Source organism: Molothrus aeneus, chromosome 6 (genome assembly GCF_037042795.1).
Source record: "Molothrus aeneus isolate 106 chromosome 6, BPBGC_Maene_1.0, whole genome shotgun sequence".
NCBI lineage: Eukaryota > Metazoa > Chordata > Aves > Passeriformes > Icteridae > Molothrus > Molothrus aeneus.
The window spans coordinates 4,774,697-4,909,880 of NC_089651.1; the positions used below are offsets into that span (position 1 = coordinate 4,774,697).

At 39.3% G+C, this 135,184-nt stretch overlaps 2 protein-coding genes across 2 annotated transcripts; one reads left to right on the forward strand and one right to left on the reverse strand.

Annotated features, from left to right (window-relative positions):
- Positions 1–19,705: 19,705 nt before the first annotated feature.
- Positions 19,706–67,786, forward strand: CCDC73 (coiled-coil domain containing 73). Its single transcript, XM_066552421.1, has 18 exons — positions 19,706–19,840; positions 26,373–26,444; positions 29,827–29,898; positions 30,667–30,702; positions 32,456–32,530; positions 34,308–34,346; positions 39,632–39,767; positions 41,247–41,326; positions 46,778–46,906; positions 47,258–47,317; positions 49,822–49,926; positions 54,442–54,552; positions 56,063–56,194; positions 58,579–58,614; positions 60,106–60,274; positions 60,615–62,141; positions 64,797–64,930; positions 67,557–67,786. The coding sequence occupies exons 1-18, from the start codon at positions 19,709–19,711 to the stop codon at positions 67,734–67,736; spliced, it is 3,225 nt and encodes a 1,074-aa protein (XP_066408518.1). The 5' UTR covers positions 19,706–19,708; the 3' UTR covers positions 67,737–67,786.
- On the reverse strand, positions 67,258–83,070 carry EIF3M (eukaryotic translation initiation factor 3 subunit M). Its single transcript, XM_066552422.1, has 11 exons — positions 82,966–83,070; positions 81,518–81,650; positions 80,421–80,559; positions 79,939–80,062; positions 79,416–79,510; positions 74,904–74,987; positions 73,545–73,644; positions 73,070–73,151; positions 69,869–70,012; positions 69,257–69,317; positions 67,258–68,829 (listed from the first exon to the last, which is right to left on the reverse strand). The coding sequence occupies exons 1-11, from the start codon at positions 83,005–83,007 to the stop codon at positions 68,709–68,711; spliced, it is 1,125 nt and encodes a 374-aa protein (XP_066408519.1). The 5' UTR covers positions 83,008–83,070; the 3' UTR covers positions 67,258–68,708.
- Positions 83,071–135,184: the final 52,114 nt, after the last annotated feature.

The window sequence follows — 135,184 nt, forward strand, 5'->3', positions numbered from 1 at the left end:
CTCCACAACTGGGCAGGGGCACAGGGTGCCCAGAGAGGTTTTGGTTCTTTGTCCATGGAGGTTTGCAAAGCTGGCAGCAGTGTCCCTGCCAGGGGTGGGAGGCACTCAGTGACTGACTTCCTTGCAGCCTCCCCTAGTTCTGTGATGCTGTCTTCTTCCAGCAGAGCCCAAGCCCCGATGTTTCCTCTTGATTTCAACTTTCTGAGCTCTGGGGTTTCTATTCAGCTCCATAGCCATTTCTGCTGTGTTCCCTGGTGTGCCTCACTAACCCATTTCTCTGTGGAGTTGAGATCTTGGACTTCACAGGTTTCCTTTCCTGGCTCGCAGTAGAGGGAGCTGTGTGGTGGCCTCTCAGCTTTCTCCTGCAGCATTTTCATTTAAAATTTGGAATGTTCCTGCTGAGGATCTGTTATCAAAGCAGGGAAGGCAAAGCTGTGTCTAGGAAAGGTTTCATTTCCTAACAAAATGGAGCTTGTGGGTTGTTTGCAAGTGATGTGGTGCAGCAGCAGACTGGCAGCTTTGGGTGTGTTTTAATCCTGCTCAGCTGCAGCATCAGATGTGCACTAATGCAGAAGATATTGATGTTTCTATCATGCTTGGCACTTACTGTGATGGCTGTGGGGATCTATTTGTAAACTTTGTGTTTGTTGCTGTGATACAGGCAGTTTCTATTTGGTATGGATTTGGTTGATCCACAAGGAACTTGTTTGTGATTGTGGGAGAGTTGCTTGAGGACTTAAAGTAAAAAAGGGATTTTTAAGTTTTTGTTAGATATGTAATCTAGAATTTTCAACTTATTTGCAGTGGTGCATAGAAGACAACTTCAACTGAGAGGTGCTTTTATCTAAGCACATGGAATGGTTATTAGGGTTGATAATAGATCACACTTTCACTCTTTTCCATGTACTTTTTCCTGCATATTGCACTGGTTTTTTATATTGATTTCTATTGATTACAGTTTCTGGAAAATGACCAAGGACATTACAACCATATAAAGAGTATAGTGAATATTACTGATTTTGAAGAAGTAATCAAACAAAAGTTTTGGTGGTTTTAGTCCAAATGAGAGAATTCCACACGTGTGAGGCAAAGCCAGTTCTGTTGAGGATGAAATCATTCTTTGCTGTGTTGTAAAAGCTGGTTCTAAAAACACTTGTAGACCAGACAGAAGTTTTTCTGAAAAATGTTATTAAGATCAGAGATGAAAAGTTGCCTAAATAGCCTCTCTGCCTAAGAAAATATGCAAAAAATTTAGTTCAGCAGTCTTCCTATGGAGAGTGTTTCAGCAAAGAGTAGCGGTACAAAGCCTGTCTCTTTTTGCTTTATGGATCCCTCCTTGTTTCCAGCAGAATTAAGCTAGTTTTAGAATTCAGTTTAGTTTTAGTGACTGCATCTCAGGTGTATATACAATTCTTGACATTTCTATCAAAGGCAAAATATTTCACAGTGGATGCCAAACTGTAATGCTTAGAGAGAGTCCCTTCTTGGGAACATAATCTGTGTTACTCTGGGCAGGTGAGCAGGCAATTAATTGACTTATTCTTTAGAAAAACCTCATGTTGTCACTTTCATACAAAACTATTGGTGTGTGTTGGAGAAGGTTACTGAGCCCTGGCTCAAGATGTTTTGAGGATGCTTTCTATAAAATCTTTAATTTCCTTTTGTTTTTTTGTGTCTGAGGATTGCAGAGTTGAATATGGAAAGTCTTCTGGAGTTTCCTTGCTTCTGGATCTTGGAGAGCAATTTTTTTTTTTAATTTAAAAAGATGTCTTGGAAGAAGGGACTTAACATGGTGGGTTTTGCTGTGCCTGTGACAAAAGGAATTTGTGTGACATGGAGGATGGCAGGGCCTTCAAGAGAATTCTTCATACATGCGTGAGGCAATTAAAACAGCAATAAATAACTGGGAGAGGTTCCAGTCTTTCACATTGGAAGGGGTCATCTTAATTGTGGTGTGGCTCATATACCAGAATCTTTTCTTCTCTAAGGAACAGGGGTTTTGGTGATGCTTTCTTTGACTATTCCACCATTGTCTCATTTCCTCAGGTATTTGAGATCTTGTCTGCTATTTAATTTTTATCCAGACTTCCTTTGTTGCGTTTCCTCATGTTCCCCTAAAGAGGAGCTAGAGTTGAAATGTTTTCCATCTCTATGCTTTAATATTGTTTCTCTGGATAAAGATGTATTTTGTTTTGTCTTTGTAAATTATTATTAACCTATTAATGAAGAAGTTCTGTGGCCTCACTCAGTTTTTTTCCTTAATAAGCTAGTGATCAAGCAGTAAATTGTATAAACAAGTGAATCAGTTGTTCTGCCTCTTTCCCAGGTGCATTTTGCAAGTTTGTGATTGGCAGTTGTCAAAGAGCTGAGCTATTCCAGTGGAATGGATTAAACAGGAGGGTTGAATCATGGTGTGTGAATGTTTTTGAGACAGTCTTGCTTTTGTTCAACATAAATCTTGTATATTTAATCCCTATACTCTTTGTGTCCATAATTAAGATGTTGTTTGTTTTACTAAACAAACAAGTGCTTCCTATTAACTTCTAGTGAGGACATCAGCTGAATTTCCCCTCATTGTTTAATTATTTACTGTATCCTACTTTTTCTTTTCGTACCAAGAGTTTGGGTTTATAGTGACTGCAGTTCAATTTCAGAAATGAAACTCTTCTGATTTATTTCTTAGATTTTTCTCTAAGAAAAGAATAATACAGTAAATCATGCAAAATATAGTAGAAGTTGAAAAGTTGACTGTTAGAGTTTGAAAATAAAAAATTAAGTTTAAATAACCTGTGTGTTGATGGAGTTTTGGGCATGTTTACTTCTTTGTGTAGGGAGACAGAGGCCCCATGGCATAGGACAGACTTTTAATTGTCATTGAACAAGGGATGAGAAATTCTGTTCTCTGTTAAATGCTTTTAAGGTACACAAGGAAAATTAAGTTTTAGGATTCTGTTAGGAATTTTCTTGCTCTTTTGAGCCTCTAGGCCACAAGTACATGAAGGATGTGATGGTTTTCAAGGCCGGGCAAATTTGATTTTCCTTTATAAGCTCTTAGATACTGCTGTGATGGAATCACCATTATCATCAGTAGTTTGGGGTTTTTTTTCTCAATGCTGAACTGTCCAAGTTCTTTAGAAAAATGCTTATGGTTTACTTTTTTTGTCTAAGGTGTTACAAAAATGATTATATCTTAATTCAACATTATTATTATGCAAGGGAAGGCTAAATAACAATACTACTGGCATAAGGTCACTTTGAGGTGGTTGATTTTTGCACAAAAGAGTACTGAAGAATCTAAATAAAAGAAAATGATGATGCCATGGTGTAAGTACACCACAGGAAATACATTTACAATACAAACAGATATAAAAACTGCAGGTGTAGGAAGTAAAGTGAGCAAATTTTGGAAGTTCTGTAAATTCCTTCAAGAACCAACACACACAAGAAGGCACCTCAAGGCACCTTGCCTCAACTTCAGGCTAGGTGGGTGATGCTTTTAAAAACTGTGGTTTCCTGTAAAAGCAATCCAAAGCTTTTTTTTTTTATGAATACAGCTATATGTTGGAAAGAATAGACACTGAAGTGCACAATGAAACCTGCAAGAACATAGGAACGAAAATGATACAGAGTAGGAAGCCAGGAAGATTATAAAATTACTGTTTATTATAAAGACTCTTTTCAGATTATTTTCTTCTATAAACATCTTTATTACACACAGGGTGATCTGGTTTTTTCAGGGTTTTTTACGACATCACAAAGTGAAACAATATAAAATGACCACATGCTACCAAACTGCTACGAAAACGTCTGTTTAGGATTAATTTAGAGAATTCTTTCAACCAAAAAGTATGTGTACATATTTATCACTTTAATAAAGATATATTCAATTAATTTTGAAAACCAGAGTAGAAAATTAATTTCCCTCCCACAGCCTTAATGAAGAAATAAAGGAACTAATTTCCCTTTGCTGTTAGAGGGGTAATCCACTCCTTCACATATTAAGAAATTAATGTAATGCATCCAGTCAGCCAAAGAGTCTCTGATTCTTCCCCTCCCCCTAATCTCTTACACCAGCTTATTTTGTGCAACACAATTATGAAAAACAAAATTAGAAGAGACTGAAGCCCTTTTAAGTATTTCAGATTTCATTACATTCTAATTTCAGATCTGTTGCTGTTTCCCAGAATATCATCCCTTGACTTTGATGGTGTTTGCTAGTTTTGGTTTTCTTTTAAGAGAAAAAGAAGGAAATTTGTTTATAAAATAAATTTATATATTTTAAAATATATAAAACAATATATTATTGTTTATAATAACAATAAATTTTTTTTAATCCCACACCAATTTTTAAAAAATGCCAGAAAATTATTAAGGAAGTATTGTGATGGGCTTTATATGCCTTTGTAGCATTTGTGGGGTTTTATGTGATCAAAAAGTCATCCTTTTTATTTGAACTAAATACAGAAGAAATGTATTTTCTTATGTTTATTTAATTTATTAAAAAATGGATACCATTTTGTAATTCTAGGAATATGTGTGAACAGAGTTTTATAATTAAAAATCAGGTCAAGATGTTATTTTAAGGAATTGGACTTGGGTAGTTGAGAGATAGAAGTTCAGAATTATGTTCTTAAGACAGATTTTTGACCCACATAAGCAGCTTTATTTCTTTATTTATTAAATGACACTTCCTGCACAAGTGAGAGTGTGAGAGCAGTTTATGTCCTTAATGTAAGAAAACCATGAGGTGATGTAAATGTTCCTTTAAGGAGACAGTTCTCATTAAAAAAAATTAGTTTATAAACTTGTCACTTGTAGCAGGCATTTTGGGGGGGGTTAATCTTTTTTTGATGGTGAGCAGTGTTCAGTGAAGCAGCTCATTGTGTACACAGCTTGTGAATAGCATCATTGATAGCAAAAAGCTACAGGGTAAGTATACATTTAATTGATTTCTTGATCAAGAATGCTTCTGCAACAGGCAGAACAATGGAGCTTTATTACTGCTTGGATGGTTGATGTGAATGTGGAATAATTCAGAAAATGGGGAGATGTCCAGAACAAGAAGCTCTGAAAATACAGCTGCCCTAAGGAGATCTAACATATGAAGCTTCTTGGGAACAACTGAGACCACAGAAACTGAAATTTGATTTATAAATCAAAGATAGGAGTCCATAAAAATGGTTTTGGTGTGTAGGACTGCTGGAAATAAACAAAATTCTCTCTTTGCATTCCTTTCCCCACCCCTTGGTTTGAGCAAAAGGAACAAAAACAGTGTAGGAAGACCTAAGGACCCATGTAACATGGGAGGAAGACACAAGTATTTATTCTCTTCATAAAGGGAATATTTTATTTTTCTTCCATATCATATGCAACATAATGTCACAGTAGTTATCTTTTATCTATAAGAGCCGTTGTTTCCAATAGGAAAGGAGCAGTGTGTCTTTCAGGGCTGTATTCCTGGTTTCTCTCTGCTATCATTTTGATATTTGTATGCAGCTGTATGAATTATTTTCAAAAATTAATCCCAGTGAGAAGGTATTTTAATATTTGTGGTAGATCTCATTCACAGTATTTCAATTTGAAAGTATTTCAGTATTTTCTTCTACAGATATCTTTCTCATAAACTCATTTTACTTAGTCAAAAACCATCACAAAAAGACTGATGTTGAATTAAGAAGCAACAGTCTAAATGCAGTAGTTAATAATTTGGAAGCAAAATTTTTTGGGACAAGTGCTGTGTTGTGGTTCTGAGAGCTCGACACAAAAAAGGTGAAAGGCTGAAGAACTTCCTGTAGTTCATCTGTAATGGAATTTTCCTTTCAGATGCCTGGTCTGATCATATTAAAGAGGTACAGAAAAATTATTATGAATTATTATTATTAATGGAAAATATTCCATTATTAGTGGAAGAATAAAAGAGTTTTGCAAGCCAAATAGGAGGACTGTTTCCATTTTCTCACTTGGATATCTTTACCATCTCTAAACTGCTTGTATAACGCATTAAGGCAAGCTCAGCATTAAATACCATCTCAGTACATTTTCCCATATATTTTTTTAAATATATGGGAAAATCCAATTGCAGCATAACTTCAAGAATGTGGAAATATTAATATATAAAGTTTGGAATTGTATCTGGTTGTTACTAAAGTAAACAAAAAAAGTACCAGTTGTATTAGCTGTAAGAATTTGTGTTTCCATTCTCTAATTTAAAAATAATTTAAAGTGAAAATACCAAGTTAATGTTTTCTTTGGTGGACTATGTTCAAATTACCCCAGAGTTATGTTTGTACATGAGGAACTTTAAAACAAACAAGCAAACTCAACCAATGCAATATAAACTGTGATAACTGCAGATATTACTTCCTAAAAATAGGATTTGATGGACTCCAAAATTGCTAAATAAATCTCACATTACTGTTGCATGAAATATCTCAACAATGATACTGTTGGTTTTAAGTATAAATTAATGGAATTTGGGTTAAATTTAGCAACAGCATTTTGCTGAGAAAGAAATTTATTGAAACATAGCATTTGGTTGGCATGTTTCACTATCAAGTATACATTCTGGTTAAAAAATGGGGATATGATCTAAAGAAGGTATTTGCAATAAAGATGGATGCAGATTTGAGATGACATCTGAAGATTTTAAAATCAACTTGTTTTTTCCTCTAAAAAGGGATTTTTTTTTTTTGTTCTTTGTAAGCATACACTTGCATGATTAACACTTGGAATTCCTGGTGAAAACCATTAGAGGGATGAGGAAGGTTTGCTTGGTGTGTTGATCTCCTTACACTGCCAAGTGTATTTTGAGGATTGGAGTGCTGTGCTGAGTCACAAACATCACAATTTCCAGCAGCTGCTGCAGCCAATACGTGCTGATCTGTTTTCTTTTGTGAATTTCAGCCCTCTGCTCCAGCTCTGGCCTTGGCAGGAATAAGTCTCTTGTTGCTGCTGACGGTCCAAATTTCATCCGTGTCTGGGAGATCCAGATCACCATTTCAAGACTTCTGCAGACGAATGCTTTTCTGACCTGTGCTTTGGAAAATGTTTTATTTCCAGGTATGGTTGTGGAAATTATTATTTCAGGCTCTGCCAAGGAAATCTCAGGATTTCAAGGGGGGAAAAAAGGCAACTCATTCCACAGTGACTGTGTTATCTTTCCATAAAGTGTGATTTATGTGTGACATGAAATATACATAATTATTTGCTGTGGATTTTACTGAAAGACATTGGCAACATAAAACTTAGGGAAATGATGCTTTCGTATTGCTGATTACAATAATCCAGTGAAATACAAACCATCTTAAATAAAAACCAACTTTTTGTACATTTATATTTGAATTTTAGCACAGAGAGGAAAAGAAGTAAAAAGGTTTCCTATATTGCCTTAAAATTTGTGTTTTGTTTTCTTTAAAACAGCATATGTATTTTTGCAAGTCAGCTCTATTCCCTATTGTCCAGGAAATTAAATAATTGCTGGAAACCTATTTATTTCTCATGTTCTTTATCTTATTTTTGTAACTTATTTTTGCCTCTTTCAAGTTTCATCAAGCAAAATTAATGGATCCTAACAAGCAGTTATTAGATAACTTCACCTTGCATTCCATGTTAAACATAAGTCCTTGATAAGTAAGTCCCTGCATAACTTTTCATTATAGCTCTTATTTTCACATTATACTTCCTCTCTTATGCCTTCTCTTACGTCTTATGCCTGACTTGTATGACTTTGTATTCCCTTTCTTGCTCCTATGTCTAGGCCTTCTTGCATGCACCTTTTCAGTGTTGATTTATTAATGATATGTTGATAATTATGATAATGAATGTTCATGAATGTTAAGTTTATAGTAATGAATGTTAAGTTATTCTCAATTGCATAGTTTGAGAACTGTTCAGCTGGTAAAGTCATAAGCTGACACTACGGTAACAACTAGCAGCATACAATTTGGAAATTGTTCTGAATGAAAGTTTAAATTATTGTGGTGTTTCATTGTATAGTGTTATTAAATAAAAAGCTGGATGTGATAATTTCAGTTTTAATTCTCTCAACATTTTCTGTGAATGTTGCAAAGCAGAGTTTGACAAACCATTCTGAGAATATTCCTTTGGTATTTTATGCTGATGAAGCTGCCAGCCAAGAAAACAAAGCTTTAATGAAAAGTTATTTGGACTGAGTAAGAGTACAGTTCTGAGCATCACCATCATTCTGCTTATCATTGTAATAATGTTCTTTCAGGTAAGTCATTAAACATATGTCTTTTATAGCTTGAGTGTTTTGGAAATGTTGATTTTGTTACGAAGCATTTTCTTTACCACCTCTGTTCCAGCAAAGTTGGGCTGTTTTCAGCCCAAAACTCAAATCACCTTCTCCTCAATGTTGTGTGCATTTTAACCAGCCATCAAATTCAACAAACATTGTCATGGCTTAAACAGAGTCAAATAGGCAAATCTAATTTATTATGTCAAAAAACCGGAACCCCAAAACAAACCTGAACAACAAACCAACACACATCTGGGAAAAAGTAAAACAAACTTGCAGCAAAATATTCAATTGTGTAGTGGGAGGGGTGAGATGAGAAAAAAAGTGTCTGGTATGTCTTGAAAACCAAGTGGGCTTGAAACCCCGTTAAAAATGTGTCTTTTACAGCTTGAGTATTTTGGAAATGTTGATTTTGTTACGAAGCATTTTCTTTACCACCTCTGTTCCAGCAAAGTTGGGCTGTTTTCAGCCCAAAACTCAAATCACCTTCTCCTCAATGTTGTGTGCATTTTAACCAGCCATCAAATTCAACAAACATTGTCATGGCTTAAACAGAGTCAAATAGGCAAATCTAATTTATTATGTCAAAAAGCCTGAACCCCAAAACAAACCCGAACAACAAACGTCTGGGAAAAAGTAAAACAAATTTGCAGCAAAATATTCAATTGTGTAGTGGGAGGGGTGAGATGAGAAAAAAAGTGTCCGGTATGTCTTGAAAACCTAGGGGGCTCGTGGCTTCCGTACACTTTAAAAGACATGGACGTGGTGTGAGCAGAGGGCAGAGTGGGGGATTTGAGGGCAGAGTGGAGGATTTGGGGGATTTTAACTTTGGTGCTTTGTGAGCGTGCCCATCCCGAGGCCCTCACGGTGCCCGTCCCGCGGCTGCGCTCCCTCGGGGCACCAAGCGCGGCCGGCCCCGGCCTCGGGGAAGGGGCGGGGGGTTGGTATTAAGGCTCTGCCGGGGACATTTGAGCCTAGACGGGGCAGGGTGAGGCGTGTTGCTCTAATTTTCCTGGAACAAGGTGAAATCGGTGTAACACGGAGCCGCGCTGCCTGTGCCGTGCCCCGCCGGGCCCTGAGGGCAGCGCGGCCGCTGCCGGCGAGGTTCCGCTGCAGCTGCGGCTGCTGCCCACAGTGTGGGGCAAGGGCTCGGTGCTTGTGCTGCTGGAGAACAACCTCCCCCCTGGAACTAGGGAAAACAAGGTGGGTGTAGTTTTATGTCTTTTTTGTAGTTTTTTTGGTCTTTTTGGAAAAAAAAAGCAGTTTTCCAGCTGGGCTTGCGCGGCCGCAGCACTCTTAATATCTTAGGCCTGCCCCAAAGAGAGCAGAGAGCGGTGGCTTTCCTTGGTTTTAATAAGTTGGGATTAGTGTCTTGCTTTTCATATGGATTGTTTATGCCGTGCCCCATCCAGAGTGTGGAAATACTACTTGAATTTAGCCCGGCTGCTTGCCTCTGGGCATATGGTCACTTTAATCCTGTGAGGAAATACCCGAACACCTGGGACAGCTTTGGCAGTGCTGGCGCAATATATGTTTTCTCTAAAAAAAAGCAACCCAAACTAAATGTGTGGACAACGATAGAGCTTTGAGCAGAAAAATTAAGGAAGTTTTAATTTGTCATTCACTTAAGAATTAGAACAAATACAGAAGGCATCCACATGTACTGAGGATTTCTAGTAAGATCTCATTCGCATATTTCAAGGCTAACATGAAAGAGCTCTGAAAGTACCACATTCAGGATAATTGTGTTATCGTCAAAGTGTTGCTGGTTTTTTTCTTTCTTCTGCCTTTTGGATTCAAGTTTTTCTCACAATGAAATGTAATTATGGCCTTCTAATGCATTCTTACAGAAAGTCCATGCATCCTGCCTTCTGTACCTGTTGATTGTGTATCAGGCTGGGTACCCAATGAGGGAGGAGGACTCCTGCCTGCTCTTTGCTGTTCTGAGATTTTGGGGATTCTGTGGCATGGAGAGGACACAAAAAGTTTGTGTGCGGGTGCAAGGCTGCTCCTTGCCTTCTCCTGCCGTTCTTGGCCTCCTCTGGGAGCTGTTCCAAACCTGGTGCTGCAGGGACATCCTTACTCTAACCTAGAGTGAAATGCAGACACAAAAAATTAGGACATTTTTCCTATGATGAGAGTTGATTTTTTGTCACTAATATTGACATTATCTATAATGCTCAGGCAACAAAGAAACAATTTGCATACATTATGCCCCACTGAGATAACATAATTCCTCTGAAGCTTTATCATAGGGATACCACAAAAAGACCAATACCACATAAATACCAGTACCACACCAAGAGCAATGTTGGTATAAGTTGTGTTAAGGAATGGTTTGTGGAGGAAAAAGTAATACTTGGCAGACACATTTAATAAAGGCAGAGAGAAGATAAAAAAAGGAAACAAGCCAGCCTTCAGGGAAATCAGTTTTTTCTGGATATCAAGTAGATACCCTCAAAATGTTTGAAACAGGTTAAATATCAGTAGTGCCTGAACTTGCTGACACAGCTCAAATCTGTTAATTGCTGATATTATATTATTTTGGACTGATCCCTTACTCGGTGGTACTAATTATTTCCTTGTTTACACTTGGTAGAGGTATTGCACCCCTATCACTACAAACAAGCAGCAGCTTGGAGTGCTCCTTGAACACAAACACTCTCTTTGCAGAGAGCTGCAGCTGTGCCTTCTTTGTGCTGGCAGGGCACTGGTGCCGGACAGGGAATTTAGATGGAGCTCTCGGTGCTTCTGGTGGCTTCGTCTTGCACTGATGTTTTTTTTGGAGAACAGTTCGATTTTTATGCCGTGGCCGTAGCTGCAGCGCACGCAGGACAGCACAGTTCAGGTGGATGTCGACTAGGTGGCAGCATGGTGTTTGGAACGGACACAAACTGCTTTTCGGCTGGCTAAAACGTCCCTGGTTTCATCCCCTGCCCGTAAAATCTGGGTAAACCTGACTTCTGTCAATCCCTTCGTGTCTCTATACCAATAGCTAAGAGGATGCTAACGAAATACTGAAAAGTATTAGGGTGGAAAGGTCAGGGAGGAGAATTTAATCCCACAGACAAACATGCTGGAAGCGGAAAACAGTTTTACAGTCTTAATCAGAGGGCTGCTGTTCATGGTTTCCTCTTTTAATTTGAGCTGAAATGAGTAAAGATCCCTTTTGCTAGTTTATTAGTAATATTTTACTTGTGGTTGAAAAAATCTTTAGTTATTATTTATGGTCTTACTGTAGTAATGTCCTATAAAAGACAAATACAGTAATTAGTTTTGATTACAGAAAGGATCCTGATAATATATATCTGTGTTGGTTCTACTAACCAAATTATGTGATATGAAAACTTAATCACCTGGTTTTGGAACATGCTGGCCAGCTTGTGAAAGATTATATGTTTCCATCAAAAGAATTCAGATTACTGAAGGCAACCTCTTGTAGTGGGGGCAAAAATGCAGATCCCAAGCAATGTAGTACTTGGACAAGCAGCTCCAGTTTTTTAAATTTCATCCAGAATTCAACAGGCAGCTAACACAGAGCAACTGACAAAATTCTTTATAACTTCACCCTTCAATTACATTTGCTATAGTTCTGTGCTTGATGGGAGTAATCTTTACTGCATTATGATCACAGAAGCTGATTTGGAGTCGTGCAATAATTTCTTGGAACCTCTGTTATCACATCAACATGAAGTATTGCAGGTTGAATAAAAAAGGGCTCTCAGAGGGACTTTCCCATATGCTTTCTGGGTCATCAGTTTGCTCTTCTCTGGAATGTGTTGTTCAGCTTTCCTGGTTTTTGTGGGTGGTTTTTTTTTTTTTTCTTAATTCACATGTTGAAACAGAGCTGGAAATGTGGAGGAAATAAAAAGAAAATAAAAGTAAAAAATCCACTTAAAACCTTCTAGAGAATCAGGAAAAGGAAAACAACCAACCAAGGCCCATTGCTTCTTGACAAAGAAAATCTGAGGGTTCTAGCAGCTGAGAGTTCTTTGTTTAATGCTTTTCCCACAATTCTGTTAAAATCTGAAGCTTTGAAAAGCATTATGTCATCCAGCAGATTGTTCCTGCAATCTGAAACAATCTGTTTCAGGAGATTGCTGACAGAAGATTCTGAAACAAAGATTCCCGTGCAGCTTTTTAAGGACAATTGTTTTGCTCTCTTAAGGGGCCATTGTTGGTCTCCCACCCCAAAAGGACACGATACTTTCCTAGGCTTTGAGGAAGGTAACTTCAGAACAAGTGTACAGCTTCCACACTTAAAATCTTTGCACTTATCTAAAAGTTAAAGAAATGCCATTGATTTTAGGCCTGAAACTGCTAGTACCAGAGATAAGGACAGTTTGATGTGACTAGGGCTGTTTTATCTTTGGAAAACAAGAAGCATGAGTGTATTCACAAATCTTTTCCTTCAATAAGATGTGCTGAATTGTAGGATATCTCTTATATGGAGTATACATCTGTTATTTTAGGTCTTCAGCTGCTAGAGTGGCAAACAACATAACCTTTGCTTTCTTTCCTTTGTATTTTATACCATCTCTGTTTCAGAACTTCTGTTACAAGCCCTCTGGGTGATTCTGTCCTCTGTAGTTACAGTAAGCTAATAAAAATATAAAACTCAATATATAGGGAAGAAAATGTGAAAGGTAAATACACCTACCTTTTAAGAGTGGGTGCAGCAAAGTAGTATTAATGCACCAGTAAAAGGTTGGAGGATGTTCTCCAGAAAAGCCCTGGAGAAACAGTCTGGTCTCCAAAGGCATTGTCCCAGCACAAATTCACACTGCTGGTTATGTTGTACTTGACTCTTAGAGCAGAAAAAGCAACATACAATCCAAATTTGTGCTTGGGACAGATTTAAAAATCCCCTCGGTGCAAAGTCAAGGAAGAGAATTACTGTTCACTTTAGTCCTGTAAAGGAGAGTTTTAACTGGGTTTTTGTTCATTATTGATAAGACAGTGAGGTAGAAAGACCTTTTACACAACGTGGGAAAAGTGTTATTACGTTGTGTGTGCCTATATAATGTATGAATAAAAGATGGTTCTACAGAACATTAGTATAAAACAATATTTATAATAAAATCAGTGTAAAGCAGTCCTTTAAGAACTTTGCATTGACAATGCTACCTGATTTACTGTAAAATTTAAAAAAAATAATATAATTCTCTGTTTTCAAAAGCCACAAGTCTGCCTCATCCCTCGTTCAAATGATTTTTGATTTATTATCATCTGATTACAGAAATAAAAATAGGTTTTTATTGTCTTCTGGTTTTAAGTCTTTTTAAAGAGTCCACCTTGACGTTCTATTTTTAAGAAGAGCATAATTGTTTGTAAATGAACATCACAACACTAGTGTATTGGTCTTAGCTTTTAGAGTAAATTGTCTGGTAAGATTGGCAGTATATTTTTGAAAACTGAAAAGTTTGGGGGTATTTTGAAAAGTGATTAACTTCTAAAGCTTTTGAGGACTGTGAAGGAGGTTTTTTTTTGTCTTGTATGATTCTATAACAATTTGTAGATCATCGTAATTGCGGATGGCAATGAGTAAATACAACGATATTTTAATACAACTGTAGAAGGGCAGCTTTAAAATAGAAGTTTCACAGCAGATCCCCTTGTAGGAAGGAAGGGTTTTTGTTAAATAGCCCCATGTTGTATGCAGAGATGTAATTTCTGGAATTGCTAGAGGTATCACTGCCTTTCTGAGAAGCTGCACTCCTGTGCAAGGTTTAGCTTATTTGCTTTCATTTTTATGTGTGAATGGAGCCACTCTCAACTAATACCCAAAAGAACTGCAGAAGAAACTGCCTCAAAGGAGACAAACCCGAGACTGAACCCAGCAGAGCTCACTGAAGAGGGTGTGTACACCCCCCGATCTGGAGTGTGCCCCTCATGATGCCACTTGTAGCTCTCTGCATCCAAAATCATCCCGAAATCACCACCCAGTCCTGGGTGGTGGCTCTTTCACAGCTCAGAGGAGCTGCACAGATGGACTCTGGGTTTATCCAGATGGACTCTGGGCAAACCCAGGGAGCTGGTTGGCTTTGGGTGATGGCTGCTGCACACAAATTGCTGCTTTTCCCAACAAAGATGGTATAATTCTTGTAGGAAGATGAGGGATGGAGGAGAAAATGAAAAATAACATTTGTCTAGCAGTCCCTAAATTGAAGGATCAAACTTCAGGCAAGGTCAAACATAACTACATTAGATATTTTTCAGCCTGTAGAAGTTTAAAAATAATAACCCTACCTACAGAAAATTTCTGGACTTCAAGTAGAAAATAAAAAGCACCAATAGTGATAGGGAGAAAGCTGCCTTCAAAAATTATAATTATTTTTTAAAATAAAATTGAGCCCAAGAAATTTAAGACCTAGTAAAATACACGTTAGGCTACCTAAACCTTTACATACAGGTTCTTAGCAATGGTTCTTAAAAAAATGTGTCATAATCTAGTTGTCTTTTGTGTGGTGTCTTTACCCAATTGTTTCACAGTCCACATTTTATGACACTGGGTGCCAGCAGGTTTTTGTATCATTCAGGAATCCCACCTGGCTTATGTGAGACAGACATGATGTGTGGAATCTGGAAAACAATGAACATGTGATTTGTTTTCCCAGTTCCTTCTGGTGAGCTCTTCCTAGCAGAATGATGGAGTCTGGGCTTTTATGCTCCTTTGCTACAGCTGGCTGCTTGTTTTCAAATTCCTAAACTTATATCTGAACTATAACTTCAGAAAATTTTAACAGAACTTAAGGATTTCTCTAATTTTGGGGTTTTTGATATAACAATGGATTCTGGGCAAATCTGCTTTTAGTTGTCTCCAGTACAAGAAGGTGTGTCAACAGTATCCAAAAGACATTTCCTTGAAAAGTGAAAATGGATTGTGAGACTTACTGTTTTGTTTTTTATCAAACAGGCAGATCCCCTAAATGTATTTCAGTCTTGAATGATCACAAGAGGTACCTTATCCTGTGTAGGGAGATTATTTATTTATCTATAATAATTATGTCTCATATAAAATTCCATCATACTGTGCCATTTTTTGCATAAATATTTTAAAAATTAATTTCATTTAAAAGCAAACCAGTGTTTTATACTCTTCAGTTGAACATGACAAAAATCTGGGTTATGCTTTGTTACCCAGTAACCTGACTTGATGGTTCCCCAGCAGCACTAACATCTTGACCACAGAGTAACTCAGCATATTTCGGTTTAAATCCTAGCTGGAGACACCTGTTTATGTGGGTGTATTAGGTATGCTCTGTGCCTGATGAATTAATCTCAGTTGCATAAACCTTTGTACTGTTTTTCACAAATAGTCATAGAAATGTTTCTTACAGCTAAAAGGGCAGTTTTAGTAGGCTACACCTGAAGCACAGAGGTGATAGTGCTGATTCTTGTAACTTGTGTGTCTGCATCTGGTGGGGATAGTCATCTTTTTATGGCCATAAGAAGTTTTTAATAAGAAGTTATTAGAATTAAACAGGTGAACTTTGTCTATTATTATTTTCATTCCTCAGTTTCATCAAGCACAGAATTTCATACTTATGCTTCAGTGTAATTTTTCTGGAGGCAGCATTTGCAAACACCTTAGGTTATGTTGGAGCAGATGTTTTGTCTCCCTGTGTGTAGATAAGTACCGATAAACAAACAAATAAAATCAATTTTTATTTATTAAGGTAGAAACAATCTCAAAAACTGGGCCAGCCTATACCGAAATGCCATAAATCACCCTGTTTCTAAAAAGAAAGTGTTGCAAAAGCGTACCTGAAGGGGGTTTTGTAGAGAAATACTATCAAATGGTGCCCACATGCCCTGTTGGAATGTGTTAAGTTAGAGAGCAGGGGGAAGGTATTTCCAGGCAGTTTTTGTAAGCTATTGCTCTCGGTCGCACTGCTGGCGTTTGAGTGTTTGAGTTAATATCAAAGCCTGCAGTTGTTATTGTGCTAAAGTGATAGTGTGAAATTGATGCTGTTATACTATAACAATAAGGACGTGACTCATGTATTTTATGTACACATGCATTCAACTGTAGTGACAAATGGCTTCATGCTGTGTGATTAAATGCATATTAGCATTTGCCCTAGGCATTTGATTATTACCATCTTTACTTCATTACATTACCACACTGTATGGCCATATAATTTATAAGATAATACAGACATCACTTTGTTGCTGATAGGAATTATTCTGTTTTATGGATGGTGTCCTTTAATTTTGCCTTTCATGGATTATAAAATTGGTTAATATCTGCTGAAGTGAATCACTGGAGAAGCAAATAAAGATGTTGGCCTCAGGTCACAGTGTCATTTGTGATACTGGCAAAATCTTACAGCCTCATTTATCCCTGTACATGATTGATAACACCATGGGTTAAATGGAGAAAGCTTTGCTTCCATTAAAGGATCATCATGAATGAAGACCTCCCACTTAAAAGTCAGGCATGATGAGAAGACAAGAGACTATCTACAGGTCAAATTAAATAACTTAAATAATTTAAGTGGAATGACAGTGTAATTTGTTCATTCTGTGTTATTACCCTGACCCCTATCAGGCTTATAGGCTAACTTACTTTCTAGTGTAGGGTATTTAAGATGTAATTTTTAATAAGTGCTTTTCAAAGATATAAAGCCCTTTATGGCACTTAAAATTATGTTAAAATTGATTTTTTAATGTGCTTTTTAAAAAGTAATTTTTGTCCTTATTTTGTTAAATGTAAAATGAGTAATAGGAAAGCAAATGTAGTAAATACTTCAAAATAGAAACTTTAGTCTTTCACTTTTAAAATGTTATCCATGTATGGTTTAGATATTTTAAAAATTATTTTATAGGTATTCTGACAAATACCAGTTACTATTATTTGGAAATTCCTTTGATTTGATACAAGATTTTTTTTTTGTATTTTCTGTGGTGAAGGGCATTTATTATTTATCCTGTATCTTTACGGTAGTTCTGGATTGTTGTATTAATGTGTAATATCAAAAGTAGGTATTTTATTAATAGGAAGGATAATTTAAATTCTTTTCAAACTTTATTATTACATTTTGTATATTTTTGTTCTAGGCAGGCACAGTGTAAACTCGCTGGCAGGTGCTGAGTTTTTTGAGCGCTCGGAGGTGGAAGGGACCGCAGGGGAGCCCCGGGGAGGGCAGGAGGAGTGTGTGTACCCCCCCTGCCCCTCGCAGCTTTCAGCAGCAGCAGCTGCGGAGCGTTTTGTGGCAGTCCCGGCAAAGCAGCCAGAGTGCAAATTGCCCGTGAGGAAACAGCGCTGTCAGCGTGAAGGGCTGGGTGAGGACTCAATGAGCTTCACTCGCGGAGCGTTTATCCCCTCTCACCACCGCATTAGGGAGGGAAAGTCTTGTTCGTCAAGAGCTCCTGCTGAGATCACTGAGCTGAGAGAAAGCTCTGCATGCCTCAGGCCCCTTTGCTTCTGTTCCTTGGAGTACAGCATTGGTTTGAAAGTATCCCCTTGGGAAGATAATTCTCAGGTTGCTTCTGTAATGGGAAGGAAAATCACAAGCCCCAGTGTGTATCAGTTAATGTACACTCTTCTGCTGGTTGGCCTGAATAGGAACAATTTCCTAACAGAAGTGCACTTCATCAAGTGCTCCTGTCCTTGTAGGGTGAATCCTTTTTCTGAACCAAGTTTATCCCTTATTAACACAGGCTACCAACTTCTTCATTTGATAACAGCACAGTCTTGTAAAAGTTCATCACTCTAGGATTTCACCAACTCCAAGCCTGGAACATCAGCTAACAGCAATATAATTAGACCATGTTTTAACATTTGTTTGTAAAAATCCTACCCTTAGCATGATGAGCAGTGAAATCAAATGGCTCTGTGCTTAGTTTATTGTGCATAATATTGGCATTTTTATTAGATTTGTAGTTATGGTCATCTTCCAATACTTGATATCAAACGTTTGTGGTAGTTCTTCATGTAGTGGTACAGCATGTATCAGTAAGAAAACAATTTTGAAAACTTGAGTGAAAGAAACAAAATTTTTTAATGTGCTTTTAGGAGAGTCGGATTTATTTTATTCTAAGTTCTTAGGCTAAAGTAAAAATAGTAGGTTTTTTATCCTAATGTATTGCTTTTAAAAAAATCCAAACAGCTTCAGTCTACAACGTCTGCAAATTGCCTGCACGATGCCTGATTCATGTTGGCACATTGACACAACAGATTTGTTGCCTGAAGTGCTACATGTTTGTACATGGTTCTTATTCAGGCTTTATTTGCTGCCTCTTCAGAAGTCCTTCTAACATACATATTTTGACACTGACAAAAGAATTTATATACTTCATATTGAACAGTTCAGTATTAGTCATATGTTTTAAAATGAAAGACAAAAATGAGCCTGATTGTTTTGGTTTTAGCAAAACCATTGCTTTACTAACAGAGTAACTTTCGTGGTGGGGCAGCTAAACAAGGAGTCAATCTATTATCCATGACCAAGCAGCTTAAATGTGATCTATGTTAGAGTTTTATTTAGACAACAGAAGAAAAAGTGGTGAGCCCTGATTTGTAGTTGTTATGGCCCCATGATACAGACCAGGTCTCTGCTCTTCCTGCAGGAATTCCTTCCTAAGGGTTCTGTGGCAGCAGCCAGGTCAGCCATAACTCCTGTGCTCTGCCCCTGCCTCTGTAATTCTTGGTGCAGAAACACAAGGGGTGTGTCTGGCAGGGAGAGCATCGGGTGTTCTAGTGCACTGCTGACAATTCAGTCTCAAGGATTAAAAAATACCATCTGGGAAAAACAGGGGAAATAGCTGCAGTTGTTACGTTTTTGTGAATAAAATGCTGAGTGTTGTGGTCACCTCTGGTGTCTCTAACAGACTTGCTTTGTCCTTACAGAGGCACCTGGGGCTCCTGTTTGTGTAACTCTGCTTGACAGCAGTTGATGCAGCTGGCTCAGAATACAACATTTTGATATAGGATTTGTAGGAAGAGAATGAGAAAGACACCTTGATAAAATTCAGATGCAGAGACTGCAAGCATTACCTTAAATCCCTGATTTCAGACCAAGGATCTCTTTTAAAATTGGGCCTGTCTTGTGATCTTGAATGTAGGCAGCAACTTTTTCATGGCATGATGTGTGTGTTGCAGCACCTTCATGTCAGTGCAGGGCAGTAACTCTGGGAAAAAAAACCTCTACTACTTCTGTCTGCTCATCAAAGTTTTTGCTTAAAACCAAAACCAAGCCAAATAAATACAGAGGAGAAGCGAAGGAATATTGTGAATTACTGATAAATCTGTTTGCTTTTTTCTACAGTAGTGCACATTACTTTAAAATAAAAATATTGTTAATTACATAGATACTATAAGTAGTAGTTTTACTCTTGCAAAAAGATTCTGCCTCCATATTTGAAGGTTTTGCAGTTTGAGTATTCTCTTACAGATAAACTGGAGAGGAAATGCCTGTCTTTATTTTGCAGAAAGGAGCTCAAAGAATGGAGGAAGACTTGAAAGCACAGGCACTTGAATCTGCTCTTCCAAGTCCATCAGAGACTTTACTTTCCATTCGACTGTTAGACTTTAAAACAAGTTTATTGGAGGCAATAGAAGAGCTGCGTATCAGAAGGGTAAATTTCTTTATATTGGGTTTGGTCTTTCTTTGTCTTATTTCTGTCTCTCTGTAGGTGATCCTAGAAAATGCTGCATAAGTGTGGTTAACCTCATGCTGTATTTTAAGTGATTCACCAACCAGGGTTTTGTTTAAAAATATAATGGGTTTAGGTATTGGGTGTGTTACAGATTTTCCTGTCGACAGCACAAAGGCAACAGGGTTGTATGGGAATGAATTTGGTTTTTCTGTAACAACATAAGAAGTTGCTAGAGTTGATTATCAGTTGATTAAAACTACATTAAATTGTTGTCTTCCATTATAATTCTTCTCTTTAAGAGCAGTGTTTGATGCAAAATGAAAAGAAGGAATCCAAGTGTTTTCCAAGTCCCCAAGTCTTTCTTTTTTCATAATTGATTTGCCATTTGCCAGAAAAGTGGTGATTTTGGCTGTTAACTTGTGTTTTTCAGAATTACCTCTGTGGGCAAAAAGCTAGATTAAAACCACTTTATTTCACCAGTTTGACATTGCTAAACTATAGAGCTAGATCCCTACAATAAATAGTGTATTGAGTATTAGGGCTGGGGGTGTTTTGTTTTTGAAATGATCTTGTAGTAGTACCAAGGTAAAATTGCTTCTGTGCTGGTAAAGGCAGCTGTTTTTTCTTGTAGTTAATTTGTCACTTGTATTTTTCTGTGGTTACTTTTTCAGTTGTGTGTATGTAAACATTTCTGTCTATTTCTCCCCTTAGGCTTTCTGAGCTGTTATGTGTATTGAAAGACCTAAAGTGTATTTTTTTCTTCATCTGATGCATTTGACCTGTTCAAAAGATGTGTATTATTAGTTTTAATATATTAGTATTGGTGACATGCTTGATTTATGCTTATTTTGATCTAAGTGAAATGCTATAATCCTCTCTTTAAAAGCCATAAACAAAAGAATGACTGCCATTAAAAAGAAAAAAGAAGAGAGAAGGGCTGCATGAAGGTACTTTCTTGGTGTAGTACTGTTAATGCCCCCATGGTGTGATCCCCAGACTTATGTTTCAGTGGTAGTGTTTAGTCTAGTCAAACTATTTTAGTATTAAAAGTAAAAACTGAATAATTTAACTTTATTATTCAATATATTATTATATCTAAAAATAGCTGTAATAAGAAGAATTTTTATTATTGTTAATATATCAGAGTATCCTTTTCTTTAGAAGACTGCTTAGCTGAATTTATATGGTTAACTCAATGGTAGCACTTTTCAATGCACTTGCTCAGAGCCTAAATTGTTCATAGAATGCCATGGGATTTCATCTTTTGGCATTTCCCGTTGGGTTTTTATGCCTGCTTTGTGTCTGCTATGCTACAAGAGTTTGTGGCTGTGATTTTGTAAAAGTTGTCTCAGCAGGGTGAGTAATTTTTTGCCTTGAAATGATTCTTAGTTTCAAAATTAATGCAAATGCTAAGAGCCAGTTTCACAGTTAAGACATGGTGCTAAGTTTGTAAAATAGCTGTGGTTTTCTTTACCCTCAAAAACTACATACATACATATGTATTTACCTGTTTAGTTTGAAATTTAGGTTAAAAACTAAGCATTTTACAGACAGCCAAATTGAAATCTTGGAGTGTCCTTGAATGCATTTTTGATTGGTTTTGATAGTTCAGGGCTACTTGCTTAGTATGTTTGAAGCTTGGAATATAAAACATAAGTATTCTGAAGATGCAAGAGTTATTGAGTAATGTGGCTTATGCCTAGTGGCATTCATTTTTATCTTTTAAAGTAGAATTTTGGATGGATGTTTTTGCTTTAGAATACCCCTAAAAAACCCTCTCCTCATTTTAGCTATGATTTTCTTACGAATTCAGTCAATGTCAGCTTACTTTGTAAATTTTTAATCAGCCCTGAGAGAAAGGTAGTGAATAAACCAAAATACAGGGATAACTCAGAGAATTACAGTGCTTGTCTTGCACTAACATGCTGATTTTTCCATGGCCATGAATGAAACACAAAATCTGTGTCATCTGCTCCATCAGAAAGTGGAGTGAAAGTGAAAATTCTGCAGGTTTCTTACTATTGCTTCCACTTCCTTCCCAGGTTGCTTGTGAGGTTCAGTAGACTGATAACCTGAGGGAGGCGCTAGAGCCAGTGCCATGGATTTTACTCTCAAATATTTGTCTTTGACCTCTGGTTTCGCCTCAGATGAGATTATTTTACCTCTCTTTGCTTCTGTTTTTCTTCCCATTATTGGTCTTGCTTGTCACTTCAACAGGAGACTCTTTGGTACAGGACCTGTTGTGTATTTTGAGTTAATAAAGTGTCTGGAATGGTTGGTTAAGCTGCAGTACAAATTCAGATTAATAAATTTGTGGATGAAATTATCCGTGTGAAGCTAATAAAAAGCAAACTCTTAAATATGAAAATATTTTGAGAGATTTGTTGCAATCCTTACTCAATGTCATGATATTGTAGGTAAACTCTCAAAAATTGTGTAGAAGAGTTGCTCAGAGTAAGGGACTGTTCATCAGTTCCATCTTCCAGAGGAAATCCCAATCCTTGATAGCTGTGCAAATTTGTTCTAAAGATTAATTGCTTAAATGATTATACTTGATGCAGCTTCACTTTGTTCCTTTGGCTATTCACAGGGTTTTTGATCTCCATAGGAATTGACATAATATGAATATGTAAGTAATTAAAAGCCACAAAAATTGTATTTCTCTTTCCCCTGCCCCACAGGGATTACTTCAGACTCCAATAGCTGGAATGTCTTCTGTTTCTTCCAGTTTAGCTTTCTCACTCATCCAGCACTGACCACTGACCCCTTTGTGCTGGATATCCCCTTCACTTACTTCCATGTCTGTCAGTCTTGCTCTGTAGTCAACTGAGTGCCTTTTCTTCCTAACAGCCTTTTAACTGGATTTCATCCCTAAGTGTAAATTAGGGATTTTTTTTAGTAAAATGACACAAGGACAGTATTGGGAAAAAAAGTAAGTATGTGGATTTAAGAGAATAAACAGCACTGAATTTCAGATCTCATGAATGTGACATCCTTGATATTGTTGTCTGAGTCAGCAAGCAGTGTATTAGATCATAATTTCTCTGTTTGTGAATAATGTGGCTTTTGATTAGAAACTGATTACTTGCAGTTGGAGACTGTTCTAAGTATCAATGCAGACCTTTCCAGGATTATAATTTGATAGCAGAGATTAAATATAGAGTAATTGTAACCTCTGCAGTGGAGTCAAAGACAAGGAAAAATAGTGGTTGGTACAAATTTTTGTGTCTCTGCATCTGAAAAATGGAAAGTTTTTTGAGAAGAGATTCCAAATACAGGTTACAATTATTTTTTATTAACTGTCATAACTATGAAAATCCAACCATGTTTTATCGGAAACTAAAGGTAGAATAATGCTTCTATAAATATCTTCTCTCCTTTTAACATTTGTCCTGGAAACAAAACTTAAGAACAATATCCATGAGATCTACTAAAAATTGTACTGGTCTGCTTCATTCATGAAGGAATTTCCAATGATAGTATGAAAGAATCAGAAATTGTAGTTTCTCTGAGTACTGTTTGACCTGCATGAAAATTGGATGTGCAATTTTGTAGGAGGGAGACTGTAAGTTTAAAAAAGATAATAAAAGTACCTAGCAGCAGTTTTGGCTGCTTGGACATGAGCCAGCTGTACTCTGTTCCTAAATCTGTTCAGGGTCAAAATCGAGGGGGCTTGACCAATCCACAGCCCATCTTGTAAAACTACAGCCTGAAGCAAACACTTTAAAGAAGGCTTGACACTTTCTAAAGGTTATAACGAGTAAATAAACCATCAAATTACTCCTCCTTTATTGTTATGGTAGTCTTTTTTTATAAAAACACTTAAATCCATGTAGTCCTAAGGCATCTAATAAAAAATGAACACTTTTAAGGTTTGGTGGGTATTTGATCCCTTATCAGAGTTACATACAATATTGTTCTCCTAAGTATAACAAAAACATTTTTGTCTTATTAAACAGCTGATAGAACTTCTAAAAAAAAGAAAAAAGTGCTTCACACAAGTTTTAGAAGCTTTCAATTCAAAATGGGTAAACTATAAATGTCCTTTGGAAGATGTAAAAATGATGGATAAGGTTTATAACTGTTGGCGATTTCATGTGAGAACATTTTTATCATGTAATTGTCATTCTCAGTTTAAGTATTTATGATGTTTATTTTCTCAGCCATAGTTACATACATGCACATTTTTGATAGATTCCAGAGACACCTTTATAATTTGGGAGTAAGTTGGAGGAGTGTTGTTCACTTACAACTTTGCTTCTTATCCTCTTAGGTGTTCACAGCAAAGGGCTCACTTAAAATGGAATTTAAGGCCATTTTCTTACCATTTTGAGAAAGACTTTTGCTAATAATATATCATTTTCATAGCATTTGTTGCTTAATAACAGAAAGGATTGAGGATCACAGCTTTTTAAAAGCTTCAAGCCAGTCTCATTTGGTTTTGTCACTCATGGGAAATTAGGGGATGTATTTTCCTTAAGTACTTATAGAATAGTACCAGAAAAAAAAAAATCATTGCAGCAATGCATCACTGTTTGTTAAAGCAGAACTGGGAATCCCTGATAATCTTTTAAGTTCTCTTTTTTTTTTAACCATAAGTCCTATGAAATCTTTCAGTTTCTTCTCCATCTGTATTCTACCAGTATATATCAGAGAAGCAAAAGCTAAAGGACTTTTCTCTGGTTCTCTGTGAGACAGATTTTAGTTTTAAATGCCTATTCAGTATTTTGTATGTAAAATTCACTTGACAGCTGAGGCATATATTTAGAATCTCTGCAAGAATCTTGAAATGCTTGGGAGTGGCCTCCTGTGGAAAGAAGTGTGCTTCTCTACACACGTGTGCCTGTAAACTATCTGCTAATCAAGAAAGTCAGTTTTGACCCTAAAACCCTATAAAAGATGTCAATGTCAAAAAACTATTTTGAATCACTTGGGACATATTTGCTTTTTTGTTTCTGTTGATAAGTAGTGGGACTATGAATCAAATACTGTACTAAGTGAGAAAGGGTTGCAAAATCTGCAAAACTGTTTTGCATCAATTGTTGAAGTGTTGTAAATATCCTTGAATCAGAAACTTGGAACCCTTACTCATGTTGGGCTTCAGAAAGAATTGCAGTGTATTTTATAGCCAAAAAATTTTGTGTAATCTTCTTCACTTGGGAAGGAGAAAGAGCCTCCATTTGTTCTTTCTGTGTGTCAGGAAAGGTGTTGCTTCATCCAGAGCTGGGATCTTTTTAGTCTCATGGCAAATAATAGCGTTCATGGTATTGCATATCATTAGAATTGTACTTAAACCCCAGTGTTAAGAGAATTAACCTTTTGATGTCTTTTATTTTTTATTAGAGAGAGATCCATGGCCTTTTTTTCCCAAGTTGTGACTGTTTCCTAAAGGTTCTAACCAATTTCTGAGGAGTGAGTCGCTTCAAGAGTACTTAAATTTTTCCAACAATTAAGATGGCGAGATTTAAACTATAGTGAAGTTGAACTTAAAAACAGCATAAAATTGGTGCATAATATATCAAAATGCACAGTTCAAGTACTGAGGGTATTCTTTTACCCTCATACAGTGAGCTTGGCCCTTGCTGGACCTCAGTAAATGTTATTCATGCAAGGATTCATCAAAGAGAAGTCAGGCTTACCTTAAAGTGGTGGCTTTCCCAAGCTGGCTATCAGTGTGCAGAGCAAAGTGGGAGAGCAGCCTTTGGAAGTTCAGTGGCACATTAGTGCAGCTCTCCAGGTCCTTGGAGGATATTCATTATTTTGACTGTGTGCAAAAAACAGGACAGTGCTGAGTTGCTTATGACATGCATCAAAAACCTGAATATTGTTCTTGCAGGAAGTTGTGACTGTTCATAAGGAAACCTTTTGTTCTTCCTTTTTTTTGAGTACTGGATTTGTGAAGGAAGGCCAGTGCTCATAAAAATTGGACTCCAAAGGGAAGCTGATTTCTGTTGGGAAAAATTAACTTTAATACCAGAGTGTTTCAGGAAAATGCCAAAGTATTTAGCAACTGTGATTATCAGAAGGTAACTCTCATTTGTTATCAAAAGTAATAGTTGGATTCTTGACACAAGTGCTTCTGACAAGAACAAGGATCTGTAACACCTCCCTGTGGATGATGGGAGAAACTTTGGACTTTAGTAATGGTCTTCTCAGATTTTATGGTAGCTCATCTTATCAGAAATGTGTTGATTACCAATGATTCTGTTTCAGTTTCTTTTGGTAGGTCAGAAGGCTTCTTGGCACAGAAGATAATGATAAATATATCTCTTTTTCCATAATAACAGAAGTAACCACTGACAAAAACTTTTCAGCTGTCCTAGGAGATGTCACAAAGAATAAAGATTCAGATGCTTTGAGCTGAATATTTAAGATGCCCCGAATTTTCTGAGTCATTAATTATAATTATCTGTATCATTGACTACAAGGGATTCTTGAAGCACTTTTGCATCTCACTGAATTTCTCTTCATTTCAGTGTTTTGACTTTTTTTAATATTTGTTTTTAACTAGGAAACAGAAAATAATTATGAAGACCAAATAAACAAAATTGTTATAGAGAAACAGGAACTTGAATGGCAGAAGGTAACTTTCCTGCGTGCTTTCAGTGTTTTAGCTGCTGAGATTTAATTTTAATGTGTTAACGTAAATTGTGATTTGTTACAATTCCTCTTTATAGAGCTATTTTTATTTCAGTAGTAGAATGTTCTAGCCAGTAGCTTATTATTTAGTCATGAACATCTGTAGCTTTTATTTTGATTTGGATTGTGCCCAGCTTAGCAATGTTTTTAACAAGAAAATGTAATAATATTTGGCATGACTTGGCAATCTTCAGTCAAAAGAGATGGAAATACTGAAGCAGGAAGATATTTGGCTGAATCTGAGGCACGTTGACACGTGAGTGTGGGGGAAGCTGTGTAGCAGCTTCTCTGTTCTATGCTTGGCTTTGGCAAGTGCAAATATCAGTGCAGCAACCAACTTCACTTGCAATTTCTGGAAGTGGAGATTTTCCCAGAAAGTTATTTTGAACGTGAACTTGTATGTTATCCATACTCAGAGGTAGTCTGTCAACTTTTAAATGTTGAGAATGAAGTATTCAGCAACATAAGTCTGACATTCTTCTCAGAGTTAGGGCTCCTGAGGTTATGCTTTGCTAGGAAATGCATTCCCTTCTTTAATACAATCAAACCCATGACCCCTGTCACTAGGGCACAAGATAAAAGGCTTCACTCCGTATATTTTACAACCCCAGAAAAAACAATAATTTCAGCTCTATCCTTGATCTTGGGATATTTAACATCTTAGTTGTAAAGGAAGGCTATTTCATCTTGGAGTTCATCCTAACCATCTTAAATTAATAATCCTAACTCTGTGCTTTTCTTTCTTGAAAGATATATATGTGCACACAGAAACAGGAAACATTTTCTATTTGTAAAAGCAAGAGTGCTTTCAATTTGTAACCCTTCTTTGCTTTTCTTAACCTAGCTTTGCAGTGCTTAGTATTCTGGGTTCAAAAGGGAGGATTCCCACCCATTCTAAGACCTTAACAGCAATTTAATGTACCACTCATAAAAGGATGGGACTTACAGGTAGTGAGGTGAACTCTGTTCCTGTGCTTTGCACTTAAGCATTGGCACATGGCAAAGCTGATCAATGAGTGGTAGATTTTGAGAACTTCATGTGAGCAAATTTTCTGGACCTTCAAAGGAACAAGCTAATACGAATTTCCAATCCTAGAGACTCCAGTAAGATGGAAATTCTAAGTATGACATTTAAATTGAATTTGTGACCTGGTTGTTTCTGAATGCAGAATCATACTGACCACAGCAGTAGTTCAATAAGTAGACATCTTCCTGTGGTTTATCAAAGGTTCTGTTTTACCATTTCCTTCATGGATTTCTGTTCCAGTCAACATTCCTGTCATTCATTTTATTTTACCTAAAATTTAGCTAACTATTTTGAAATGAAGCTAAGTCATATTACAATATTACAACTTATCTACATTTTATAAATATACTGTGGCTACTCTTGAAAAAAATACACTCAAGCAGGGAAGACAGAATAACTGGAGAATATATTCCTTTAAATCTAGTGGGTATAGTCATCCATTATAATACTACAATATCAAAACTGATTTTTTTCATATTTAAAACAACCCTCTGCTTTTTTCTTCAGTCTTACTGCATCACACATACATGGTATATATGGAAAACTTCTTCCAAGCCTGAATTTCTGACAGAGATAATAGAATAATTTTATTATTTTATTATCATTCATCTGATAATAGAAGCATTTTATCTGATAGTCTGTGTGTGAGGCTTGTTAGAAAATGAATATTTGTAGACACTGCCCTGTCTTTTTGAAAATAAAATACCTCACTTGAATATACAGTACAAGAAAGTAGTATGTTATAAAGAGTTCAGCATTGGGTTTTTTTCCATTACATCTATGATAAAGTTATATAAAGGATGATTGTTTAATGAAACCAGACTTATACCTACATAATTTATTCCATGCTATTGACTTGAATTCCTGTATTTTGTAGTGCCATCTTAATTTGGCAGCACTGTGGATATAAAATCTTATTCCTGTGGTGAGCAGGAGTACTGCAGTGGGAGTAGTTGATTTTTTGTGCCTGCAGTACTTTCCTGCCTTGCTACTTCACATGCCTGTCACCCCCTGGAGAACCTGTCCTTGGACACAGGGCTGAGGGGCAACCCCAGGAAAACATTTCTCAGGACTTCTGTGTGCTTCTGAACATTCAGTTATGTACTGTGCATTGTTTGTTGCACACAAACCAAAGCTTCCTCTACGCATGATGAGTTAAGTAAATGGATATGGAACACCTTATCTCCTTGGATTCTTGTCTCTGGCAAAAGGCTCTTTTGTTCAGGTTCTTGCTTGTACAATGTGAAAGCAACACCAGCTTGCTGGAGAAAACAGCAATTTTGGAAGGGACTTTGTTTAAAAACTCAATTTTTATTAAGGCAGAAGAAGAAATTTGACTCCTTGTGTGTGAAACAGATTTTCAAATTATTTTCTCCCATTCATTCTTTTTAATAATCTCAATTTATATTTATTTTTGTGAAGTCATTAGTGGATTAGTGTGTTTCCTGCTACTCACTAATATTTTCTAAGCTAAACACTCATCTGTATTTTGAGATAGCTGTTCAGGGACAGAGCCTTTCAACTACTTTTACCTAATATTTCAGTGTTTAGAACTGAAAAACCTGGTCTTCCATGCATACCTTCATGGTAAAGGTGAAGTATCTTATAAAGAAGCATGATGCTTAAAGATCTTGGAGATTTCCATCTTGCAGAGTGGAGTATTAGCCTATGAGATTATAATATGAAATAATAATACAAAAAAAGTACATCCTCACTAATTTTCTTGTTTTTACGGATGAGAGTAAAGCCAGGCTGGAGGGTGATAAGAACCTCATACTATTGCCTTATACTTAGTTATTTCTGGCTTCCTTCAGCTCTTTCAAGTAGCTTGTTAAATGACTAAAATCTAACTATAAACAGAATAACAGATAGTTAGTTTTCAATGGGATTCTATTTTTAATGGCCATTAAAATTCTGTTGTAACTACCTGGACCAGCATCAAGGTTCTGCCTTGAGCTGGCAGTGGATGTGGGTTGTTTCTGCAGGCTGATGGGATGGGTAGGAGTTGCTCACAGACATCCTAGTCAAAGGTCTGTATTCCAGAGGGGAGAATTGTTACCTGTTAAGAGTGAAAGAGAAGCTGTTACCAAAAAGACAATTACCAGTTAAAAAATGCATTTTTGTTTAGTCTTCGGGGTTTTTTAGTCAATTGTATCATTCTAGAAATATTTAACAATAAATATTACATATTTATTGTTAAATAAATATCGCAATAAGTCAGCCTTTTCTTGGAATACTTGATATATAATTTGCTCTCAGATAATACTTTACTCATGCTGTTGTTTTTTCACATGAGCAGGAAACTCTGCAGCATCAGACCGACACGCTGCAACAACAAAACAAAGAAGCTATGGCCGCTTTTAAAAAACAGGTAACAAAATAAAGCCTTTGGCTTTGACTGTGGGATTTTAAAATACAGTGGCATCATAGCAAGTTATCAGCTGGTATGAAAATATTTTTCTATTGCATATAAAATGTTAGAATATACAGCTCAGGACAGAGCTCATTTCCTTTCTTCTGGCCACACCATTATGCTTGTGTTTGTAGTTCTTGCCAGATGCCCCTCCTCCTGGCATTTTTCATTTTTATATTTCAAAAACCTCCTAGAGAAGATAATGCTTCTTCTAACACTTTCCTCATTCTGTTTTGCTTTGTTTGGCTTTTCCCCTCTAATTTAGCATGACCTCTGCCAGGGTAGATTCATAAACCATGGTAAAAGATCTGCCACACAAATTATCCTGCCCAACATTTAAAAGTGTGTTTCACTCTTGTGTTTTATTCTCCATATTACAGTGAGCAAACACAAGAGCTGAGAGACCTTGCAGAGAATGTTCATAGGAGCTGAAACTGTTGCCCATGGTGATGAAGAATTTGTCATTAATACTGCATCACAATCGTGTCACACAAAAAAGAAACTGACAAGCAATTAGGTTTCTCTCTTGAATAAATAATTGGAGATTCACAGAGTTCTCCTTGTGGAACGGTAGAGTTCTACAGTTCCTATAGGTAGAAAACCCCAGGAATTATACTCTGCAGGTTAATTTAACTATATTGTCTTGTTGAATTGCATGAATAAAATTATTGCCATGTGCTGTTCTGATTTTTTTGTTTTGGTTTTTTTATGTGACTGACAACCAAGTTACAGGCAAGGATGTTCGCCATGGAAGAAGAAAAGGTATTCTAAATTATTTGTTGTTTGTCATCCAAAGAAGAGCGTAAGCAAATGATAATGATATAAAACATACTAAACATATCCTGAGTATAAACTAAGTATATTGCAATTACATTATGTTTTTTGCGATGGCCTTTGCAAAAGAAATGTCTTTGTAACTTTTGTATTTCTGTTTTTTTTATTTATAGACCTGTGAAGAGTCACTGCTTATGCTAAAAATCAGTTGAGGAAAGAGTGTTCTTTGATAGTTCCATATTGCATTTATACAAAATTTACTTTATTCTAGAGGGTTAGGATAAATTGGGAAAATTGGCCTTTACAAGTAGTACTAAAAAATAACATTTCTAGCTGCCTTAGAGAAATCAGAATTTAATAGGGATTTTATTGATTTAGCTGAACTAAAGGTACTGAAGGTTTCTGAAGGTACTTGACCTAAACTGAAATAAGATAAATTTTAGCCTGAATTGATGTGGATTTTGTTAGCTACATAAGTTTTTATACCAGGCTGATTGCCCAGTTCCTCCTCTGAATGAAGGATTTACATTTGGTCTACAATGAACCTGTTTTAAATAGTGAAGTCAGTGGATGTCTGCCTCTGTTGTTTCATTTAAATTTCCCAGTGGTTTGGAGCAAGTGAATATGCTGGATGTGGCATAAGAACTGACATAGAAATTTGCAAACTGGTTAAATGGCTTGAAAGTATATAAAAAATAAACTTTATTGTTTGCTGCATTGCTATTTATTGCTATTTATTTTATATTTTGTGCTTGAGTAATTTTCTTGTTTGGGAGTTTGGAATTTTTTCTCATTAAGACAATTAATTTGTCCACACATACCCACTTATTACTCTCTGATTTTTATTTTCAATGATAGATTCAGAATTAAATTTTATGCTGTTTAATTTTTACTTCTATTTCCATTGAATCGAATAGTACTTTCTGTACTTAATACCAAAGTAACTGAAAGAGTAAATTAATCTTGGGATAGAGTTGAAAAACCAATTTTTGCATCAATTTAGATGATATGTACTATGAGTGATCAGGGTGGTTTTGGAGGATTGCACAGTCAGCACTGTATTGGAAAAGACTGGAACATGCAGGGGTGGTTGAATGGATATCTTTGTGTTTTCTGACATATTCTCTGGTATTTAGATTCTGGTCTGTATTGGATTGGCTGCAGCCAGTGATTTTTACCAGATTTAATTCTACTGAAGTCCTTTGGCTTTCTCATGTTTGTCTATGTATGCATTCACACACACACATATGCTTGTATATGTATATATATATATGCATACATATATATATATATACATATTAAATGTACTTGCATGTATTTACTGTCTCTAGCAATAGCTGCTTACAGTTCACTCTTTGTGGACTGAGAAAAATGAGCAGGTTGTTTCTATGAAGATCCTGCAGATAAAAAATGGATTTACCTGATACCTTTTGTTTTAAAATTTACTGTCTTTGTTCTAAATAATGTATTAGTTCTGCCTTTGTCAGGCTTGTCTCTCCCAGAACAGCCAATTTTAAGACTTGATGAATAGTCAGAAGTGGTGAAGATACTCTATCATGTTTTCACTTTTCTTTTTATAGCAATATTTTTCTGCATTTTAAAATGATTTAGCTGAATTATTCACCAATGAATTGTTCTGTTGTAGCGGAGTAATACTATTTTTGTAACATTCTTTTTGATACATTCTTATTGTAAATGCATTTACTCTGCCCAAATCCTGAAGTACAGCTTTTGTTGAAAGGGAAAATACCAACTTGCTGTAGAAACAAAAGAAAAAGAAATTGATGGACTGAAAGAAACATTAAAAGCCTTACAGGTAAAGTATTGCTTTTGTAAAATAATGTTTTTGAATGCAGGAGTTTTGGTTTTAGTTTTTCCCTAGTAAGAAAATTGTGGTTTTGAGAGGATCTTTAAGGCCTAATTGTTTAATCTTCCTAGGACACCTCACTTTGTAACACTGAGTTTCTGTTCCAGTCTTCAGTGTCACTCACTACTACTTTGAGTTAACCTTCCAGCTAATGTTCTTTTCCTCCAGAAGATGACTCAAAAGTCCAAACAGTGTGTAAAATGTGCTTTCTTTTCATTTCCACTGTCTTCCTCTTCCTTCACATTCTTGTTTTCTTACTCCACACCTGTCTGGAATCCCTGGTTTTGGGCTCCTAAACAGAACTAAGTATTCACCCTGGGCCTCCACCTTGCAGTGCTCCCTGTGTTTTTCAGTGGATTCCTCTGTTTCACTGGGAGGTTTCTGTACTCACACTTGATCCATGGCTTAAGACCAAGGCAAATACATAGAAAATGGATCAGTAGCATTGTAATGCATTGCCAGATTTCAGGTGTTACCAGGAACTAATTATTTTTCTACCCATAACTGAGTGGAATAATAATTCTGTTGGAAACAAAATGGCTATAATGGATTATTACTATGATTTTGAAACTTCACATTCTCTTATAATGGAATACATTTACTTTGTAGCAGACTGTTTGTTTTGTCAGTTACTTAACACTGTATTTTAGGAGCACAAGAAATTGATTCTCATGGCTGGCCTTCTGAGCAATAGCTGTAAGGATTTTGTTGCCTTGCTCAAACCTTGGCATAGCACAGATGATGTAGAATATCCATCCCTCCATGGTCTGCTGAACATAATATGTGGACAGCAAGAGTAATGAAAGATCCTACTGGCCTTTCTTTTGTAAGACAAACCACAAATTAAAAAAAAAATAATCTTAAATATTGAGTGCTCACAGATCAAGCATTTCTGTCACAGTACAGTTCAGATCTAGGAAATTCTGCTGTGGCTTGAGGAAGCAGGAGGTCACAGTGTGCTCACAGGGAGATTGTTTGGAAATGAGCCCAATACAAGAGGGAAGAATTTTTAATTCAGTTCTGTATTCTTATCTGTAGAGTCAGAACCCTACCTTAAAATGATTTTTCTCTAGGTTTTTTTCCTAGAAATAATATTTTCTGTATAACATTTGTACACTCTGGGTTCTTTGACAATACCTTAGGGTTTTTTTTTTTGGATGCAAATCAAAATACTCTGTCAGTGGGGTATTAGGTAGTGTTAATATCTTCTAATGGCAGCCTTATATTATTAAAGCATGTGAGATTGTTGCATTATATCTTTATATGCTACTATTTAGAATACCTACTAAGATATTTTTGTTGTTTTTTCCAATAGGGAGCACACTTCTATTCCTGTAGGAGTTGAGGGAATACTTTCATTTCTATCTTTATCTTCTTCTCTATTTATTTCTCAGGGTCTAGTTTACAGACTGTGGTCCCATTGCACGTTTTTTTATGATGCCTGTCAGAAAACACAAGGATTCATGCACTTTTTCAAAACTCCTCTAGTAACAAATCAGTGTGAAGTGATTTTACATAATTTAAATATTGAAGTAACATTATGAAGTAAAGTGCATCTAATAATACATGAAATTGTGCCATTAGTAATTCAAAACCACCATTACTATATTGGATGGATTAATAACAAATGCAATTAAATAATTGGTACAGTAATACTTAATTATGCAGGTTGTTGTCAGAAAAAACGTAAATACCATTTAATGAATAACTCTCTGTTGTTTTACAGATTTCAAAATACACTTTACAAAAGAAACTGAATGAAATGGTAAGAAAATAATGAAAGTGCAAAAAGAAGGAAGAGCTTTAATGAAAAGAGTATGCTTGGGGTATAATCCACTACTAACTGGCTTTAATACTTAAATGATATATGATAATTATTACAAGTAACACAAAGAGGTATCAGCTTGAAATCTGAAAATCTTACAAATGCAATGGTTTTAGATTTTTATTGTGTGATATTTACTGTTCAGCATGTGGTATTTTTTTCTCACTGAATTAAAGTAAAATTGGTACATTTGCTCTCTTTATAGATTAAAGCTTTTTTAATAGACTGTCATTTAAATAATGTAATTTTATTACTCTGACAGATCTGGCATAATATATCAAAAAGTAGTAGAGAATTCCTAGAAGTTCTTGGTTTTGTTTTTAAGAAAAACTGGTGGTTTTCTTCTCACTCTTTTTTTACTCCTCAGAATTAGTTCTTAACATCAGTTTCCCTGAACAGTTTAGATTTCATCCAGTGCAGCTCACTCCCTTTGACACAGGGAATAAATTTACCCAGAGTGACAGCATAGTGGCTCTGAACCCTGTTGTCTGTTTTAGGAAGTGAAAGAGTGAGCCACAGAAACATTGCTAGGCTTGATTGAATAAATGCTGTGAAAATTCTGCTGCTGCTCAACTGGAAAGAATAAAGATAATATTGTCAGACCATTACAAACTGTGATTTTAATTAAGAAGCTCAAAAAACTAGAGTCCAGTTTAGCTTTAAGTACCATGACATTTGTACTGAAAGTCATCTTCAACGCTACAGTGGTTTTACACAAAATATGGTGAAATTGAATAATGTGCCCTCTGACCTGGGAGATAAGGCTACAAGTTAAAGATCAAAGGCAACATAAAATGTGTTTTGTCTTACTTCACTTTTAACTTGTATTTATTCCTAAAATGCAGCTGATCTAAAAATGTGTTGAAAATATACGGAATAACTGGACTTGCATCTAGGTCATTTTACATATTATCTTTCTTTCATAACTTACAAGCTCAGTCTTCCATCTGAGTTAGAATATTTAAAGGACAACACCTTTTCTTTAAGCTGGAAATGCATCTACGCTGCTTTAAAGGAAGATATTTTTTATATTCATTAACTTTTCATTAATGGATCCTTTGAATATTTTGAAAACATTTGCTTTGATACAGAGTAGGGTAATCTAAAATGCTACTGAGTGGGACAAGATGCTGGAAATCCTCTTTTGCATGTGGCACTAAACAGTCCCCCCATGCACAGTTGGGACTTATTTAGGGAAAATGCTCTGATATGAAATGATGGAAACAAAATACCCCACAAGGTAAACAAAAGTGATTTTTTTCCTGTAATCTTTTGCAGTAGTGGGCTAATGCAGTTTTAGACCAGGTCAAATTCTACCAACTTTACTCCCTGAGTGGTTGCACTGAAATAAGTGGCACATTCAAGGGATCAAAGGAGTAGCTGCCCATGTAGACTCTTGGTCATCACCGATGGCAAAGTGTTTAAAAATCAAATGGATGAAATTCTGAACCAATCATTTATCTGAGACCCATTTCAATTTTGTTAAAGACAGATTATCTCGTTCTCTGGTGTGTGTTTTGAGAGTAAGCAGATGTGCTGCTCAGTTTACATCTGGCACCTTAGAAACCCTGCCAATCAGTGAAGGAGCTTCTGTGTGTGCTGGGGACTGGGCGTGCCTTACTGATGTAGCTTTTTATTCTGTTTTTCTGCTTTAGTTCTATTCTTTTAGAATGGTATATACCATGTTAATACTTGACATGAGCACCATGTTTTAACATGCTGTCCAGTTAAGTTTATGCAAAAATGGTAGTGCTGATTATTACCATATATGATATAATATAATTCTTACCATATATGCTATAATTTTGAAATAGTGGAAGATTTTGTTTCGTACTTAAAGATAGTATAGAGACAAACAAAGAATTTTTTTGTGTTTTATTATTTGTTTGTCTTTATTATTGTCTTCCCCCCCAATTAAAGAATTGATTATTGCATGCAGTGCAGTTGTTTTGCACCTCACTGCATATGGACAGTAGCACTCATGCAGTCAGGAGGGATTACTACAAAGCCAATTCAGTTGATAGAACACACTTGTATGTGACCTCTGGATTGTATTTGTTTTCTTGCTGCTGAAATTAGGAAGTAACTGGAGGAAAATGGTCAGGTGTTGGTTTCCTGACAGACCATACACTGGAGAATGCCAGGACTCTCTGCACGTGGCATCTGTTCTTGTCTTCCCTTACTGTTTTTATTGGAAACTAAATGGATGTGAAACCATTGAGTGAAGCTGCAGTCAGATGGTCTAGGTTAAACCCCACCACAGAAAAGAGGGAATTTAGATCCAGATAACCCACATTGTTCCCAGCAGACAGGGAACTGTGTTCCCACCTGAACCGTGCCCAGGAGCTGCTGGCACAGTCAGGTGAGTCCTACTTGGCACAGGCCAAAATGTGTCAGGGATATTTTAACAACAGTACAGGCTTTTCCTGAGAACTTCCCTGCCACCATTTAGTTTTCTAATACGGGTATAGTTATCAAATGAGTGGAAAAGAAATTACTGCAAAAAAAAAAGTTGGTTTATTCATAATAATCTAAGATAGGATGTTTTTGTTCCCTTTCTGCATCTTTTAGGAGTTTGCCTGTAATCATACTATGTTGTTTAAAAACACAGTGAGAAGGCAGTGATACAGTATAAATTCAACCCAATTATTATTAAGTATCTACTTATTTTTAAGTAGAAAAATGGTGAGAACTGGAGGAACTGTTGTGAAAAAAATTCCCATTTGAAGCTCTACAGTTGGTAGCTCTTTGCATAATTTTCATGTGATCTTGCCTTTGGTCTCCATGCCATTACATCCCCTTTGTTTCTCTGACACTTTCACCTCCCAGTTACCACCTTCTGCTTCACTGAGTACCTCTGACTCGTGACTCCATTTCTAGAATATCTTTGAGATATGAGCCATTCCCTCTTTGTGTTTCTCCAGTCACCCACTTGACCCTGAGCTATTTCTTGGGTCCAGTTCCACCAAGAAATCATTGTGCCTCAACAAGCCATATGGCCACAATCAATTCCACTCCCCATCCCAGCTTATCTTTATTACTGGTGGAGGGCAGGGCAATAATTCCTGTTTTTGCAGTATCAGACATGAGGAAGAAGAACCAAGATTCTGTGGGTCTCACTCCAGCTCCAGGGTCATCCACTCCCTATGCTGCAGTGTCTCCTGGTGTTTCTTGATTGGCTTCTATGGAAGAATGTTTTACAGCCTTTTCACTGGGAGGAGACGAATCACATACTCAGGCTTTTATTTCTCTGTGCATTAAGCCTGGAGAGCAGCCTGCCATCAAAAATCATATTTAGGCAAGTGTTAAGCTCTTAATAAAACTCTTGCAGCTAGAACAGGCCAGTTCCTTTTTTCCCTGGAAAGAGCCCCGTGAAGTAGCAAAGCATATTTCAACTTTTGAGAGAGGAGGAGGGACTAACACTATCTTGCTGACTAAAGAAAGGAATTGGATAACACTAAGAAAAAATCCATATTAAAAACTAAAAAACCCCTCAGATCTTGCCACAAGCTGTTCAAGTCTCAAATTAGGGCTGTCTCCCTGCTCATCGATCTCTTAGAATAAATATACCTGAGGGAATGACCAAGAAAAACAAAGAAAATCTTTCCTTTTAATGTTTTTGTTAGAAAATTCCCCTCCTGGCATTAGTTAAGCACAGATCTTCAGCAGTTAATTTATGATTAGGAAGAACAGAAAGTATAAGAACATTTTCAACCTACATTCCTCGCAGTGATTTCTGTAAGTGGTGGTTTCTTTACCAGTGCTTCCATTATGACTTTCCATTTGCTGTAGTGTGTTTAATTTCATACCTTATAAAACATGAGAAATTTGTATTGTATATCCTGTTTTGCTAGTCTTATGGTGGTCATTTCATTTGATTACTATCAGCTTTTATTATCCTCTGATGCCTGGACATGTATTGCATTTGTTACTGTGTGGAAATGGAGCCTTGCCAAAGCCAAGCAGACTGGGCCAGAGGCATCCTGGTGTAACTTGAATTTACACACAGGAATGAATTTGGCCCAGTTCATTTTAATTGCTGTGTTGCTCTGTAGATTAGAAATAGATTAGATATCTAAACAAATGTTTATCCTTTCTGAGGAATTAACTTACCTCATTCTCTGTAGAAAAATTAATTTTAAAATTCACCAAATAGTACCTACAAAACTGTTAACAAAAATACACTATAAAGAAGAACACAAAAATCTTACTGTTAAAAGGATAACAAAAAAATTGTCTCTGAACAGTTTCCACAAAATGAGAGAGATTGGTAAAATTCATTAAATATATTGTACTTAATTACCACATGGGTTTCTTTGTGGTATTACTTAGGCCAACATGTGAATAGAAGTAAAATAAAGTGTTAGATGCTTACAAAAGTTGTCAGAAACTTCCCCTACAGATACACAAAGTGATTTCATCGTATTTCAAGATATTAGACCAGTTAATTGAAACTGAGGAAATAAGAATTACTCACCGCAAGGTTATTTATATTTTTCTGGGAAGCATGGGGTGTTAATCTGCATTAATCTCACTCGTCCAAATCAAAGTCACCTCTACTCTAGAAGTAGTTGATGCACTTCTGATTTTTAGCAAGTGTGTTGAAATTCTTTTATTTAGGTGTGTCAAATACACAAACTCTCTCCTAATTGCCCTTGACTGTGTCATTTTTTACAAGCCCAGGACTGGAATGGATGAAACTGTCAGGAGCCTCTTGAGGTGGCTCAGAGCAGGGTCAGTGGAGCCAGTGTCACAGAGCCATGGCTGTTGATTTTTAGTATCTCCTTAGACAGATGCTGTAGCATGCCTGTGCAATCTTTTCCAATGTTTGCCCACCTTTACAATGTCTTTCCCCTCAAGTTTAAGTGAAATTTCTAGTCTTTCACTTTGTGTCAGTGAGCACCACTAAAAGAAGTCTGGCTGTGGTTTCTTTATTCCTTTCACACACACACCTCCCCTGGTACATACACATTTATCAGCTCCTCTCCAGGCTGAGCTGTCACAGGTCCCTCAGCCTCTCCTCAAATGTCAGATGCTCAAATCCTTTGATTATCATGATGATTCTGTCTGTCTTCCTGCTATTTGGAGATGGGAAAGGTCATTAGATATGAAATAGACAACTGAAAGATTCTGGGAATGATTTTGCATTTATGCTGTTATATTCAAAAGCAACTGGAGAGCTACTTACTGTCATTAAATGGGTGCTTCATTTATGTTCCTAACAGGATCAAAAATTGCAGATGCACTTAACAGCAAAAGAGGAGCATCATAAGAAACTGAATGAAGTTGAGAGGTGTTATGCTACTATTGCATCTCGTTTTGGGATTGTGAAAGGTGTTCATGGCAAGCTAGAGCACAGTGGTATGTATGTCTTAAATACCTTCCAGCATTTGCTTTTGCTGTGCTTCGACGGCACTCAGTTGGAGACACTTGAAAACTCAGAAAAATAGCAGCTACCCTATGCCAAGCATCAAATATCTTGGGAGGTTCCTCAGTGCTCTTTGCTGATCCACTGCTACAGTGGTGTGTGTGACCACACAGGAAATTTTATTGAGGAACTATCAAACAAAAAAATAACCACCCCCAAAACATCAAAAAAACCTTTTCAATTACTGAATTTCACTAAATTTTTCAGGTTTCTGCCTGAAACCAATTTTTTTTTTTCAAATCTAGTTTCAATAAACTGGTAACCTATTCTATGTATATTTGTGGTATTTCAGTACCTCAAGTTACTTGTTGTGTTCAGTTTTTAAAATTTTAAATCCAGAACATTATTGGCTAACCAATGTTAGCCAATTGTTAGCTCATTGTACTCCAAAGCTAGAGAGTGAGCACATGACTTTTGCTGAAAGAGAGTTTTACTAATTTTGGCCTGCTTGTTGTTCTGGGCGGTTTTCCTAAGTTATATCAGAAGATAGCTGTTACATTCATCAGTATTTTAATTTTTTAAGCACATATTCTCATTCAAAACTGCAAAATTGCTTATGGTCCTGTAAGGCACTTGTCCATCATTCCCCATGGACCATCTCTAGCAGAAAAGGAGAGGACATTCTGGGTGTCTGCAGTTCTTGTGTTCAAGTGTGGTGCTAGAAAATAAGGAAATTATTGAGGAAAATATTGAGGAAATAAAGAAAAAAGATTAGGGGTGAAAAAAGAGAAATCAGAAACCAGAAAAGGACGAAGGGGAACCTGAGAGGATGAAAATACAAAGATTGGATAGAGCTGTCTGAAAAAGTACAGGAACCAGTAAATATCTTCAGCTTTTCATTGTAGAATTTCAAGCAATTTCCCAGTGATATCTTCACCTGTATATAGTTTGAGAGAAAATTCCCTCCCCTTTCAGCAGGAATAGAAGTCATTCATACCATTTTTTGCTCTGCTAGCCTCTGCTTTTTTCCTGTCTTCCATGGCCTATGTGCACATAACTCTGTATATCTGTTAACTCAGTTATTAATTTGTTCTGTGCCCCACTATGTTCTGTGTTAGTCTGAAAGTAACTAAACTCATCAGAAAATTACAAGAAAATCTTTAAAAAATAAAACCAAGATTAAAATTCCTACTAAAATAGCATCATAGGACACTAAAAATTAAATTACAGTTAAGAGGCAATCCAACATACAGAAAAGTCTTAACTCATTGTTTGAGGTACAGACAACTGGAACCACCTGGTATAATCCTCCAATATAGTATCAATCTACACAGAAAAAGTAGTTGAATCATATTTGCAGGTTTAGGTTTGTTTTTTAAAATGAATTATATGCACATATATTGAAGTTAAAAATTAAATACTTGTTCAAATGTGAAATTATTTGTTAACAAGCTTTAACTTTTTTTTTAAAGTGCAGGAAGCCATACAGCACAATAAGAAACTAGCATCAGTGAATAAAAGACAAGAGACTGAAATAAGTAATCTGAAGGAAGTAAGTGCAGTGCACATTTCTGAATGGAGAATGATCCCTGGGTCCCTTCCAACTCAGAATATTCTGTGATTCTTTGGGCCTTCCAAAAGCTGCTGATGTATTAATACAAGTAGAGGACAAGCAGCAGAACTGTTTTTCATTCTATAACTAATGGCTAAATTAGCTTCCACAGACACCTCAGTTAAAACTGGAGCAGCTCTGAGAATTTTCTGTAACTTGTGAAGTTTTAATTACCTCTACAGCATCCTCCTTGTTTCCTGCTAATTATTAATAACCTGTGTTCTTCCTATGCTATGCTGCCATCTCTTCTCCACCAGTGAGGAAGGTAGCAGTGGTGTTTTCAGTTTGGTCAGAGGTACAACATGAGGAGCAGTCGCCATGGAGGCGAGCTGGTGGCTTGAACACAGGATAAAATGTGTAACTGAATCCCTCAGGTGGGAGGGTTTTGTGACAAAGCAGCTGAGACATCAGATTATGGTTTACAAGGAAGTTGTCACTAAGCTCTTTTCTCCTGCCTCTATTCAGAAACTCCTCTTTGCCGAGTACATTTTTGATTTGCTCTCTTGAACACAGGTAATAGTGGGAAGAATAACATTCTTTTCACTTTGAGCTGCTTCTTAAGAGCTGACAAGAAAAACAAATAGGCATTCAAAAGTCAGAATTGTTCTGTAAACTCAGCATCTTTCCACACCACATCTCTTCTTTATTTCCCCTTATCTTTTTATTTTCCTCCTTTTAATTTTTTTCTCCTTTAGATTCTGTAATGATTTTATGTAGGGATCAAAAGCGTGACTATCTCAACTTCTTGGCCTAATTGTTAATCCCCAGTTTCCAGATGATTGCTTTGAATTACCATGGAATCTTTGCCAAATTTGTGAATGATTTTGAAAACAAAAAAGGGCAGGGGGAGAAGATAATTTGTACATGAGGAAAAGGGACTATGACCATTTTATATTTTGGTTATATTGATTGAAAAATGGATGTTTACCTGTTTACCTTTCTTTGCCTGAAAAATGGGATTTGAAGGTACAAAAGTACTTGAAAACTCTCCCTGAATCTACTGTTGTTTCTTTTCTTCTTAAGAGCATGTAGCCTCTTATTGTTAAGGTTCTTTGGAGTAAGATTCCACTAAAAGCCAGATTTTAAGTTTATCTCGAAATACAGACATTTTGAGATTTTTAAAAATTTGTTTCATTCTTACCTTCTTTAGTTCTTTACTTACTTTTCGTATTTATTACATGGAGATATTGCTGCAGTAAAAATTAACCAGGAATTCAATTTGGATTTTTTATTTCCATACTAGAATGTAATATACCAAACCTCAGTGTCAAAAAGATCAAATTTTGAAGTGATCAAAGATTTTGGAACTGTTACCATCAGAAAAGCAGGCTGAAATCCACAGTTACAATGAAGCAGAACACTGGGAAAATTCTCAAATTAATTTCTATATCACAGTTAGGTCTTACAGTATTAAAAAATGTTTATTTAGCTACATAATTCAAATGATAGGTTATATATAAAAACTGTATATGGTTATCTGGATTATTTGATGGATGGAAGAGAAACAGAAAAATATTGGAAGGTGTCAGTGGGGATAACTTTCCTTTGTAGGAAAGCCATGTTTGTTAGGAGCTGATATCATCATAACTCTGAAGGTCTGAGAACAGCTTTGTCTGTGCATTGTGTACACCCCAACTGTGCAATTCCTTTAAAAAAGGGAAATAATTTGCATGAGATAGAAACAAGAGCATGTGACAGAAACACTTCATCTAAAATGCAGCATATCTTTATTGTAGTATAATGTAAATAAAAAAGTGAGGAGTTTTAGAAATATTACAGCATCACAGTAAATTGGATTTGTCTCTTTGGTGAGAAACCAAGAATAATTAATTACTTAGCATTCTCTGAGGGTAAGAATTTGAGAGGTAAGAAAACAGAAATGTTTAAGAAAATTTTACATTATGAAATTTGTGAGTAACATAGGTGAGAGAGAGAATTTGAGATTTATGTACTCCAGCAGTCAAACATATTATTTGATCCACTCTTTTTTTCAGCTCTACTCTTGATTCTTAAGGTCATGAAGGGTTATGAATTTTAAATAAAATACTGTTAGATAAGCAGAAATAGGGGGCCAACTGAAACTTAATCCAGCTTCCTCAGTTCAGCAGGAAATGCCTTTATTGTATTTATTTCTGAATTTCTTACCAGTTTTAAGTATTTGACCATTCTTTTCTGAACAATCTGAACTGGGATATTTAGAAGAGATTTGAAAAGGGATTACCAGGCTGTTTTCACTTGCTACATAGCTGAAAGAAGTCATGATATCAACAGCACAATTTGGGACAACTTCTAAAGCTGGTTTTATCTGCCTTGGAGATTTCTCTGACCTCTAACAGCTCTGACAACTTCTGGGTTCAAACTTCTTTCCTCTGTAGCCTCAGTGCTGGAATGGGAATGACTATCCATGGTACTAAAATCTTAATTTGGTTGTCAGCTCTTATCACAGCCATTACTTTCACTCAGACCTGGATGATCTCACACATTTGTTCTTAATGGGAATGTGAAGTTAGTAAATGCTATTTAACATTTATGGGTAAAAATAAACTAATCTCCAATTTTAATGAAATTGCAAGTGTGTTATGAAGATCTTAAATATGTACAACTGAAAAATTGAGTGAAATTTAGGTCTGTTCTGCACAGGTTTCCTCTTCTGGGATTTCAGGAAAGAAATATTATTTAGAGAAGTTGTATTTTTCTCTTGACATTGCCTGCTTCAAGTCCTGTTCCTAAATTGTAATGTAATGGACTGTGGCAGTAACATTTGTTTTTGGATCTGAACATTTTGATATTCAGTGTGGTAGGATTCTTTTCAACCACTGTGAAAATGCTTGCATTGATATCTGGCTAAGAAGAAAGTTTCTGTCATTCTGCTGCTTCAAAAACAACTCTGCTGCTCAAGACCCAAAAGAGTACAAGAGGGTTGCAGCAATCTGGGAAGAGAGCCAACAGATTTGGGTGTAATTTTGAGTACAGGTTAACTTTTCTTAGGGTACCAGTCCTGGGAAGTGGTTACATCTGCCTGTGCTGGCTGCTTTTCCAATCCCACACCATTTCTTTATGCTGGAACATGTATTTGTGTGGCCTCAAGGGAGAGTGGAATTAATATTTTGTATTGAAAAAACCTAGATTTTATTGAAAAAAAAAAACAAGCCCAACTGAAAACCACAAACCCCAAAACCCAAAAAAACCACCCCAACCAAAAAAGTGGAAGTTTTACCTTATACCAACTGGGAGAAGTAAAGCAGGTTTAAGGAGCAGGACTGGGATTTTGGGACACTCTTGACTTACACTGGCATGAAGTGATTTTAGCCATATCCCTAAGCATTGGCTGCTAGCAACAGCTCAAGGGACTGGGTTTAAAGCCTTATCATTCTCTCTCAGCACACCCCAGACCTGATAAAATTATTTTTCACATTCATCATACTTTCTAGATTTTTGGATACTGCTTGTGATTTTAACAATGAGAGAAAGCTACTAGAGAAAAAAAGCAAAAACTTTGGGGTTACGTTGTAATTAATTTCAGGGTACAAGAAAACACATGTATTTAGGTAGAAAATTATTTTTTAAATTCTTTTTGCGGCTACAAACCTTGTGATTTCACTCACCATGTAAAACTTTGCTATTAGTTCTGGTTATTTCATTTGTGGAGATTTTTTTGGGAGTTTGTGTTGCGTTCTAGTTGTTTGTTTGTTTTGGTTTTTCCTGCCTACAGCTTTGTATTAGCAGATTTGGATTTGCTTCCAGATGATGCCATTACAAAGAAGAAAATACAATCACCTTTTCTGCCTCAAGGCCATGACTCATGCTTTCCCCATGACAAAATAAGTTTTTTCTGCACGCTATAAAGCCTGACTCTTGGAAAACAGCTGGCATCAGATCCGTGGCAGGCTTTTGCACCTGCTGTTGTGGCACCCAGGCTGTGAGCTGGGCTCTCTGTCCTGTTCATCTACTTCTCTGTGAGGCTGTCACCATGCACCTTTGCACTTGCACAAAGTTAGAGCTGCTGACACCTTCTGCCACTTAACAGCAGGAACATTTGCATGGTTCATTCTAGTAAAATTGCATGGTTCATTCTAGTAAAAGCAGTACAGCTGAGATATGTAGATATGTCTGTATTGCCAAAGATGGGGAAAACCTAAATAGCTTTCAGAATAGAATAATTGTAAAGCATTGCTGGCTTTCAGTTCTCTAATTGATTCTGCAGTTACACTTAGAACTTGCTAGATCATTTTAAATTTATGGCTAAAATACGTGAGAAATAAAGCCTCTAGCAAAAAAATGATTTATTTAAAAGTGCTACCTCTACTTGTATTTTCCATAAAACTTTGTGAATTTCAGCTGCAATGTAATTTTTTTTTCTTCTTTTGTACTGTTCTATGATTTTGTCCAGAACAGTTAAACCACCAGCCTGTGATAATTCTGTGTGTGATAACCGAAATTCCAGTTTTGTGAAGAAAAGTTAAACAGACCAAACTTAGTTGTTAGATAAAACTATGACCATTCTGAATGCTTGGTTCACCACTATGGCATCATGGAGAATTCTTGATGCTATCTGTGAGCAGCATTCATAACCTCTGCTATTTGTCTGAGTAAACGTCAGCGTGCTCAAGGAGAGAGCGATATTAACCAGACTACCTTGCACCAGGATGGGAGGGGAGGGGGAGAGCAGGGCACAATATTTATGGCTCCAGGAACTATAAGTTGTAATTTAATGAGATCAAAGCGTTTGCTGTTTATTTGCTGCACTAGGAGCTCTGAATATACTGGTTACAAAACAGATACAAAAAAAAAAAAAAAAGCCGCAGGATATTTAAAAGAGGATAAAGATTATAAAATCAAAGGCATCATGTTGTAGAAGCTTCTAATATAAAATTAATTTAGCATTCTCTTGAGATTAAGTAATTAATGTTTCAGGAAGAGCAAAGATCCTCCAAATTTATAGCCAGTTCCTGTTTTTACCAGATAATCACCGTTCTCCCTTTTTTTCCTCCTCATTCCCAAGAGCGTACACCATAGTTACAATAGTAATTCCTATTGTATATATGGGTAAAGAACCCATAAAACCCATTGGTTTTACTAATACCAACTCAGTGTCCACTTCTAATATACCTCTTGGAAGTAGAAATAATAAAATGATTAAGTAAATACTTCAAAGAGATTAAAATTGGCACAATAACATTTTACCTGTGAAAATAAACTTTTAGACACGTGTGACAAGTTTGAAGTTTAGCAAGTCAGTCTTACACATTTCAGTACCTGTAATTTATTCTGTTTTTTCCCATACATTGTTTCAAAGTGGGGCATGACCAGGATAGTTTAAAAGATTTGTCTCTGTTTTGAATTGCAATGCCTATGCTGGATGAACTATTTATATGTGTTTCCTGTGTTAAGGAACTGAAGAAAGTAACTACAGACTTGATAAGGTCCAAGGTCACCTCTCAGTACAGGGTGGGAGAAGAAAACATCAATCTTGCAGTGAAGGAAAAACAGTTTCAAGAACTGCAACAGAAAATCAGAATGGTATTTTGGATTTCAAACAAATTAAAGTTTGGTGAATATTTTCTGTTCTTTGTTCAGCAAACCTCCTGGCAGTGATCTCTGAGGGATACAGATTAGTGATTCCTTTCTACTATATTGCATATACATTATAATTAAACTATTTCCACTATAACCTTTTCTAGGGAAATAAATGTGCTATGAATATCAATGTAATTTCATAGTGAAAAATGGATAAGGAGACATTAAAAAATAATTCCATTTCTTTAAATAACCTCTTGATGATTCACTATGTCACATTAAAACAATATTGTTAAAGAAAATAGTAATTTTAAATGCCTTTTACTGTTCTTCGTGTCCTTTTCTTTTTTGAAGGAGACAGCAGTCAGTGAAAAAGTTCAAGAAGAAAACACACACATCAAAGAAGAAAAGCTGGTGAGTTGATAATACAGCTTCACTATTTTAAAATCACTTAAGAATGCAGGTGCTATATTTCACACTTAGGTTTCTTATTATACTAATCTAAAAAATAGTTAATTTCACTTGTTTACACTTCAGAAATATTTAATACTGGCCTAAGTGGTATCTTACTGCTCAGTTTTTAGAAGAAGTATTACCAGAACAAAGTCCATTGTTTGACACTTCATTCCGAGTCTTACATTTTGTCTTTGAATTCACATGGGGGAAATTTGGTATTCCCATGAAACACTTGCCTACGAGTGGGTTCAGTATAAATAAACAGTAAATAACATGGCTGTTCTGCTTTCTGGTTACCAGCAGTTTATTCTAACATCACTGGTATTGAAACCAGGTAAAATGGGAATAATGTGTCAATGGTGCACAAAGGAAATGATGTTCCATTTAGACTATTAAGCCATACCTTTACTGCCCTGAACAGAGTTAGGAGTGTCTTCTCTTGCTGACTCTGGTATATTCCAGAAAAAATCCTTTTTAAAAAAAGGCTATGGAGTCAATTATCAAATGTAGCAAAAAAAAAAAAAAAAAAAAAAAAAAAAAATGTTCCCTGTAATAACATAAGGCACTGCTTTACAGAACATTAAGCATGAAAAGGGTGGTTGGCTTTTTTCCTTTTCTTGAACAGTTGCAGAACTTTCACTCTGCAGTTCACAAAAGGAACAGGTCAGAGAAGTGTATCATCCTTGGTGCCAGGGAGGGACAAAAGCAATATCTTGCTGGCATACCCAAAGAGCACTCATCCAGCAGCACTCTTCCAATTTATAAAAGCCTGCTTGCATTTTGAGCTTGCTTTTAAAAAATACTTGCCAATAAACACATGGAAAAAAATGAGACTTACTCCGGCCTCATTACTCTCCCAACCCTGAATGCACTAAAAGGATTTCTGTGGAGATGAATGGAGCATAATTTGTGGAGCAGATTTGCTGTGTTATCTAAGAGAAGGATTCTGGTTTGCATCTCTCTCCTGTTCTGTGTGAATTGCTAAGTTTTGCTTGGTAGGTTAGTTTGAACTTATGGAGGGGTTTGGTGTAGTCTGGAGAGAGCTCTTATGGAGAGATGAGCTTCATGTTTCCTCCATGTGCTTGGGTTTGGAGACATGGATTTCTGTGTTGTGGAGCACTCATAATTCACCTTGATTAACTGAAGTGTTGGCTTCAGTGGTTCTTGGACTTTGGCTAGAAATATCATCTGTATTACAGCTGATTTGTACTAAAGTCTAGGAGAGAAGCAGGCTGGTCTATTTGAGAGAAAACTGTCCTAGATTTAAAAGATGTGGCCAACTCTACTACTGACCTGTTGGATGACACTGGCCAAACCATTCCACAGCTCTGCAGTTCAGTCTTCTGGATGTAAAATTGAACTAAAAATAAATTAAGCTTCAGTGAAAAAAATACTATTTGTACATGCTGGAAAAGGAATGAGAGTACACTAAAATATTGATTTTATTTTTATTAGATAGCTGTATCTTTGTACCCAGTAGAACCAAAACTAGAATAATTTGAAAGCACTTTGCAAGTACATCAAAGTACTTTGTTTTAATAATATGTTCCTCTCTCAATGTATTTTGAAGCAACTGAGCACATCTAAGATTCCTTTTTGCCTTAAACTCAGGGGTTTTTCTGTGCATGTCTTCTTTTAGTACTCTGGAAGTGGTCTTGAGGGGGTGATGATTGCCTTGCCTGGGTCATTCACACTGTCTTTCAAACCTTGGAAATGTGTTTTGTAGTGTTCAATAAAAAATGGCTTAGTTTCCAGCAGACTGCAACACACTTCATGGCAGCACTCATGGCATCTTCATCAGCTCAAATCAGCTCACTTTGGGTGTCTCTTTTTTTACAACGTCCCCTTCATGAAGTAACAATACAGTCTTGGGGAAGGTAACACCAAAGTCCAGACCCTGACAGTAAAATATGATATGGCTGCACCATATGATGAAAAGCTAATGGGTGGTGGTTCACATCTATTAGGATTTAATTTGGGAGATACAGAATAATTTCTTGTTACTCTAACATGATCCATTTATGAAATAATTTCTTTTGGATTTGCCATATTTTTCTAACCTGTGATATAATAAGATAAATTTATTCTGTTTATTCTGTTTATTCTGAATAGAAACCACAGTAGGGCTGGATTTGATATTTTATCCATATTTGCACTGAAGAATGTATAAAGATTGGGTGGATTTCATTTTAACTATAGGAAAATTTTCTGAAAAAGAACGTTATAATAGTTTATAGTAATGTTAACTTCTCCAAGGTAAAAGGTCAGAAAAATGGGTGGTGTTCTGATTTCTCCCTACAAGTTTTCCCCAATGTTGAGGTTGGAGTACCTTTTTTTACGGACATGAATTTGTAAACACTGACAGAATTAAAAAAAAAAATACAAAAGACATAAATTATCTAATGTTTTAACTCCAGAAACAAAATCTTACTCAATATATTTATTCTGTTTGTATTAATAAGGAAATTCTCAGCTCTCTACAGTGTGTGCAGGAGCTGCTTCAGCGAATAACCCAAATGAATGTTAGACTGGAAAGTGAATTAAAAGCACTGAAAGAAGACTATCAGGTCAGATTTTTCTCAATTAGACAAGCTGTTACTATCTGTTATGTATTTTTTAAGTCCAGGGCTGTTAAAGACATCTGTGTGCCTTTCAGAACTTTTGACCTCACTTCCATTGCTCCCTCAGCTCCTTAACTGTCAGCACGAGCCTTGAAGCACAGGCTGTGCTTTCCCTCTTCTCTCCCTAAAGTAAATCATGGTTGCCATTCTCAGCAGCCATTTCTAGAGGGCAAACCAGAACAGGGTTGCTTTCAAATGCTGAAATCAAATTATTTTATGACTTTTGTTTCTTGTAATTTTCATATAGGTACACATTTCTGGGCAACATTTCAAATTTCAGGTCTTCATTCATAGCTGGACCTTGTCCTTAGTTTTATTAAAGCAGAGGGCTAAGAAAGAGCAGTATCTTTAGCCCTTTCTTGCTGTGTTTTCTGGCATCATATTTATGCTAGAGGTGGGAAGTAGCCACGCTGGAGAGTGTGGAGTTGCAGCACTCCTCAGTTCCTCTTTGTCTTGGTTTAGGGAAAACTTTGGGAGGAAACTTTTGAAGTGGTCCCTTTAGAAGCAACTTTAAGTGGCCTCTCCTCCCACCAGTTCAGGAGACATAAATTTCCTGTGAGAAAAGTGGAAAAAAATGGTTTATTTAACAAGCAAAGTACTCACAAACATGAAAAAATGAGTAATATTAAACAGTGAATCTTCTCATTGTTTTGAAGAGATGGCAGATGCAGAAGGTCTTTCTGTAGTTCAGAGTCCTTTTTGTGGGTGTGTCTTCAGCTTTTCTCAGTCTCTCCAGGGTCAGGTCTTGTGTCCACAGTGTAGCTTGGGGTGCCCTGGACGATAGACCTCCTGTCACTGAACTGAACAGTTCCAAAAACTACTGGCCTCAGCTAACTAAAAAACCCAACTGATTAAAAGCCAAGGAGAGTTCTGTTCTGCTGTCTGTGCTGCAGGCAACACAGTGGGTGTGGATTCTTTGCTTCCTTTTTCTGCCAAGGTCGGGATTAAATGTGTGAGAAGGTATTTCTTACTGGGACTCAGATGTTTATTAGTTCTTATTCTACACTCTCACAAACCCTGAGTTCTACAGCACTTCACTCTAACAAGGTAAAATGGAGCTGTATCTCCCTCTCTACGAGGCCTTTTAAGGATAAACTGTCCAATTAAGAAATGACACCTAAATTATTGTTACTTTTAACCCAATAACCAACCACCTGTGGCCCACAATGTAGACTTTTTATCCAATTACACAAACCCACCCAAACCCATGGAGAAGAAGGTGAAGAAGAGGGACCAGCCTCCACCCTAAAACCTCCATCTTGCTTTATATATATTGTTATATTCTAAAACCTTAAACTCTTAAGTTTTCCACCATGTGATATTACACACTTCTATTCAAACTCCACACCCATAATCCCAATTCTATCACTCAATTTTGGAAGCCTTCTCCACAGCCTCAGGTTCTCTTGGGGGTCAGTGCCTGCCAGCACAGAAAGTCTGAAATTCTCAGTAACCAGTGTTGCAAGTGGGTGAGAAGGATGCAGGGGAGCAAGTGCAATTTCTGCAGACAACCCGCATGCTGCTTCTCTCCCCCTTCGCTCTCAGAACCAGTCTTGAAGGTGCAGAACTTAATATCCAGTGTAAGCAGAACAGATGACTGGGGGTACAAGCATCATAAAGTCACTTTAGGACACTCTTTCAGCATGTAAAAGCTCAGGACAGTTCAGATTCCACATTTCAATAGCAGTCAGTGCATGTCATATCCATTCCCATCAGATGTATCATTCAGGTACAACCATTGATAGGTCTATTAAAAATTATTACCTACTGTTTGCCTGGACATAACCACAACTGTTCCACTCTTTGAAGCCATGGTTTTGAACTAGGAGCTCAGTAATTTCAAATTGAACTTCCAGTATGGATATATACTTCTGTTTCTAAATAAATGCTTCTATGCTAATCTGAAATTATTCACTTCCCCTAAGACTTTACTCTCAACGGGTGTGAATATTTTGCCTTCTGCCACAATATAAACATAGGATTTCTGTATTTTGATGAAACAAGGTTGAAGGTGAGCTATGTTCTTCATCAGAAAGTGGCTAAAACCTCGCTAGGAATTAAAGCAACATTTTACAAAGATTAATTGAACAGCCCTCTGGCTGTAGAATTGCCTAAAGTAGCACGATTTTTCTGTAGCTTCCGTTACTTGTATATTGGGTCCAGTGAAACTGGATTACTTGCTAGTCATATTATCCTGGTTTTTGTTAAAGAAAGAAGGTGGTGTGCTTTTTATTTTTTAAGATAATTGGAATTGCTTTGTAGATTAAAACAGAGGCTGGAGATAATTAATATATATAACCCTACTGGTGATGACTTTCATAATACAGGAACCCTTTAGTCCTTTGTGTCAGGACTATTGAATAGTAAGGGTATTTTAAAGTGCTTTTTTCTGATAGCATTTCTGAGCCATTGTTTCCCCTCTCAGATAAAGTTTATAGTATGCCTTAAAGCTCCAGCTAAAACAGTAAATGGTAACAGTGAATCTTCTCTTTGAAGACTGCACATAAATGTGTACAAGTATGGCTTGTTTTGTTCTTGTTAAGGTGTGGATGGAGGAAAAGTCTCTCTTTTGCAGCCTGTGCAGGCCAAAAAATTGATTTCTGGTTGCAATTATGCTAATTCTGATGAGAGCCTGCTCTGCTTTGGGTCTGTTTGTATTAGACATTGGGAAAGTATTACTGTTTTCAATTGTTCTAACTACAGCACAAACCACTGCTGGTCATCAAAACTTCAGTGCAGTCCTCAAAGGTAACTTCAGGCATAAATACTTTAGATGAAACGGGTGTTACAAGGCATGCCTTGGTTATGCTTATATGTATGAATAAAAACCTGATAAATTGATGTAAATAGACTTGTTTTTCAGTTTGATACAATTACCATGATATTCCAAGAAATGAGACAATATTAGCTTTATATTGCATTTTTGCAATCATTACCATGATATTCCAAGGAATGATACCATGTTAGCTTCTTATTTTGCATTTTTGCTTTTTTTTTTAAATAGCGAGCTGAATATATAACTTATAAAAAAATATTCTTAAACAGATGCATACTTGAGAATGCAAGGAATTCAGGTATTCCCCTGTGTGTACAACTGGCTTTAACATGTGATCAGTTCCATACATCTGCTACATCAGAGATTTTGCCCTAAGAGCTATGCTGTGAATAACTATAATCATCCATCACTGAGGAGGCTGCATTTCAGGTGCAAGTAAAAGCATCCTTGGAGTTAAGAGCAGGTTCATCAAAGAGAGGAGGTCTTGGATTCCTGGTTTATACAACTGGATGAAAGATGCTACATCAGAGTGGGATTATTCAGACAATGTATTGCTGAATTGTCCCATTTTTGGATATACATAATCTGTCAAAGATTCATTTTATTCTTATGCACAATTTTCCCATGTGTACAAAAGTGCAGGGTAGTTGGGTAGTTTGAATTTTCCTAGTGTTAGTACCTGTAAAATATTATTTTATTAGTAGTATAGCTAAATTAACATAAACATTTTAAAATTGGTGCTAAGTGAATCAAAAAGTGGACTCATTTTTGGTTAAAAGATTTAGTAAAAAGGAATTAGTTTGGAGTATTGCCTCCATAACATTTTTCAAGCGGACTTCTTTAGAAGCTCAGCAGAATCCTAAATATGTAGCTGGTCATACAGCTCATGCATTAAAGTTATGCTTACATTATCAAATATATTTGTGTCATCTATTTAGCAGGTAATGGAATGCAGGGACTATTATCTTCCATATTGTTTCCTATAAAATTATGATAGGATAAAATCTCCAAGAGTACCTGATATGTGTGTGAAGTTGCTGTGATTTACACAAGACTCCTTTAATTTAGCACAGGAAGGCTGAAAGAGTTAACCCAAAACTGTTGCAAGTACAGTTATGGTGGTATAAAACATAATATTACTGTTATTTCAATGCACTCCTATTTCAGTGACCTAATAAAAATAAATTAAAGCATAATCAGATATATACTTCATGTTGCAGTAGATATGTTTTAGAATTTAAAGATTGTATAGTTTATAAGAGAGGTTAATAAACAATTTAGGACAGAAAAACTGATTATAAAAATATTTTTTTCCTTTGAGTATGCAGTAGTTTTTTCTTTAAGTACAGTGACTCTGGATTATGCTACATTTCATATCTCTCATCTCTGGACTTTATATTACTTTTTTCAGCACATTAAAACTTATGCAGTGAAACTGAATAATGGCAAGTGTTTTTATACCCTTTTATAGCCATTTCTTTTTTCATAACCTCCCCCTGTTTCCTGTTAGCTAAACTATAAGCACCTTTCTGTTAATTTATGAAAATTATTGTTGAGATAGCACATTATCACTGATCTGTATGGCACTTGCAGCATGTTAGAAGCAAAGGTCCAAGCAACATAAAACACATCAAAATTCATTAATGTGGTATTGATTATTTTTTGGATAATTAATTTTATTGCAGGCCCTTGAAAGAGATAATGAGCTGCAAAGGGAGAAGGCAAAGGAAAATGAAGAAAAGTTCCTTAATCTTCAGAATGAGCATGAGAAGGCACTAAGAACTTGGAAAAATGATGTAGGTTTATTAAATTAAATGCTTTAGTACTAAAAGTTTTTTGGAATAGTTGTCAAGCATTTCAGGTAATCCCTAAAAGCCAAGAAAATACCATAGAAATAATGCAATAAAAACAACTCATTTCTTCTCCAGTAATACAGATACTTCTACAAATGAATATTTTTTCAAAGTAGATTTAGGTTGACTTCTGTGCTCTAAAAGGTCAGTGCTCTTCCTGCAGCTCTGATGTGAAAGGAATTCTTCAGTGTGGACTGAGGGCGAAAGGGGATAAGAAAAGGTGTGTCTGCAATGTCCCCCTAGTGAATTCTCCTCTGTGGATGCCTAAACAATAGTTTGTCTTCTATATTTGACATTCTTTCTATTACCTCATTACTTTTAAAGAATACTTTGGCAATTGTTTAATCCAAAACAAGTAGCAAAATATTGTAGCTGTAAAAATCGTCTGCAATAATAAATGCATGTTTGGATGTAGGAAAGATTAATACCACTTCAATAAGACAAGCTCTGCTTAATGTGTGGAAACCAGACTCTTAGCAGCATTTGTTTAATAGTCTGTCTTTTTTATTTCTATGTGCTTGGCACTTGCTGCCAGAAAGGTTTTGAATTTGGTAGACAGATTTCTAGGGAAGCTGTAGGGAAATAATGCAAAGTTGTCTTTGTAATCCTGTTGTCTAAGGCTCACTCCTTTGAGTGCAGCCCCTGTGGGCATGACTGCAACCATGAGACCACAAAATAGCTGAACTGTTCTGATGCTCAGTTCCCTGAGAAGATTTGATTTCCCTGATTCCTTGGAGAATTTTATACCATAATTTCCTCTACAGACGTGGGAATTCGCCCTGCTTATTTCTCAGGAACCTTTGCATCTGTTCTGTAGAAGATAATTGTTATTCCTTTTCATATTTCTGCTATGGCTAACTAGAAATTTTGTCTCCTAAACTAAATAATCAAGGATAAAATTAACACTGGTCCAGAAATCCAGAAATCTTTGTAAATTACGTGAAAGTATTTCTGTGAAATTGCCCTTTGATTCTTTTTACAAGTTGTAGTTTGGACCATTCAGTTAGTTCTAAATACAAAAATTTAATTGTTACATATTTTCTGAAGGAGGATTGGATACTTGAGTAAAGGGCTAAGCAAATTATTTGCTGCTGTGATTTCTTGACAATGTAGGTAGACAATGCATGTTGAATATTTCATTTATCTTTGAGCCAAAAAGGAAGAAATCTACAAATACAAATCTCACTTTTTTGGAGTATTTCTACAAGTAGTAAATGGTGAAAAAAAAATCCCAAACCAGTTAATAAAAGCTATAATCTGTAATGGAAATTTGGTTAAAATTTTGGTTGAATGAAAGAGCTCAATTACTTTGTACAAAGAAATTCCTTAGCATACTTTCTTTTGAGGATGAAGTTTCATTTGCTAAACTGTTCATGCCTTTGAAAAATGCTGGTTTACCCATTTGAACATGCAGTAAAGTGTTTGTGTGTTCTGTGTACTGTAATTATTACAGGAGGAAAACATGAGAAGAGAAATACACGCTATTAAAAATGAGCTGAATTCCCTTAAAGGACTTCATAGACATCTTGAAGATTATCATCCTCCTCCAGGAAATCAGCATTCTGAACAAGTGGAAAATCTGCAGGTAAGTGTCTTTACTAGCTGCAGTGTGTCTTGTAAAAATGCCAGAGAACTGAAGATATGACAGTTTTTCTAATCTTGTCTGTCATGTCCACTGATTCTCCTTTGACGTGGCTCAGCCTAAAAATTTATATGATAATGGTATCTAAGTATCACTGAAACTTACTGTACCCAGAGAATGTTCTCCATGTTCTCCTTTCATCAAGAGAGGTGCTTATATCATGGAAACCTGAGGTACTACTTCATTAATAAATTTTTACCTAACACACAGCAGTTATCTTAAGCCCCCTATCTTTACTAAACCCTATTTCACAGACATATTTTCCATGGGTATTTCTCAAATACTGGGGCAGATCCAATTGGTTTCATATGTATGTTAGTTCCCTGGAGGTGTGGAAGTAGGTCCACCTCTACTCAGAGGAACTGATTTCAGCTTCTCTAAAATCTGATACACGGGACAGATCAGAAGGTTGTTTTTATCCATACTCAGGTTATCTCAGTGCTTCAGTTTTAGTTTAAGAAACACCAACCTTTATGTCACATAGCATGTTTAGGAGCCATCAAAGGCACAGCAAGCTCATCAGGTGGTGAGTGCAGGAGGTAAAAGACTTTTATGCAGTGCAGGCTGAACTAGAATTGAGCTTGGTTTGTTGGCTGAGCCAAATTTATGTTCAGCTCTAGGTGCAGGGCACATATGGGAAGTCAACAAGTGGTGAAGCACACAAAGATGGGCTTTTGGAACAAAAGGAAGAACACATAGCAGCTCTGTTATATCCCATGATCCCTGCAGCTATACATATAGATAAAACAGATCCCTCTGTTATATCCCCTGCAGCTCTCTGTTATCCCAGGATCATACTGGATTGCAAATTTGTATTCCAGTCTTCTGTGGGATTGAAAAAATTGGGCAAAGTCAGAAGCCATAAGAAAGCTTCTCTGTGCATCGAGTGTGTTCTGTTGTTCTGTTGAGTATTTTCCATTAATTTTTACAAACAAGTAATGATCTATCTTCAAATGATCTGTCTTCATTTTTCATGTATACTATCTTGTTTGGAGTGTTAAGAAAATAGGAGGACACTGGGTTTGTAAAGACAGATAACTATTTTAGAACTAGTCCATAATGGTCAGTAAAATGACAAGCAGTGAAAATATTTTAGGATTTGGAAGAATGTAAAATCCATTTCTTCTCAATGCACATACATAAGTATGTTTATAGCTAACGTACGCATAAACATGGCTGTGGTATGGGCTTAATAATGCAAGGGAAATGAGATTTGAAATGATTACTCCTTGTACCAAAGCTGAACTCTACAAGGAATTATGCAAATTGTGTATCTTAAAAATCACTGTTTCCGTGAATGGAAATGGAATATTGATTTTGTTTAGGATGCAGAATCAAAGTAATTAGGCATTCATGATAAACAGTACTGGTGCTTACTAAGATAGCCCCATGAGTTTGAAAGCAGAAAAGCTTAAAGCATATGCTCATAAATGCAAAAGAAGTCAGATGTCTTCCAAATACACATCTTACACTATCTTATGGCAAATTGCCACACCACTTTGTGTTGTAGTCATTAGATTTCCAAAGCTGGGCAGGTTGGACTGAGTGGAAGAGTGCCAAGAAACTGAAGCTGCAGCGGATCATATTGGTTATCCTGATTTGTGGAATTTCACCTTGTATCACTAATGAGTCAGCCTCTGGTGACACACAAAAGGGAAAGGTGTTGCCTTGGATTTAGACCTTGACTGTGGTTCCAAGTGTTCTAAGGAAATATGCTTATACTTATTTTTACACCTAGTGCAATCTGAAATCCCTGTGGTTATTTGTGGGGCATGAAATTCAAAATGTACTTAAACTTCTTCACACTGATCACCTCTGGAATAGTAATTAAACAAAAGACATTTTTAAAAGAAAGGTACAATGTCAGACCTCATTACAGACTTGGATTGCAATTTAGTTTAACCTTACCATGCTTCACATTTAGTTTGATATAATTTGTAATTCAGCTGTGTACCATTAGAGAATAGGGTTACACCCACCAATGGCTTGCTGTAATTCTTTTGGGGGTGTATGTACAGGGAGATCTGGTTTTCAGAAGGGTTTGAATTGTATACTATGAAATAGTCCTTTGAGGGAAAAGGATATTTAGGGATATATATGTGTTTCTTAGTTAGATTTTACTAAATCACAGGCAAAAAATTAAAATCCAAGTTTAAAAGTTTCGTTATTTAGGTATTTTAGGTTGTCCATCTTGGACCTATTTTTGAAGGGCTGAACAGCTATTTGAATTTATTGAAAAGTAGGCTTCTTCGATCCATCTGAACACCTGGAAAGGAAACATGAAACCTTTCTGCCTTTCTATGAACACTTCATCCTGTTTGTTTCAGATGCAGTCCCCAGCTCAGCCCACACCCACAAATGTGGTAAGTTCCACTGCAGTGGCTGTCTTACTTCTGTAGAAGACTAATGCACACAGTTATAGAGTGGTGCTTGGTGTTTCTGTCTGAAGAAAGAGCTCCTGGAAACAAAAGATTGTAAGATAATTATAGATTTCAGGAAAGAAAAAGGAATTTTCTAGTATTTGTATTCAAAAGCTTGAAAGTGTGATGCCAGGGCTGTATAGAGGAAAGAAGCAATTTTAATTAAAAACCTAGACAAGAAAATGTGCAATATATACAATTTACAAGTGTGACAGGGAAAATAATGATAAAACATGAGGAAAAGAGAAAGAAATTTCAACTGAAACTTCAAATTGAGGGTGGAGGAAAATTATTTTAGGACCCTCCTCTATTTACCATGACTCCTCCCTCCCCCAAACAGCAAAGCTGGGAGCCTCAGGATGTTCCTGTGACCTGCAGGAAACTGTTTCCAGCAGATTTGTGTTCTACATCCCAACTCTGCCAGCACTGCAACAGCCCCATTTTTTAGCAGTGCTGCCGCCCTGCCTCCCTCCCCTCTGCAATATTCCCTGTCCTCCCCACACACCCAGTGCCCAAGCACAGCTCTTGTAACTCCCTCCCACATCCCAGCCTTCCTTCTGCAACACCTCCAGCCACCCAAGAGTCTTCAGCTCTTTCCCACATCTTTTATGGCCTAAGCTCCCTCCCACATCTGCCTCTTTTATATCCTATCTTTAGGGCAAGAGCCAGCACGTGCTCCTGTCTTCAGCTGCCAGACAGTTGATGATGATAAAGGATGCATCTCCTTTTGCTTTTATTTTGGTGGGATTTTATTTTCTTCACTATTCAGGCCCTAGTTTCCACAGAACTTCATTGACTGCAGCTTTCAAAACTGAACACAAATACAGATGCAGTAGTAGAGCAGTGATTTAGACTTTAAAGTAGACAAATCTTTCAGGCTTCTATTCTTGATGAATTTGACTCAAATTAAAGTTAAAAAGCTATTTGGGAGGGAATGAGGAACTAAATGTTAGGGATTGTAAATTTAGAAGCCTTGTGAAATGAAGTTAAAAGTCCTGGGCATTTTGCTAGAAAAAAAATGTTGTTTATATGTGCATGTGCTGGTTTTGTGTGCATGTTGTTTATGTGTTTGGGTGTAAACAGCAATCCTGCAGGATTTTTGCACATGGAATCACTGAGCAGGTCACTGAGTGGGCCAGCAGAGAGAGGGAGTAATCCAACCACCACATGTACTGCTCAAATTCATCACTGAGGAATTCTGTCAAATGTCTAAGTTTGTGCACTGTAATATAGCAGGACCTGAATTCTTTCCTACTCTTCTAGGGTATTATTCTACTTTTTTCTTTTCCTCTGTTTACTTTTTATGTTTCAGGTCTTTGTTTTCCATCAGAATTGTAAAATTAATTTTAAATCTCAGTCCTGAACTTTTTACCTAATCAGTGACTATAGTAAATTACTAAAATACCTATGATTTTTTGTTCCTTCCTATGCTAGAGTGGTCAAGAACACTCAAAAGTCAGTGAAAGACAGGCTATTCAGAAAGAACATGAGTTTATGCAGTCTGTAATAAGAAAATATGGTAATTGTGGAAATGAAGAAGAAACTGAAGTAAAAAACACCAGGGACCAGTCTTCAAGCATTGAGGAATTAAAGATAGAACAAAGTAATAACCTTCCATGGATAATAGAGATAAGTAGTTTTGTTAAGAAAGGATAAATGTTTTCAGATATAGTATATGAAAAGAGAGGGCTTAAATCCTGAATTAAATGGTCATACCTAAAATCTACAGAATGTTAAGATATTCTCTGCTCTCTCAGTTCATAAATATTTTGCAAGTGACCATAGTGCAGAACTTACCTTCAGTAACTTTTTGACAGGCTTGTGTGTGTAATATAAAATATCACTATTGATACCAATCCTGAGTCCACTTTGGAAATTCTAAACTGTAAAACATAAAGCTCTGGGTTATCAGTCACTAACTAGAGAATACCCTCACTCTACAGGGTCACAAGTTCTTGAGAACAGTTTTAAGGATGAAATTAATGTTGCTAGCCCTTGTGAAGTAAAGCAAAGGGAGGCTTCTCCCAGGAACACCCTCTGCACAGATACTGATTTAATTACCCAAGGACACACCTGGGAAATGCATGTCCCTGGATGCAGAGAGGCAGAAGGAACAGCACACAGAACCTTACCAGATGAAAACAATGCAGATTCAGATCAAAAGCCACAGGACAGCACTGAGCCCTTGGCAGCACACCACACACAAACAAGGAAGGACTTCTTGGGCAGTGCTGAGACTGTAGGTGCTGACAGGAAAAACAGAAGTCAGGAGACTGACACCAGCAAGGAAGAACGGTGCAGTACTGCAGGTGAATCAACTTGTGCCAAGGCAGATGCAAACTCAGGCACCAGACAGCACAACAAAAGTGTCCTTACACCTGAAGCACCCAGACCTGAGTCTGAAGCTGTTCTTTGCACTGAGAAGAGTGCTCTGCATGACAGAGGTACAGACAACCACCAAGCTAAGGACTTAAGTTCTGGTATCCTACCTCATACTAAAGAGAATTCTCAAGCAGAATACCAAAAATGCAGCTTGCTGAATAGTGACAATTCTGTAGGCAGTGGATTACATAAAACAGAAAAAAACTTCAGTCTGAGTGGTTTACATAGAGATAAACTTCCTCTGGAACAGACACACGTAGATGCCGAAGGCAGAGATGATGACAATGCCAGAAACATGAACAGCACTGGTGTTCTGGCAACTGATGCTCAACATCCACCAACTGTTTGTTGTGATAACACAAGTGCTGATGATGCTGCTGCAAAAGAATGCAGAGATAAGTCTCTGTTAGGTACTTTTAATTTATGCCCCCCAAAAACTGAGAGAGGAGTAAATGCAGATGACATGCACAGCAATCAACCTGAACAAAGCAGTGCTAAAGAAACAGGGAATGCTACAAACACCTGGACTTCCATTGCTGAAGCCAAATCTCCAGTAAAGGCTGATGGTCTCGAAATTGCTCACAAAAACCCCCCAGCAGACAGGGCATGTACAGATAAACTGATTCCACATAAAAATGTTAGCAGTGGTACTCAGATACACTCCATCAAAACTGGACATTCCCTGGAGATTAATGCTTCAACAAATAACACATTGTTAAAAGAGAAAAAAGACTCACTGAGTGGAACAGTTCCAGGAATGAAGCTTGCTGAGGGTCACCTGAAAGAACCATGCTCCTTACCCATGAGAACATCTGGAAATTTAGTAAACATAAGTGTAAGGTCATCCTTTGATCTTCCAACCTCAGATAAAAAAGCTGAGAAAACTCCACTATACTTGAATTTTTTAGCTCTCAGTTCTTGTTCAAGAATAAATCAAATGAGAGGTCAAGCTACATGGACTTCAGCTTCCAAGGAGCCTTCCCTTTTGAGAGAGAAACCACCATGCTTAGTGGAAAACACAAACATTATTTCAAACACACAGAGTCAAGATCTCAGTGAAAATGGGGACAGTGGAGAAGCAATACAAGGTAAGAAAATATAAACATTAATTTCTGACCCATGTAGTCCTTAGAAAAATTATTAGAAGGTGAAATGTCTATATCTAAGCTTAGTGTAGAAAAATGTAAGCCTGACATATTAGTTATATCATAAAAAGTTGAGATTGCTCTGTTTATGTTAGAAATGCAACTAAACAGCTTTTGTTAGCGTATCAATCAATTTGTTGATTAAATATTTTTTTCTCATATTTCCCTTTGTCAAATAACAGCAGTGCAATGACAAACTGAATTTTGATAGGCATTTCTAACCCTAATGTAGAGTGTATTCTATCAGGGCTCTGCATGGATCTGAACAGCATTGAGCAGCTTTTGCAAATGATTCAGTGTTCTTATTGTGCATCAAAATTAGGGTAGGTTTTGAACCAGTAGATGCTTCTTTGAATGGATCTTACAGAAATTTAATTTTTATTTTATTGTAAATCTCTAATTTAGATGGACCATTAAAACCATCTGAATGTGCTGAGTGTGTGAAAGGACTTTATATTCTGTCAGGCTCTGGAAAACTTGGAGCTTGAGGTACTCAAGGAGCATTTTAATCTCCTACTATTGACACTTGGTTATTATTTGTGGGGCAATATTTTGCACATACAAAATAGTAAATATGAACTTTATTCCATGGGTTTCTAAATCATTACTGGGATGTGGAAAAACTGTATTTAGATTTGTTTTGCAATAAAATGAACTGGTAGATTACCCCAAAACTGGAGCCCTGGGTGTTTTCCAAAGAGCAGGATCCACAGGACAGGGTGTTTGTGTCTTTGGCCCTCGAACATACCATGAGCAGAGTGGACTCCCATCCTTACTTTTGCAGCCAGTGGCAGACAGAAACCCAGCAGTCTGGTTTCTTTACATTGCTCTGTTATGAATTTAGCTCTGTAGGTAATTTTGTTTCTGTCCTTGGTCTCCTGCTCATGGATATTTATGTTCTGATGCACATTTTTTGAAGTTCAGCTTCAGAAATGTCTTTGTGCCTAAAACAGCAGTAGTAGTAGCAAGGTTCCAGAATCCTGATGTCCGATGGCACATTATTTCTTTAAATAATGTGAATTTTGGTATCTGTTTCAATAAAATGAATGCCTAGTTCCATGATGTTCTGCATGTATCTTTTCTGTAAGAACAGACAGAGCTATCTAAATTTCTTCCCTGTGAGTTCCTCCTCCTCTTCTTGTCAGAAACCTTTCTGTATACAAAGTGCTGGAACTCCAGGTGACTCTGAGAGATTCATCCAAAGGAATTGGTAGGCAGCTAACTCCAGTCCCTCATTTGAGTTGCCTCAGTTGAATTCCAGCAAACCCTCATGGTGAGGGTCTTGGTCTGTGTCCCAGATGTGCCTCCTGCTGCCAATTTGAGACAGGTCCCTCCTTGAGGCTGCTGCCCTCTGGGAATGCTGCAGAACCTCCCTGTGAGGGCTCCTACAAGCTCCCAGTGATTGTTGTGCCTGGGGTTTGTGCTGTTTTGTTTGCAAATCTCTTCCCAAATGGCAGACCTGCAGTGGAATCCATGTGGGCACTGGACCTACATTTTAAATCTTTTTATTTATATACTGTATACTATACTATATACTGACTGGAGCACAACCCATTTAGCCATATGGGAGAGCTAGAGGTGAAGAGTAATTGGTGAAAGAGTTTAGTAAATCTGTCTGAGGGAATTCCTTTTATTGCCTAACCACAGTGCAGTTTACTATTTATATGCTGGCTCCCAGAAAGCAGACACTCCACATCAGTAAATGAAGGAATGAACTGGGAATGGCAAAGATCTTCCTGGCAGATGATTAAAAAAGAAAATGAACACATAACCATTTTCCTGTTCCTCCCAAGAGAAAAATGTCAGTATTCTGAAATAATTGTTACATAACCTTGAGGTAACTGTATTTTCACAGCAAAACAAGGTTTTACTGTCAATGCAGTGATCCACAGGCATCTGAGTAGTGACAAAACAGCTCCTGTTTGCATTGTGAGGAACTGCGAAAGAATCCTTGTGTTTTCACCTTGTAAGGAATTTGATATTGGTTGCAGCAGAATCTACTGGTGCTGCATGAAGCCTCTGAAGGACTGGAGCTTATACTTGTCTGTAATTAATCTACTCACCTGCCTTTCCTACCTTTACTAGAGGCTACTGCCTGACCACCTGAAACATCAGATAGAGCCATTAACGCAAAGACTCCTTATTAAAAATGGGTTTTGATTGTCTGAAAAGCTTTGCATTCATGTCTTCTTTTATTACAAGTCACCCTGGAATATCATGTTATAATGGCATTAATTATGCATTTTATTATTGTTATCACACAGTGAGTTTAAAGTAATAGCATTTGAAAAAATATATTCAGTTAGAATATTTAGAATACATACACTTACTACAAATCACTTTTCTGTCATTAACCTAATATGAGAAAATGAGAGAAAACATTTTTAATCAAAGTAGAAATATACCTCATCTTTAGAGAAAAAATAGATGAAACATGGGAAAGAAAAAAAATGAAGGGCAAAAGCCTACAACAAAGATCCAGGGATTTAAAACAAAAATATTTGATTTTTTAAGATCAGAGGTAAACCAGTTTAGTCATTCACAATTAGTGCCTGGAGACTAAATTGCAGTTGTTACCATTTCCTTTTTGTCAATCAGGTTCTAGCAGTTTGAACAGAGCTGCCAACACTCTGAATGCCTCCAGTATCCACCGAGAGCCCCAGGGAGAGCCTAGTGAAGAATGGAATGCTACAGCAAAGGCTTTTTATGATTCTTCTTTTCCCACAGAACATGTAAGTCAATTAAAAATATTGCAGACCAGACCTCAGTGAGCTAATTCCACAGATATTTGTACAACTGTACCCATCTGGATACTTTAAGGCTGAGTCAATCTCCGAAATAATATCAAAAGGGCAACAAGACACCATTTTTCACAATTAAGGTTGATAGAAAGCAGCAGGAAAAAGTCACAGCACATGAATCAAACAGATGCTAACCAGTCTGTTTGGAAGGGGAGGAAGAGGCTAGTCTATTGTGTACCCTAATAAAAATCATCACTTACAGTAAAAGTAGAAGTTAAAGAAAAAAAAAGGAAAATAGTAGAATGTAAAAGTATAAAAACATTGTTTCCTCTATTACTTGATAAGACCATGTCATTTAAAAGAATCCATGGAAGAATAAAAATTCAGCACATCTGTGAATTAGAACCTATCCATTTATCACACACTGTAGTTATGTGATGCGCTATTTAGAGTAATGTTATTTTTAGGGTAACATTACACAAACATGTAAAAACCTGTTGTTTCCCAATGCCTCATCACTGCATTTTCAGATCTATGTTAGACTCTGGAGCTTGAACAGCTCTATTAGAATTTGACCCAATGTTGAATGTATGGTTCAAAAGTGATACAGCAATTTACAGCTGCAGCTGCCCTTTCCTTTTTAGAAGAGGTTCTAGAGGTATTTTTATTTCTCAGGTAGTTAGGGCTGTCTCTGGATGAGGTGTACAGTGGTCTCAAGTGACAGAGTTTGCTGACCAGCAGATAATCAGGTTTTGATGCCATCAGCATCCACATTTCCTGAAATTCACAAGACTGATGTTTGAAATTACACCACTTTCCTAGCCTGACTCTACTTGTGAATGACACAGTGGTGGATTTTTCACCAAACACAGTGCTGGTATTTACTGTGTGTCTCTTGCTTTTTCTCAGAAGTGGAACCAGGAGCTGAGTGAACTCCACCATGTAATTACAGCTGAAGCAAAGCTGTGTTTCATTATCTGGTTGTGGTTATGTCTGCTTTGTCACCTCCAAAGTAAAGCTCCTGCTGTGCTAGCTAAGAAAAAGCAGAGATGGACAAGAACAGTGCCTTGCTGGTTTCACCTTAGATTTTCCAAATCTTTAATCTATGAAATCTCAGCCTGTAATAATGCAGTCCTTCCTTTCTGTGTTGGTGTCATTCTAATGCCTTCTGTTCTCAACTTTTTGTCATTTTAATGACCAAGATAAACAAGCTGTTGGGAGCTGCTTCCTTTGCTTTGACTAACATGTATGATTGCAACTGGAGCAGACTTAAGCCTTCTACAATTTGGGTAATCTCATTCAGTCACAGTACAGTACTCCAAAAACGGATAAAAATTATAAAATTCTACAAGTGCACTTAAAATTCTAGTAAAAATATTAAGAACTGTTTTAAACATCAGTCTGTCCATGCTTAAGTACCACAGTAAGGATGAATAAGCACTCCCAGGTCAGTTTAAACATGCAGTTTCCAGCACAGGACAGGTTCAGCCCCACGTGCTATTCAACAGGGATTTTCACTAGTGGCTTGCAGTGAAGTATGAGCTGTTTGTTGCTGAGGCCTTGGGGAAAAGCATGAGAGAATTAACAGGTTGAAACTTTTCACTGCTCAAATGGAGAAGTTACTTCCTCACTACAAGGGAGATGCCAGTCATTACTGACCTGAAGTATCAGTACCTTCAGCTGCATTGTTACAAATGCAATAATGAACAATTTGCATGAACTTTATTGTTCATATTTCAAACTTTAAGAAATGCTTATACACTAGGGAAGGTAAGCTTTAGCACAAAATGAATGTGCTAAAATAAATAGTGCTTTAGAACTGGCTGGGGCACAGTTGCCCAATATTAAAAAAATGACTGAGCAGAGGGAAAAAGGTCTCATCTTGTAATCCTTGCACAGGAGCAGAGTCTGAGAGGTCACCTTGCAGCTCACAGAGCCAGTGCTGCAGGGAAGCTGCTGGTGCTGCATGCTGCTCCCCCAAGAGCCACACAATCCCAGATTACAGGTGGAAAATGCATCATTCAAATGCAAGGGTTTTGCTCATCAGGCAAAAAACCTGTTTCCCTACTGTGTTGCCATCTGTCTATGATTTGGATAGATACAAGGTAGCTAACAGTAATATATCAAAGAGTAATTAAAACTATCAAAAGAACAAAAAGATCTTTAACATCAAAAAGCACAGACTGTGCATCACTGATGTTTGCTTTCTAATCTATAGAGTGAAGTGGAGAGGGAGTTAACACTATAAACCTCAAGATTTTGAGTTTTGTTAATCAAATGCTTGCCTAGCAATAGAAATGTCAATTGCAACATTAAACTCTTTAATTAAGCTATTTATTTTGCTAATCTGCATTCTAATACAAGCTTGTCTTATTTAAATCACACTCTTGTACCAAGTCTTATGTTAAGGTTTGGTTTATAAAAGTGTAATTGTCATTATCAAATTTTCTAAGTCAAATAGAAGGCAAACACTTCAAATTAAATGTGTTTTCTCCAACTGATTTATTTTCCTGTTAACATTTCCTCTCTTGCTTAATGTTCAGCAGAATCCAACAATCTGAACCTTTGTACGTGAATTTCACTGGGTTATCACCCACTAACATTTGTATTCTGTCAGGTTAAAGAAGAATTTGCTGTTTTTGTCACTCCAGCAAGAAGTGACAAAGCACTCAAAGATGAGGACAGCTGCTCTCTTAGGAACTCCAGCATACAAAACCAAATAGGAGGAATTGAGCAATTACTGAATTTGGAGAGACTTCATTCAGCAAGAAAGAGAAAATATGAAGAAGGCCAGTGAAGATGAGCACCAGGAGATAAGCATGCTTTTAGGCATAGACAGATCACTTCCCTAACCCAGACTGTAGAGGTGTTCCTACAGAATATGGTATTTATGTGTAGTTTCATGTTTATATAACATGTTTACAGTTCTTATGTTCCAAAATGTATACAATTCCTACTCCTAATGTTAGTTCTGGTTCTGCAATCAAAGTCAAGTTATTATTGGCTTTGCCCAAAGTTAAAAACTTCATAAGTTAATGTTTTTATGTATGTTTAGTAAAATTAAATAATTATTTAACTGTACCCTTCTTTTGCTCCTCAGAAGTTGCGGCTGAAATAGTTCAATTCATTTTCTCTGACATACTGCTCACTCAGTTTTCAGGCAAAATCACCTCCAACTGTTTCAGGATGCAATGGGTTCTGCAAACATTTACAACTACTTCCAGCAGTTGTAAGTGGCCGAAGAACAGAAAAATCTTCTGCTCACCTTTACTGCCAAATTAGTTAAGTCTATCTGTTGTAGTTTCTGTATCAGTGAGGTCTCTTTCAACCCTGAAGGATCAGGTATGACTACAGATATAAGGCAGCAGATCTAGTTTCATGAAGCTTCACTTCTATTGGGTCACATTTCTTCTCCCTTGGGTCTAAGGGAAATTTTCTCTTACTTTAAAAATACTTGCACTATCATTTTTCTGACCTCCCTCCCTTCTTCCCCACACCTCCTGCAAAGAAAGGTCCCCATAGTGTAAAGTGAACAAAAGAAATATAACCAATGTTGCCAGTTTCTTGTTGCTGATTATGTAAGAAAATAACAGAAGACATTTTTCCATGTTAGTTTTATTGCCTCTTTTTTTTTTTTTCTTTCCTGGTTTGGCAATTTAGAATATTTAGCTTCTTTAGGCCAATTGCATACATTTTTGGAAACATTCACAAATTATCAAAGTTTTGAATAAAGTTCATCTATAGCAATATTACTAGGTCAAAAAAATTCTTAGGTGTCTGAGAGACTGAGGAGACTGTTTTTCACTTGATTCAAATTTTGTTTCCAGGTGTTTAGAGTGTCATACAACTGCTGCCACTGCTGCTTTCCAAAAGTCCGATGTGTGCTGTGACTGGAGAAGTAAAACAAAATTGGGAGAAGGTTACTAGAGATGTCACACTCACCTAATCATTCTTCTATTGCATTACTTTACTCTCATGAGCAAATAAGAAAATTCCCATTTTCTCTCTAGAAAGGCCTTCACTTCAGCAGTTGAGAGAATTCTGTAGCCTTCCCAAATATTTAAAGCAACAACAGTCATTAGTATTCCTGTCACTAGTAGGTCATTAAATGAAATGTCCTGGAAAGTAGGACTCTTTCATTAAATAAGCTAATCACATTCAGTGTGAGCTTTAATAAAATTATGATAAATAGCAACTATTTAACTACCAGCAACTGCTAGGAACAATACCTTGCTTCTAGTTAGAATATTCCACAAATGTAAGTGAAATAATTAGAACACAGGAAGTTCTGCAAAATGCCATGAAGAATTGTCTTACCTGACAATGACTTTCCTCTGTGTCTGATCTATTTTGCAGTACACCATCTTTGTCTTTACAGCTGCAAAAAACAATGCTGTTTTGAGCAACATTTTCATGATAGTGCAAAGGTATTAAACTGCACAAAAATGGTTCAAAATGAGATCAATACAAACATAAGAACTCAGCAGTTCACCTAATCTGTTTTGCTGTTGGTTTTAATGGTCTAGTAGGCAGAAAAGCAAAATGATGTAACAATATGAAGGTCATACACAAATCCTATTGTTTGGTGCCAATCTATTAAAGCAATATCCTGTACAGATTTTATGAACTTCTCTCCCCTACAAACACATCCTGTTTTAATGACAGCAAACAAAACCAGATGACAAATTAAACCTGCAAACAATTTATTAGTCCTGTGAAGAATTACAGGAGATACAGTTCCTGTCACTGAGAAGAGAAACACTGGTTAAAACACAGCAGTTGGGCCTGTCTTTCAACATGAAGTTGTGCAGCTTTAACTTGTAAAAAGCACAGGGATCAAAATTAATATTGTTCTTAAAATTTAACATTAGCTGAGAAGATTATAAAGGTCTTGTTGATGAGCACTGTGTGCAGAACCACAGTTCTTACCATCAATGACAAATGCTTCTACATCATCAGCCCCGATCTGGAGTTCCTGCTGCATTGTGTCAAATGAGATTTCTTTATTCTCTACAGCCATTCCCATGAAAGTAAGGAGCCTCATCTTGGCCATATTGTGTTCGTGCAACAAGCCTGAGGAAAAGTGTTGGTAGTTTAATTAATGATTTAATTGTAATCCATACAAATAATTTGCTTTTCATGTTATTTTTAATATATATGCTTCCAATAATTTAATATTTATTTCACATTGAAATATATTCTACTTTTCATTGTCAACAGTGTTTCTGAGGTAAAATACCAAATCCTGCATCTGCTTTCTCTTTTGCTAAAATAGCAAGTTTCATTGTGAATTCATCACGACTCAGTTGTTTTTAGCAGAAATGTATTCTCTACAAAATTTTTGGCTTTTGAGCCGTAAAAACATCACCTAAACAGAATTTGAAGTGGTAAGAGTGCAAGTGAAACTTTCAGTTGCATCACCTGGAAGAACAGCAATGCAACAAAATGGAAAATCCACAGCTGGTTATGCCAAAAATCTTCTTAGAGCCTCACCACTCATTCTGTGGTTTCTGGAAAATCAATCTCTCACAGTGATGCTTCCAGAACAGAACACTGTGGTGCCAGAAGAAAGCATTTTACTACCGAATTTGTTTGTCCACAGCAAAAAAAGCATCATGAGGCTCATGTAAGCATCCAGGGTGGCTCAGAAAAGGAAAAGTGCTGTTCAAAACCAGCTGAACGGATACTGAGGTCAGGCTACAGCTTTTACATAGCTGCATAAATGCCAACACAAGGAACTGAGCCAAGGCCTTGCACGTCTAAATCAGAGACCATTTTCCTGGAAAAACATCTAGGTCAACCAAGTTAAGTCACTGAAATGAAACAAGGCATTTCTTAATCCCAAGGTCCACGAGGTACCAACTAAGATCCAGTGGAAGTTTCTTAAAAATGAGTGTCAATTTTTTTGTTCTAGAATGACATTATAAACATTCCCATAGCTTCAGTAAATATGTAAGTTTGGAATTTATAACACCCATACACTAGCAGGGAAGCACATTAGTGCGGGACATCATGTTGTGTTAATTAGCTGTAATTATGATGCAGGTTCCCTATTTGGCACTGATTCAACAAAAATGAGATCACCATAATTCATACGAATGAGGAGCACCAGCAACTATACCTAACTGGGTTTAATGGAACTCTACAAGCGTCAAAAAATCAATTAGCACACATTAACCCTAATTAACAAATGCAAATGAGATGCTGATTAACTTTGCGAAGAACACTGCTGATAATGCCAGATTAACTGTGGCCATGTTAGGGCGATGCAGTTGACACAGATAATGCTACTGCTGGCCTAAGTTGTCAGCATTAATAAAACAACAAATTGTAACAAACTGATGCTGCCTGTGGGAGCCTGCTCTGCACAGCTTTCCTGGGCCACTTCTAACTGGTCCTGGTCCAGGAAAGGTTACAACTACAGCCCATGCTCTACTGCCACTGGAATCCTATTCTAAACCTCTTTAAAATAAAGGTATTTTGGCAAGTTATTTTAAAAAAAATATGTCTAAAGCATGGTTTAAATCTCATTGCTTTTAGGAATAGATAATTTTTGAATGCCTCATCTTAAAACTGCACTGTTGTCTAGACCAAACTGCCCTTGTTTATCAAAGCCACGGCTGAGCCACTCAGTTCCCAGCATTTCCATCTGTGCTGCTGCCAAATCTCTGCTTGTCCATTGCTCAAAGACACAGAGAGGTTCTGGGCACACCACAGAGAAATCACCGTAAGTGGAAGGTGAGACTGTCTTTCCAAACAGTTGCACAGGTATCTAAGGATTTTACTAAGATTTTATCAATCTTAGATATATTGAAAGTTCACACACTGAATTAATTCATGGAGGGAAGCACAGACACTGGGAGGCAAGGCAAAAGAAACCACAACGACTGAACATAATACAGTTAATGCTACATAGATGTGTAACTGATTTTCCATAAATGTATTCAAATGTTGGTGTAACAGCAATTTCAGCAAATGCTTCTGTGAACAAGTACCTAAAAGATAAGCCCCAAATCCACTTTCCCCTGAGAAAGAAAAGCATAACTCATGTTCAGATACACGTGACTAAAGATACACTTATCCTATAGAGATGCATTTAAAAGCTACCAAAAACTTGCTGCTATATCCACCAAAAAATCCCATTGGTATTTCCATCATTTTAATACCCAAAAGTACCACCATTTTAAAGCTCTGAGAGCAATTATTCTGAGAATTGCATCACACTCCATTAAACAAAATAATGCATGTGTTAAAATGCTGCACTAAACTCTGTTTTAGCAAAACTATGGCTTTTCCTCACATGCATCCAAGGCAGTGTTTAAGTGTCATTTGAAAATCAAAGTTATAAAAAAAAATACCATATTTTTATGGAAACATTTATTCATTACCAATATGTCAAAACCTTAATGCAGTAATAAAAAAATCTGCATCATTGAGCAATTTCTGCATTGTCACTGACCCCTGTCCTAAAAAGCTGGAATATAAAAAACGTAATTTTAATGCATGCAATAGCTTATGAACCAGTGCTCCTTTGAAACAGTCAATTACACATCAACGGGGGAGTGTCAAAGTGTTAATTACTACTCCTTTTTTCCACAGTGTGTAAATAAAGAGGGTGCTGACATTAACATTCCATCACATTGCTTCATGTGATGAAACAAATTAACTGGGACAGACTGTGGCTTGCTGGGTCTAATGCATCAGCACAGGCAGACACACACACACAATTTGCATGCTTTATCTCACTGCTCAGAGGTATTTGCTGTTACAAAGTTATTTATCATTAAAAAAAAGAGGAGATTTATACAAGCTGGTGTTTTCCTCAATGTAGTTGTGATCTCTGGCCTAGCCTGGTGTATGAATGTGTTAAACCCTTCAGGAGGGAGTTCTAAGAGAAAAAAAACAGTGGGAAAACCACCGTTCTCTTCCAAAGCCATAAACCAGCTTGTTTTCAAAGAACAAACCATGGTTAGATGGCCCACTCACAGTCTACAAGAGGTTATCATCTACAAACTCTGCTCTGTTTTGAAATTTCCTTGCTCCAATACATGGATTCAAACTGAGTTACTCTGTGGCTTCCACACCTTAAACCATGTAAATAGTCAGAAATGTAATGATCTGAAAACTTACCCAGGGAGTCAATGAAGTCTTTGTTGTTCTGATAAAACTTGACATAGGACGCTAGTTTAGCACTTACAAAAATTGTCAAAAGCTAGAAGATGGAAAACAAACATGAGAACAGTTTCCCCTCTTTGCAGGCTGGACAGATACAGACAGAAACTGTGGATATTGAAAAATAAGCTGTTAGGAGCTGAAATTCTGCCTTCTGGCAATAGATGTGGGCAGTCTGTGCTGAGCTTACTTCCTTTCCCCAGACTTAAGATTTGCTACAGAACTCAAGTGAGGGCAGGACTTGTAACTCAGTTTCTGAAACTTTGAAAGGGAAACATTTCACATGCAATTTTTATTTTAAAGACTGTAAAAGAAATAGCACATTGCAGCTCAGGATTACTGACACAATAACTGTTCTAATGGATTTCAAAAGACATTAAAACAAAGCAGTCTACTGTTATCAAACCATCTCACTAAAAACAAAGTTACTTACATCATGAATAAGTTCTCCTTCCAAAAATTTGACTGGTTTTAAGGCAAGAAGATGATCAAAGAGAAAGGTATTTGGATCCTTCAATGCTCGTACAATACATCTGAGAAGAAAAGGAAAATGCTTACTTTCAAAGCAATTCTCATCTTTATGACTAAGAGCAACTCAATTTGTTGTTCCTTTCTTTCTAGGAAACAAGGCTTTTCAATTATTATTAGAAGTAACATATGTGACATTCCAGTTTTAAACTTCATTTTACAGATAGAAAAAACAATGAACAGGAAGCATTAGTTTGTCCAGTATTCCAAATGAAATGTGCCAGGTGGTCAATCCACAGATCCCCCTACAGTTTTCACCTATGCATTTTTTTTAGTTTTACTGTGCTCCTAAAATTCCACAGAATTAAGCTGTTTTGGATGATTTAATTACACTTAAATACGTGACACAACACAGAGAAAACCCCAACACCAAAGAGTGCAAGGCCCAGCATTTCTCAGCTGCAGCTGGAGCCTAGAAGCAGGAACTCCAGAAGAAGGCTTTTCTCAGCAGCACATCAGAGGCCTGGGCTGGCTCTGCAACAGCAGGACACCAGGAGAACCCGAGCTCTGCACAGACACAGCCCTGGGCACATGAGCTCTCAGAGGGAACAGGCTGCTGTAGGGGAGCCAGTGAAGTTCCCACTGAGGCACAGACATTCATTTTCCAAAGGAGTCATCCTGATTTTCCTCCATGGTTAAGTATAAACAACTCCCTTGAGAACTAATGGTAGTGCACATCTAGCAGAACCTAAAGAAGTAATTCCTAAGAAAAACCATGATGGTTAGAACATCAAAACACAGGCATTTACTCATTTTGGCCAGTGGGGAAAATGCACTCTTATGAATCACTTTAGTCCCAGCTTGTTCAACAGGTAAGCTTATTTCTGTGCAGTTCACATCCTTTGTACTTGCTCATAGAGAAGATGGCAACAATGTTTGTTTCAAGACAAAGTGCTTTTTGAAAAGAATGCTCGCAGTCAGATAATAAAACAGGCAAAAAGTAAAACCACATGAAATAAAGGATTCCAATACAGATTTCAAGTGCACAGCTGATGTAAAGTCCTTACCCAAGGCTGATCTCAGCAGTGACCAGGAACTCTCCTGTGCATTAGCACACTGGAATAAACCTGGCTGTGCCTACAAACAGCCAGACCTACAGCAGGCTGCAGAGACAAACTCCTGACTGAGTCAGCAAAGCTACACAAGAGGCCAGGCAGGGCCCTTGGCATGCCAGGCCATTCAATCCTATCAATAGTATGGGGATCAAAATAATTTGGCAATTGAGGAAAAGTTACTTTTAAGGAAACTGGGAGGTCAACCTTACCTGTGAGCATCAACTCTAGCCTGGGAAGCATTGTCCTCTGTGTAACTTCCCAATAGCTCCACCATCACTTTTGCTGCAGTGTCACTATAGAAAAAAAATTAAGTTACCTCAGGATTACTGAAAAAATAGTTCAAATAAGACACTCAAATATTTAAATAATTCCATTATGATGTTATAGGTCAAATTAAATCACATTTGAAAAAGATGTAGATGATCCCTTTTAATTCTAGCGGAGAGAACAAATTAGCTGGATGTATTCTTTCAATTCTTGTTCTACAAAATGTTTATCTTCACCCTTCATTTCATTCTCTTAAACTGATTAATTACCTGCTGGTTATGGAAAAAGCTCTCTGAGCTAGGAACAGCTTTATATGGTTCACTAGAATGCTCCTCTAGTGCACATCTGGATTTAATCACTGTGCAATAAGTAGCGCTGCAAAGTTTATTTCAAATGTAAAATGGCATCTCTTAAAGAATATTTATGGTCAGGAAAATGACTGTATAAAAGCTGCTCTCTTTTTTCCACAGATTCTCTCTTGAAGTATTCTGAGTGAGAGCTGCTCATTTTATTGATGAAATTATGCAGCCAGCAGTGAGACTGGCTGAGGCTGCTGTGAAGCTTCCAACACTGCTCTGACAGACAGCTTCTGGACAAACAACTCCTTCTCAGAAAGCTGAGCAAACCCTACAGCCTTGTCCCCCCAGATTATCTTGTAAACATCAAAACTATTGCAAACCAGCTCCGAGATTGTTACTGTGTCATTTTAACAGATTTTGATTTATTTTCACTTCACAGCTTTACCACCAACAAGGCCAGCAGCTGCTGATGCTTGTTGCAAAATTTACACCAAATTATCCCATGTGGTCTAAAAGAACACACAATTTTCCTTAAAATAAAACACTGGGAGAATTAAATTTCAATTTGCATTAGTGACTTAGGCCAATGGCATCAGCTGCACAGGGAAGAACAAACCAACACAAGATGCCCAGTATTCTCTGTGCTGTGCCAGAGGTTTAACCCATACAGCAGCACAGGGCTGAGTGGTTTTTGTAGTACAAGAACAGTGTCTTTATATGGGTATTTATTTGAAATCTCACCATACCACTGTTGACAGCCACTCCATAGGGTGAAGTTTGTTCTCAGAGAATTTATCAGATCTGAGAGATGTGCAGCACAAATATTAAGACACCATGGGCAACACCCAGTATCATATAAAATCTGGATGTACATTTGCCCCAGGCCGGGGCATTTTCTATAGATCCCAGCATTCCAGAACTATATTCAGGGATATAAGCTTTAATGAAACATTTGTTTTAAAACTCCACCATTAAAGAGGTCAGCTTATGTTTTGCCCTGGTTACCAGTACTGACATAGATGAACCCATAATTCTGTATCAGTGAAAAGAAAAAAAAAAATTAATTTAGGCAGCTTTATGTATGAGAGAAGCATTTGCATGTAAATCATTCTGTGACTGACTATGATTTTAGCACTGGTGAAATCTTACCAAAATTAGATGTTCTAGGAGACAAAGGACCACTTTAATACAAGAATGGCAACATACAGATATTTAATCAATATCAGGCTCAGCTCATGTGGTACTCAATCTAATACACAACTCCTTATTTAATGAAAGCTTTTCAGCAGTTGTTCTTGTGCACTTCAGAGCTGTGTTACAGTTTTCTGGCACTTTTTTTCCTTTCCTAATCTTTCCCTTAGCAGCAAAAATTAAAAACTATAATTTAACTAAATTCAAACAGTATTTTCAATTCCCTGGCTTTTTTTTTAAGTGGAGAAGGAATGGAATTTTTCACTTGTATTTCTAGGAAACAACAGAATGCAAAAAGACAATTACTCCTGAACTTTGTGTGCTAAATTGTTGTGAACCTCAGCAAACATGGCAGCCTTTCCATTCTATGGCAGTCTTGCATTCTATTCAGTGTCAGATTACTACTGCAAATTAGGCTGTTCAAGCATTAATACAGATCACTATTTTACCACAGCTGCTTGTTAAATGTGTCTCACCTTAGGTGCAAATGTGAACATTTTTTCAGCCTGAATAAGTGCTCTTGGCTCCACTTGCCAGTCTAGATGCATAACTTGACAAAAAGCCAGTGAGAGCTTAAGAGTGATGGCAGATAAAGGGAACAAAAAAAACACAGCAGAGCATTCAGAGACTTAGTGAGATGCTGGAATTGAGTCTCTCTACATTACATGATATTAAACTGAACGAAAATGAAATGAAACAATTACTCTGCAGGTGCCTGACATGCTGAGCTTTTTGCTACAAGGATTAATAGCCAGACTTGCCAGACCTGTTTGAATTTAACTTGGGCAGGGCCAAAGCTGCTGAATCCTGCCAGCAGAGACCAGCTTTAAACTGCATCAAGGTGGCTGGAAAAGGTTTGATAAAAGAAACTTTCACTTGTCACTGCAGGAAAAGGGACACCACACAACCTCTTCACATTTGCTTTTTAGGGGCTACCAATCTATTAACTACCAATACTGGAGATCCACTGGGAGTAAGTCTAATTAGCTACAGAAAACCATCTCTTCTGCCACACTGACCAAAGTTAAAACAGAAATCAAACAAACAAAAGAACTGAATTGTCTTTAACAATCTAGTTCTTTTCCCTTGATTATAAATCAACAACAGTAACTGAGGTATGATTTTTATCATGTACTTTTCAGTTCCCACTTATCTTCCCATACTGCAAGATAGAGCAACATTCCTGAGTGCTACAGCTGGAATGCTGCTGTGAGTTTCCCATACTATTGCAAACACTGCCCACTGATCCAGGAGAGTGAACCAGGTCAAAGGTGCCAGGGTCACTTCTTGTTTTCTTTTCTGAAGAGAAGTGCAAGTGCCCTGAAACACTGCCTGGACACTGAGTGCAGGAGTCTTACAGGGTTTGTGGAAATTTTTATGGGTTGTCTGAAAAGAATCACCTATGGTTAGCAAGCAAAAAAACATTTAGTAGCAAGGTTACTGGTAGCAGTGGAAATAAAAACTAAAGTTTAATCCACCAATTTGATAGCAAGACAAGCTAAAAATAGTTGGCTTTAAAGTTTGGGAATGGAACTAGTTAAAACCTCACAATAAATCAACAGGATGGGAAGCGAGGAAGAGCAGGAATGTTATCAGTGTAGTATTTCTGAAACAAGGTAAGCACTAAGCCATGGAAAAGATCTGTGACTAACATTTCTGAATTAATTTTGACCATCTGAATTGCCATATAAAACAATTGATGCAAAAGCATTTGAGTGGTACAAACAGGAATTCCCAGTAATGTGGCTCGCAGAGTAACTACTCCATGAGGATTAGTCATCCCTAAACTGAGGTTATGATCCTGCTATGCTGATGCAGCATTTCCAGACTACAATTCCAGCAGGGCACAATAAGCCAACTGTCCTGACAGATGGAACTCTTCTCCACCTGTGACAGCTTCACACTTGCCTTTTTAAACCCCCAGCAAGGTCATGTCCCCAGGCCAAGCCCCTGTGCGGTCACACAAATGCCACAGAAGCACCAACACACACAGGTACTGGCAGCTGGAGGGGACAGGAACAGAGGCTACAGGAGAGAACTTCCTTTTGCAGCACTGCAAGGTTATGCAAATGCTGAAAATGTACAAGTGCAGTTCTGGTACCACTGTGGGTCAGCAGTGGAGGGGGCTTGATGCTGCCTCCCTATGAAAATAAAAAAAACCTTGAAAAAATAACTCAGAGTGGAAGGGCAGGGGGAAGCAACACACACCCCCCACATCCCCATCCCAAAGTGCAGGGACAGGTTAAGTAGGTTTGAGCTGCTGTGGAACAACACCCAAACCACTGGACAGCAGCCCATCACTGCAGCCCTGGCCAGGGCAGTCAATCCACTGCATCGTTTCTGTGAGATAAACTGATGACAGCTCTCAGTTCAGACCTGCAGCAGTTTACAGGCACCATACACACTGGATTACTCTACATGCCAGAAGACAGTGGTCTGCCAAGTTTGTTACTTTAAAGATGCTTCTTATGATCCAGGATAATAATTCAAAATGGCCAAGCAGGTATTCTGTGGACATTAATTTCCATGACTAGTGGAAAGCTCTGTCCTGAAGGTAATGTTTACATAAAAAGACTGATTCTGCTAGCCATGATTGATAAGCCTTCCCACATCATTAAGTAAGAGATAGCACTGCCATGCACTAAAATGTCAAAAGTGCAATTAAATAATAAACTTGGCATAATGCTACAATGCACTAAGATGATTATTTATAGAAAGGAATAGTGCTATTTTGGGAGTTTGTGGTTTGCAGCTAATTCACTACTAACTTTAATGTTATTGGGAACACTGGTTTAATGCAAGAGTGCTTAAAAGTATTTTTTAAAAGCCCAGAAGTGTATTTGGATTGAATTATCAGTACAGATTAATTTTAACAAGTCCTGTGAGAAATGCTTTCCCTACAGATCACCTATATATAGTACATCCAAATAGAGTTGTCTAGTATGTATGACTTGTCTTTTATACCTTTTCTTGCAGTCTACCAGGACATCATAGAGCAGTCTCAGGAGAGTGTGCTTTTTCTCTGTGGCCAGATTCCAGTCAGAAATCCATTTTCGGACCTAGGTAGAATACGAGTGAAAAAGAAGCATTCAGGAAAATATTAAAATAGCACTACAAATACTCCTCATTTTCTCCCAAGCAGAAAAGGATTAAAAGTATCTTGCACAAAGGTTTTCTGATTCTCATGCTCCCATTGCTCCTTATCCTATCACTACTTGCCCATGTCAAGAGTTGCTCTGCCTCTTTAATGAGCCCCCTTTAAAGTACTGCAATAAAGGCATCCTGGAGCCTTCTCTTCTCCAGGCTGAACAATCCCAATGCTCTCAGCCTTCCCCCACAGGAGAGGTGTTGCATCTCTCTAATCAGCTTCATGGCAATTTCTCTAGGCTCTGGCAATTTGTAAGAGATGGTCTGTATCAGCTCTGAGTAATATTCAGGTGCAGCGTGGTTCATACAAAGGCCACAGCTTGAAGGATCACTTAATTACCTGATCTAGTTCAGTTGGAATGTACTGGATGGCACCACAGGACGAGGCCACTTTGAGAAGGCTGCAGTACACTGTGTACCTCACAGGGGTGTTCTTGTCCATGCCATGGAAGAGATTGCTCAGGCTAAAGCACAAACAACCAACAACGGAGTTACAGAGCTTTCAACAAACATTCCTGGAGTGCATGTCAATGTTCTTTGAAGACACAGGCTAGTACAAAGCACCTGGCAGCACCTTACATCCATGAACTGAAGAGCTTCCAGTTTTGTAATCATTTTCAGCAAAGCTGAAAACTATGCATATTAATTTCACTTTGTAACACCCAAAGAAAAAAAATTGGTACTTCTATTTTATGACAGTGAAAAGAAGGTAAAAGAGTGCTTCCTGCAACACCCCACACTTTGATTTAAGGGCATACAAGATACTCCTCCCTCTTCAGAGGCACAATTACTTTGTCTCACTTTGCCCTGTCCAACACTTACAGCTGCAGTCTGAGAGATGGGCGCTCTCCTTCCCGAAACTTCACTAACTTCTCACACAGGTTTTCAATCAGTGCTTCCTGTTTGTCAGGTTCCAGGATGAGAAGCAGAGAGACAACGCTGTTCATCACACTCTCCACATCTGCATGAACCAAAACATACAGTTGTTGGAAACTGCAAGCAGCAATCAGTAGCTACCTTGTGCTGGATATTCTTTTGATAATAGTAATTCATACTTTTGATTAGAGCAATTCATACTTTTGATAGAATTACCATTTGGCATGAGCAAGAATTGTAAAAGAAAGAAAATGCCAAGATGCCAACCTGGATATTCATCAGAATGTACCAGACACTTGGCTCAGGTGGGCTTACACCAACAAACCTCCATGCAAGACAAGAGTTACCACTCTAAGGCCAACACAGAAGGTGGTGTTTGATATCACACTTGCTCTGAATTCTGTTTACACGCAGGAGAAATCAGAGGAACTCTAGGTTCCACACAGTGGCTTCCTCCTGCACGTCCAGGAAACTGCCCACGGTTCTAGAGTGAGAACAGTAACACCTAGTGCTCAAGCACAGTAAAACATTTCACCAGGAGCACAAGGGATACCCAGACCACAGGGAAAATGTCCTCAAGAACACTGAAGTGTATTACAAATCCTCCCCAGCTCCTGTTTTAAGCATGGTGTTCCATCCTTTCCAAACAGAACCACACCAGTTTTGTGTTTTCTTTTCAGTCTGCCCAATTATCAGTCAAGCAAAGAAAAAAAACAAAATTCATTACATATGGAAAACATTATCTATTCCCCAAAATGACACCTGAGCATCAAAAGGTCTGTTTTACATACAAGTCTGCACCCTCATTACAAGCAGAGTCTAGCTCAACTTCTGACTTCTTCAAAGAGTGTTGGAAGTTTGGAGAAGGAGGGGCAGAGTACATGCAAATATTCCAGGGCAAAGATGGAAATGTGCACTTCCAGTTTTATGAGCATGCACAGCTTGTGTTTTAGTGCTACACATCTCTAAACTCTGCCAACTGTTGCTGTTTGAAAGCACTGATGGCGATAAACAGCAAAACCAACAAGACTTAAAATGCAAACCTTTGTCATCCTCTTTCAGGCACACATCACACACTTCAATGATCTGTGCCAAGTCCACATGAAGTCCACCTTCAGCGTTTTCTTCAGAGATTTCTGCTCCTTTGGATTTCAGGTAAGCTCGCAGTTCTGCAGCCTTAAAAAAGAGAAAGACAACACATACAAAACACAACAGTTGTTTTGTGAATAACAAACTCAAAGCAATTAAATTTCTTACAGATTTTTGTTCTGCCAGATGCTGAAACCTGCTGTTTTGCCAGTGACTAACGGGTCACAGAGCCGTTTCTCACAGTGTCAATGTGTCACTTAACTGGGTACTGCACTGCAGACCTAAAAAGTTTTTATAAGACACTTTCTTATGAAGTTTTACTCTTTTACTCCCTCTGCAAACATCAAACATCATAACCATTCAATTGCTTGTTCACCAGAAAAGAAAAAAAGGTATAAACAAAGGCACTTTAGAGAGGGCAAACTTTGTCTTCCCAACTTCACAACAGTTTCTAGTCTAATTATAGAACAGTTTGGGTTGGAAGGAACCTTAAAGATCATTTGTTCCACATCTATGCCATGGGCAAGGAACATTCCACTAAACCAGGTGGAAAGCCCCTGGTCTTATCCAGCCTTATAATGTCATGAGCTGCTTTACACTTGTTAGGACTTAAACCTACACCAAGAAAATACCCTTCCCTCAGCAACAGGCCTATTCATTATAACTCAGGGCTTCACCAGCAGAGCCATAACCCTTCACAAACAATCTGAGGCCATACAGATTTTGGCACTTGTTACCATGAGGTTGCTGTGACATTTACATCTCGTTCAGTGTCAAATCATTTTGGAACCCGAAGAAAAAGCTAAATGCTCTGGGACAAATTGCTGTACTGAGGATGTTCCACACCAGCTACTTGATGGAGCTGTACTAGGCACTATGGCAAGTGAAAACTGGGCTGAAGGCTGGTAGCCACGTGTCCATTTCTTGCAGATTTCCAATGTGTACACGCACACATTATGTATACATAAACATGTATGTAGACATACGTACTTCAACGACACTGGCAACAAAGCCAAAGGCATAACAAAGCAGCAGCTCAAAGACAGAATTCCCCCTTCCCGTGCCTGCAGTACCGAGAATTCCACAAAACCCAAGTAATGCCCATATGTGAACCCGCTTTCTTCTCCTAAATAAAAACTAGGGCTGAGGAGCGATGAAATCGAAGTGCCGGAGAGGCGGAACATTAAGAGAGAATGTTCCGGGTTATCTTATCTGCAAACACCGGGTTATCTTTCAGCCACTATATTCAAGTTTCTCTAATGGTCTGCTCGGTCTCTGTAGGGAACAGCCCGGACGAGCTCGCGGCGCGCACGGCGGGGCAGGCCCGGCCCGGGCTGCCGCCCCCGGCACGGCTCGGCCCAGCCCCGCGGCCCGGGGCCCATCGCTCGGCGGGGACGCTGACCTGATCCTCCTCGGTGATGTCGATGAAGGCCGGGACGCTCATGGCTCCGAGCACGCCGCGCTCCGGAAAGGCGGAGCGGCTTCCGCCACCGCGCCAGGCCGCGCCGCTTCCGCTTCCCGCGCCGGGCGGGCGGGCCCCGCGCTCCGGCCGCCCTGTGCCCGACTCGGCACGGCCCTGCCCCTGCCCGGACCGCTCCGCCCTGCCCGCCTCGGCCCTGCCCGGACCGCTCCGCCCTACCGGCACGGCCCTGCCCGCTCTGCCGGCCTTTCCCACCGCCGGGCGGGACCCTGGAACCGTCCGGGTTCGGCCGCGGCACCAACAGCCACTCCCCCCAGCCCCCTCCCACTCCCCTCATGCTGCCCTCGCACCCCTCACACTCCTCTCACACTCACGCCTTCCTCTCTCCCTATTTAAAAGCCGAAGTGCTTTTGCCTAGTTCTTTTCCTGTGAACCAGTTAGATCACAGCCTTGTATGTGTGTCGGGAGTGAAACGCGGTGGGAGTAAGGGCAGCAGCTCCCCAGCGGGCCTGGCACCTTTACTCGGCTTGAACAAGCGAGGAGCCCTCCCTCGGTGTCCCCGGTGTTTCCCGTGTGTTTTCTGCTCAAGAAGTTTCCTGGTCAGCTCTGGCACACCACCAGGAACACAGGGTGACTTCCCAAGTGATCAAAACGTACAATGAAAGCCAAGAAAATCATAGAATAGCTAAGGTTGAAAACACCTCTAAAATCACCCTGTCCAGCCAGTAACACAGTTAGTAAAGGTTGCTGTACACAACCCTTATTTTATAAACCTGACCAAATCATGACTGAACTCATTTATTGAGTCCAATAACTAGAGCAGGGTTTTTAACACCGGGTTCTGAGTCTCCACAGCACTGAGCACAATGAAACTGATAAAGGCCCACAGTGCCTTTATTAAATGTTATGACTCTGCTTAGTTTTAATCATCCACATGCTTGTGTAACTTTTAAATAATGCTTCAACTTTTCATTTTTCCATCATATCAATCCTGCCTAATTAGCTCATTCTACTTTGGGCAGTATTTTTAAAATATTATCCCTACTGTAGCTGATTAATTATCTTTTAACCAGGATATTTTAATACTGGCTGATTGATAGTCTTACCAGTATTTGTATTTCAGAGGTCAGCATCCCGGAAGTTTTGGACAGATACAGGGATAGGGCTCTCCTTTGTGTGTCTGATCTCGAAGGGGATCTGATTTTCAGAGAATGAGTGTTGGAGCATTTTTAAAGTGTAGGTGACTTTCCACTAGTACTGCTTAACACAGTCCTGTGACAGTAAAGGTGACTGGGATCCATCACCCTGGGGATAGGGCTACATCATGCATTGGATTTTCACCATCTTTAGGACACATTTCAGGAACCAAAGCACCTGCCTGGTGCCAATTTCCATTCTGGAATATTCTGCATGCCTGCAAGCTGCAATGAGTGTCCTATAGATCCCATGCTGTGTCTGAAATAAATTCCTCTGCAGATGCCTGAGCTACCTCAGGGTGTGTAAATGGCCCAAGTCACACTGGGAACTCCCAACCCCAGTGTCTTTTTTTTATTTAGGCAGTGAAGGTTTGTCATGTATTATTCTGAATATACGAAAATAAAATAAAATAACTGTAGGTCACATTGAGGAGACAGGCCACAACTCCAAAGAGCTCTGCTGAAATATCCTCATATGGTCTGTTGCATGATACTTTATTTGTCCCAGAAGAATTCAGATGATAGATGATGGCTGGGGTTTGAACTTGTGCATCAGGAAGGCCACTTTGAATCCGAAGGGGGCAGTCTGTGTTTTGTGAAACTACCCATGCAAAGAGGCTGTAGTGGAGGAACGGCTTTCAGTGCCATCGGAATGATGGCATTCCTGTGGAAACGAGGCCGTTGTTTATAGCCCCGTCTGCAGTTCGGGAAGCCAGTTCAGAAATAGGGTTTATATATATATTTTATTATTTTATTATATTATATAATACAATATAATACAATAAATACTATATAATACTATATAATATAGTAGAATTATATTTTTATTATATTATATTATATTATATCATATTATATTTTTAATATTATATTGTATATAACCCTGGTGGGGTTAAGGCAGGGGAGCCAGAGGTGCCTGTATATATATAAAAATATATATATATAATATATAATATATAAAATATATAATATATATAATATATATATATATTATATGTATTATATATATGGTATATTTAAAATATATATATTTTATATATATATTATATTGTATATAACCCCGATGGGGTTAAAGCAGGGGAGCCAGAGGTGCCTGCGGAGGCTGCCCGGAGCAGAGCTCCCAGTGCTCCCAGTGCCCTGCAGCGAGGGCTGCGACCTCAGGGCCACCCCGGAGCAGGAGCCACAGGAGGTCACCGTGGCTGCCTGACTGGGCGAGGCTCTGTGTGTGTCTATACAACATGGGCAAGGTCTTTCCACCCGAGCAAGACTTAGCTCCTGGAGGAAAAAGAGGAATTTTGGCCGGTACTCGCTGTAAATTGTCTTGTTTAGTTTCTGTAGGCAAACCAGAGAGAGAGGTGGAGTCTGAAGTGATGTTCTGTCCTGTGTGCTTTGAACGTGGTGACTGAAGAAAACAAAGTCTTTCAGGTGACACATCTTAAAAAGCATTTTTTTTTAATGGAGGCTCTTAGAAACCAGCAGTCAGCGTTTGAAAATAAAGGGTTTTGCATTAGACTCTAGAAGCTGATCCCCTTTCGGTAAAGGCCTTGATGAAAAAGATATTCTCCAATACAGAAAGGATGCGCAGACCCCGTGATAGCAGAATTATTCCTCTTCAGAATCCCTCTTATTTATAACTTATTTATTTATTCATTTATTTATTCATTTATTATTAATTTATAGTTTATTTAGTCATTATTTATGTGTTTGTTGTTTATTTACTTAATTATTTATGCATATATTTATTTATATATATATTTATATATTTATTTATTGTGCATTTATAGTTTTTGTCATTATTTATGTGGGGTTTTTGTTGTTTATTTATTTAAATATATTTATTTATATGTTTATATGTTTTATATTAATTTATTATGCATTTATAGTTTATTTAGGCATTGTTTATGTGTTGTTCGTAGTTTATTTATTTATTTATTTATTTATTTATTTATTTATTTATTTATTTATTTATTTATTTATTTATTGTTACGGTTCTCTCTGCAGGGGAGATGAGAGTAGAGCTGCGTCTCCGGAAAGCCGTGTGATGATGATGACGAGCAGCCGCTGGGAACTGTCCCTCTTTTCCCCGTCGGTTTTGTGCTCAGTGCCCTCTGGAGGTCTTGGACACGCAGTGACCCAGGCGAGTCCCGGCTACGCGGCTGTGCCTGAGCTCTTCAGGACTCCTTGCTTCAAAGGTTCTCCTCTTTTCTTTTTTCTTCTCCTTTGGGAGAGATATTCTAGCCGACCTCAACACAGTTAAATCAGCTTTTAGGTTGAGTCAGAATTACGGCAGATGAGTTACTCAGAAAAGGTAAAAAATAATTTAAAACTTCATCCGAATTGCCAGACAGCCAAACTAAATCTGTTTCATATTTAGGAGCTTTGATTTGCTTTATCAAAGTATCGAAGTGTGTTTCCTGTTTATGTTTCTGTTTTCTCCCTAGTTCTCGTTGGGGCTAAAGGGAAAAATAATGCTAAAATACCCCTGGAGCCTCTTCTTGCAAGATATATCAGAGATCTCAGGGGAAGCCTGTTATCCTTATTCTTCCAGCCAAGTTCTGTAGCCAGAGGAACTCTGGATAACTTCAGTAACTATAGTAACTTTTGGGTGCTCATCTGGTTCTCTTGCAATCTGTAAATTCTCCACTTTTGTCCACTTATTCCCGTAAGTGTATCAGTTAAAATAAATAGCTGCATTGCCCTGACCAGCATGCTATCTTCATTCAAGATATGTATGAAAAATTCAGACTTGAAGAAGCAAAACTCAGTATTACATTATTATTCATAATATTGGGTTCTGACATGGAGTTTTGCCTCTGAAAAGCATTTAGAAATGGGGGTTTTTTTGACTCTTGAGACGCTTATTTTGCTGCTAGTGTAGCAGGTGTTTTTCTTAACCATTTTTAAGGAGAAATCCTAAGTTTAGAGGAAATGAGCACTCAATTATTTAAATTTCCTGAGATTAGAGGAAGAACACTTTGCCAAACAATGCCTCTTCACTTCAAAACCTCTCCCCATAAATTATGTTAGGGGATCTTATTAAAAGTCTTTAAAAATTTCCTATTAAAAATGGTTGATTGCAGTCCAGACCATCACAGCTTTTGTGCTTTCAGTGAAATACCACAGCTGTCGCAAAGAAATATATTGTGAGACAAAAGGTTTTGTTTCCTTAGCCATAAATTATTTTTGTGATATCTGAAGTAAGATAAAACTTTCACTTATGTTTGAGTGAAGGAAGATTCCAGTGATAACTTGTTCAAAATCTATAAAAAGAATATAAGAATGTAGATCTAGATAGCAAATTAGAATCAGACTTCCTTTTTGTTTGAGGAAAGCAATTATTTCTGAAGTCATTGAAGATTATAACCAGGGATAATAGCATAACTTTGCAAAGCACTGTGCCTTTATCTCAGTAGAACCTGAAGTTTAGGCTTTCAAGTCTGACCTTTGAGAACTCTACAACAGAAACCTTTTGTGTTGGGCAGTTTTTGAACCAAAGTTAAACAATAGGAAGTAGTCTGTTTACTAATTGTGCTATATTATATTCTGCTATAACTGTAATACATTGCATTACATTACAATAAAACAAATTAATAGACCTCTTTTTATACTTAAGGAAGCATAAAAAAAATCAGATTTGACCATATTTGTTTTTCTATTAGCAAATGAGTTGTTTGCTGTGAGATTCTGCAGGAACCTACAGGGAACAGGCTGTGAAGTATTTGCTGTCAGGACTGAATTCTGTGTTCACCCAGTCAAGGAGTAGAAGCATATTCCAGGTATGACCTGTGAAAGTAATGAAAGTATGAAATTACAGCATGTATACTAAAAATTATTTGTCCAAATATTTTGCCAAGTATTTTTGAACAAAAGATATATTAGGATATTCACAATTTGCTCATCCATCATTGTTTTATGGATAAAGGTCAAATTTCTCAGCCTCCTCCCCTGCTCGTTATAGAGATTACTGAATAAAGAAATACAGGACAGGTGCTAGAACTCAAAATTGGAGACATTTTAGGTTACATATGGGAAAAATCAATGTGTTTATTCTAATTATCAATAACATTAATAACTAAGCCAGTTCTCCTTACCCAGTGCCATCTCAAGGGTTTACTGGAATTTGTTTATTTGTGTATTTAAATCAGGAGTGTACAAAACAGAAATGCAAGATGGCCTTTTCTTCTGTTGTGCAAAGAGAAGTGGAGTACACAGCCTTGATCCTTTAGTAAGATTCATCACTGTGGCCCCCTACTTTTTTCCTTCTGAATGATATTTCTTATAAATCAAAATTCATTTTCATAGTGCTTTTTTCATGTGCTATGCATTCTTTGGGTCAAACTTAGATTGAAAGAACTATCAAGATAAATAGAAATCAAACTAATCAGCTCTTGGGAATGATTTTCTTTGTGAGGGTGAAGATATCTATTCCATATCCCACATACCTGGGGCAGGGACAGCTATTTGGGGAATCAGGAGTTGTGTGGATGAGATGCCTGGAGCACACAATTCCATCCTGCTCCAGCCATTGCCAAAGGATGTGTGGGGCACGTGGGGGTCAGGGGGGAGCACCTAAAACCTCTGTACCCTTGAAGGGTCTAGCTCTGTGTTCTCACTCATGCTGAATGGCCTTTTCCAAGTAATCCCACTCATGTCAGAGAGACTTTTCTGTAATAAAATGCTGTCTGACAAGAATATGGATATCAGAATCTGGCCCTGCTTGTACTAATTCCATTTTAATGAATACTTAAATGGAATTGTTATTAAAAAGTCTATTTCCTAATATTCAATAAATCAAAACTATAAAATCAGCTTGCCAGTTGTTGCCACTTTAGTCAAAGCCATTTTCTCTCGTATTGAAAATAATGGTACATACTGTCTCCATTCAGGAGGGATTAATTGTAATACTTTTATCTGCTTCATAAGATTTATTTCTAATAATGAAGAGCAGAGAAAAGTAGGGGAGCTTTAAACTTTTATTGTTTTTATTAAAGAACCATATATTCATGAGATGTTCCACAAACATGGAATTCACTTAACAGAAGCCTGTTTCATGAATGAGCAACTTCAAACCAGAGTTTTAAAAAAGCTTTGTTCATTTCTCTGATCAAATCCATTTAATTTTATAAGAAAGGAGCCTTGGGCACTAGGTGATAATGCAGAGATACACATTAAAACCTGCTAAGGTTTTGCAGGCTTGTCAGCTGATGAAGATTATTGAGGCAGTGTTGTGGTGTGCTGCTGGGGAAGCCACCTGAGATCAGTTAGCAAAACAAAGTTGGGTCTCCACAGGGTAGAAGTTTTGGGTTTGAGGTGGTTTCTCCCTGCAGATGGAAGAGGACTGATCTGCTGAGCTTCCATGGTGACATCCACGCTGAGGAGCAGGAGGTATGCTTAGGATGCTGTTTGACTTCAGTGCACATTAAGCAAGTAAAAACCAAAAGCAGCGAAAGGAGGGCAAAAAAGGAACTGAATTCACTTAAGTTAACAATAAACACACTGTTGTATTAAAGCCTGGCAGAAAAATTCTAGCAGAGTATTATTTCCTTGGAATTTGCTAACTCTTTGATATCCAAATGTTTCACAAGGGTGGGGAGTATTCAGTTCCCTCTAGATGTTCTTCTAGACATCAGGCCAGTTTTGTGATTTTATCCCTTTCCACATGCCAGGTTTCCAGAGTCTCTAGCTTTGATGCAGTCCTGGTGACACCCTGATGTGGGGCTAAGGATGCCAGCTCCTCCATTGCTCTGCTGCAGCCTACCAGGTTGTTTTTATAAATTATGCATCTTCTCTAACCATAAATATTGTTCCTAAAAGGGATACTGAAATGAAGATAATATGACTTTTCAGTAATAGCTCTTCTAATGTCAGCCATTCTGTTTAAACTGTTCAATTTTCAACAGAATTAAAGATCTATGCAGTATATTCTACCTAAATCACTTAAACAGGGTCATGAGCAACAAAGGCCAATGTGGGTTCAAAGTTTACAGGTCTCTGCATTTATCAGGTAGAAATATGCTACATTTCACTATTTCATAAAATATCCTTTTATGAAAAAGCCATCAATCTTTACATGGCCTACTAAAACTGATTTCTCAAATGAAAGAAATGAATGATGACACCAAATCAAAAAATCGTTTATGAGTTTATATTTTTGCAAGACCACCATGACTTTCACATACGTTTTCAATTTTGGTAAGGATGTGATTATCATGTGGATATGTTTTACTCCCACCATTTGTACTAAGGGATCTGTCACAACTGTGTACCCTTCCTTGAGCAGTTCAGGATTTGTTCAGATTTTTTCATTAATCTGTAGTGGTTTTTATCCACTGATTGTTATCATTTCTGTACATAATCCACAGGCTTTATGGGTTATATATAGATATATATAAAATCACATCTCTCATGGGCAAGTTCACATTTTAACTAAGACTGCATTTAAATGACTTTGTTATTTCTCAGAGGTTTCTAACATTTCTGTGGAATGATTTTTGCATGATTCCTGATGCACACTCTACAAAACATCATCTTCATTACAGATTTTTAGTTATTCTTCTGGTCTTTCCTTATCTTTGCTATGCTTCCTCTAGGAGTCTCCGAGCTCTTTAACCAAAAGGACAACTTAGATACTTGAAAACATTTCTATTTCAGATATTGTAGTACTACAATGTGGTGGTTTGGGGCAGGAACAATATAAGAAATTTTTTCTCATCTGGTAATGACAATACAGCAACCAACATGCTGCACTGGAATAAGGAAAATTGATTTCTGTTCTGGGTAAATGCTGTGGTCTCCCTTTGGGTCTGCACAGAGCAAGTGAGCTTTGGCCTTTCCAGGTCCCCAGTGAAAACAAACTCAAATAAATGAATACGATTTATTAAGTATCAGTCTCATAAGAAGAAGAATGCATGGGGAAGTTAGTCCAAACTTTTGTGAAAGAACTTGATGCCTGGGTTTTTAAGGGGAGAATTTTGCTCCTTTTCCTATGGAGTTCATTTTGGGAAAAATGTCATCCTTGCACTGTTTTTTAGGCGTTTCACTTTTTCCAGTTTATTTAGGAGTTATCTTTTTTTAACCATCTCTGATTCAGTGAAGAAAATGCAAAGTTAAAGAATGTTCTGTGCTTCCTTTGTAACTGAGAAATTAGGCTTTTGGTCAAATAGGGCATGCTATCTAAACAAGTATTTATTCTTATCAACTTTCTCTAGTGCCTCCTAGAGAAAAAAACAAAAAAAGACCAACCCATGAAAAGAATGGAGTTTAGCTGTAATTCTTGGGAAAACCCTTTTACCAAGTGACACACAGAGTATTTGGTGCAGAGTTGCACTGTGGCTTTCCTGCAGCCTGTGTTGTAATGATTCCTTTCACAGCCTGTTCCTGGGTGAGCTGTGGAACACAGCTGGTGCCACCACCAAAGACTGGAAAACCTCACATACAGAGGTGAGAGAACAAAAAACATCTTTCAATGAGCACTTTGCATTACAAACCATACATTACCCAAAACCAAAATCTATCCTGTCTGATTTGACCAAAAGGTAAACAAAACATTCTATTCATCTGGTGATGACCTTAGAGAAAATGTTGCTGTTAGAGCAGGCAAGAGAGGAAGTTCTGGATTTTTTTTTAATGAATTTCAGAAGAATGGTACTTACAAGAAATTTGAGGACTTCTGTCAATGTGCTCCTCAAAGCATCCTGAAAAAAAATCACAAACTTCTGTAACAGCTCCCTCAGGTGCCAGCATAATTACGCCAAATCCACAAACTGGCTCAGGAGAGCTCAGTGTGCTTTGCCTTCTCATCTCAGTACAGAGCTCTGTGGTTCTTGCAGTCAAGGGCCCGTGGCTGATTCATGCATTAAAAATGCTCCAAGTAGCTGGAAGAATCTGAGGCCATGTGCATAAAATGTAAAGAGCTCATAACCCTGCTGGAGAAGTTGTTCATCACTTAATGGATTCTCTACCTGAGGAAAAGCAGATCAAGAGCTCAGCAGCTTTAGGTGGCAAAAAGGCAGTTTCCATTCTAAGTGGAATGGAAGCGTTATCTTAAAAGTATCTTAGAAGCACTTTCCCTCCCTTTGACCCATATAAAATCTGTGGAAACCTTATTAAAAGTCCAAGATATAGCAATATTTTTTCAAATGGCTAAGATAGTCAAATTCCATTCTGGTGACCGCCTCCACTGTAAACACTGTGTGTAATCTTAAATTTGAAGAGGAAATCTCCAAAGAAAACTTTATTAATGTGTTCTGTAAGTGCCTGCAGTTTTGCAAGTGCATTAGGATGGTCACACAGGAGTGTGTCATGTAGTTTGGTATGCTGCATCTGATCCTGGCTGTTGGGGGATCACTTGGAGGATGATGGATGGAGCTCCAAAGCAGCCTGTCAGAACAACTTGTCCAGGGAAGGCAGGGGAAGAGGAGTGGAAAGGTTCTTCATTGTCTCTTCTCAGCCACTGTTTGACATGCCATGAAATGTAAGCATAATTTCCTTCTCTAATAGAACATTGAATGTTTTTATAATCTGTCATTGATTACCAAAGTGTAATCATAAGAGGTCTGTAGCTGACCCATTGAATCACACTGTTTTTATGGTGTTTCCAATTACAATTTTATTAAAGAGTGAAAGATGTTCTGTGAGGACTATTGAGAGACATCCATTCCAAAATGAGTGGGAAGCTTGTCCTTGCAATGTTTTAAATTCCATTTCCAAGCCTAGTAAAGCCAGGGATTCCACCAGTTAATTATGTGCTGTTACACTTCAGTTTCATCAGAAATCAGGTATAACACAGACTAAATACTGAGTGCCTGTTTTCTCTATATCTTTCACTGTTTGATGTGCCTCTGCTGAACACCCCCTTGATCAACAACGGTTCTCTTCATGGCTGTCTCTGCTCATGTAGAGATCTTTTCAGACTTCCAGGCATTTCTCTGTGGCTCTGCCCTTCTTTGTGCTGAAGGCCCCAGAAGTTGTCTCAAAGCAAAGGTTTTGAAGGATATACCCCTCTCTAAGGTACCACAAGTACAGTGTGCTACTATTGTATGAAATACTCACAAGAGAGCAGAGGGATCTCTGAACCTGAATCTGCCCTAAACCAGGGCAGCTTTCTGCTGCTGAAGAATCCACCTCTCACCAGGAGCTACACTCCCATTGTTATTCTGCCTTGCTCTTTAATTCTAAAAGCACAGTGAGACGTGATATGTATTTCTCCTGCTCTGTCCTCAAGGACATACTAATGTGCTGCTGGGTTGGAAATACTTTCTTTAAAAGTACTCAAATGCTGGAGAGCTATTTTTTCAGGACAGCTGCAATTTGAGACCATCTTTTCTTAGGGAAAAGAACAGTTCAGGAACTTCTTAACCATTTAAATGCATTGCGAGTTTTGTACTTAAACTTTTTTTTAAAGTTACAATAAATATAATTCTATGAGCCATGTATTTCAGAGAAATAATGTATATTTTTTATCTTCATTTTCTGAAGAGTCGATTTTTGTGATAAATCTTATTTTTTTAAAGAGCTGTGTCTTGCTTACATGACTTGGGCATAGGCACTACTCTTCATATTATTCTTCTTTTTTTTAAGTTCACTGTATCCTGTTGTCCTTCTTGCCTGAGAAATATCTTCAGGAAACCATGAGGATCATGGAATCAGGCCATCACAAAATCATCTTCAAGGAAGCTTTGCTTATTTGTTGCTGTTGCTGAACTTGATATTGTTCATAGCAAGACTAGATGTCGAGGAGTACTACTGGACAGTTTCAGTTTAGTTCCAATCGACATTTTCCTTTCAAATCTCATACTCCTGATATTAACTTGGCATTCTGAAAAGTGAGCCTTTTTCTGAATAGCCCTGGTCAGGGCTAATTTGCACTGAGTAACCTTGATGTAAATAGTATAGAGAGGGATGTTCTTACAAACTCAGAACTATGCACTCAAAGAGAGCTTTAATAAAAACAGCCTTTTTAAAAAAAAAAATTCCTCCTGTTAGCATTTGGCTGGATTTTCTGTCAGTTGCCTGGTGTATTGGTGGAGTTCTACATTTGGTCTCCCACTTTCCAAATCATGAAGAAAACTGTGCTTAAAGAGCAGTTGTGGGGCTGTGCAGGTTCAGTCAGGCACGGCTTTGAGCAGGAGCCATCAGTTATGTCGCAGCGTGTGTTAGTTTTGTAAGTGTCGTGTGAAGGCTGACAGAGATCACATTTCTGTGTTTTGCTGCTGGGCCCAGCCCATAACCTCCAGAGGTAATGGATCTCTGCAGAACCTCTCTGGAGCAGGTCACCAAACAGTGCAGGATTTCAAGAGCTGATGCACTTTTATTGCTACAATATCCTTGTCATGGAGGTGATGGGGTTTGGGCTGTGGTTTCAGGTATCACTGTGCTTTTACATCTAAGGCTGAGCCCTTTTGGTAAGCTGGATACATTTTTTTTTTTTTAAGAGCTTTTTCTTTTGTTCTTAGAGATGAATTGCTTCTAAGTAATAGGCTTCTGAGTGTACAGATTCATAAATGCTATAGTGGGCAGACTAAATGCTGTACTTGCAGAACAGCTGGATTCCAGCACTGGCAATGCTGTAACAGAGGACTCCAGGTTTGAGAAACTCCTGTGAGAAGCATGAGGGATTTATCACAGCATGGCTCAATCACAAACTATATGAGTTTGTAGAAGAGAGTGACACCTACAACCAGCCACAACCCTGGGCCAGCCACAGACTGATCATGCTGTTGGCAAAGTTACATTTTCTCTGAAGGTATGTTGTGAGAACTGTGGTTGCTGCGTTTTACTCTTGGAACTTACAAGTGCTTGCTAAATGGACTGGGTCTCTGACCACTGAAGACCCAATATAGCATTATATAAAACAGAATAATCCAGCCAACTGGATGAAGTCCCCTAAAAAGTCTGTTTATTACCAAAAAACCAAAATCACATAGTTATTTTCTCCCCTTTTTAAAAAGGAACATGATAGAAGCCTGGGATTTATAGGGAAGTTTTGAAGTCCTGGAATGTGTGTTTTATTACACGTGTGTTCTGCAGTCCTTTATGCCTGCATTTCTCTATTCATTTCTGGTGCAGCAGAAGGCAAGTCCAACCCCACTCTTACAGCAGTGCAATTCCAATCTCACCAGTGTTCCCTCTGACAGCTGTGGGATTTACATTTGCATGAGTGTTCTGGCATGATTTGGGAGTGATACCAGGCTTCACAGCAAGGCACTATGCTAAGTAATCAAGGTTCCTTAACCTCTGCATCAAATCCAACATCTCACCAATGACTTCTGATTTTGAGGTTTCCTCTGCTGTTTTTTTGCGTGGATTTCCAGATGCAGAAGCTCTGTAATCCTGACAGATTTTTATTGTCATATCTGTACTTTGTTTGTTGCAAAGTGAAAGGCTGAGCCCTCGAGGGCTGTGTGGGAATATTCATGCATAGTTCTTTCACTGAGAATAAACATTTAGGGTAGCACTGAAACACCTATGATAACAGTTTTATCTGAAGTATGTCAAAACTTGAAAGGGTGGGATCTGGACCCAAATACTTGGAAATACCCAAAGGTTATTTTCCTTCGAATTTTTTAAATAATTTTTGTTGAAAATAATTTTTTTCCTGTGCAATGTAGTAAGGTGAGGCCTATAAAAACTTGCTTCCTTATTTTCGTGTTAAATGTGCATGTTAAGGGTTTTTAATGGCACTGACTCTATTTTATGTGTTCTTTAGAAAATTAGACATGAGGACTTTTAAAAGCTGTTGTTTTTCTTGACTTCACCTTCATTAATCTTATTTAGTTTCTGTAAGAGGCTATTTTGTGAGCTCCACCGATGGGTAATGTTTTCTTTTCCAAAGTTCATGATTCTTCTATTCAAATCACTAATTTTCACTGTTACACTCCAGTGCTTTAGTGCTTCCCAGGCCTCCAGGAATGAGTTTAATTAGCAATGCTGAATAAATTCTGAGACATGATTCATCTTTCTTGTCACTCAGATCTAACTAAGGAAATTGCAATTTAAAGATGTGCTCAAAAGCCCTGTGAGAATAGCTTCTCCTGTCCAACTGGGTAAAGACTCAGATGTATATTTGGAAATGAGGATTTTACCTGGCTGCCTGTTTTCAATTTAGCTAAAAGATACAGGATTCAGTCATGTGTCCTTGAAGTGTCTGGTCTATTGTTTTAAAAATACTGAGCTATGAGCTGTACTTGGCACATGCATTCCAAATTAAAGCTCTGCGTTTGGGCTTTTTTTAGATAAAGTAATTGACTTGACAAATTTCAAAACTATCCTAGATTTAATATGATTTAATTTTTAATGGGATTTGATTTGTCTCCATATTTTTATGTTTTGAACTGAAAATACAGAAGGGAGAATGTCATTCTCCAGTGATCCTAACTATTGCAGTACAGAGATCCAGGGTTTGCCACGTCCTTTTCTCTGAAGCAAGAGAAGGTGCATTTCTGAGACACAGTGTCATGAGGGGAAAATAGGGAATTCACTCAGGTTTCCTGGGTGAACTCAGGAAAGTGATGTTTATATTTAAACCCTTGTTCCAGCATGTCCCAGCAGGCACTGCCAGCAGCACAGAGAGCAGCAGGATTTTGCCGGGCTCTATCTCCTTCTGTGCACAAGAATCAACATTTTACACCATCAATGGATGATAGCTCTTCCTTCAAACACCTGTGGGAAGATTTAAATGTAGTTTTCCAGAATTTATAAGAATGGATCAAAATAGAAACTTGTCCTAGGAGAGCTGTAAAGGGAAATGAAGCTGAACTGCCTAAATCCCAGGTTTAATTCTGAGACAACTTGCTCTACTCCAGCACATGGAGCACTGTGAATAAAAAATATGGATTGTTTAGCACCTTTCCTATGTAGGCACAAGAATTTAAGGACCAGTTGTGGCTGTAGCCAGTTCCCTGGATTTTGTCAGATTCAGACAGATCCTGAATGTTATTTTAATGTAACCTTAAAAGAACCTCCATGCTATTAATTTTGTATTTATTGCAGTTACACTGACCCTAATGAATTTTTTAAAATTAATTTGACAGATGTCACAAATATTTTCAATGCAGTTTAACATCATTAAATATAACCTTTCCTAGAAAAAGGTTCTATGGAGTGAACTGGTGAGTGCCAGTGCTGGATTCTGGAAAGCCATGGGTGTCACAAAGGACTCAGAATACAAAAAGTTAGGGAGTAATGTTTATGGGGCAATTTTACAAGGTTCTCCCTCCCATGCCTCATCAGTACATCTCACCTAGAAAGACAAGCTTCTCTAAAACGGAATCTCTATATTAGTTTAGCTTTTAAGTGTTGTGTATAGCTGATTATGCCTTCAGAACCAAATTCAGTGACCTTAGGAACATTTTTTTTTCAGATTTTAATGATTTTTTACTTTCTGTAAATTTGCTCACACGTAAAAGCTAACAGGGCTAAACAGTCTCAGAATAGGAAGGGTTATTCCATTTCCTTGGAGACATGATCTTGTTTTATGTTGCACCTGATGGACCTAGTTCTGCTTGGAAGAAGGGTAAAGAATAAATCATAGTTCCTTACCTTGTATGTGAACCTGTGGAGCAGTGCAAATACACAGTTATAATCCAGGCTATCAGAAATACAAAACGAATGATTTGAAGACTGGATTCTACTGGATTACAATACTTTATAAACTTTAGAGCACTGGTAGTGTCCCCAACTAGAATATAAATAAAGCAAACCCTTCCAAGGGTTTATAGGACTGTACTTGGTGCTCTCTTACTGCCCTAATTTATGACTGTTAGAAATTCACAAGCTGTGAAATGTGTTGGTCGCAGAGCTGATGGCAATAACTTCAGAATATGAATGAGAGCATCTGGGTTGCTATTTACCTTTGTTTCACAAAGTCAGCTTTTTATCTTTGCATCATTTAACCCTAGAAATATGGCTGGGTTAGACAGGCATATAGAGTCTCCTATGGAACAGAAGATTTTCTCTCTCCAACTTCAGTAATTTATTCTGTGAAAAAAATTACTTCTAGCTTTACCACCTTTGGCTGTTGCTCTACAGGAGTGCAAAGCTAATAAAGGTAAATAAAACCAAGCAGTAGCTTTCCTCTGTAAAAGCAAAAAGGTGATAAGACTCAGAAATTCTTTATCTTTTATTCACTTTATAGTGCTTGGGTAAGGGGAAGGCCCAGGCAGCAAGCCTGCATGTCACTCAAATCTCATTTGAACCCCATTTTGTAGACTTTCTTTAGTGCATATAAATTTTGCTTGGTTTTAGTTACAGATTAATTTCCCTGTGCCAACCTTCATGCCTCGGAGTTTCAGTTTCCATATTTGTCAAATGATGGAGAGGTGGTTTAGCTTTCTTGAATATTTGTCAATTGCCATGAGATTTTCATGGGCAGAAAATTATATTATTTACTCTTGCTACTGTTCACCAAAAATAGGAATCTGCTGGAGATGGTTACTGTGTGCTAAAACTTCTTTTGTGTTTGATGTCCAGAATTTTGAGACAAAATCAGGGATACCTTGGTGTGATTTAATAGTCTGTGCTGTGTGGGAGTTCAAACCAGGTAAAGACTCTGGCTGCTTTGAATCTATGCCCCACTAAGTGGCTTTTTTACCAAAAAAAGAGGAAACCTTAACTTCTGTGGCAATTGATGAGTCTGAATCAAGGCACTGATACTTTGTGATAGCCAAACCAAGATCATTCTTTTATTGTGTTGTGACTGGATGTGACATCCCAGCCTGCATTTGTTTGCAAAATTTCTTGATACTTTCCTGAATTGATGGGTTGGTATAAACAAAACTTAGAGGCTGTCACCATATCTTATTTTCTGGCCTTACCTGACTTGTGTCAGCTCTGTGGAGATAATAGAAAATGTGTTTTGTGATGAAAGCCCTTGCTTGACTTCACATGTATTTATGGATACAATTTTGACTGCTTGAGTACCACTTCTACTGCCTCCAGGCCCCTTGGTACAACACATACATATAAAGCACCATGTTAAGGACTGGCCAGCTCTAAAGAAACAGGCTAAGGACGAAATAGATAGAAATAAGATTTTCTTGAAAGGGTGAAGGAGTTTTACATCCAGTGAGTCATGAAACTCTTTCCTTTTACTTCCAGACAGGTTCTGTCTCATGGCCGGCAGAGAAACCATCTTCCTCCTTCCTTTCTGAGCAGCAGGAGTTCTACAGCCAGGAGACAGTAGTGAGCCAGGGCCTGAAAGCCTTAGATCAAAGGAGAGATGTTCACCTCTGGTGCCTTAACCCAGCCTTGGGTTCAGGTCAAGCTGGAGAGAGGTCTTGGACTGTGGCATTCACATTTTTGGAAAAATCCCCTCACCCAGGATTTTTCTCCTGGGAAGCTGAGAAGCCTCAGAGAAAAAGAAAACAATTCTTATCTGATTTGCTTCTGTGTTGTGCTCACATGTGGAATGTGTTTGGAGATTGTTTACCCACAGGTGATTGTTTCATTGCATTCTGCTGTGAGTTGTTTTCACTCTTTGGCCAATCAGGCCAAGCTGTGTCGGGACTCTGGAGAGAGTCAGGAGTTTTCATTATTATCTTTTTAGCATTCAGTAAGTATCCTTTCTGTATTCTTCACTATAGTATGGTATTCTTTAATATAATATAATATCATAAAGTAATAAATTACCCCTCTGAGAACATGGAGTCAGATTCATCATTCCTGCCTTTGTCAGGACATTTCCCAGCAAATACAACATTGGACGAGGTCGTGCCCAAGCACAAGTGGTGTCAGCAAACTGGGGGCCCTGGTGGGGTAATCAAGGGAGAGGACATCACAACTTGTGCTCTAGTGTTTGAAAGGTTAAAGATAAGGCTAAGGATTGTCTAGTGCCTTGAAGAGCTGAACCTGAGCATGAATACAGAGTGACCCATCAGCTGTGTTGTGCTGCAAGCTGCCCTTCTACTGGGGCTGTCCAGCCCTGGCCATGGGGGTGGCTTTTCCCAGGTGACCACTACAGATCTCTGCTTTGTGGACAAAATTTTGAAATGAAGAGGAAGGAGGGAGCTGGTGCAGCCTGGAGCTCCTCATTCTTTCACTTCAAGCATGCCAGTTAGTTGTTCTGTGTTGACTTCAGGCTGAACAAAAAGAGTTCCAAAAAGAGAGCTCACTACTTGTTTATGTGTCTCTAATGCATTTTGAAGAGCCTATTTACAGAGGTATCAGTTTGACATTGATAATATATCATACTAAAATGGCAATGAGTTCCTTTGGAAAACTAGCCTTCCTCTCATGCATAACTTCTCTGTCTCTCCTCGAGGCTTGTTTATTTTACACTCTTCTTTTGAGGTTTTGGGTCAAGCCCTATGCTGGAGCTACCTTTATGCAGTTTAGATGTTGAAAAGCTCTTAGATAAATGATGTGAGAGGAACCATACAAATATTTTCAAGTGTCCTGAATAGCAGTAGGTTTTGAAGAAGGTATAACATTAAAGACCACAGGTAGAGCCCAGCATTTGGTCTCTCCAAGTAGAGTGCAGATATCATGTGATAAGTCATTGTTTTATCAAGCTTGATTTGATGTGGAGATAGTTGAATACCTCTGCAATGTGCTGCTGATAAGGATGTGTGTAGTGTATATATATGTGTATATATACATAATACATATATATACATATACATATAAATACACATATATATATATTTTTATATTTATGTCTTAAGCCTTTTGCAAATATCAATTGAGAATGTCTTGTAGCTTTTTCCCCAGACTGTAAATGGTTATAATTCTACCTTCTTTTCTTGGCTGAGAAACTTTTTGTCTGTCACAGGACATCATGCTCTTATAATACATATAATATATTATTTTATAAAAATATATGTATAATATACATAATATATATATTAATATATATTATATATATTTTTTAATATATTTCATTAAAATTGCTGAATTCCTTTTCTTTCACATGTTGAGATTTTAATTCTAGATAAGCTTCACAGCTTAGAGCATACTTTTTCCAACCAGGGTGCATTTCTTTTTCAGGGTTTCTGTTTTCAAGAATTTTAAAAATGAGTATTTTACTCAGCTGGTGGTTGGGTGATTCTAACTTAGTGTTTCATTACTGCATTATGTTTTTATTTCTTCTGCTGAATGCTAGAACTGGAGTTGCAGAGAAATTCATCCAAGATTTTCTGTCATTTACTGTACGATTAATCTTCTAATAAACTTAGGTAATGTATTTCTAATTTGGATCCTTGTTCACTTGTTTTATCACTGAAAGGAAGAATCCACAAGAGAGGCTCATGTTCATGTCAGTGTTTTCTTCTTCTAAGGTTTCCACAGCCCACTTGGTGGTCCCTGACCATCACTTATGGTTCAAGAGTCTTTCCAAAGTCAGTGACCTTGGGTAGTTCCAAAAAAATCCATTCTAGAGCCTGGAGTCCCATTGGGCCTCTGCTGGTGGAGGAGTGGAGGACACCATGCTGAGCCCCAGCCCTTTTCCTCAGGGCAATATCTGTAACAGCAAATGCAATCTAAGCAAAGATTAGATTAATTTTGATCTCATTGTCAGCTTCATTTTGCCTGCTTTGGCTGAGTCTGCTTGCAGCAGTGGAGAAGCTTGGCTAATAATCTTGCAAATGCTGTATCCTGGAAACTTTCTCTTTCTCTTTCTTTCTGGGAACTTTTTCTGGTTATATGAAACCAAATGGGCAAAGCAAAAGTGATTAATTGTACACAACTACAATGCCAGCTTTCCCCCCAAGCCTATTAAAAGAAATCCTGATGTTGCCAGTCACAAAGTCAGTTTCAACTCTAAGAAGATACAATTTTTATTCATTAAATTCATGGTGACATTTACTTGGCAATGGGAAATTTGTGATCAAGTTTGAAATTCTTTCCCAGTCAGATGCAAAATGCAGCTGTGGCTTTCTCACAGTGAGGACTGAGCAAACAGTAAGGTCCCAGTGCAAACAATAACCACAGTGTAATGCAGAATATCTTGATATTTTGCATAGTAGCTTTTGTAAATATCGAAGGATTTTGTCTGCAGTTCAGAGATAACTTTTGTTCAACAACAGCTGCAGCAGAGCAGCTCAGATTATGCAGCTGCCTTAGAAGAGCCTGGACTAAACTCACCCAGTTGTAATCAGGTTGCAAATTTGTTACCTGGGAGTTGAGAAATGAGCCTGAAAGAGGCAGGAAATTGCTTCAGAGGGGAAACTGAGGTGCAGATGGTGGGGCAGAGAGTTGAGCTGAGCCTGGGAGAGCATTGGGTGTTGAACAGTGCACTGGCAGGGGTGGGAGTCCAGGATTATCAGTCACAGCAGGCAGGGCTGATTTGTCAGGGTGCAGGCTGGGAGACAGGCAAACCCAAGTCCAACTGCACTTTTTTACCTTTCAAAGCTGTAAATCTGTGAGCACTTTCAGAAAAAGGGTGGCTCTACTTATAATTAGATTTCTCCAAATAAGAAAATTGTCATGTCACCAGCCTTGTGGTTTTGGAGACATCTGTGTTTAGTTTACTGCAGATTAAAAAAAAAAAACAAGCAGCAAAGAAGTAAAATTTTCAGTTCCTCCCTGTGAATTTGTTTAGATTAAAAATGAGCAGGCTTTGTATGTAAAAGAAAGGTACAGTCTATCTAAGTTAGAGAAGTGATGAATTATTATCAGAAAGGTTATTTTTATCTTAAGTGGTTGATCTGCAAATGGCAAATCCTGTCTTGGAGAAAGTAGTTTATCGTGGGCCATAAAGCTGGAATAGCAGTTCAGAGTCATGGTTTTATCTTAAAGGGACTTCTTCTTATAAATTGGCTTTCTATAGAAGCCAAGAGGAATACTCCCAGGTGTAAGAATAGTTCACAGAAATCAGAACACCAAGTGTAAACCATATTTTCATATGTGGTGCTGCTGACAATGACTAAAACAACATTTAAAGAAAAGTGTTTGTGACTTCAGGTTGCAGAGTTGTACATTACCCAAACTGGTTTTTTGGATGCTCTATTTTTTCCCCTTGTCATAGCTCCTGAGGTCACACTGGGGTGGATTGAATGTGTTTCTGAATTAGCCACAGTAGCATTTACTAGCTTATGTGTAAGGATTTGGCCTATTCTTTTAGAAAGTTTCTCAAATACCCTGAGAAGGTGTGTTTTACTTAAAAAACCGGAAGGGACTCTATATATGACTTCAACACCTTTTAAAATCTGTTTGTAGATAGAGGATCTTCATCCATTCACGACCTACCTGGGTTAGTTTAAAAGGATCAGCTTCTATCTGTGTTAATCAAAGGACTGTGTGACCAAGGTTTCAATTAGATATTTGGGAAAGCAGTGTGTTGTGCACACCCCCAACCCACTGCCAGTGTATTTGGGCTAAGAATAAAGGGTGTAGATTCTCTTAAAACACAAATTTTGGAGTGTTTTCCTCAACACTTGCACAGCTCCAGACTGTAAACTGTTTAGGTGGCCTTTCACAGTGTATTTGCAAACCACAGAGAGTACAGCAGAAGCCATACCTGATCCCTGAGTTATTCATGTTCTTATTTACTAAACAAAACTACCTAAAGCAGAGAGATTAGGAGCTTAATTTGGAAAGATGTTTGTCCTGCAGCACACTCTGTCCAGTACCCCCAGCAGAGGCACAGCAACAGGGCATGGCAGATAACAGCTGCCTTTGGTGGCCCCACAAAACACAGGGACTACAAAAGAAGTTGGTGCTATTTCTGTGCAAACAAAAGATGAACCCTGGAAGAAAATGCCTGTGAAATAACAATAACAAAAATAGCTTAAAATCTACTTAGGAGATGCTGGGCCAGTTCCACAAAGACAGAAGTAAACAGAACTTTAAAAACAAGCAGAGCTGTTTATCAGTGGAGAGATTTTCAAAATGGCACAACTGCAGTCAGCCCTTGCTGTGATGACAAAAATCCTTTTTCTTGCAATACCAGATTTTATATATATTTTATATATATATATAATATATATTATATATTTTTAATATACATTTTATATATATATATATATATAATACTCTGTTTGGAACATGGTCAAACTGATTGGAAAATACATCTTAAATACTTGCTACAAAATGTTACAATGGCCTTGTCACCTGGTTGCTTTCAGTCTATTAATTGCAAATTTGCCCTGAAAACAACTTTTATTTTATTTTTATTTTATTTTAGAGGAAACTGAAAGAGGAAGAAGCCATATGTTTCTACAGGAGGTGTAGCTGTGATCCTCTCTGAGTCCCAGGAGAGCAGACTATTCCTCCTACCAAAGTGAAAGTTCTGCACACAGTGTGAAAAGGAAAAACGGGTCACTATTAACCATAGAGTGAATTTTTTCTGTTTTCTTCAGAGCAGGAAGCACTAAAGCAGTTTTGCTAAGCTGTTGCATGTGAACAGTTCTGCTAAGCTTGAAGGGTGAAACCATTTAACAGGCAAAATAAACAGGTAAGTCTAGAATAAGTAAAACAGTGAGCAAATGACCAGAGAAGCATCCATATAAAAGAATTATTCACATAAGCAAAGGATTTATCACTTACAGCTTACTTTGACTTGGATCCAAGTGAGTATACCATTCCCATCTGAATCTTTCTGTTTAGTTTTGTTTCAAATTCCCTTTTCCAAGCCCTGAACAGTGTATTTGGGATGGCTAGTTTGCTAGTATTTTATCATGGGAGCTAAAATAAATTCTGATCCCTTCCTGTGATGAGAAGATGGTACAGATTTTTTAAAAATCAGCTTTTTGCATACAGCTTTTATATATTTTATATTCAACATGATTAAATGTGTGTCAGTGTGATTAAATGTTTAAAAAAAAGCCTTCTCTGAACTAACACTTTGGTTTCTTATTGGTTGGACTGGAAATCTTTCATGTGGTGCTTACTCAGGTCAGCTTTATCTCTGTGTTGATCAATAGTCCATCTCTTAAAACTGAAATACTGGGCTGATAACTGTCATCCTGCCTTTTAGCTTTGATAACTCTTCTAAACTGCAGAGCTGAAGATGCTGGAGAATCTCTAGCACACTGCAAAGATTATTTGCAAGATTAAGTTGACCCTGTACACCTTGGCTTCGAAAGTTTTGTATTCTCTTGTAGAAATACTGAGGAGGTAGTAAAGGAGTTGTTCTAACCTGTGTTTGTTGGATAATTGCTGTTAGGAGACAAAATTACAGTCAATGAGGAACATGCTGCTCTTTAAATATTGTTTTTATCTTAAGCCTTTAACCAGTGAGGATGTATACTCTGGATTTCAAAGGTTTTTAAAGTAACAGGTTATTAAAATATACAACTTTGAAAACACAATCAAGTTCAAAATCTCTTCAGCTCTGTCTACACCCCTTTTTTTTCACTTCTCTTTCTATGCTACCAATATGAAAAAGTATTTGGTGGCAAACAAGGAATCCAAATTCTGATATAATCCTGAAGGGAATTCCAGCAGAGATCACTGATAGAAATGAAAGCTTTGATGATATGGCTGGCTGCCCAGTTCTTCCAAAGAGCTGTACAAAGCAGATACAAAGAAGTCACCATAAAGAGCATCTTTCTATCATTGCCACATTTCTAAAAGCAATGAGATTAACAATTAAAAAACAAAACAAAACAAAAAACCCAACAGTAAGAAATCCCACAAACAATTCTTGTTGTTTTCTCCTGAATTTAGGAAAATGGTCAGCCCCAGCTAACAAGTTCTAGAAGAACCTGCTTGGAGGAGGCTGGACCAGAGAACTTCCAGATGTCCCTTCCAACCTCAACCGCCCTGTGATGATTCTGTGAAGACCAGAATATCACTGGCATGTGAGTTGAAGTGTTCTGTATATAAAACCAGTCACTCAGTAAAATCTGTTAATTTTTTTACAATGGCTGTAATTCACTTGCCCAACAAACCTGTACTATCATTTTATGTTTGAACACATAGTGGAAACTTACCCAAAACAAGGCTGTTAGTTCAGCCTTCCAAAATAAAGAGGTGGGTTTGTTTGTTTTTAAAAATCCATTTCTAAATGGCTGTAAAGCATAAAAAAGTCATTGGCCCAGGGTGTTCTGATGCTGTGTCTGTGCCTCTCCAGTGCTGAGCTGTAGACCAAACACTTGAGTCCTGAGCACATTTAGTTTTTAGTAAATACTGATCAAAAAACAATGGGGGAAAACAGCAGGAAAAGGTGAATACATTTATTTTCAGGAAATTGTCTGACCTTGGTTTTGCTAATTGCCAGTTCCAGAAGAAAAACATTTTATTCTTTGATTCTAGTCCTTCACTTTGAAGATTATTGTTAGTTGCACATATCAGTCTTTGTTCACTTGTTGATACACACATAAGGTAAAGTTCTTGTTCCTTCAGTATTTCTAAATCCAAATTATCTAACCTTCCTCATTCTCATTAAAAGGCTTTGCATGACTTTTTTTTCCCATGGAAATTCCAGCTTAGGTTGGATGGCTCTTCTAAGGCAGGGGTTTATTTTGATTTGGCATGCAAAATTTAACAAACACATCATAATTTATTTAAGTGTTTTTAAAGAGATTCAAGATTTTGAATGGATGTGCTTAAATTCCTGAGCTGCTGATATCACTGCTGATACCAGGTGAAATTACTTGAGCTCTGGGGAAGGCCTTTGAATTCAGAGACTGAGTAAGAGACCAGAATTAAACGTTTTGACAGGGGAAAGGAGCATTTTAAATATCCCTACACTGGGATGGCAGCAGGAGCAGGATAATGAGCACAGCTCCTTAGAGCAGGAGCTGTAAATCTGCTGCTGGAGGGCTCAGCAAGGGCTGTGAATTCCAGCACTTCTCTGAATTTACTGGAGCAGGGGAGGGATCCAGGCAGTCATGAACCTGCCTCTGTTTCTCCTTGCTGCCTCAGAGTCTCCCAGAGCACTCTGGGACAGGCTCTGCCTTTGGCTCTGTTCTCATTTGTTGGGGGAATAAAGGTAAAACTCCATTTAACTCTCAGGCTCAGGTGGGTAATTATATTCCTTTTCTTTTCCTTGTTTGAGAAGGATTTTTTTTTTAATTTAAGGAAAGCATTTGTCCCTCTCCAAAAATTCAAAATGGTTTTCAGGGATTGAAGGTGGGGAAAAAAAAAGTTGTCCCTACTGCACTGAAGGGTTTTGTCCCTTGAGCATCCCGAAGGCAGGAGATTAAATACAGCAATTCTTCCTGCAAAAAACAAATGCTGACTCTCAGCAGAGCACAATCTTGGCTTCATCAATCAGGAGGCTACAAGGAACAGCATGAGGCTTACACAATCACACACAGGCTCTGTGCTCACCTCCTCACACCTAAAATTTGCTGCAAAAGTTTCTGTTCAGTTCCCTGCTTGGTTTTTTTAACATTTCTGAGAGCATATCTGTTCAGCTTGTAGGATTTCTGTAAAAGTGTTTCTGTTTTGTGAACAGCAAGTGCTTAAATTAATGTGAATTAAAAAAGGGTGCTTTACAGTGAGGTATCCTCAGTCTGCTCTTGCTCAACAAAGTGAAATGAGGACTCAGCCTCTGTAGTGATATATAGTGTTTACTTGGTGTCAGAGGTAGGTGTGGCTATCAGGGAAAATTGTTGCAACATATTTTTTTCTTTCATGAGGGCAAATAAGAGTGATATTACTTGTAATTAATTGAGACTGAGATTTCTTCAAAGCTGCTCATCATTAGCTTCCATTTACCCTGCAGTGGCTTTTTTTTGTTTTCCCTTGAGAAGTAGAGCTGAGTCTCTGTGCATTGCTGTGGCAGGATAAAGGGGCTGGAAAATCCCTGCAGCTGGTAGAGGGGGAAGCAGACACTCCCAAAAATCTCCCTTCTGAGGTTTTATTACTGGTCCTGCTCAATCAATGACCTCATCACCCCGTGCATGTTGTGAGAGGGTTTGCTGGGAAGAAGAGGTGCTCTTGATGGCCTGTAGCTGATTTTGGGGGGATAGAAGTGAGTTAAGTCTTTAGGGTCCCTAAAACTGTGTCGTGCACCAGTCTGTGAGAAAAAAGACCAAAATCTTGGAGTGAAAAAGTAGGTTAAATCTGTTACTTGTGAGGGCAAGGAAGTGCTGTGCTTCCAAGACGTATTGCAGTGGCAGAATTAGAGCCATCCTTACTTTATTTTAATTCTGTGTGACAAGAACTGGTGAAATTAATACGCAGGCTGGTAAAATACAGGGAACAGGTTGATATGGTTATGAAGCATGCAAGCCTGATGCATGTACTACAAAATACTGCCAAGAATTGAAGAGATGTGCAAAACAAAACAGAACCTTTAATTTCACAAATAATGTAAAATTTCCACTTCTCAACTCGCAGATTTATCATTTTGCAGGAAATAACAACTCTTTCAATCTGTGTTATTTTCTGAACACTACTTTTCTGTACTAAATCCTGAGCATTCTTGCCCTAGGGTGAGAGTCAGGCCTTTTCCACACCAGTGCTGGCTTCTCCCAGACTGGGATACCCAAATGGGATCTGCAGGGTGAGATGCAGTTGTAGATAAAACAATATTATTATTTGTGTGAGCTGCCTGTTGATGTCTCATGGTAAACGTGATTAAGAAACCACGACACAGAGAGGTTGTAGCCTGTTCCCTGTGGTTTTGGGTTTCAAAACACTTCTTCTGTGTCTTTGGCAAAAAAAAATGGGGGAGTGGTAGTGGCATTGAATGAGAGGGCAAACTTAGGCTGAAATATAGTTTCCTTTTGCCAAGAGCAAAGAAATTATAAAAACAAATTCTTGGCTGAAAACTTAAAAGGATAGGTTTGGAATGTTATCTTAAAGGACGTTACAATCCTGGAGCTTCCAGTCATACTCCAGATAAAGCACTTTGTTTATACATTACCCCATTTCACATACAATGCTTCTATGGGAGATGGGCTACAGGGATTCACCCTGGCTTTGCAGGACAAAGAGTTTAATTAGAGCGGGTTTTCTTTGTGTAATCTCCTGGTTTTATACATCACACATATCATCTACGTTTTTGCAGCAAGTACTGGTGGAACTGTTCAAGCAGATTTCATACTGTTGTTCTGGGATTTGCTCCCTTTCAGGAAGCCAAGAGAAACTTAAGAAATACATAGCATTTTCATCAGTGTGACCTGGAAAAGAATCCAGGAGAGAGTTTTTAACAACACCTTTACCATCCACTTCAGAGTTTAATTTGAGCTTTTATCTTTGTGTTTTGTTTTAAAGAAAATGAGACTTTTGGAGCTGTGAGAATTAAATTGGTGCTGCCATTTCTATGCTGATAAATAACCTGAATATGAACATTTCCAGCAGTATGGGTACCTTCATTATTGAGAGAGATCACAGTTTGAATAATGTCTAGCATAACCAGAAAACCTCACTGCCTTACAGCAAGTGTTGGCACCCCTCTTTGTTGTTGAAAACAAACCACAAAGGGCTGAATTTGGGGTTTGTGGGCTTTGATAACAAAAGAGGGCACAGTTCTGGCTTCCACTGGAGCTGAGAGCAGAACTCCTGCTGTCCACAGTAGCAGCAGCATTTCTCTGTGCAGTAAAGTGTGGGAGAGCTGCAGAAGATCTGTAAATGTTTTTGAAACTCAGCACTAACTTCAGTTCTCCCAAGTGCTAAGGAAAAAATTCGCTTTTTGCCTTGAATGCGTGGCATTTCCACTTCTTTTAATTCTGCTTGATAATTTGCTCTTGCTTGTGCCTGCCTTAAGGGCCTACAGAACAGAAGGTGTGGTCTTCTAAAATAAACTTGCATTGTTTTTGTGGGATCCACTTGATGTTTTGCACTTTTGCTTTAGCAGTAAAAGTGACTTCTGCTGACAGCTGGAGTAATTGCTGTGCACGGAATAAAAATGCCTTGGTTTTCTTGCCCTGATTCTAAAATTTAAGTGTGTTCTTGCAGATCTAAGCTGAAATACAGAGATAAATTTTTGCTCTATGCCATAAAAATGGTTTATATATTTTTCTGATGCTTGAATGTGCAGAAGACACATGTAATCATTATTGAAAGGTAAAAAAGAGAACGGGGCAGATTTGGAGGCAATGAATTTTATTTTTATATCCCATTCTTTCTCATTGTTCATTATTTATATAAGCTCTACTAGTCCTTTTTCCAACTCCCCTTTGAATTAATGAGAGCCAGAACAAGTACAAAGAGACTTTTGTAGAAGTTTAAAAGATGAAACACTCTTTTCAGAGGTGACAAAGCTTTAACTTTAAAATGAGTCCTGCTAAGGGGCCATCTACTGGTGCAGCAGGTAGGCACTTGCTCTGAGGGGAGGTAGAGCTTTAAGCAAATATCAATAGATGATGGTCCTGTCATGGTACTCATTACAATTTTTGCCCTTTTTCACATTAGAACATTGTTAGAAAATATGGAGAATTGAATCAAATGCCATTGAAGATTGGGCATTTTCCTAGTGATGAACTCACTTTTGAATTTGACAAACCGCACACTTTGAAGATCACATTGTCCTGTGACTCTTCAACCCTCACTGGTAATTTTTGCCATGTCATTACAAAGTGGCTACTCCAAAAGTTCTATTTTTGGTTTTTAGCTTCTTTTTCTACTCTGGTGTGTCAGAAGGTGAGGGATCTGTTTTTAATGCAGCGTGCTTGAGGCAGATAGTGATGCTATTTCAGCTTTGTGCAGTTTGGCAGAAGGAGAGAGCTCCAAGGATCTTTTGCAGTGGTTCAGTTATTAGCTAGAGGATTAGAGGTGTCTCTAACAAGCACCACTGGTAGCAGCTCAGGGGGAGTCTTCCTCAGAAGATCCTTTGCTGGTGGCATCCCTTTGTTCACAACACAGGAAGGTTTCAGCCAAAAGTGGGGCACAAGAAAAGTCAATACTTCATGGCTCTTTGGAGACAGAAGAATACACAGGGATTTGAGGAGGCTTCTTGGCTGATCATTACTGATCATTGGAAATTGGTATAAAGATCTACATGTGATAAATTTGGCAAAACTTCTGGATGCTGTTTCACTTGGCTGTAGGAGTAGAAAGCCTGAGACAACATCAAGTCAGATATGCCCCGTATATTCAGGTTTGCACAGCCAGAAAAAGAAATGTGTGCTCTTAACAGTGACTTAATTTTTATGCTCTATGATGCTGGCTGACATTAGAAGCCTTTCAAAGAATCTTTGTTTAACTTCCATTCTTTCATGTTGAGCAGTGTTATTCTGTGAAGCTATCTAGCTGAACCACATACACGGGGGATGAATTCTTTTTCCTAGAATGTAGCAAAGCTTGTGATCAGCATAAGTGGAAAAACCCACATTCTTGCTTCCTGCTGGAATGCACAGCTGCATTCCCAGAAGAACCAGCCAGCCCCAAACCCTTCTCCTGTCTTTTCTTCTTTTGTTTGGCCTTGAGTTGGGTGAATACTTTTTGTTTATGGATTTCATTTTCATTTCAATTGCATCTCTGTTGTCACACATGTAGGTGCTGGAGTTTGGTTCCTTGCTGGCACTTTCTGAGAAACAAGAGAACAACATTTCCCCTGGCTGTCAGATCCCTGACAGGAACAGGTTAAAGCAGCACATGTTAAATGCCCCCCCTCTGCACAGGACATGCAAGTTGTGTTCTGCAGTCTGAGAGAAGCATTGGATCAACCCAACAGCTTGGTTTGGAGATAAAATCCTGGAGCTGCTTGTCAAGTTCACAGCTACCAGCAGAGTCTGGCTCTGGAAGGAGAGAGGAGCTGCTGTTCCCTGGTGCATTTCGGTGTGGAGGCTTGCCTGTAGCAGGGGCAGGGGGACAGCAACCTAGAGGACACAAAAAGGACAAAAAATACTTGTAAAAGAGGATTTAGAGCATGATTGAGTGCCACACAGAGGCTAAAGGCACAGCACAAGGATCTGAAATCCTGGGCAGTTGCTGCTGTTTGCACAGGTCAGTGCTGTCAGTGGAGCTGTAGGATTTTACTCTGTAGCTACTATCAGTAATTTTTTTCCAAATTTATTCACAAAACTTGAGTTAGGGTACATTAAAAATAATTCATTGTACTGTCATATTTTCCCCTTCAAGCAGATAAAGTTGTCATTCTTTTCAAATTAAAAGAAAAACTGTGAAAAATAAATGAGGAGTCTCTTTTCTAGTGCACTGTGCTGTCACCCACAGAACTGTAGTTTTCAGTTCCATTTTTTGAGTTGCAGAGAAAAACTTATTTTTCTAAACTGAGGTAATTTTTAGATCTCTGAAATCTGCATTTTCTCTCAGGTCCCTCTCCTCCCAATTTTAGGCATCAAGAGAAAACCAAAAACTGTAAAATAAATCTTCAAATGCTGCAGAAAGCTGAGCATAGCTTTTACCACCTATCTTTGCAATTAGAACTAATTTACTGCCCTGTGAGATGGGGGAAATGTGCAAGGTACTCCTTGGGTAAGTAGAGCACAGTAAGAAAAGCAGAGCTGTTCTGTAAAAGTTATCTGCTTGTATTCAACAATTATCGGGGTCATTCTTACAGCTACATACCGCAGAGCATGAATTAATGGCGCTGCAGCTGGTGGTACCACTTTGGCTGCTTCAGCCCAGCTCTTATTCCATATTTCTCAGGTTCCTATGACCAGTCTTGGACCACATCCCATCACCTATTTTTTTTTTTCCCCCCAAAGTACAAAAAGTACTTAAGTCTCTACTGGAAAACTGCCAGGCTTTCATAAAAAGAACAGAGCTGTCGTTTCTTTGCTATTTTTATCTCCTCTGCCAAAAAAGACACCATGTTGCATTGGCAGTTTATATTTTAAATTGCTCTCTGTTGAGCTTCTCAGGTCAGACCCCAGGCTTTCTGCAGCCATTGGAGCTCCAGCATCTTGCTGACTGCAGCTCTGGGGGCACTGAATTTTAGGCAATGATTCCCACATGCAGCAGAACTGCACTTCTCAATTTCCTAAATGTCAGGAGGCACACAAGTTTGAGAAGGAGCTGGTAGGGCAGGTGTATGGAGAAAAGCCTGTGATAAAAAGCTGTTTCCAGTCACAGTGCCTTTTGCAACAGGAGGGTGCAGTTGTGACTAGGCTTGGCAGAGTGACAAGGTTCCCCTGGAATTCCCTTTCCTGGAGCCAGCATCTCAAGGTCTGAAGGACTGGAGTGGACAGAGTGGTTCTGTCCTCCTGTAGTTTGTGTAATCCTGCCGTGAAAACCAAGTCACTTCACCCCCTCTGGGTCAGGTTTTATTGCTCAGGAGTTCTTGAGATGGAAACTGTGGGCACAGAGTTTGTGGTGACTGGAGTGGGGCTGTGGCTGATCCCAAATTGGCTGCAGCTGTGAAAAGCAGGTGAATAATATTAAAAGTAACAGCCATGGAGTGCCCAGGGGTGCTGAGCAATCACACAGAGGGCACACAGGGGCAGGGCATCAACAGGAGGGGATAAAAGGCTGGGCTGAGGGACAAAGAAAGCAGCCACTTGCAGCTTCCTGAGGTGGTGTGGTATTACTCTGCATGGGCTGAAGCCTTCTGGAATTGTTTGGTGACTCTATGGATTGTGGCCATCTCAACTGTGACAGGAAACAGCCAGAAGGTAAATCTGTTCTCATTGCTCTGTGTCCTTTCAGCATAAAAGGTAATTCCACACAATTCTAATGGAATTTTAAAGATGGAGTTAGCTGCCAAAAGCACTTAAGAATGTATACAAGCCCAAAACACTTTGTCAATGCTTCTAATTCTGATGAATTGTCATTTAAGATTCTACTTTGGACTGTGAGAGGTAAGATTTCATTGCCAAAATACAATCTGCTCCTGCAAAGACTGACTCTAATATTTAAATTTGAATGAATAATATGAGTGGCCTTTGCTGTAATTGCCACAGCCTAATTTGGGATATGCAGAAAGCTTGTGAGATTAAAACTTTTTGGAGGGTATTATTAATTCAGACACAGTCTTCAGCTCTAAACTGCCTTGGAAATATTTGCATTTAGTGGTACAGCACCTCAATGTGTATTTTTACTGTAACCTATAATGTTATTTATTGTCTCTTAAATATATATATGTCATAGATATAGGTATGGAAACACAAGGAGATAAATATCTAAAAAAGTCTGGAAATCACTGGAATAGAGAGAGATGGGGAAAGGCTTCATGAAAGCTGTCCTACCACAGGAAACTCAGTTTGCTGTGAAGTGCTCAGTGGTGAAAAATGTAACCACACTTATTCTCTACTGTTTGAAATATTCCTTTCTCCCTCCTCCCCCTACATTCTCCTGGATCCTCCAAATCCCTGTAACAACAGGTTTTGTTAAGGTCACTTTGATCATACAGTTCCTACTGTGGAAAGCTTTGTGGTTGAACACCTGCTTTATGTAAGTAAAGATGAACTAACTTTCACACTTACAAAAAAGGTTTCATCATCTTTGGTATTGATGCCAAACAGAATACAGCTAGAACACTCCTCTTCAGAATAGAGAGTGAACTTTCTGAGAATTTAAAATGATATTGGTGAACATCACATCTTTGGCACTCTTTGCAAAGTGTAGTAACTGCAGGGTAGCTGGTGATGGCCTGAAGAGGATTAGCAATTAGAAAATTAGAGGGATAGGAGATGCAAAATCTGATACAACTTCTTAGATGCTGCTTTAAATCTTTCACTGGGACCACACTGTGAGGAAGCAGCTCTTTCAGCTCTTAACCCATATGCAAGGCAAACACTCTGGCTTTTGTTACCTTTTTTTATTCAATCTGCTCCATGTTAGCTTCTGTTAATGCAGAATTTGGTACTTGGAGTTGAGAGAGAGCTCTTCTGTCTTCCCCCCTGTAAATCAGCTAATCCCAAGCCCTGGGCAGCCTGCCTGCCCCACTCACAAGTGCTGAGAGGAGTGATTCTGGAGGGAGCTTGCAGGTTTGGTTCTTTAACTGAGCACTGATTTATGGCTTCTCACTGAGGTCATTGCTTGGCACATAGTGATGGCCAATTTGATGGATTAGGAACTTGAGCAACTCAAGGGCCCTTAACATTTGTAACCAATCATAATCTGGCTGGCAGTGACCACAACAAAAACCCCACATATTCTTCTTTGGAGCTATTTTAAACTACTTTAGCTTTGTTTGCTTCTTGGAGACCTACTGCTGCCATTAGATACTCTTTGATTTGGTTCCAAGGATGGGTCAGAGTCACATTTTTCTTTGTTAAACCTATTTTGGTCCCCTCATTGATGTATGCTGCTGAGAGTTGCACGTTTCTTTTGGTCTACAATTGCATTACCGCATCAAGGAGAGCTGCAGGAGGGTTTTACACAGCATCAGAGGGTGCACTTGGGCTACTTTTGTGTCATCTGAAGAAGCAGGTCCTGATTAACAGCACCTCAGGTATCACCAGGTCATCAGTGTCTGTGAGGTGTGTAAGGCAGAGTGCTTCAGAAACAGCATTAGAAAGGTTTTACTGCACTAAAGGGGTGGGGAGGAAGCTCTGAATGAGGCAAACTCTATTCATAGACATTGTTCACATACTTAAAATTAAGCCTAGTCCAGGAATAAAATTGTGAAATTAACTGCAATTCCCAGCCAGGTTGATACTAATGGCAGTGAATGTGTAATAAATACCCTGTGACTTTGATATTGAATTAAAGTTAGGCTTTGAAAGTTGTCCTTGCTGTGTTAAAAGTGGCTTGTTGTACTGCATGGCTGGGAAGGAGATATTTCTGTCATATTTACTGTTGGCAGCTCAAACAACAACAGTAAGAATCAATAGTAATCAATAATTATATAGCACTTTTTAACCAATGAAATAGCATCTCTTGCACAGGGAAGTCCTGTTTTATTTAGGAAGACTTGCTCTGAAGGTGGTGATTTATTTTTCATCTATGGTATTTCACAATCTCAAGAGTTTATTAGAATATTGATATGTCTTTGGGGTTCCACTCTTCTCTGTTACATTTTGAATTACTGAAATATAGGTTGAAAATAGGTTGTCTAAATGCTGTTTTTTTCTGTGCCAGTGCCTTGAAGCCATGCTGCTGGCTTCCTCTCCATTGGTAGGGGCTGTAGAAATGCAGGAGAAGGTGCTTCAGACAGAGTGAAAATATATTTCTGTGTCATGCAGAGGAAGACAAATACCAGGAAGGCTGTTCTTTTGCTCAGTGCAGCTCTTTCAGAGTGACTTGCATGGATGGATATTTTTGCTGAGAAGATCTTCTAGCTCAGAATTCTATGAGCAATGCTCCTGAGCTGAAATTCATGCTGGAAACACCAGCACATTCATGCAATGCTCCTGAGCTGAAATTCCATGCTATAACCATCAGCACATGCATGCAATGCTCCTGAGCTGAAATTCCATGCTGGAAACACCAGCACAGGCATGCAATGCTCCTGAGCTGAAATCCATGCTGGAAACATCAGCATGTACATGCAGTGTTCCTGAACTAAAAATCCATGCTATAAACAACATCAGCACATGCATGCAATGCTCCTGAGCTGAAGTTCTGTGCTATAAACACCAACACATTCATGCAGTGCTCCTGAGATAAAATCCATGCTGGAAACACCAGCATGTGCATGCAATGCTCCTGAGCTGAAATTCATGCTGGAAACATCAGCACATGCATGCAATGCTCCTGAGCTGAAATTCATGCTGGAAACATCAGCACAGGCATGCAATGCTCCTGAGCTGAAATTCCATGCTGGAAACATCAGCACATGCATGCAATGCTCCTGAGCTGAAATTCCATGCTGGAAACATCAGCACATGCATGCAATGCTCCTGAGCTGAAATTCCATGCTGGGAATATCAGCACATGCATGCAATGCTCCTGAGCTGAAATTCCGTGCTATAAACACCAACACATTCATGCAGTGCTCCTGAGATAAAATCCATGCTGGAAACATCAGCATGGGCATGCAATGCTCCTGAGCTGAAAATCCATGCTGGAAACACCATCCTGTACCTGAAGCACTTTTGGGCTCCAGCTCATCTGTTTCCTAGAGCACAGAATCCTCCTCCCAGCACGCCTCAGATGTGGATGTTCGTGTTGGAAAGTGCACATCCTCCTTCCTGCAGATGAAGGAGGGAACCAAGCACACTTTGACTGTGGCCATATGAGCTGCTGCAGCAAGAGCTGGGACCAAGACCTGCTGCCTGGTAACCTACTCACCTCTGCCTTATTCACAGAAGGGTGGGGATGAAATGAGTTTTCTTCAGATCGCCAAAAATGTCATCAGACTCCTGAGATCTCCAAGCCTAAACTGTCTCCAACGCCTTCTCATGAGTCCAGGGCCTCACCTCTTCCCCTCTGTGCAGCTGCCAAAACCTCTTGCTTCCTTTCACTGACAGCTTCACCAGTGCAGCTGTGTATTTTCAATGAGTAGCACTAGGAAAATTTGGGGATGGAATATAATTAAATTTTTAAAACCCACAGGAAAGTTTCTGGTTTGAACATATTAGTCACTCAAGTTCAATTAAAGCTTTGTTTCTAAGGATGTTACCTGATGCTACCACAGAAGATCCAGGAGAGCTGCAGGTTGATCTCCGCTTTGCTGAGAGCACTGTCATTCACTTCCTGATTTGAATCCATAGGAGAACCACGGTGCTGAAGGCCAGTGACAGATTCATGGAAGGATTTGTGTCAGAGCCAATTTGGATCTTGGGAACTTTTGGTTACAGTTGCTGTGCAGAGAGCCAGGGCAGCATTCCCTTCCTGAAGCACAGCAAAATTTTACCTTTCCTTGTCATCTGATGAAGGGAAGCTAAATATTAAATGCACTTCAGTTGTGAGCTATTCTGAGCTAGGATTCATGCAAGTCTTGTTCAGCAGAAAAAAGGTAGTGTTTCAAATGTCTTGTAATCCCCTTTATTCTTTCAGGCAGCCCTAGGTGCTGCTGCATAGAGGTAGGTCTGCTGCTGAAGCACACCCCTGTGGAATCCTGCTTGCTTCCTAAACAAAGGATTCTTTAGCTCATATGTGGCATTTTCATAGCTGGTGTCTCCTCTTGTGTCTATTTTGAACATATGGGAGTTAGTGCTGTATCATATGAGACACTGATATACTGTGAATTTATTTGCTGGCTGTGGAGTTGTTCAGCCCTGTCAGAGTCCTGGTCTGGACTAAAGGAAATCTAAGAACACAAGTGCCAGGTGAATGGAGACAGCAGAGAATGATCTGGGCCTTCTTCACATGTTCAGTTGTAGCTCTGTGCATGTGTCAGTTCAGATGGAAAGCCAAGGGGGAAGAATTGCCTCCAGCTTTGACCACCAGCAAAGCAGCTGTGGTATGAAAGGTCACTCCTCCCCACCATGACCACCTCGTGGTTTTATCTTTTTTCCTTCCACCACCCATTAGGTGGCACCTAGAGAACAGAGAAGTGACTGGCACACTCTGGACAGGAGATGATGGCAGGAGAGTGAGTGCAGCCATCTCCCACAACTGTCTTTAACTTCCCCCCAGAGCTCCTTGCACCCCTCCACACTCCTGGAACAACTCTGCTTCTCTTCAGCACAGACTTTTGGTTCACTGTTAGAGGTCCTGGCTCCATGAGAGAGTTTGCATGGTCCTTTCTGCTCCTGCACCTGAACTTTCCCTTAGCTCTGCAGAACACAGAACCCAGGTGATGACACTGTTCATGGGCAAATTCTACTGCTTTTCTCTCTAGGAAGGTGCTGCATGTTACATCTGAACTCAGTGATCAAGACTCTTTTCCTCTCTGCAATGCATTGTGCTTTGGCCACTTGTTCTGAGAATAAGTGGGAGAAAACTCTTATTCTGAGAGAACAGGACATGTGCCAGTATTTTTCATTCTCTCCTATTCCCACATCTCAGCTGCAGTTGAGAAGGAGCCCCCAGAGGTCCTCTGGAAGTCAAATTGGTAACTCAGGGCCAGGTTTTCAGGACAAGCTGTAAGAGATACCTTCAGAGGGTTTAGGCAGACACAGCACTGGGGTGGGACAATTAATCAGGAAGATTTAGGCCCAGGTGTTTCTAGGCCCCCCCTGTACCTGGCAAGGCATAGAAGAATAGCCCAAACTTCTCCCTTCCATGGGTATTGAACCTGCTCTTTGGGAACATCAGCCACTACTGGTATTGGGAACAAACCTTGGGGGAGTTAAATTTCTGCACTTAAAAAAAAAAAAAAATTAAGCAGAAAAGGCTTTCCAAGAGTTTGTACCACTCCTTCAGGGATTCTTTTTTTAAAGAAATAACAGCTGGAGTTTTAAGTGCCGGCTACTGATCTGATAGACACTAAACTCATAATTCTGATCATTCTGTTTCTGTCCTTGTCAAGCACCCTGTTAATGGCTGGGTCTCTGCCCTACCTGGAGCAAAATTGAAGCTGATTTTGGATATCACTCATGCTTAATGGCATTCAGGAATGAAGGGTACCATAATAATGGAGCTGGTGTCACAGGTCTTGTCACATGGGAAAAATTGGGAGATTGTCCCTGTAAGACTTTATATTCTAGAGTGACCTGGCTACTTTTATATTATCTAGTCAGTTTTTGACAGAGCAAAAAATTTATGCATAGCTCACAAATACATCTGTCTGGAGTGGTTTCTGTCAACTGGGCTATTTCTTTTGTGGATGTCACAGGACAACTTTTTATGGGATCCTTTACAAGAAAAGGAGGAGAATCAGTTTACATCTCCCTTAGAAAAAATGGCATCAAACAACTTCTTCAAAGTCCAGCACATTTCTGTAAGCACAAGTAAAAGCCTAAATTGTTAAACCAATCCCAACTAATTCAGCATTTAGTAAACTCTGTCCTTACTCACACATTCTACTATTCCCAAGCAGAGTAAAATGTAGGGGACAATGGTGCAGATGAAAAGAAACAGAAAATATGCCCCTTTGGAAGGAGACAAGTTCTCCTCTGGCATATTTAAAGTAACCTGATGTTTGCACCTCTAGATTGATGCTATTATGCATCTTTTCCTTCCCCCATCCATGCAAATGTTTGGTTCCGTTTGCTGAGGATTGATCAAACCTTCTCCCTGCACAAGCCTCCATGGGTGGAGACAGGATCCAAAATGCCAGCAAATAAAGGTTTAGAAAATGCAGCATCAACAGAGCTCTGCAAAGAACTCCTTTTGGTGGTTTCTTGGCTGAACTGTAATGCTGAGAAACAAGTTGTTTTGTGACAGTGGAACTAATGAATCCTGGCTGCCTGGATTTGAATCCTTGCCTCCCAGCTCTTTGCCCACCCCTTAACCCCTGCTCCCTCCGTGTCCCCTGTGATTCCCTCCCCTCCAGCTACCTTTGCTTCCCTCCCTTCTCCCCAGCTAACAGCTGGGCAGTGGTAGCAGGGATTGCAGCTGGCTCTGGTGGGGAACTGCTGAGCTCACTCGGCAGAGCTGCTTTGGTGGGGGCACTGGGGTAGGTCCCTCTCTTTCATTGAGCTGCCAGCTCCTTGAACTTTGTGCTCACTCAGCTTTGCTGGGAATGTCATGGCTGTGCAGAATTTGGCTGAAACAGGCCCGAGGTTGAGAAGTTATTGGAGAGACAGATGGACTGGCAGTGCACTCACACAAGCCTCATTTCCTAGGGGAACCTGCCTTCAAGTGCTTTGCTTGAACCAAGATAAAGTGGTTTTGCTTTGTTTTCCAAGACTTGTTAACTGCTTGGATTAAACTAAATACATGTATTAAATGATACTGTAAGCATGTGAGTGCTCCTCTGCTGGTTTATGCCTTTTTTTTTTAATAGCAGTGGATTTATTTCTTTACATATTTTATGAGCAAAGCATGGCACAGCTAGCCCTGCCTAGTTTATGTTGGCTTCACATAAGTTTTGATGTCATTATGCTATTTATTTTCTATCTCTCTTCTCTTCCTCTGCCCTTGATGCATCACCCAAACATTGCTGTCTTTATGGGAGGAGTGCACCATGTCTTTGAGCACTTGCTGCCTTCTTGAAAGGTTATGCTATTAGTCCAAAGGTATTTTTTCTCCTCACCTTAGCATGGTTCCAAGTGTTTCAGCTTTACCTAATACAGAAGATCAAAACATAAGGAAATGGCTAAGTACACCTGAAGTATTGATAAACTTTAGGAATGACAAGGCCTATTTTGCCATTTCCTTGAGCAGACATTGTCTCCAGTCACTCTGCTTGGACAGACACACATGAATACTGGGATAGAGTCTTTTTGCACATATTGATATATCATATTTATGATAAAGGTATTTAGTTCTCTTCCTTATGAGCAGAGCATCCATCAATATTAACAGATGGCTCATCCTCTTTAACAAAAAAAAGACTCTCAAATTCATACCTCATTCACAAGACCCATTTCATATCAAATGTTTATCTTCTTTTCCTTAACTCATTCTACAATTATGACTTTGTACTTAACTGCAGGGCATTAAGTACAGAGACACAGCACAATTAGGATTTCTTTTCTGACCAAGGAGCTCTGTACTATAATATAGAAAGAACAATAATAAAAATATAGCTTCAGAGGGCCATCAATGCTATCATCATCTATCTATCAACTTTAGAGTAAAAAGAGTTATGCAAACTATAAAAAAGATGCAGCTGGCAAAATTGATCACTAACTCCAAATTGTGTTGAAATCCAGGCCCTAATTTCATAGTACCAGAAGTTAAGCTAAGCTGTTAATATTTTCTAATAATCATCTGCTGCTGTTTTTTATTTGTACCACTGAAGCACCCTTGGAACCCTGGTGGCAGACCAGTGCCATACTGTTCTAAACACCATATAAACACAGAACAGAGTGAAGATTCTTGCATTTAAGGGTTGTGAAGTCTCTTAAAATAAGTCACTGCTTTGAAAACCATCAGTCATGACACTATCAACTATTAATCTATTCAGTAAACTGTATTTTGTCTTTCCATCTATTTTTTCATCTATTTTTTAATTTTTTCATCTCTTCATCCATTTTTTGTCTATTCATTTATTTTTCATCTACTAATTTCCAGATCTCATTCAGAAACATTTTCTCCTGTGTATATATTTAATTTTTGCCTTGTATTGAATTTAATGCATTGTGTAAATCTACTAAAAGAAGTTATAGTTTGAGAGAATGATGCGATTGCTCCATTCAGCAGGTGAGTTTTAGTGCATCAGCATTGCCATGCAAAAGGAAAGAGATGATTAGTGAGGCAGTTAAAAAAGGAAATTCAAATGTAGATTAGTAGGTTACAGTGTCTTTCAGTATTACTGTACTCAAATCCAGTCTTGGCTGTATTAAATGCATCACTGTGACACTGCTGGCTGCTTGGTGCCTGGTAAATGAAGTTCTCAGGGTAGATCCTGCTCAGGGGAATAGCCAAACTTGATGCTAATTGCCAACTTTGTTGCCATGGTTATGCAGAACAAACATGTCCCTAGCCCCCTGGGCAGGAATCAGGCACAGCACAAAGGTAGCTAATTTAGTGCTCTCAATAGAAATGGGCTGCACAGAAAGCTGTGGTCAGCAAGGGTTTCTAATCCAGTTCCAGTCATTAAGTATCCCTGTGCAGAGAAGTGATCTTAGGGCTTACAAGCTGTTAAAAACCACACAGTTCTGTTTGGATTTTCTCTATTACAAATATCAAGCCCATTTGCATTTTCTGTTCTGAGATTTGACAAAGAAGAGACAAAGCTTGGCCATGGAATCATTTCTACACATCCATCAGGTGCCCTTGTTAACGTATAGAGGGTGTTGGCTTGGGGAAAATTATGTTGTATTTTTATCCACCTGCTCAGCTCTACAGTTTCTCCCAGTGGTGCTGAACTTCCACAATGAAATCAGAGAGTTTTGGTATGTCCTGGTGTCCCCAGCGAAGTCCTGGCTAAGCACTTGTGCCTGCTGGATGTCCCTGTGTTGATACTAGCAAATGGAACTCCCAATAACAGTGGGTGAGCCACAGCGATAGGAGAGAGCTTGGCTGCTGCTTCTGGAGGAAACAGAGCAGAAAGAAGATCTGTATTGAGGGGATGAAGAGCAGGGCAGACATGGAAGGAGAGCAGAGCAATTGGTGAGGGGCTGGGAAGCTCCTGCTGGGCTGCACAGGGGACCACTGTCCTTCAGGGAGATTGTCCCCTGCTCCCAGCTATAGCTACAATCCCTACTTCTGTTCTGCTGGCTGCAAAAGCAAGTTTGGTAGATGCAAAGAAGATGAAACTGAGGTGATATTGATGTTTTGCCCCACGTGCTTTGACAAGATCCTCTTTGGCCTGTGCTTGGAGGGAGTATTGTGCACAGCCCTCCAGCTGGTGAGGGCAAAACTGACTCCATCAACTGGCAGCTGTGCATGTTCTGCCAGAAAACTACACAAAAGTATATTTTTAATTAACTTCTTCAGTTATAAAGGCCATTTAAATGACATATGACTTTCAAAATAAGATATTCTGTAGGGCCTGTATATCTCTCTCCACTGCTGTGTTTGCTTTTCCTGCTTTAGCATTTGACATTAATGTCTGTCATTGAACATCTCAACCTTTGTATCTCTCTCATGGGAGACACAGATCAAAGTGTTCAAGCTTTGTAATTTGGTGCTGCTGGCATTTTTGTTCGCCACAAATGTTTCTGATGATCCTAATGACATTTCAGCAAGTTTGGAGGAAAAAAAATCATTAACAGTAGAGAAAAAAAAAAATCCCTTGTTGATCTGAAGTGCTCTCTGAATGAGTTCTAGGAAGTTTATATTCAGACATGGAATCCAACCTTTCCATTTGCACTAGAAGTGAGACTATTTGTAGTTACTGTTTAAGAGAAGCCCAGTGTTGAAATCTTTAAACAAAAGGTTTCGGGTTTGTTCAGTGGAGGGATGACTATTGATCAAAAATACATCCTACGTGTTTGCAGTTTACTGAGGCACACACATTTCCAAGACCAAAACTGCTGTCTTTTTATTTTTACAGTCTTTGTTTGAACTGAGATCCACATTCATTGTTACTGAGCTTTAATAATCTAAGGGTCACTTGAAGGGCTTTTGTTTGAGAGACCTTTCAAGCCAAGCCAAGGCAGCAGTTTAGAGAACGTTTCTTGTTTGTAGACAAAAATATATTAAAACAACCAAGGGAGCTATTACTCTTCCACATAATTATTTTTAATGTCTCATTGGACATGTATGAAATGCCTTTCAGTTCCTGTGGGAGAATTACTTTTTTGCCTTTTGCAGCGTAGCTTTTGTTAAATTTCTGCGCTGCTTTTCCATTGAGCAATGTTCACCCCAGAAGACTTTATAAACACGAACAGTATCTCCAGGAATATGCTTCCAACATAATCCACAGAAATACTTAGAGATTTGTCAGCAGTCATGGGCCTGATACCTTGCATACCTTGTGCCATCTATTTTTTTTTTTTCTGGCTGCAGTCAGGAGAGAACGTGACCCCAGTTCACAGGGGGAGAAGTCGGAGAACAGCCAAGAGTCCTGCAGAAGGTGAGGCAGAGCCATGTGCTGCAGCAGCCCATGGTGAGGGCAGCAGGGCTAAGGCTCTCTTCACCCCCTTTTTTCCTGGTAAATAGATGCTAGGGAATCAGACCACCTTGTTGCTTTGGAATAAAAAGGATGGCATGTGTTCTGTGCTATGTAGCTCCTTTGAGTTCCCTGGCAAAGACTGGAATGGTGTGCATCCTTCTTTTTTATGACTGGAATACATTTGTGGGGAGGAAAACAAGCACAGAAGCTGAGGAAAGAGGTAAAGAGTAGCTTTATGGGAAGACAGAAACCATCCTGCAAAAATAGAATTCTAGTAAAAATGTTTGGGCTTGGCTTGGGAAGTGCCCATTTTGTGCCATTTGTGCTCCACAGAGGTCCAGGCTTAGCAGGCAGATGCAGGTCTTCACTGGGATGTCTCCTCCTGTTGGGTGTCATTGATCCTTTAAATCTGCCAGTTGCCCTTTTCATTTTGAAAGCTGCTCAGGTGTTGGGAGCTCCCACAGATCACATAGTAGCTATGTTGTTTCTGCAGCCATCACCCTTCCCCTGGGCATGGTGAAACTTTCAGTAATGCCAAATGGACCTTCCACAAACACACCCCATGATCCCTGTCTCATCAGAAAGCTCATAAATGGATGTCTGTCTAGGTGATCATACTTGCTAACTGGATATAAACCCAATTCCAAATGTATAGTGCTCTCAGGTTTCAAAGAGATAAATTACTATAGTCATCATCTTCAGATGACTAAACTTGAAGTCTTTCAAACTAAGCTTATAAAATTTTAAGTTATGTAGATGGAGCATGATTTGCTTTGTGGAATGATCTTGCCTTGTTTATGGCTGAAACCCACATTCTAGCAGGGAAAGGCTGTGGAAGCTGCATCTTTGAGCAGGATATGATGATAGGAGCAAATTATTGTAGCTGTAGCACAGTGCTGTTCTAACATCTGAAGCATGTGTTGCTCAACAGTGAGTGATTTAATAGTGTAAAAAGTTGCCTTTACATGGACTGCAGTATATATCTTGGAACAATAATTATGTTGTAGCTCAAGAATATATTGTAAGACTGTAAGGGTAGTATGCACTTCCCAGTATCTGCCTGATGTCACAGTGGCAGAGCACTTCTAAAATATTTTGTACAATAAAAATCACTGCAGATATGTACCTAACAACATATTCTTTGAGACAAGGACTGTAAAGCAAACTTGAGGTTATTTTTAATATATCATTATTTGAGGGCTTCCTGTGAAGTTGATCTTTCAGTGTCGTCCAAAGTTCCCTGTCCTGATTTGACAATTTTATGGCTTTGAACTCTCACTCAGTTGTTCAAGGTGATTTAATCATTGGGTTGTCTCTACATTTAGAGACTGCCAAATGTCATTGTTTGTAGAATATCTGTTCAATTTGGAGTTGTTCTATTCAGCAGAGGTGCTGGAAAAATGGGAAGGACTAAATATATGCTGCCTGAATAAGGGGTAGGAAAAGCTTGGATGAAAGAATTTAGTGGTCTACATGTAAATGAAACATGGAAGCATGAGAGAGACAGAAGAATTATGTGGAGTTTGGCAGGAGGATGTAATGAGTAATAGATGGAATGATGAAGAGGAAATAAAATCGGCTGGATGAAGAAAAGCTTCCTGACCACGAGATCTTGTTTGATTACTGAGGTTTCCCAGGGGACTTGTGTGATTTGGGAAAAGTTGTACAAGGCTGCTCAGAGCCTCACAATGCACAGCTCTTAGTCACCTCACAACGTGGCACCCAGGAGTGGATAGTGCTCCCCTCTTTTAACTGTGTTTGAGGTTCCTGGGATTTGCTGGGCAGCCCAGAGCATCTCCTGAGTTCTGTCTGGCCTCTGGCTTCTCTTTCAGTTAGGCTTGATAAATAAAATTACAGATCTTGAAGAAAATCTACCTCCTCTGAGGTTGTGGGCTTGATTCTTCGATGCTAAGGGCAGGAGACTGCAGGGTTGGATTGAGCTGTCCAAAGTGGCAGGAGCTCTGAAGATGCATTAGGTGACAATTGCAAATGCCTTTGTGTATGTCCTCAGAACTCTGAGCCCAAACCTTTCCAATATCTGCATTAATATTACTGATATACAGTGTTGGAGTGGAGCATGTTGCAAGTGTTAAATACTCTGAAATCTGTATTTGGCCAGAGAACTTATCCAACTGATTCAAGAACTTTCATTCCATAATAAAGCTGATGTAGCTGTTGTGGGGTGTTCGTGTTACCCAATCATAGAATGATTTCATTATAGATCTGGTGTCTGGCTAAAGCTGACTCCAGGAGTTCCTCAGAGAAAAGTTTATCAGATGAAAAATTAAGTGTGCTTGTAGCTGATATCCAACCAATTTGCTGAACTTATTTTGACTTCTGCCCAGAGGTTCTGAGAGTAGGTTTATAACTGAGAGTCCATTTGGGTTTGAGCATTTAGGAAAGAAGCATTCAAAAACCCAGAGGCAGTGAAGACCACATGGCTTCTAGAAACTGGGGAGCTCAGATCATGAAGTCACAAAAATGGGTTTACAGGCTGCTTTCCTGGTAGGTCTCTTGTGCTTGGCCTTTCAGTACATTCCTTGTTTTCAGGCAGTTTCTCAGAGCAATAGGACCCATTTCCTCAAAAGCACATAGAAACTGCACAGGCTGCTGCTGCTCAGGGTGAAACTGAGATTAAACTGGGAACAGTGACCTGGACAGTGGGATGGAGGGCACCCTCAGCAGGTTTGCCAGCACCACGCTCTGTGTGCAGCCCCTGGAGGGCAGGGATCCATCCAGAGGGACACTGACAGCCTGGAGAGGCTCAGGAGAACCTCATGGGGTTCAGCAGGGCCAAGAGCAAAGTCCTGCACCTGGGCTGGGGCAATCCCAGCACAAACACAGCCTGGGCTGAGGATGGATGGAGAACAGCCCTGAGGAGAAGGGATGGGGGTGTTGGAAGCTCAGCAGGACCTGGCAGTGAGCACTGACAGCCCAGAGAGCCAAATGTGCCCAGCAGGGCAGGGAGGGGATCCTGCCCCTCTGCTCTGCTCTGGAGATCCCAGCTGGAGCTCTGCATCCAGCCCTGGGCTCCCCAGCAGTAAAAGGGCACAGAGCTGCTGCACTGAGTGCAGGGGAGGCCATGAGGGGCTCAGGGGGCTGGAGCACTGAGAACTGGGCTGAGAACTGGGGTTGTGCAGCCTGGAGAGGAGAAGGCTCTGGGGAACCTTCCAGCAGCTTTCCAGTTAGGAGAGAGCTGGAGAGGGACTTTCACAAGGACAGGAGGAGCAGGACATGGAAACAGCTTCACACTGACAGAGGGCAGAGTTAGATTGGTTATTAGGAAGAAATTCTTTGCTGTGAGGTGCTGAGGCCCTGGCACACATTGCCCAGAGAAGCTGTGGCTGCCCCATTCCAGGAAGAGTTCAAGGCCAGGGGCTTGGAGCAACCTCATGGACTGGGAGGTGTCCCTGCCCATGCCAGGAGGTTTGGAATGAGATGACCTTTGTGGCCATTTCCAACCCAAAGCAGTCTATGATTCTAAATATTGCTAAGAACTCAATTTAGAAACTGCACACAATCCAATGTCTACTTTGCTCCCAGGAACTTTCAGAGTTCTGAACTGTGGAAGCCCTGAATTTTGAAACAAATCCTACAGAAATGTGAGATTTTTCATGCAAGTTCATCCACAAATAAATAAAACCAAATTTATTGTGAAGATAGTCCTTCCTTGAAATATCTTCTTATTTGAATTTAATACTTGTTATCTCATGGGTGCATGATTAACTCCATATCAGTAGGTACATAACTTGTACATTCTGAGATCTATCTAATGTCTACAAAAGGAACAAAAATAAATCATTTAGATCTGGAACAGTGATCACAATGGAAGTTTCATTTGCAAAGGATTTATGGGGACTTGAAGTGAGTATTATGTTTTGAATAAATGCACCATTGACCAGTATCAGATTTCCATAGGCTTTATCTTGTTTTTCCTAAGCAACTGCTCATAAACTTCTTAATATCTTGACAAACATGATGGTGCTACTTGCAAATCTGTTCATAGAGCTATTAATCTATGATAGTGCAATCTAGAGAAAGGAATCACACTTACTTGCTCATTCCTTTCACTATTTCATTTAAAAAACATAAATAACAAGCTGACAGGGTTCCTTTGTGCTTCTTTCTTTCTGACTAATATGTGATAAATATATCAGGAAAGGTTTGTCAAGGCATCACAAAGCAGGTCTTGGTTCCGATGTGAACTTTACTGAACTCTGCTTTCATGTAATAGGAAGAAAAACAAGAGGTAGATTTGATCAGTCTGCACCCCTGACTCAACAGCTACAGCAAACCCTCAGTGCTTTTAATTCCTGTGTCATAGCAGTACTCAGATGAATTTAGTGCGCTCAAACAGACATAAAATCTGAAGGGAAAGGAATGTCCTTCTCATGAAGAAGAAATTTGACTTCTGAGGCAAGTTCAACACGTGGGTTCCCTCCCTACTCTGCTTTCTTCCCCCACCTCTCCCTGCAGCTTTGTCTGTAGCTGTCCCTGCACAGCCCATCTCAGCATGAGCTTTGTGGGACAGTGGGGGCAGCAGAGGCTGCAGCCGGGCAGCGACAGTCACAAATCTGAAAACAATGATAGCTACAGCCCATCTGAACTGTGTCAGGTACTGAGGCTTCTGTCCCTGCTTGCAGCAGCTCTGAACTGTGTCAGGTACTGAGGCTTCTGTCCCTGCTTGCAGCAGCTCTCTCTTGGGTTGATTCCCTGAAGCCATGGACTTTTCACACTCATGTCCAGACCAGATATCCCCCACCCACACAAGGGAGAGTTTGCCTGTAAACCTTTAGGTTTGACCAAAAGCCACATTGAGTGGGAAGCCTTGGAATTAAGAACTGGGGAAAAACTCTTGTTTCAGTTGAGGGTACATTTTTGCTGCCTGTTCTTTCCAGCCACCCAGATGAGTAAAATGAGCTTCTCTGTGGATTGTTGCTGCAATCCACACATATCAGTAGGTGCAGTCCAGGGAGAGGAGGGACACACAAACCTTCATGGAGTTGTGGTTACAAAGGACTGGGTTTGCTCTGTTTCTAAGGAAGCCCAGGGCTGTGCTGGGGGGCTGGGGGCAGAGGAATGTCTGCCCAGGCTGTGAAGGAGCTGTGGGTGTTGGCTGGGCTGTGCTGCTGGCCTGGGAGGAGGGACTTGCCGTGTTGCAACAGCTCTCCAGCCCTGCCACCCCCTCACAGGTCACATCACTGACACATCACGCAGGGCTGTGCTGCAAAATGCAACCATCTGCCTTTCTCTGCTTACACAAGGTCTCCAAGCACTCCACAAATGCTGCTGGAGTCCCCCATTGTTCTGGCAAAACTGCTGGCACCTCTTCCACTTCTCTGGGAAAGTGTTGAACAGAACCCAGGGGCTTTTGGTTCTCCTCTGCTTTAAGCTTTGGCACATTGTCCCCACTCCTTGTCTTCTGCACTCACCAAACATCCTCAGGCAGGGGACATGCTTGGCCTTCCCCACTGTGTGGTACAAGTCATGGAGAGCTGACATCCTGTGGCACTGGTTTCAGTGGGAACACTTGCCCTGCAGCACTTCCAGTCAGGGGCTTACAGGGATGAATTCCTTCCTCTGAGGTGTGTACAGTGAACAAAACCCAGTGAAAAGGGGTTTAGACCCTCAGCTAAGACAGAGCAGCTGCTGGAGCCCTCTTGTTTCCCACTGAGGAAGAACTGATCTCTGCACGGGGCTGCAAAAGGGCTTTGCCAGAACAAAGGGGGGTTTGGGCTTTGTATTGTTAGTGTGTTTGTTAAAGAATGAAGTTGATAGATAAAAGGCATGGATGGGTAGTGTTTAGGATAAGGTGTTCATGGCCAGTCTGTGAAGAAACTGGGAAAGGACAATTTATCTTCTGTCCCTGTGCTGTAATACCCCACAGACCTGAGGCTGTGGGTGTCTTTCCTTACCTGTGAGGTACAGAGGACACTGCAGTGTTTGTCCACTGCAGCTGGAGCCTTTCTAATTCTTCTGAATGTGTAAGTGTTTGGTTTACATTTCCAGTATGTACCTGTGCTCAAAGATGGTGTCCCAGGTGGCTCAAAGAATTCTTTGAACTGGTGTCCATGCCGGGTATTGTTACTGATGTGTTTGTATATCATTGCATTTAGAGTTCAGTGTGCCTTTACAGTGGGATCTGCATGCTCCAACCTGGGAGGAATTAATTCCTTAAGTCTCAGTACCCAGACCCCATTTGTAATATGCTGCATTTTAGAATATTTTTATTTTCTCCTGCCGATATAATACTTTTATTACTTTCAAAGCCATTAGCGGTAATGCCAAGAACTGAGCATATTACCTAAGAGCTTTTATCCCTAAATTTTTTTTTTGTGTGTAAGTACAAAATACCTATAAAATTTCTATGTGATAGTTTTATTATTTATATATATGTATATTTATATATTGTATATATACTTATATAGCTGCTCCATAAGTACATCCCTGATTATGTATCTAATTGTATATTGATAGATTAATTGTATATTGATACCTAAGACTTTTAAAACGTCACATACTCCACATCTAAAAGATGTTACCGATACCCAGCTTTCCATGAACTCCTCTTCACCAGAACCCCGGCGAGGGCGGGACGCTCGGGGATGCTTTATGGCCCTATACAGCTCGCTGATTTATACCGAGCCCCGTCCTAGCAGCACGCTAATAAATTTCCCGGAGCCCGCGTGGTGCTCCCGGCCGCAGCCTCGGCCGCGGGCACCGAGGGGGTGCGGGCCGGGCCCCGCAGGTGCGGGAGAGGCGGAGCGGGGCCGCCCCCGGGTTGAACGCGGGGTCAGGGCCGCCAGTCCCGCCGGGGCCGGGCCGGGCCGGGCCCATCAATTTCCCGTGCTCGGTGCCTGCGTCCCGGCGCGGCACTAATGCGGAACAAATTGAGACATATCCTCTCCGTAATTAGTTCCAGCGTTTCCAAGATTTACGGTACAATAATGGCCCGAGCCCCGCCGGCCGGGCCCGGCCCGCCGCTCGCCGAGGCTGCCCCGGCGGAGCGGGGGAAGAGCCGGGGCCGTGCTGGGAGATGTCCAGGACCCCGCGGGGGATGCTCGCCATCATCCCCGCAGCCACCGGAGGGGTCCCCGCCTCGGGGGTACCGCAGCGCCCCGCTCCCGTCAGCGCATCCTTGCTTCTCCGTCCATCAAAAAAAACACAAACCAAAAAAACCTCTTTTACCCTCAGGGGATAAACAAAATGTCCTCTAGGCAGCTGGAAAGCGTTCCAGTGCCCACGTCAGCCCGCACGGGGAAGGCCGGTCCCGCCTTGCCGGCTCCCGTGGTGCTCGCAGCTCTCGGCAGCGAGAATGAGAGATTGGGCCCGCCGTGATGAGTTCCTGCCCCTGTGCCCTCTGCGCTCCTGGAGATGCTTCGCAGCTTTGTTTCTGCTGCTCTTGGCGCTTAAATAATCAAACTCTGATCAGCTCCCCGAGTGAAAGGAGACAGATCCCCCTGCGTGCTGTGAGCGCCCTGAGCAGGAGGGGAAGGGCTGGGGAATTTATCTCTGTTTCAGTCAGTCTCGCTCACCTCTGAAACGCGGGGGGATTGTTCAGGAGTTTAGTAAGAATTAGCGGTCCCTTAACTGGTTAGCATAGCAGAGGGAAAACGCCGGCGGGGGAGGGAGGCGCGGCAGCGGTGCTCGGGTTGAAGCAGGTTCCCGAGCCCGTTTTTCTCGGGATCGAGAGGGACTCGCTAGAACAATCCTCCTCCGGCTATTGTTTAAGCTTGCAGAGTACAATCGAGCAGTGAGCGCTATCAGGAATTACCGTGGCTATGGAGCCGCGGGCAATGAAGCCTGTCAGAGTTTTGGATCGGGCCGCGTTTGGAGGGGACAGGGCAAAATGTTCCGGACCGCCTGGCTCTGGAAAGCGACAAAGGAGGTGCTGTCCCCTGAGCTGGCATCTCCTGTGCCATCGCTTTCAGCTGGGCACCCAAACCCGGCCGCGGGGGCCCGGTGTGCGAGACCTGGAGTGATTCAAGCCGGAGTTTGTCTGGAATAGGGGTCGGGATCTCTGGGGAGGAGGCGGGCAGAGAGGGAGCAGCTCCTCTCAGCACGCCGGGCGGCCCCGAGGGGAGCGCTCCCGGCCTGTGCTGCAGGAGTGCAGCGAGGCAGGAGATTTCTCTCTCTCCCTGGCACTGCCTAGACGGGAACAGCTGGGGAAAGTGGCGCTGGCCGTCTCCCAAAAGTCCTCAGCCCATCCCGAGATAGAAGGGTCCGGGTTTTCCTGCCCCGGGGCGCCCCCGGGCGCGCTCCGTGCCCCGCACGGCTGAGGCGGCCCGGGAGGGCGCAGGTGCTGGTGCTCGGTGCAGCACAGGGCTGAGCCGGGCTGAGCTGAGCCGGGCTGGGCTGGGCTGAGCTGAGCTGAGCCGGGCTGGGCTGAGCTGGGCTGGGCTGAGCTGAGCTGAGCTGAGCTGAGCCGGGCTGAGCTGAGCCGGCAGCTCCGGGGTCCAGCCAGCCTCGCCAGCAGCCGCGGGGAGGAAGGATGCGCTAATGGCCAAGGGGTCGTGTTGTTCACTGCTGGAAAGAGAGAGGAGAAGGTTTGGTAGGACTTCGGCAGTTCTTCCTCCCAGATGGTGTAATGCAGAGCTAAGCGATCAAGAAAACATTTTTTTTTTCCAGTTCAAGATGATTTATCAAGCTAGGTTATTTCAAGAAAAGAGAAAACCCCTGTGCTAGCTCAAAAAACAGCCCTCCAAGGGAAACGCATTTTCTGTTTGCTCCTAGAGAGCTCAAGTTTTTATGGGAAATTAAATTCCGCGCTTAGGCTGGCCAGAGACTTCCATTCCTATATGTCAGGTGTCCATCGCAGAGCCGGAGATCATAGAATCAATCATAAAATCGTTTAGGTTCTGAAAGACCTTTAAGGTACTGAGTTCAACCAACCTGGTGTGTCGGTCCGTCACAGAAACGAGCCGAGCCAGCAGCAGCCCCTGTCCCGGTCCCGCAGCTCCCCGCGGCTCCCGGGCAGGGGTGACCGCGGTGTGCGGGAGCCCCGGTGCGGCCAGAGCGGGAGGCAGAGCGGGAGCCCGCGGGCAGCGAGGTCAGAGCGATTTCCCCGCATTCACAAGTGCCGTCCAGGGTGCCTTAGTTTGCCGTGGGCTCTGAGGTGGCACGTCCTGTGAACTTAGAGGATATTTAATATCAGCAAAAATAACGAACGAATATTTCGCCCTTATGTTACACGTGGAGTTTTGTAATAAATAGATGTATGCGCCAAAAGAGAGATTTTTAAAGGGAATTACCTGAAAGAGTTTGTGAGAAAAATAATTTCATTAATAACAAAACCCGACAGTTATGACTAATTACTTTTAAGAGAAAATGAAATTATGCTTGGCTGCTCCAATAACGACCTATTTCAATTTCTTTTGTTGTAGCATTTACCCTTTGAATCTTAAAAACATCTCTCCGACGCTGACGATGCCTGCGATAACGCTGGATGCCGCGAGGGACAGGAAATCACCGGGAACACAAGGGGCTCGGCGTGTCCTGCGGCAGGTGAGCCTTCCCGGCGCCTCTGTCGCTGCTGTCGCCGCAGAGGAGGGTGAGGGTGGCGGGGGTGACCCCGCTTTGTGGTCTGACAGCGGCCGGCGACAACGCGCAGGGGACGGGGCGGCGGGGCCGGTGCGACCCCGCGAGAACCCCGCAGCCCCGGGTGATGGATTATCTTGGTTATCCATGGGTAGCTCTGCAGGAGGGCCGCAGGATTCCCCTCCTCGCCCTCGGAGAGAGCGCGTCCTGCCCGCGGCAGGTACCGCCGCGCCCCGCGGGGCTCTTTCTGCCTGGGCAGTCGGGCTGGCTGGGCTCCCGCACCGCCACAATCGCGGCACCCCTCGCTGCCGGGGCCGACCCGAGCCCGGCCGTGTCTCCCGGCAGCAAGGACCGTCCGGGGATAACGTGTCCCCTCCGGCCGCCGCCCCCGGGATGAACGCTGAGGAGCCGCTGTCCGGGAGGCTGCAGAGGAAGGAGAGGCTCCGGGCCTTCCCGGGAGCAGCGCCAGGTGAATCTCCCACAAGCAGGTTACTCACAGCGCTGCTGTCCTCCCCCGCCCGCCCAGCTGCTTCCTTCCCCTCGCGCTCAGGCAGGTCCCAGGGACAAGGGCTGGGGCCGGGCACACGCCAAGGGTCCCGGGGCCCTCGCAAAGGGCGCCCAGCCCTCCTCTGGCCGGAGGAGCCCTCGGTGCCCCGGCCCGGCCAGCCCCGGGGACAGGGAGGGCCCGGGCAGGCGGCTCGCAGCCCGCAGGAGCTCCTGGAAACTCTGCTTCCTCCCGTAGCGGGAGAGGCACCTGGAAAGACGCTTTCCCCTCTCAGGAACGGGGTCCGCCCGGCCCGGGTCGTGTCACTTCCCCAGGTTCCTGCAAGGGCGGAGGCTTCTCCGCGCCGTCCCCGGGGCCTGCGAGCTCGCCGCCCTCGGGAATCCCCACGCACACGCACGGAGCTGGCGGGGGAAGTCAGCCAGCACGTACTTACTGGCCACCTGGATCCCTCTAACATTCCCGCCAGTCTCTCCTAAAGCGGAGGGACGTTAGGGTGAGATTTAGTGGCGCTTGCACCAGGAGAAGGGTGGGAGTGATGTGTAGGGGAGATATATTCTCCCACAGCCTCCTCTCCCCCTCCATCCCCGGCCCTGCCGTGCCTCCCCGCCCCCCGCGCGTCTGCTCCGGCCGGGTTCAGCAGAGCGGGCTGTGGGCAGCCCCTCGGCGGAGGTTGTGTGAATGGAGGATCGGCGTGGCTGACTCCTCCTCCCCTGCAAGCGCCTCTATTTGAGC

Excerpts from the sequence above, each read along its gene's own strand:
- EIF3M (XM_066552422.1), bottom strand. The coding sequence starts at position 83,007 with ATGAGCGTCCCGGCCTTCATCGACATCACCGAGGAGGATCAG. Across the intron at positions 81,651-82,965 it reads ACATCACCGAGGAGGATCAG|GCTGCAGAACTGCGAGCTTA; the intron begins GTCAGCGTCCCC and ends CTCTTTTTTAAG. Across the intron at positions 73,152-73,544 it reads AAGGAGAACTTATTCATGAT|CTTTTGACAATTTTTGTAAG; the intron begins GTAAGTAACTTT and ends TCCATCTTCTAG.
- CCDC73 (XM_066552421.1), top strand. The coding sequence starts at position 19,709 with ATGGAGGAAGACTTGAAAGCACAGGCACTTGAATCTGCTCTTCCAAGT. Across the intron at positions 32,531-34,307 it reads AAACATTAAAAGCCTTACAG|ATTTCAAAATACACTTTACA; the intron begins GTAAAGTATTGC and ends GTTGTTTTACAG. Across the intron at positions 49,927-54,441 it reads CACTGAAAGAAGACTATCAG|GCCCTTGAAAGAGATAATGA; the intron begins GTCAGATTTTTC and ends ATTTTATTGCAG.